A 144,179-nucleotide genomic window follows, 5' to 3' on the forward strand; every position below is an offset into this window, starting at 1 on the left:
AGGAACCAATGGAAATGGGGTGGATAGCAGCTGAATGTTGGGAAGAGGAAATGGAAGAACAAGAGCCCAAAACAGACAATTCAGAAACGTATTATTGGATGCAAACCTTTCCAAACCCACAAGCAAATCCTTGTGAATGGAGTTTGGTCCACTGCACTTATAGACTAAGGAAGTAAACAAACAGCAGCCTGGGCTGATCGTCTATATCCTGAAGATCTGCAAGACGGTAAAAGCATCAAAATTACATGTGTTCATGGAGATGTGGAGCCATACCCAAAAGTACCCCATACATTAGAAGTGAGGTATCAACCCAAATAATAAACTCAGTAGTAGTGCCAGGCTTACCTGAAGAGGTTATAATAGGCACTGGCATTCCCACATTTGGTGAACTATTAACAAATTACAAGAGCCCAAGAGACCCTTACTCTCCCATGCATTTCTGGGAACCTTTGATGAAGCTATCAGAGGAACCTATTTGGAACTGGGATATATACCATCATCCTCAAACAACCAGGAGACTACCTTTGTCATCCAACAGTTAAGCGCAACGTAGGATGGAATCAAAGGAGAATGGGAACCCACCAAATTAAGGGGGAAGGTATGTGATGAATCGAAGGAATATGTCCATTCTACCCAAGGGAGCCCTCCCATAAGGCTAGGGAGGTGAGCCTGCTACACAATACCATCCACGCAATTGGGACCCCAACGGGAGAGACTATATTCTGGGAGTGACCCAGTTTGTAATAATTAACACCAACAGGGTTTAAGTGAATTAAAAGGACAAGATATAAGCAGGAGCTTTGAGAACCAGCTGGAGTTGGTAAAACCATATCAAGATAAAGAACAAAGGGAAATCAAAGATTATGAACTATTCGGGAAAATAGCAGGAATTGTTCACGAAAATAGGAAATAGACCAGAAGGAAAAGATATTTCTGTGATAAGTTTACCAGAGCGGGAGAAAAGGAACAACCCTTATAGCGGAAAACAGTAGAAGACTGCACAGTCAAATACAATAATACATGAACTATATGAACTGATAAAAGTAATCACTGGAGACTTTCGGAAGATCATCTATTGAAAAGTGTCCGAAACGTAAGTCAACCAACCTCAGGAGAAATGCTGATTTTGAGTTGTTAGAAATAGGGGTAGTGTCATATAGGTTAGGGTTGGATGGTGGATGGTTATAGACATTCACTGACAACTGACAAGCAATTTAGCTAGTTAGGTTAGGTAGGGATGTCTTGTTGAATAGGGAAATACAGGCTTTATTATTTTTATTTAAATAAACCTTCCTTTGAAATGTCTGTGCCATTCTTCTGACTTACCACACCACACTGGACTAGCTGGTGCTCTTAACTTGGTCTTGGTTTGCCTCAACAGTATTGCTGATTCCTGATATCTTTGACTTTATGTTCAGTCTCTTCTTCACCACTACTGTGTCTTTTAACCCCCTCTGGCCTTTTATGTCTTGTAGCCTGGCATGGGCTATCTGGCCCTTTGGGCCATCTAGATACTGTATCGTGCTCACTTCCTTGTGAGGTATTCAGTGGCTCAGCCCCTTGTGGGCTGTCCAACCTCTCTGGTCGTCTGGGTCTCAGGTTGCTTTCAGCCTCCTGTGGGTTAATTTGAGGGCCAGGCACCTTTGGGTCTCTCTGACATCTCAGGTCACCTGGTTCTCATGTGCATTTACCCTGTCATAGGATATTCTCTTGGTCATGCCCTTGTGGGCTTGCTGGCTTCTCAGGCTTTCTGACTCTCTGGTTTCAGTCACCCCCTCATGGGGTATTCTCTGGGTCAGCCCATCGTTGCCTCCCTGGTCTCTCACAACATCTGTTTTTCTGGTTGCATGCAGCCCCTTGTGGGGTATTATCTGTGTCAGTCTCTCATGGGCTTCCTCCATGTCTTCTCATTCTCATGCGGCAGAGCTTGTCGGGAAGGCTGCTTCTCCGTTCACTGTGGAACCATGACTGGCCTTTTCATGTTCATGTCTCCTCAGTCAGTAAGTCCTGCTTATGACTGACAGGACTTCGGTATCTGGATGGTTGGATGCCGGTGTGTCACCCAAACTTCTCCCTCAGCTAGGCGGCTAAGCACTCCTTGGGCTCTCAGCCTTCCTGGACTGAGCAATATTCCACAGGGTCTGTGTTTCCTCTGACCACTGCGTTCTCTGCATGGTCCTGCCTCCATGCTCCTTCTGAAAGGCAGATGTCCCCTACTCTGTGCTCAAGCACACGCTTCTGTGTTTAGGCTTCAGCCTGGCTCCCTCCTCTGTTGTCTGTATCCTGGGACCTTCTGAAACAAGATGGGAGAATGAATTAGTTCCGCTCTTCAGGCAAGGATGGCAACAACAACAGGTCAGAAACCAAACCATTCCAATTTAGAGAGCCTGGCACATTATTTTACTGCTCAACACCCATATATCTGGCAACTGTTTGAGGCTCTGAGTTAAAGAAAGGTGTGATAACTGTTTTACTTGGGGATTCCTTGTCCCCTAAGGGAGAGTAATATGCAAGGAGATGTCACTTATCTTGTCCCCTAGAGGGTGTCAAGCGTATCAGCTTTACTTCCACAGTCCCAAAGGAGGTGACGCCCCCTTGGGGAGAAAGACACATTCATCAGATTCATCACACCTTCTAGAATATAAACCATCACAGTGTTAAAAGAAAGGAAAGGGACATATATTGCATGCTACCCCTTGACAAAGGAGATTCATAAGCAAAAGTGAAGACCTACAATAACCAAACCTTTACAGAATACCACAGGAAAAGAAGCAGCAAGCTAAGCAAGTGAAGGTTTGATAGAGAAAACCTGGAACAAGAGCATTAGTATGTTATCCAGAGTACTGAACATCAAAAATAAGGGCACTGGGCTGTACAGCATGGCATAAAAGAACTGTGTCTGGATGAACTAGAATGAAGGAAGCTACAGACTGAAAATTCAGACAAGAAACAAAGATGATACAAACTAAAATTGCATTCTATGATGAAGAAAGCTATGGAATGAACATGCAGACTAGAATCAAACAATCTCCATACTGACACTGCTGATTTAATCATTGAAACTACAGACTAACACTGCAAACCACAATCTGGTAAAACTCTGAATTGAAATCAAGGACTGGAGGCAGATAACAAAGCAATTGCAAACAATAAGCAAAGGGGCCGCAGGACAAATATCTGCAGGGCAGACAACCAGGGTTATAGAACTGGAGCAGTGCATGGAAACTTCAGACCTGAACAGTAACGGTCACCAGGAAATCATTGCTCATGTCAAGCAGGCCAGGAAACAGACTTTATTCAAGAACAAGGAGGTCCTGAAAACAGCTGTTTAATTATTGAAACAGACAAGGCGTAATCAGGCTTACTGACAGCACTTGGAACAGTGCAACTGGTACTAATGTGCCTACTCTCTTTTTGACCTTTGGAATTGAAAGCAAAACAGGCCTTTTGGAATTATGTAGACTGTATTTTTCAAGATGTTATTTCCACCACCAATAGGTGCATTGTGAGACTTGTAGTTTGGGAAATCCAATATGAAATGTCCAGTTATTTCTGAAGAGAATGCAAAAGTAGTAATTTACATGTCGTTAGTTCAAGGTGGATTGGAGGATATAATATGAGCTCCAACTTGTCCAGACAGGGAGTCCTGTACTGTTCAATAGGAATAGTCACGAGAAGTTCAAGGAAGAAGCATAATTCAGGCCGACTCCGAGTCATTCCTCCAGATGTAGATCCTCCACATTGTTTCAGTAGCCAGCAGTCTTGAGCAAAACACTGTATCTTAGCAGGTCTCAACAGCTTTGAGTATATCTTGAGGTACCTTGTACATGATAGAAATGCTACTTCTGTTGAATAAGCTTTAACTGGTCACTGGTGTCTCCTAAAAAAGTGTATCTTTACAGTGCAGGATTAGAGGCTTTGAAAAAAAAACCACTGCTGGTTCTTTTTGGCACTGGTTCATGATTTAGAATAGCAATGATGACCCAAAGTAAGTTCTGCAGTTCCTGTCAAGCACTGCCTGTGGTCCGGAGATTTCAAATCGCTACTGCCTTTTCTTGGATTACATGGGTTCTAGACCTTTTGAATTAACCTGATGAGGGTCACCTAGCAACACTGGCGTGTGTCCAGCATATTCATATCCACTGCTTTCAAGAATAGGTTGGGCAATTGAGTTTGTCTATGTATCAGGTCAGTGGAAAAGGATGTCACCCCTAAGGTCCAGCAGAAACCTGGAAATGTTGTTCATTCTAAAATGCAAATTATGACACCGCACAGGCAAGTGTCACTTGAATTGTTTAAAACCCACCTAATGCCAATAGTAAGGATAGCTAAATTAAACAATGCAAAATACCCCGACTATTGTCGACCAACCGTTTTATTACACTATGAGCTCATTCCCTCTGCCTGCAGGTCTCAATGTTGTTCCCACCCATTAACCAGAATGACTAAGTTAATGAATGATCGGTAATATGCCTCTTCCAATTGTCATACTAAAAGGAGGTGATACCTTCTGTGTCAGTATCCCAGTAGCTGTCTTGGATTCCAATTGAACCAGCATTATTCTGCATTACTTTGCAAAAATTCCCTGGAGGTTCTATGTGATTTTATTGACTTCCTTTTTGCTGCAGTCTTTCCTTTCGCCACTTTTTTGCTGATTCTAGTTTCTTCAATCTTGTATGTTAAACAGTAGAAATGATCACCTCTATTTTCCCATGTCCCCTTTTAGATGTCATACTCTCTTAAACTATATGTACTCACCTTGCCTATGCCCCCTACTCCAACACACTCTTTGCCTGATGTCTATCTCTGCAATGGGTTCACGCCGTATGCTCTATCCCCCGTGGCACATCTCCTCCCATGCCTTACTTGATGGCGCCAGCTCACTCAGCACTAGGACTTACTTTGATCCTGCCTACTATCCCCGATTCCTTCCTACGTATGGTGACCCCTAACAACCCACTGGACACCCAACTCCCTCCTTGATACTTACCTTGTGAACGCCATCCTCTATCAGCAATGCACCTGCTTATTGCCTCTTCTGACACCCTTATAGGCTATAAACACTCAAGCTTATGCAACAGAGATTAGAATTGTGTACCTCTGCAGCCATCCATTTCGTGATTATGCAACAACCATGTGTATAAAAAATTGACAACGGAGAGGGGGCGCTGTTGTGCACTACAGTAATGGACACCTGATCTGTGTGCTCCGATCTGGCAAACATCCTGATTTAAATACACCCTGACCGTGGCTACCCACTGAGCAGAGAACACGTTGCTTTGTTGGAGAAACCATCGGGCACAGTCTGAAGAAAACCTGATCCGAAACGCTCAACACGACCCGAGAAATCCAAGCTGGAAAATTCACCACTGATGGAAACAGCCACACACCACCTGGGCGTACCAGGGGATGCGCCACTTTGAGCCACGGTTGGAGCGAGACTCCAGACCATGCGAGGGAGAAGCTACAGGGTCCTCGAGGATATCTGCACTCGGACGGGGACTAGCAACACGAGAACAGGGTGTAGCGGCGAGGCACGGCCAGCCGACACCAAAAGGAGCTACGTGAGTAGGACCCAAACATACTCCCCCTCGGCTCAACAACCCGGCACTGCCTTCTAGGCCCTAATGTGGAGTGCTTATAGATACAGTTCCAACACTAACTGCTAGGCAGGATGACTCTTTAGAGGTTGTCGTAAACGCAGGGGATCCTCACTGCCCACACAATACAGCCCCCGGCCACGATCGCCACTGTCCCCTACATCACGTGTGACTGTGGCACGGCTCACACGTGGAAATACCCTAGAACTGGACATTCCAATTAGGATCATGCCCCACAGCTCCATAACTCCAACCGGAGTGGTCAATTGAGGGTACATCCCCTCTTTATTTACTGAAATACTCCTGATGAGGTGAGGAAAGCAAGGAACTGTGAGAAGTTGCCACATCTAACCCCACACTCTTACAACAGGCTAAGATTCAGAAAACTACAGTGATTCTTTGTTGAATCCACCTATGAAACAAAACAAGTGAAGTCGGTATATGCACGCTACAATCCTGCATTGTGATGCTCCTGAACCACAGGGGACCAAGCTGGAACAATTAATGAAAGCGGCTGCCGCTCCCTGACGAAGTGGGTCTAATGCCGGAGGGGCGTTGGCAACATCCCATCACGTAAAGAAGCTATATAAACCTCTACCTGCTAGGAGAAGCTAGATTAAGTAATAGCTAGGCTCCCTGAGAATACGTGAACCTGCATGTCGAGATTTGTAGAAGGGGCACGGCTGCACAGAGTGGGGGTGACTCCCTGACCCATGAACTTTGAACAGATACCCCCCTGTGTGAAATCCATGCTGGACGAAGGAGGAGACAGAGGAGGGTGTCAGGATAGAGGCAAAGACTATTGAGTGGCCAGATGGAGAGGGGGCAGTAGAGATTCTGCTGGCTAAGACTAGAGATGAAAATAAGATTGAGAGAGTTCCTGTAAGTGTGGGTGGGCAAGGAATGGATGGAAGAGAAAGAGTGATGATGGAGAAGGGAGGTAACGTCGTTGGATGTGGCTGTGGAGTGAGAGTAAAGGTTAAAATCATCTAAAACAACGAGTTGCTGATCTGAAGAGAGTAAGTCGATTAATGGGAGAGGTGGTCAAATAATTGGCCCACCAGAGGTAATGTACAGAGATAGTAGAGGTAGTGTACGAGGGAGAATTGGTAGGGGATCGGGGTGAAGCAGAGATAGTGACTTTGGAATATGAAAATAGAGCCACCCCAACACCCCTACCCATGAGGTGGGGAGCATTTCAGAAGTTATATAGGGGGTAATTGATGGTAGCAAGTGTAGCAGAATCAGAGGGAGACATACAGGTTTCAGTGAGGGCAATAATTTCAAGAGAGGGGGAACGAGAGTCCTTATCTCCAAGAGAGGTGTCTTTCCCTGTGTGGTCCCACATACCACCACTGCTAGCAGAATATTGTATAGCGGGCTCACAATCCCTAGCCTCACAGGGAAGGTCTCCCCACCTGAGAATGCTGCAGCCCAATAAACACATAACCTTTTATTCAGTACTATTTTCCCATATCAATAGAATTCCATCTATGTTTTTTAAGGGTCATGAGTACTGCGACATACAGGAATGAGAGGTCTGCCAGCAGACACTTCAGCATATTGTTAACATGTGCATGATGTCACTCTTTGACAGTTGATTTAAGTTAAAACTAAAAAACGGATATTGTGTTCCAATAAAAATAACAGTTTGCCAATGTTGTCAGATTTGCAAACCATTGAATAACCTCAGTTTTGCACCTGTTTACATAGCCCCTTTAAACCTATCACAAACTTAGTGTTTACTTAAGTTTGCACAATATTTAAATGAGTGTGCACCTTCTTTACCAATGCGTTACAAAAATGTAAACTGCATGCAATACCTTACATTTACAATGTTTGCTCTTTTGTAAACCTAACCAAAATGATGGTCTGAAAGGTTCACACATTTCCTTGAGCCATTAAAACAAACGGTATGCATCATTGTTGTAAACTATGTAAATCTTTTGTTAATGGTTTACAGAACATGTGTAAACCTTTCAGACCATAGGTTGGGTACGGTTTACAAACAAGCAAACCATTGTAAACACAAGGTTTTGCACATAGTTTACATTTTTGTAAAATGTTTGCAAACATAGTGTACACTCCTTCAAATGTTGTTTAAACTGCAGGTAGACATTATGTTTGCAAAATGTTTACAATAGCTGGTTAAACTGTTGCAAAGTTGAGGTTACGCAATAGTTTACCAATCTGAGAACATTGGTAAACTATCGTTTTCATGCAGTGGAACAGATTATCTAAAGGAGCAGAAAAACAAATGAATGGGGACATTATATTTGACAATCCTGTGTAAACACAGGGACACAACTACGAAATATCCCATATGAGCGAATGAATAGCTAGGAGCCTCACCTGCCATAATACTTCTCGACACTCTACCGTTACACATCATAAAGGCCCAAACTATTACTAAATCCGAGTCAAGGACCTGAAAACAACGTGCAGGGCGGTGAATAGGCGAGTCCCTCCTCTACCCTCGGGACAGGCTACACTACACCTGGGAGAAGAGAGGTGAGAGTCGTGGTGAACAGGAAGACAAACGTGCCCAGACCCTAAAAACTGATACAGGAACTGTACTTGAAACCCAATGAGAAGGAGAGATTAAATACGCAAGACATATGCAATACAAAGCAGCAGTCATTAGACGTGAGAGGACACAGTCCATTCATAGGGCTTGAAGGCAGATTGAGTAACTAGTGAAATACCAAACGAAACCGGGATAGGTTGCAATCCCTGTTTCATCAACACTACCCTTCATATAACATTCAGGCCATAACCCCGAACATAGTGGTACGTGATACGGAAGAACCACAGACACTCATCCTAATGAAGAAAGGAGAAGGCGCCAAAAAAAAAGGCCCTTTGTATTTGTTTACAAATAGCCAGTCACAGGATCCCGCTGTGGAGACACCTAGCACTCCTATTTTTCAAGCTAAAAGGGAGAGCAATGACAGGGAAGACCGGCTCACAACTGTGGTGCAAAATGGCTTCTTAGCAATAAACGTAAAGCTTGATGATATTGTTGCTACCATCGGATCTCTGAAGGCAAGAGTCGATAAAGAAAATTTGCATGTTACAGAGGCGGAGGGCAGAATCAGCACCACCAGAGACATGATTGCCTGCCACAGCCGAAACATCGCTCAGTTGAAAGATAATTTATCCAAGATACAAAATACGTGCGAGGATCTCGAATCAAAATCCAGGAGAAACAATATTCTAATTTTAGGTGTTTCAGAGAAGTTTGGTAAAGGAGCAATAGAACCCCAGGTTGAATCTCTCCTTAGATCTATATCGGTGCGGAATTCTTTTCAGAACGCCTCTGAGTCGAAATAGCACATCACACACTGGCTCCTATACCTAAACCCTGGGCACCGCCTGCACGATAATTGCCTGCCTTTTCAATTACAGAGACACAATACTTAGGATGGCAAGAGAACAATGCACGCTACAATATGAAGAATGCCAAATACATATTTATCCAGTCATCGCTGCGAGAGTCCAGGCAAGCAGAAGATAATATGAACCGGTGAAGAGACTTCTAAGAGATCAACAAATACCATATGCTTTGATATTTACAGCCAAGATGAGAATCCAACATGGGGGCCGGGCACACTTCTTTGAAACTCCGGCTGCAGCCATGTCCTACATTGAGGACTCCATACCCCTTCCCCCCAGAGAACGGAGACTGGATCAAAATGGCAGACCTCGGCCAGACGAAGAAAGACGTGACATGGCCAATTGAACGATATGTGAACATATATCCTTTACACTAATCTTAGTACTATTTCTGTGTTAGTGGGTGGCTCTATACGCTACCCTTGGAACTGGATTGGGAGCCCAGGTCTGGTAACCATGTGACAGCAACATGGCAGCCTCAGGAGAGCTCCAAAAGTTTAAATGGGACCATCGTCAAGTTGGGGTGAATGATGTGGGTGGAGGGAGGGTTGACGGAGGAGGGGAGGGTGACTCCACGATTTCCTAACACAGCCAGGAAGATGTTGACTGTTACAAGTTATGGGTGTTAATGGTTTTCAAATGTATGGTCTTGCGCATGCTGACGCTGCCCCCACCATATTCTTTTATGTACTAATAAAATCTGTAACTGGATACGAATATACACAACCCCCTGGTAGGTGACGGGTTAAAGATTAAACTTCTATCATGGAATGTCCATGGGCTTAGCAACCCTATGAAATCCAGGAAATTTGGGGCCTATGTAAACAGATATACTCCCCACATAGTAATGTTACAGCAAACACACACGCCAGGGGCCAGCAATGCAAATATCTTAGTTACCTGTGGCAAGCAAAGCCATCACACAGACTACTCCACACAGGCCAGAGGTGTACTCACGATAATACACCCTTCACTGGGATTTCTATTCAAAGGCAACAAGGTGGATCCATTGGGGAGATACGTGATAGTATGGGGTGAAATAACGAGCAGACCGGTTTACGTTAGTCAACACTTATGGCCCTAATATAGATGACCTGAGTTTCTACCTCAACATTTTAGAAATACTTGTTTCACTGGATGAATCCAGCATCATATGGGGGGGGGGTATAAACTTTCTTTATTGGGTTTTCAACACAATTAGGCAAAAAGCAACAAGACCATGCACCGGTCTACATAAAACAAGTCTCCTCACAACCCCCCCTCCCTCTTCTTCTTCCCGCCTCCTTGTGTGTTCAGTCAAGCGCTCAATTGTATTGTCCGGGGCTATAACACTGAATGTTGCGCTACATTGGATGTTGTTGTTTCAGTCTCTGATGGTCCATTTTGGTTTTGTGTTGGGGATGGACTCTGCAGTAGCACATCTTCATCTGCTGTCATTAGATATGATATATACAGGCCCCAGATGTCCGGATGACAGGTGTGGAGGGGCAGTGTCCTAATATAACTGGATTTAACATCTTGACAGTATGTGACATCTCAAAGCCATTGCTGTATATTCAGTGGTGGACCTCTCCCCCAGTTGCATGCTATCTGTCTGCATGCTAGGACAAGCAGCAGGTTTGACAATTTCCTGATGTGCTCGGGTAGTTGGTTGGTTAGGATCAGCAAGGTCAGCATCGGGTCGGGGCTGAGCTGTACTCCGATAATTGCTGACATTTTTCCTAGCACGGAGTTCCAGAACACTGCTATTTTGGGCCATGACCATGCGAGGTGGACAAAGTCTGCTTCTGGATAGCTGCATGGGGTGCATGCAGTGATATCGTTGTTCTCTGGGCATGTAATTTTACTGGGGTGTAGTATGTTTGGTGAACCTAATTGAAGTGTATCTGTTTGTATCTTGTGTTTATTGCTACTTTTTTCTTGAGTCTTCCTACGTATGTCCAATCCTCTTCAGGAATTGTTGTGTTTATGGACCTTTCTCATCTTCTCCTGGAGTTTGGGCAGCGTCAGGGTTTTTCGGCCAGTAGGGCCTTAAAAATGTTTGTTACTAGTCGGCCTTCTCCTTGGGTTTGTATTACACCATGTAGCAGTGGCCAGGTTGGGGGTTGGACTGTAGGGTGTGTCGGATTCTGTAATAAATAAAGGTATCTAGGGCGTTATTACAACCTTTCTCATGAGCTTGTTGCATGAATGTTCGATCTGGGAAGAGGTCACCTAGTGTATTCATTTGTAGTTTTTGGGTCCATTGCTGGAATACTTTTTCTGACGTGATTTAAATTGCAAGTATGCTTCTCACTGGGAGGAGTGGGGAATATCTGGTCTGGGGTTCCACTTCGTTTGGCTATTCTTTTCCAGAGAGCATAAGTCGTGTATATGGTGTTCCTTGGTGATGAGGGTGATTGTTGTTGCCCAAAGATCATCGCTCAGAGGAGGTGAGGAGTTGCCAGGGACCTCTCGATCTGTACGTGGGGTTGGATGAATTGCACCGCATACCAGTGGCTGAGGTATTGTGCCTGTGCTGCCCAATAGTAGCTTTCTATGTCCGGGAGGGCGAGTCCGCCCTGTGTTACTAGGAGAATCATTGTGCTGTGGGCTACTCTGGCAACCTCGCCTGCCCACACTAGGTCAAGGATCATGGCCCTAATTCGATGGAGAAACGCTGTGGCAGTAGTAGGGGGATGTTCGTGAAAAGATAGAGCAGTTTGGGGAGGATTACCATTTTGGTCAGGGCTATTCTGCCCCAGAGTGTGAGCGGGACTGTTTTCCATCTGTTCACTTTGCTCTGGATTATGTCTAATGTGTTTTCATAGTTATCCTGCATAATGATGAGACTGGACCTAGACATTAAGATGCCCAGGTATCTGACTTTTTTGTGCTGACACTTGAGGCCAAATTCGTCTGCAAATTCCTCCATTGATTCGGTGAGAGGGAAAATGATTGATTTTGAATTATTGATTTTTAGCCTGGAGAAATTGCCAAATTTGAGCATTGCTCACAATACCGGGTTCAGATTTTCCCGAGGGTTGTGGAGAAGAAGTGCAACATCGTCAGCGTACAATGACACCACTAGTTTGTGTGGTCCTAGGGTAAGGCCTCTGTGCAGATGATATAATCTGAGATCCGATGCTAAGGGTTCCATAAGCAGGGCGAATAGCAATGCCGATAATGGGCAGCGTTGTCTTTTCCCTCTTCGCAAGTGCATTTCAGTAGAGCTTTTGTTGCCAAGAGTTATGTTGGACATCGGTCATTTGTACAGAAAGGCAATCATTTGTATGAACCGTTTGCTGAGGCCCATCCACTCTAGCACGGCAAAGAGGAAGGGCCAATCAGTATCTAGTAGAACTGCCACTGCCTGAGTCTCCGGGTTGAGGGCGCCCATCACTCCAAACATCCTTCTCAGACCGAATGACATATTTCTGCCTGGGATGAACCCTGCTTGGTCTGCCAATACCAGTGCAGGCATTAGTGGCATCAGCCTCCTGGTGAGAATTTTTGCGAAGATTTTATTGTCTAGGTTGATTAGTGATATCGGTCTATAGGAGGCGCAATCTTCTTTTGATTTTCCTGGTTAATGGAGGAGGATGATGTTTGCCATGTAGAGCCTTGGCGGGGGCTGGTGTTTTTCTATGGCTTCCTCATATACTTGGAGCAGGAGTGGGGCTAGGAGGTCTGCGAAGAATTAGTAGAATTTGCCGGTCAGGCCGTCTTGGCAGGGGCCTTGGTGCTTGGCAGTGTTTTAATTGCTTCTAGGATACTACAAAATCTTCTTTAGTGATGGGTGCATTCAGGGGCTCCCGGAGCTCGGTGTTTGTCCAGTAGAGCTCTATTGCATTTATTGTGCTATTTCGTTGGGATCCATGATGTAGTGGTAGTCATATAGGTTTTGATAAAACTTGTGAAATGCATCTACGATGTCTTCCTCGGAGTATACGAGATTGCCTGATTGGTCCAAGACAGATTCGACTGTCGTGGGCCTCCTCTCTGCCGTGACCAGTCTGGCCAGGAGTGTTCCGGGTCTCTGTCCCTCACCGTATTGACAAATCTTATGGTGTCTCGCAAGGAATTTGACTTCTCTCTCTGCTGTTGTTCTAAAGGATTCTAGTTCTGGTTTGAGTGCTACCAGTGTTTTGGAGTCATTTGCAGACAGTAGAGTCTGTTCGAGCATTTTTAGGCAGCTTTCACTTGCTGACAGCTCTCTTCGTATCAGTTTTAAGATTCAATTTTCCTTGGCTAGGCGCAATCCTCTGATGAAGCACTTTAGTGTCTCCCAAAGTGTACAAGCAGATGACACCGTGCCTTGATTTGTTTCGAGGAAGGTTGTCAGTTCAGTACGTAGTTTGTTGGCGAAGACCTGGTCTAGGAGGGCTCCATGTTTGAACCTCCTTTGGGGTCTAGTGGTATTGCCTCGGGATGTAATACACTCAAGGGTGACTGCTGAGTGGTCCGAGAGTGATTTGGGTAGGATCTGGCAATCACCCCAGTGGAGTCTGCTATGTTCTGATACGGGTATGTAATCAAGCCTCAAACTGGATTTGTGGACCCAGGAGTAGATAGTATATTCTTGGGAGTCTCAATGTTTGTTTCTCCAGATGTCTAGGCTTTGCATATTTCTATGATTTATAGACTCACCTTGGAGGGTGAGGATGATGTACTGTATGATTTATCTTTGCATGGGTCGAGTAGTGTATTGAGGTTGCCGCCCCAGATTATTGTGGCTTCTCTGTTGGATTGGAGGTGCGTCTGCACCCAGTCGAAGTTGTTGGGGCCGTAGGAGTTGATCAGGATGAGGTCCTCCCCATCTATGGTTCCGTGGACTAATTTTGTTCTGACCTTGGAGTCTTTTTGGGTCTGTATCAGTTTGAAGTTGGTTGTTTCATTGATCAGTACGGTCACACCTCTGGCGTGAGAGGAAGAGGAGGAGAAATATCTGTGGCATCCCCATTCTCTGACCCAGTGGTTTTCTGAGGTAGGACGTATATGTGTCTCTTGGATGAAGGCCACATCGATTTTGTGCCGACGTAGGTATTGAATTATTTTCCTCATTTTGGTTGGCTGGTTACCTCCTTTAATGTTCTGTCGGGGGGGAAATTCTGCCGGGGTCGGCCGGGCCGTCCGCAGACCTCCAGGCAGGGAGGCCCCAACTCCTCCCGTATATCCCAGATGAGATAGAGTATGAGACACACGCAAGAAGCAAGGTGACGCTGCTGTTTATTAGACAAAAACGGCAGGGATGGGTCAAGGAGCGTACGCGTCCGTCCTGACACACACACAATCGTGGGGCTCGCAGGCCCTTTTTACTGTATTATGACGCGCTACTTGCGTCACTTTAGAAAGTTAACAAAAAACCTATCGCCACTCTTAATTGGTTGCTCGAGTGGTAGGGTTAGTATAGCACACGTATGGAGAACAATGTTAGTGGTCGAGGGTTAGTCAGGTGATATATCTGGGTTGTCCCTACAATTAGATACATGAGAATTGTTACATGAAGACTCCTAATGATTGGTTAATATTACTGGCGTCAGTGATAAGAGCCCCATGTTCTGATTGGTGCGCCCGTGAGCTTCCCAGCCTGGGACCATCGCTGTTCCCAGCTCTCGGTGTACCTGCAATTTGCAACAATGTTTCACTATGGGTACGTGCAGACAATGTGAGAATTTATTCATAGCTGGAGGCTGACCGCTCCCACTGTCGCAAATGTCCATTGAGCCTTTCAAGTGTATCTGCCTGTGTCTCGTAGCGAGGGATCCAGACGCCTCTTCTCTCCTGGGCTTGGCATCTCGTCAGGTTCGGCTTGGTCACGTGGGGAGGGACCGTGTTTGAGGCAGAATTCTGCACAATTAATATTGTTTTTCCACTGTGTGTCTGGTTTAATTTGCAGGTGTGACTTTAACGTTGGTGTGCGGCGTGCGAGGTTGCAACATCGTGCCCTTGATGATTTGCTCTTGAAATGTGGGTTTGCAACATTGCGACCTTGGCTGGTTGCTTCGCCGGGCTCATTCTGCAGGATCAGCAACCTGACTCTTGTTTTTTTAATGTCCACGGGAGCTCTTGCTTGAGGCCTACTTGGGCCTGGTGCATAAGTGGTCCGTTTGGTGCACAGGTGCTTTAGGTTATAGTAGCATATAGTTCCATGACCAGTATCGTGTCTTCATTATATTTCTCATGGTGGTAACTGGTTTTAAGAGAAGCGTGAGCAAGCTTTGTAGATGAGTTCATGACGCGTCTTGTGTTTCTGCATTCTGAAAGCCTATGTAGAAAATAATAAAGATGCACGTCCGTGAGTATGCCTGTCGCCTACGTCATAGCACTGAGTATTCTTCGTGTAGATTGGTGCAGGAATGTCCAGTGTGTATATTTGCACAGGTGTGCTAACCGTTGTCTAGGTCGTCATGGCATCTCTAACGACGTGTAGATTTTAGTCTAGTTGGTCCGTGCCGCAGGTGTCGGCATGGCCAGTGCGGGCTGCTGGGCAGGCAGATGGACACACCCGTATGTTCCTGTACCAGGGTATCTGGTCGTCTGGTAAATGGACAAACTCTTCTCGTGGCGGGTGTCTGGGTCGTGACCCTTTAGGCCAAGCGCGAGAGGTGAAGGACGGGAGCCTGGTCTTCCATTCTCCCACTTCAGTCCCCCCTCTGGTCGACTTGTCGACCACAAACATATCCTTTTCGTTATCTCCTCTTACTCGCCATATCTTAGTTATTCCTCCTAAATGTCCATTGTGGTTTACATGATCTTCAAATGACCAATACATATATTCACAGGTTCCTCCAGGAGTACAGTATACCCATTTCCCTATGTAGCTCCTGGGGTTTCTTGGGTTCTCGATCTTCACTGATGGTGGGTCTAGATGGTTGGTGATGATTTGGGTGCGCAACTTCTCCCTCTCCCCTATTATCACACCTGTATGTTGGCCGTCATCTGCTGGCATCAAGGGGTGCATTCCCACCATTTCGAGCAACTCGTCAGTGGTGCGTGCCTTCCGGGCCTTCCAAAATCTAATTATGATCAGCGTAGCTCCAGCCAAAATAGTACAACCCACTATAATTTTCAGTCCATCTGACAGCCAGGATGGCATCCACGACCATAATAGTGAAAACCAGCTCTTATCCTTGTTTACACCGTTACTTTCATCCATCATTTTGGAGTGCATCTGGGCCAATTGTGAAACTGCTTCTGTCAGTGTACCATTGTCAGCATCGTTGGCAGGTATGAACGTGCAGCATGATTGTCCTATCTTTGCACAAACTCCTCCTTCCATTGCTGTGAGAAGGTCCAATACATATCTGTTCTGGAGTGCAACCATCCTTATAGCTCGCAGCTCCTCTTTTATTGCGTTAAACCCATTTACTGTAGAATTGATGGTCATCATTAGTTCCCATCTAGTTATCTGGAGCCATTTTGCGTTTGCGTAAGCCTGCAGTCCCGGATGTATTATTGAGGAGAAGAACATTGCTGCTCTGCTGAATAGTCTGTGTTCTGGTGGTATTGAAGTGAGTGCCGTTTCCGACCTTCCCCGCAGGTAATTTCCTGTCAATGGTTCTCCTTGTCTTTTCCTTCTATTTAGAACAGTATCATTGCCGTTGGTCCTGTTCCCTTGCTCCTCCTGAAGTGGCGCAGATCTCTTTTTTCTTTTGTCCCCTTCATCTATTTTGGGAAAGTTCGCCACATTGACATGCTTCTTGGGTACCACTAGCGATGGTACATTGACGTGCACCATTGTGCACACACCATTCCACAGGGGAGGCAGTGTATGGTATGCCTTTTCTCCACAGGCCCAATAATGGTCCATTATTACTGCTGTTCCTGCTCCCCCCTCAGGTAACTCCATCACACTTGCACAGTTGGTGTTATATCCTACGTCCACCTCTCCTTTATGCTGGTAGCATACCTTGGGCGCAGTCAGCGGTAGTATTGTTATTGGGTCTTCATCCATTTCTACCCACATGAGCATTGGTACATACTTGATCCATGTCGTCCAACAACGGTGGTTGTGTGCCTCGATAGTTGAGATAGTTTCTTTTGTTACCATGTTACTGCCAATCACTCCTATCTCCCAGCTGTTGTCCAGGTACACCTTCCCGGTTATCGTTACCAGCGCCCTCTCCCAACATCCTTGTTTACCTGGAACTTCAGTGGCGTACCAATCACATGGTAGATACTGTAGTGTTACTTTCTTTGTTTCTCCTTTAGCAGGACCACTTGTTATATATCTGAATGCTTCAGCATGTAAACTGCTCTTGTGGTAACTCAAATAGGTCTTGAGGAAGTTGTTTTCATATGGGTATGAGTCTCGTGTTTTCCACGTCATATGCACCACTGTCCCTTGAAATCTTCCTTTCGTTTGGAACAGTGCCAAGTATATTATGCACCGTGCTGTCTTTTCATCTATTTCTGTGGCAACAAATGTTCGTGATGCACTCATGGCGTATGGTATTAATGAGCAAACGTAGCAGCTGTCCTCAGTTGTCTGCTTACCAATGCGGGTCATGTGTTGGTACCATATGTTGTTTGAGACGTGTGCTGAATCTTGTATATAATTATCAATACTTTTATTGTCTGAGTATGTGCTGCGTTTAACTCTATTTTGCTTGGGTACAATGTTACTACTATCACCTGACGTAACACCTGTTGCAGCAGGGGATGGGGGTGTATTAGGTTTGGGTGCAGCAATAAAATTAATAGCATAGCTGTACTGCCATACAGAGGCAGCCAAGAACCCGGTGATCATCAAAATCCCTATTATTTTTATTACATATGCTAATCTCACCGGCATTTTGCTCTTACCTTGCTGCAGTCCTGGCAGCGTATTCTTGCGACGTTAAAGTTGCCCGCCTAAAAATTCTCAAAATGCTTGTTATTAGATGTTAGTTGTTGGTTTCCTTTAAGCTCTCCCTATCAAATAGTCATTCAGTGCCCAGGCGAAGAGCTGTTCCCACGCTACTCTAAGTGATCCATCTCTTAGGACCGGCAAGTATGGGCGGAGGTGGGGCATTGAATATTCTATGGCTAAGAGGAATGCTGTGTAGTAGACACGTACCCTTCTCCTTTTTAGGTACGTTGGCCGTTTTATTTCGTATACAAATTGGTGTGACAATTCTTCTGGGTAGTTATCGTCTGGGAGTACCATCTAAGCCTGGGCAGTGAACTTGTTAGTTAGCTATTATCTTAACAATACAATAATACGCAGTTCCTGTATGTGCGAGAGAAGAGAAAAAGAGAACATTCACGTGTTTACATGTGTACTTGTGTAAGCAATGTCCTTCAATTCAGTTATTACTATATTTGGGGGTCAATGGGCAGGGGGGGATTGGGCTCGGTTGGCGGGAGTACTTTTACTCCTTGAGCGTGTGACCATGGGGTGGGCAGTATGGGAATCACCCCTTTCTTCATCAGTTATTGTCTCCGGGGAAGCTGGGTAGTGACACGGTATGGGAACAATTGGGTCGTTGTCTGTGGTAGAACTTCCTTTCGCTGTTGGGGATGTTGTTGCTGTCCTTCCAATGGACCTGTCATTGGCGCTGGGGCGGGTCTGCAGTTTGTAGATCTTTACATCATGTAGGTGGTTCCAGGCACGCTTGTCCTTTAGCTTTACTGCTCTTGTTGATACGTCCTCTACCAGATGGGGGCCAGTAAATCTTTTATCGTTCCATTTCCTGTTGAAATTGCGAAGTAGCACGTGGTCACCTTTAGCAAGTTTGCACAAGTTCTCCTTTTCCAATTCTGTATTGGCGCCTTCTTGTTGATTGCTGGTAGACCCGCCCCGTGTGCGCTCGAGCTGTTGAGACACAAACACAACACTAGTATCAAAGAAGACACATATTGGTACATTTCATCACCTAACACACTCGCTGAACTTTCGTGATCAGTGAATGCCCTTGACGTTGGCGTTAGGGGAAGGCGCATTTGACGTCCAGTAACCACCTCGTGAGGGGTGAGGTGGTGGTCGGACCCTGGCCTATTCCTCAATTCAAATAGGGCTAATGGAAGGCAATACAACCAGCTTTTCTTTGTTGTTTGTTGTATTTTTGCAATTGCCTCCTTCAATAGGCCATTCAGGCGTTCACATACACCGTTAGCCTGTGGGTGGTATGCACATGCGAATTTGTGTTTTATGCTCAGCAAGGATGTGATATGCTGGAACATTTCGTTTGCGAAATGCGGGCCATTGTCTGACCTTAACACCTCGCACACTCCCCACCTGGGAAATACCTCCCTTACTAGAAATTTGGCTGCTCTAAATGCATCTGGGTGTGAGCAGGGCCCTGCTTCAATCCACCTAGAAAATGGGCATACTACTACAATCATATACCTATTACCTTGACATATGTTGATCATATCAACATAGTCAATGTGAAGATGCCGAAATGGTCCCTCTGGCCGGGGTATAGTACCTCTTATCACCTTTAGGGTATGACCGGCCGTAAACTGTTGACATGTGAGACAGTTGCTGATAAAATTTGACACATGAGAATTTAACCCCGGGGCAGAACCAATCTTCTCTAATTTGTGCTGCAATTACTTCCTTGCCTGTATGGGCTGGGTGATGTAATTGGCTCAGGGCGGTGTTCAAAAGTGCCAATGGTATCACAACTTTTCCAGTGCCACCCTGGCGCCATAGTGCATCGGTTGGTGACATTGTACATCCTCTTTTTACCCATATTTCTTTTTCGGCCATTGGTGCAGCCGCTTGTAGCTCCATAATCTGCGTGGCTGGGAGATGGGTGTACCCCTCTCTTATCAACATCTCCCTAGCCATTCCCCTCCCTCTCCCTCTCTGTGATTCTGGGGGGTTACATATCTCACCAAAGTACGCAGCATATTTCGCATGTGCGTCCGCTGCTGCATTCCCTTTTGAGACGTGGTCTTCACCTTTGGTGTGTGCGGTGCATTTTACTAGTGCTAATTCTTGGGGGTCATTTATTACTTCAATTAGTTCAGCCAATAAGAGGGCATGTTGCACTGGAGATCCATCAGCTCTCCTAAACCCTCTTCTTTTCCATTTTGATAGCCCTGAGTGGACAGTGGACGTAACATATGCACTGTCAGAGTATATGGTTACTCGTTTGTCAAAACTTTCCTTTAATGCCAAAATTAGTGCAACCAGTTCCGCGGCTTGAGCAGAGTAATGCTGTGGTAATTGTACACATTTCATAGCCACACACACCGGCGCCTCCATCATTTTTACCACTGCTGCCCCAGTCCTCCGTATCCCATCTCCTTGATCAATAGTCGATGACCCATTAATAAACAAAATCTCACCACCCTCTAGTGCGTTTTCTTCAACTCTCCTAGTACATGAGTACATTTCAGTTGTTTGGGTGCAGTCATGGGCATAATCTCCCTCTTCAATTACTTCTGCTAGGAACCTTGCAGGGTTAACCGTGCTACATCTAACAATTGCTAATTCAGCTCTAGACAAAATTATCTCATAACCCGATGCCCTCTGCGTGGTTAGGGTGGACTTAGGTCTATTCAATATTGCAAATAGTGCATGTTCCACGAACAGTGTAGTTGGACACCCCATGGTTATTGCTGATGCTTTTTCCACTGCAAAAGCAGCTGCAGTGAGACCTTGTTCGCAAGGGAAGTGACCTAACATCACAGGGTCTAAGTGACCGCTGTAAAATGCTACTGGTTTATAGCCCATGCTCGTTTTTTGGGCCAATACTGCCTTCATCACTGCTGAGTCACAATGTGAAAATATAAAATATCGTCGCTCATAGTCTGGGGACGCCAGTACTGGAGCAGTTGATATCGCGTCTTTCAACTCATCAAATGCCTCCCTCATTTCCATAGTCCACCCCAACTTTTTCTCCCCTTTATTAGCTTCCCTCAAACCCTCAAGCAGGGGCCCTATGTATGAACTGTAATCAAATACCCATGCTCTACAGTAGTTGCACAGCCCCAGAAATTGCTGCAGTTCCCTCACAGTCTGTGGCATTGGAGTGCTTGAAATGGCCTGTGCTCTTTGTGGTGCAATCTTTCTTCCATGTTGGGATATCAGTTGGCCAATGTAAAGTACCTGTTCCTGACAGTATTGTATCTTTTCCATGTCTACCTTGTACCCTTTTTCAGCCAATATTGTCAGCATCTTTAATGAGTCCTCTCTGCATTTACTTTCATTTGTACTGCAAATTATTATGTCATCCACATACTGTAACACTGTGCTTTCCACTTCAACGTTACCCAAATCCATCTGTATTACTCTATTGAAAATTGAGGGTGATTCGCAATACCCCTGTGGCAATCTGGTATGTTTCCACTTTGTATTTCGGTAAGTGAAGCTTGTCAAATCTTGTGAGTCTGGGTGTAATGGTATTGAGAAAAAAGCATTTTTAAGGTCGATCACTGTAAATCGTGACGGTTCCGCTGGAATGCCACACAATATTGTGGCTGGGTTTGCTGTTACTGGATACTCTGCTTCTACTATGTTGTTCAAGGGCCTGAGGTCCTGTATGAAGCGCCAAGACCCCCCTTTAGCCTTGCGCACTGGGTACACAGCCGTGTTACATGGTGATTCTGAGGGGACCAATATGCCATTGTTTATAAGGGCCGTTATGGTTTCATATATGCCCTCATCTGCCTCTTTTGACAGTGGGTACTGTTTCACTCTGGGTAGTATGGCACCCTTTTTTAATTTAATCCTTACTCCCCCTATGCTTTTTATGCATCCCACATCATAAGGGCTAACAGTCCACAATGATTTGGGCACCTTTGACATATCCTCCTTAAAGGAGGGGACTGGGGTGCATGCGGGTGCCTCAAGTGCCATCGCAATTTTCTGTGCTACTTGTTTGTGAGCCACTCTTAGCCATATTTCTACACTCATCATGAACACCATTTCGCCTTCCTCCTTTTCTTCTGAGAACAGCTCGTCATCTGACACCTGGGTCAGCCTACATCCTTCTGCTAGTGCTATCACTGCCCTCCATGCTCTCCCTTCTTTATCTTGTGCGTGCACAGCAATATAATCAGCTGTTGCAATAATGCTCTCAATGTCCATTACAACCACCTTTCCTTCTGGTTCATTAACAGGTGTTTCTGGTCGGAACAGATAGGCTGCTGGCCTCCTCCACATTTTCCCTTCTATCCCTGGCATCCATGCAAATGCCATGTCTGTTCCATACTGGAATAGCTCGCCATCTACTGGCTCCGCCCTAATCGCTGTCTGTCCATAGTATGCTTGCATAATCTGTCGTGCTGCGAGCATATTAATCCCTGGAGTAGAGCAAATTATGCCGTCCTCTGTAAAGGAGATCGTCATATTCAACCTGTTCATTATGTCCCTCCCCAGTATATTTACTGGTGAGGCACTATAATATAAAAGTGGAACTGATAGATCATAATCTCCAATAGATAAGGGAACGTTATCAGTAAAGGGAACCAACCCTTTAGCCCCAGAGAATCCTTGGGTGTTCATGGCTTCGCCTGACATCTTAAATTTACCTTCCCTTATGCAAGACCGGGTTGCCCCGGTGTCAACAAGGAATGATAATTTTTTGTCACCTATCGTTACCTCTATGCGTGGCTCCTCCGCACTATTAGGTGTTACTGACAGGATGGGACACACCAAGGCCGTCTATGGGCTGTCCTATTGAGGGTACAATGATTGGCCATTCCCTGTGTAAGGGTTGTGTCCCAAGACCGTCACCCTACCCAATTGTGTTTGTTGCGTTTGGGGTTGTTGTGATATCGCTACTTGTTGTTGTGGCAGTGGTTGTTGTTGTGTTATTTGTTGTTGTGGTTCACTTCCTTGTTGCAACGTCTGCTGTTGTTGTATGCACTGCAGTTCTTGTGAGGTCCTAGGTTGTACCTGTTCATTCCATGCTGGTGTTCCTGGCCTGACCCTACACGTGCGTGACATGTGTCCTAATAATCCACAACTCCAACACACGGGTGGTTCCCTGCTTTGCCATGGGAAGCTCCCTGTGTTGTCCTGGTACACTGGTTGCCCTGTGGGGTAGGAATTTCTATGTCCTCCCACCTCCTGTTGGGTGTTATATCCGTATCCTCTCCCCCTCATAAATCCTCCTCTCCCCCTGTTATAAATATAATACCCAGCTCCTTGCATTGGGTACCCTCCTCCCATGTTTGGTGCGTGTAAATGCAGTGGCGGCAGTGGCGGCACTTGTTGTGTTATAGTCTGTGAAGGTGCTATTTGAGCGGGATCTTGTGCAGCCACTACTTGTGTGGGGCTTTGGGCTATTGGTGTGGGCGTAGTTATTAGTGCCCCTTCCATTGTGTATTTAGTAAGTTTTTTCTGCACTAATTTAGCCTCTTCTGTTTTCCTGTCCTCTTCCTTTTGTTTCATTTTTCCTTGCCATGTCCTGCAGTGGTGTACTATGGTCAGTTGTATTTCTGGCCATGGTTTTGCTTCCATTCCCACTACTTTCTTTAGTTGTTTCTGAACTCCTTCTGGGAGCCCTTGTACCAGTATATGATAAAATATTGCTGGTGTTTTATCCCATTGTTCTCTAGTTTCCATGCGCCACTTCTCTTGGATATCCTGGATATAATCAACAGGATCCTCATTCTCACGCATCTTACGGGAGGTAATTGCTCCTATGTCTGATGTGTCTGGGTACTGTACTCTTAATGCCTGCCATAGTGCATGTCTGCAGTTCGCAAATGGTGCCCCATCATGCGATGTGTTTGTTATTGTTACCCCATGGAATCCCGCTCTCTTCCAAATGTCATCCGCTCTATCCCCTAATATTGATATTAACAGGCCCTTTACATCTCCTACTGCTAGTTTCTGTACTGCGGTGTGTTTTTCCATTTCATATATCCACTTACCCGCACCTCCACTTAGTGATGGAAGCCTACATTTTATATTTTCTTTATCCGTATGCTTCCAAGGGACATACTGTGGTCTAACCCCTCCTCTCTCCAACAGTGGCATTAAGTTGTGTCTTGTGTCACCCTTTATGTTCCATAATATCGAGTCCTCACACCCCTCCTCTTCTTCCGTTTCTTTTATCTCTTCAATTTCGTCCTTATTACCCCTGCCCTTAACTCCTTCTCCATCCTTTCCCCTCCTCTCGTTATTTCCTGTATTTAATGTAGGCATGTTCATTAGTCTGTCCTGCCTGCGACTAGGGAGGTCTCTAAGCCGACATGCATAGGGTGTCAGTTCGTCCATGAAGGGCGCGAGTTTTATTCTGCGCAGCGAGCGTGAGGTGGTTGAGCATGTAGGGCGCGATTGGGGAGGGCGTGATGGGGATGGGGATGGTGGGGTTTCATGGGTTTGTCTTACCACTGGTCCTTGCTCTCCCTCCTCACTTCTCTCCATCTCTCCCTTTCTCCTACTGATCCATGGTGAGTCCATGTTGGTTCGAGTGAGGTATAGCTTATCTACGCTTTCCCTTTCACTTTTTCTTCCTTCCCTCTCCACTCCTTCTTCCTCCTCACTACAAAAATCATTCATAAATGGTATCCCCCACTCCGTCTTTTTCCCTTTTATTGTTACTGTTTGTAAGTCTATTAGGTCTATTTCTCCTTTTTCTCCGTTACCAACTTCTCCCCCTAGTGCTGATGTTGTCGCTACTTCTCTGCTTCTGTATACATCCCCCCATCTTTCACTCTCCCTACTCCTCTCTTCCCTACCTCCTTCACTTCTCTCCTCCATCTCCCTACTATTTTCCTCCCTTTTCCTTTTCAATTCCTCCATCACTTCATTGCTCATCTGTTCCAATATCCTTTCATCCTCTTTCTTCCTTTCCCATTTCACCTTTTCTCTTTCTACTATACTCTCTATTACCTTCCCCTCTTCATATTTCTTAGCTGTCTCTGATAGTAACCTCCTCTTCCATATTGCCATTTCCTTTTCTTTTTCTTCTTCTTCCCTCTTCTTCTCTCTCAGCACTACTCTTGATACCCTGTCTGCTGCTGCTTTTACCCTTTCAGCTTCTCTCCTTTGCTCCTCATTTTGTTCCCTTAATTTTTCCAATTCGTTCTTGCCTTCTTTTCTTTTCCTCGCTCTCTCTCTTTCCTCCCTCTCGAGCTGTTTGATCAATTCATTCTGCTCATCCCTTAGCTTTGCTAATCTTTCCTCCAAAATGTCTTCCTTTTGCCGTAATAGCTCCTCCCCCTTCATTTCACTCTCTTTGGCATTATCCTCGTCTGTTCTCTTTACTACCTCCCTCTCTTCCCCAGTTAGTGAACCTCGTAATTTTAATAATATTTGTGCAGCTACCCACTCATCATTTCCTATCTCTACAGTCTGCTCTTCTCCAATCCTCCCCTCCCCCACTGGCATCTTCCTATGAGCCACATATGGTGGAGGGCTGTATGCCGGGTTCGAGTATCCTTCAGCCGCCCTTAGCTGTCCTTCTATTTCTCCTAATTCTCTCAAAGGGTACAACCCCCCTCCCTCTGTTTTTACTCCCGGTGTTATGGGTATCTCGTTGCCTGGTTCTTTTTTTATGTCATCTGATTTATCAACCTTTTCTCCTCCCTTTCCTTCGTTCCCCGTGTTCTTTGTTCTTTCACTCCCCTTTTTCCCATCCTCTCCTTCCTTCTTAATCTCCTTTTCTTCCGGTGTTTCCGCCATAGTGAACATTCCATTTGGTCCTGGTCGGGACCCCTGGAACATCCTCCATAAGTTAAACACCTCCACATGGCTTGCCAACTTCTTCCCCTTGTATGTATTGTGCAGATGGTTTAGCAGTGAATGTTGGGCATATGGATCGAAGCTACCATTAGGCGGCCATGGTGTTAACATTTTGTTATCCGTCCCCTGGGTCCATTCTATGCTGTACTTAATTAGTTTCTCCCTATGGGGTGGCAGTGTGGTGCATATGTGTTGTAGTGGGGTAGTGAGGGTGTTCCCCCACCCTCCCGACCCTGTCCCGTATGACATAGTAGCGCTCCACTTGTTACCCTTCCCCTCACTAGCAGTTTATAATATACAACCTTATATTGTTTACCTGGCCCCGTAAGTGTGGGGTCTTACGACAATCCTTTGACAAAATTATAAAAAAATAAAAAAAAAAAAAATATATGAGGTTTTACACTTGTATATTCCCTTCTATCTTTCTTTCTTTATACAATAACCATACGGCCCCCTGCGGCCGAAGCGCACGCAGCCCCCTGCGGCTGCGTACCCCTTATGACGCTTTTATACAGTCGTCCTATTTCCACGTTCTCCTCCCCCTTTTACACTCGCCGTGGCCGGCGTTCTCCGTGCGCAGCCACGCCCCTCCTCTCTTCTCCTGTCCCCGATCAACTCGTTTTACCGTTTATCTCCGTGTCCGCTCCCTTACCATATTTCTCTTCCCCACCACTTTCAAAACCAATGTGCCTTGTGCTCGTGATATCCTATTAAAGCCCTACTGGTGACGTCACCGATCTCTTCGAGCTACTGGTAAGTTCTTCATATGTTCTTTAAGTTCAAAATACACTTGCAATCTACCCCCGCTAACCCTACAGCTGTCTTCCTGTCACTCCTGGAACAAGGTAATCAAATCAATAATATAATCGGACTGCGCACACTGCGTCGCCTCGCGTGTGATACTCCCCTCAACAGGAGGGCTTAACCAGCCAATTATCTTCCGTATTGGGCAACTAGCTTAGCTACCGCCTACAGGGAAACGTCATCTACCTATCGAGTTTCTTGCTCGAACAATAGGAATCCTCATCTACTCATTGATCAATAAAGGCCAAATCGTAGGAAACCACACACACCCACCCTTACACGTAGTCGCAACCTAGGCCAATCAGTGTCTACGAGCGGCCGCACGTGATGTTTTCGTGCTCCGCCCCCCTCTTTCGCGTGACGTAGCCGACTGCTCTCGCACTCGTTTCACTACCATTCATTCCATTGCCAACACTAAGTTGTTAAACCTTCGCCGCGCACCTGTACAACACCTCCCTCCTCCCTTATTTACTTCCTCCCCCCTCCCTCACAATTTCGCATTGCTTGTTGTGCGTGTCATGCTCACCAAGTTCTCTCGATGCAGGGCCGCTCGACTGCGTGCACCCCTCCAAGCGGCTCGCCACTTCCCCTCGTCTGGACCACGTCTGGACACTCGCCGACCGCGGGCGGGATACTTCTCAATCGGCTCCCGAGGGCCAATATCCGGATTGCGCTGTCCGGTCTTCTCGCAGCTCCGCGATGGTCCTGTAGTCCTCAGAAAGGGGCAACGGCAGAGGGGGCCGCGCCGCCGGGCCTCCTCGCAACGGGAGTGCCTGGAAAAAGTGAAAAATAAAAAGGGGGATCTTAAACAGATCTCAGCAGTGCCTCCAACTTGTCGGGGGGGAAATTCTGCCGGGGTCGGCCGGGCCGTCCGCAGACCTCCAGGCAGGGAGGCCCAACTCCTCCCGTATATCCCAGATGAGATAGAGTATGAGACACACGCAAGAAGCAAGGTGACTCTGCTGTTTATTAGACAAAAACGGCAGGGATGGGTCAAGGAGCGTACGCGTCCGTCCTGACACACACACAATCGTGGGGCTCGCAGGCCCTTTTTACTGTATTATGACGCGCTACTTGCGTCACTTTAGAAAGTTAACAAAAAACCTATCGCCATTCTTAATTGGTTGCTCGAGTGGTAGGGTTAGTATAGCACACGTATAGAGAACAATGTTAGTGGTCGAGGGTTAGTCAGGTGATATATCTGGGTTGTCCCTACAAATAGATACATGAAAATTGTTACATGAAGACTCCTAATGATTGGTTAATATTACTGGCGTCAGTGATAAGAGCCCCATGTTCTGATTGGTGCGCCCGTGAGCTTCCCAGCCTGGGACCACCGCTGTTCCCAGCTCTCGGTGTACCTGCAATTTGCAACAATGTTTCACTATGGGTACGTGCAGACAATGTGAGGATTTATTCATAGCTGGAGGCTGACCTCTCCCACTGTCGCAAATGTCCATTGAGCCTTTCAAGTGTATCTGCCTGTGTCTCGTGGCGAGGGATCCAGACGCCTCTTCTCTCCTGGGCTTGGCATCTCGTCAGGTTCGGCTTGGTCACGTGGGGAGGGACCGTGTTTGAGGCAGAATTCTGCACAATTAATATTTTTTTTCCACTGTGTGTCTGGTTTAATTTGCAGGTGTGACTTTAACATTGGTGTGCGGCGTGTGAGGTTGCAACATCGTGCCCTTGATGATTTGCTCTTGGAATGTGGGTTTGCAACATTGCGACCTTGGCTGGTTGCTTCGCCGGGCTCATTCTGCAGGATCAGCAACCTGACTCTTGTTTTGTTAATGTCCACGGGAGCTCTTGCTTGAGGCCTACTTGGGCCTGGTGCATAAGTGGTCCGTTTGGTGCACAGGTGCTTTAGGTTATAGTAGCATATAGTTCCATGACCAGTATCGTGTCTTCATTATATTTCTCATGGTGGTAACTGGTTTTAAGAGAAGCGTGAGCAAGCTTTGTAGATGAGTTCATGACGCGTCTTGCGTTTCTGCATTCTGAAAGCCTATGTAGAAAATAATAAAGATGCACGTCCGTGAGTATGCCTGTCGCCTACGTCATAGCACTGAGTATTCTTCGTGTAGATTGGTGCAGGAATGTCCAGTGTGTATATTTGCACAGGTGTGCTTACCGTTGTCTAGGTCGTCATGGCATCTCTAACGACGTGTAGATTTTAGTCTAGTTGGTCCGTGCCGCAGGTGTCGGCATGGCCAGTGCGGGCTGCTGGGCAGGCAGATGGACACATCCGTATGTTCCTGTACCAGGGTATCTGGTCGTCTGGTAAATGGACAAACTCTTCTCGTGGCGGGTGTCTGGGTCGTGACCCTTTAGGCCAAGCGCGAGAGGTGAAGGACGGGAGCCTGGTCTTCCATTCTCCCACTTCAGTTCCACGAAACTAGTTTGAAATTGTCTGGTGTCTTTTCGTTGTTTAAGCTGCAAGGGTTTGGGTGGCCTTACTTTGCAGGTTTGGATGGTTGTTTCTCTGGACATATATTGGTTTTGGTTTGGCTGCCTTAGTGTTTGACGCAAAGTTGGCAGTGTCTGTCAGGTGTGGGTGTAGGACGTCCTGGTTCTGGTTGGTGCATGTTCGGGTTACTAACTTGTTTCAACTGGGAACTCTTCCCCCAACTTGAGTCCCGTCTTCCCTCACCCTTGTCGGGCAACCCCCAATCTGCCCGATGTGGACACCTCCCCCTTTACCAACATAAACAGTGCTGTGCTCGGGGCGATAGTACCCTCCAAGAGCTGCTGATCCAGGAGTGTTTTCAGAGATTGTGCGCTCATGCTTCTTCTTAAGGTTTCAACATGGTGTGAAGTGTGCCTGTTCGATTGTTTTCATGTTGGTTCTCTCCTGTTTCTCTCTCTTTGTTGTGGCTTAGGCAAATCCTGTAGTGGGCGGCATATGATATTATCAAGGAAGAAGTTGGCTTCTTCGATGGACATAAAGAACTGTGTTTTTTCTGCATGGAGGATGCACAGTTTAGCTGGAAACAGCATTGAATATTGTATTTGCCCCTCTCATAGGCAGCGTTTTACCCCACCGAAGGCTCTGCGTGACGCATGTACCGCTGATGAGAAGTCTGGGAAAATCTGGATTTTGTCTCCGTCATATTGGATGACGCCTTTGTCTCTGGCCAACATGAGAATTAGGTTGCGGTCTCTGAAATTTAGCAATTTAGCTATGATGGGACGGGGGGCTGCCCCTGGGATTGAGCGGTTGGCTGGTATTCTGTGTGCCCTTTCCATGACAAACAGCGAGGAGAAGAAGGCCACTCCAAAAATGTCTCTGCACATCTGTTCTATGAAGTCTTCCATCTTTGCTGGGGCATGCTGTTCCCTTACACCCACCAGCCTGATATTGTTTTGACAGCTGCGCCCTTCTAAATCTTCATTTTTAGCTGCAATTTCTTTCATTTGGCGCTCTAGTGATGCCATCTTGGTCGACAGGGATGTGGTGTTATCTTCCAGATCTGAGACTCTCTGTTCAACGGTATCTAGCCGTTCACCGTGTTTATCGAGGCAGTGTTGTATTCTGTCGACTTTGGATGAGAGGGAGTCGATTTTAGAATCAAAGTTGCCTATGCATGGCTTGAGGTCAAGAAGGATTTCTCGTATGTCGGGGGTTGGGGAGTCTGTTGTTTCATTATCCTGCTCCATTTCTGGTGTTAGAGTGGGTTCCTGGTTTGGTTGTTTGTGGATCTTTGCTGTGGCCCCAGCTTTGAAAGTTAGTTTACGTTGTGACTTATCTGTCTTGCCCATCCTGGGGGTCTCGTTCTCACGATAGAGTGTTCGGCAGTAAGGAGGCAGAGAGATGGTCGGGGTGGCGGTTCGGGCGTTTATCAAATTTGGTTATCCAGTGATAGCCTGTTGTCAGCACGCACTGATCCCCATTTGTGCTGCTATAGACACTTCCCAGTATAGGCGTCTAAAGTGGCGATGTGTGGTGATTCTGCTTGGGCTGGTTTTGACCCCTGGAGAATGTCCATGAGCTTTTGCTGTGGAATTGGAGTGCTGTCCTAGCTTTTAGGGTGTTATTTGTGTGTGGCGGACTCTGGCCGTTCCGGGGGGTGATTCGTGATTAGTTGCCTTTGGTGGTTGCAGGAGTTCCCCCTTCTTCTGCTGGTCTGCCTGTATGAGCGTGCGTGCTGTGTGTGAGTGAGGGGAGTGCTGACCCCAGGTTTGGTTTTCCGCTCTGGCTCACGGTGTGGGCACAGTGGGGAGCGTGCTGGGGGAGCCTCAAGATTGTTGGCCACTGGAAGTTAAAAGGCTCCCGGCTTGCTGTGGTGAGGGGTGCCGGGCTCAATGGCTGCTAGAGCGCGGCACTCTGTTTCCCAGGCCCCCTCTGCCTGCATGCATTGCTGGTCTTGGGGAACGTCCGAGTGCAGGATGGAGGGGCGAGTGTGGCGCTGCTCCTACCTGATGTCTACTGCAGTGTGTCTCCGGCCCATAGTGAAGTCCACCTCTTCTGTCACTCCTCTAATGCTGTGTAGTGCTGGAGGGTGGACGGGGCACGGCAATGCCTCATTCCGCTCTCCACCTGGGGCCTGGTTAGGCCACCTGTTCAGGCGGGCTCCTCACTGCCTCCACTGCGCCCATCGACATGGGCTTGCAGGCTGTAGCATTCTACTGTCTGGATGGTGGTCCATTGGCATCTCATTCTTCTGCCTCACAAGATGCTTGGGTAGGGGTCGGGCGCTGCTCTTGTGCTGCATGGGTGTCATCGGGCCCGCAGCTACGGCGGCCCGCTGGTGCGGCATGCCAGGTGCCCGGCTCCAGCGTCCCTGCCGTGAGGTGCTGTTACTAGGATGCGGCCCTTCCCCCACCTCCCGCTGCGTCGGGCAAGGCGACGGCCGCGGCTTTGTCCGTAGAGTCCAGCTGTTTGCCCTCAGGGCTGCTCAGGGCGTTTCAGGTGGCACACTTCGTTGCTGGGGGGATTGGAAGCTTAATGAATGGTATTATCAGGATCTTTTCCGGGATCGGCGCAGAGCTCGCTAGTGAGCCGCCATCTTGTACGGCACTCTAGCGCCCTTGAGGGGAGTTTAACGTGGTCCTGGACACAACACTCGACAGGTCTGCAACAATTAATAGACTGCCCACGAAGGCGACGATCTTGCAGGGCCAAATCATATCACAGCTATCGTTGATAGATGCACGGAGGGAGCTACGTCGACCACCAAAGAGTACACATACTACTGCTCAGTGCATGTCATGGGCACTGTGAGGGGGCACACGTTGTGCCACAAGCAGGCTCCCACCAGAACCCTGAGGGCCTTAAAACCACTGCAAAAGGGCTCCTGGAGCCAGTCCTGGCGCCTTTGGCACCAGGCTCATATGTAGGAAGGAAGGGCTGTTCAAACTAGGTCCCATTTATGAACATGAGCCTTTAAATCCAACATGGAAGCACCCACACAGTCTAGTTCTAAGAACCAAGCCATGCGGTTTAGTTTTTTGGGTGTGGCAGGCCTGGAACTGCTTTCCCTGGTCCTATTTTACCTGAGCTTTATAAACCACACCCTGACTGCAGAACACGCTTTGTGTTATTCTGCAACCCGCAGCGTGATGCTCACCGTGTCGAGCTCCTGGTCTTCAGCATCTTCCTGTAATCTTGCAAGAACAAGATTATTCTGTCTTATCTGAGAAAACACCATCCAGCACTCAGCATCTCAAATGGACTGCACTCTGTGGAAACCGAGAGAAGAAGAAACATCACTCACCTGTGAGTACTAACTTAAGGACTTCTGGTGAACCGCTACCACAGCTGCTGTTCGAACATTGAGACCTGCAATAACAAAAAAGGGAAAAACAATATTAGAATGCGCGCTTCCAAAACTTCGAATTCCAACCAGTGTTACCTGAATTCCATCGCGCTATGCCACGTTTCCATCTGGAGCACCACAGCAACATCTGCAAAGGAAAAGAGACATATTCAGGTTTGCTTTCAACATTAAACAACTGCACAGTGCTCGACTTACCTTAACGGATTCCGGGGGCCTGTTTTTCATCGCGCTCTCATCCACTCACAGCACCACAGCAGCCTGTGAGGAGAAGAAGAAGAAAACACAGGTTAACTTTAAAAGACAATGCGCTTCGTGCTTTCTCTTACCTAGAAAACGTGCCTCTCCATCCGGCACGCTGAAAAGAAGAAGATAAAGACCTTAACAAATTCCCACCATAAACAGAATAAAGACTTACAATTAACAAACATAAATTAACAAACCTACCTGCCTACCAGCAGATTCGGTGGTCACAGCAGGCCTGGGCCCAAGGAAGGCGTACTGCATCAGTGAAGCAACTCGGGCAGCTCGCCAACAAACATCAAGCATAAGAAACGCAGGTCGGACAGCTCACCCTACAAATAACTAAGGTGAGAAAAGAACCCAGTGGGAAGGGAATCGGTCAGAAGGAGGTGGGAGATTCACCCATTAGAAACAGTTATCACAAATCCTCCCTTCTGTAATTGCAGATTCATTATCCAGAACTGGGCAACTATGCATCCAGGGTTCCAGATCTCAGAGCCTTTCAGACGCCCCCGGGGATATCAGGTGAGCGTAACAGTGCATTGCAACCTGTATATATATTGCTAATGACCATGTAACTAAGTAACTAAGCTTTGTACTGTAACGTGCCACGATGTCCTTGGGCTGTTGTACGTTATATAAATACGAATAAAACAAATAAAACAAACAGTGCATGACTAGGAGTCACAAATTGACTATTGGCCCCTTTCCTCTTCCTTGTCAGATGCACTAAGGAAGTGAGAGATCCACCCCCGTACATTGTCTGACCATTCCCCATTGTCACTTGAACTTGTATTTCGAGAGACTCCCAAACCCACTAGGCGATGGCGAATGCCCACTAAAATATTAATGGACCCAAATGTAGTTGAATCTCTACAAAACTAGATTGAGGAGTTCTTCACCAATAATGAGGGAACGGTTGACCAGTGCTCCACGCTCTGGGAATCATTCAAAGTGTGGGTTAGGGGGGTTCTGATATCCAAAACCATGGGTCTCTTGAAGTCTGCGTGTCGAGAGCTTGCAGAGTTCGAGACTCAGTTACGCGCCTTAGAGTTAGCCTACAACGTTACTCACAATAAAGATACACTTGCTAATATTAATAAACCCTTGAGGGACTTTGATGGCTTGGCCAATAGAGAGATGCAATATATTGCTGCTCCTACTCAAGCACGTAGATATGGGGAGAGTAACAAGGCAGGAAGGTCCCTGGCCAACTTGATCATAGCTGACTAGCAACAAAACCTAATTACTAGTGTCAGCTCAACAGACGTTATGGTGATCACAGGGGAGGAAGGAATTAAATGGGAATTTGCGGAGTTCTACCGAAACCTATACGCCAATCAGGATAAAAAAACAGCATCAGAAATACAGGAATACCTCAATGAGATTGAACTCCCGAAGCTCCCATTGAAAACAAAATTAACACTTGAGCAACCTGTTACCGGAGAAGAGATCACTCAAGCAATAAAGGTATTATCATCTGGAAAGGCCCCGGGTTCAGGTGGTTTGTGGACTGAACTTTATAAGGAGTTTCAGACTGAACTATTCCCAATACTGTTAAAGGTATGGGAGGAAGCGCTGGAATGGAACATACTACCCGAGTCAATGAGGGAAGCCATAATTACTGTACTGCCGAAGCCCCGACGCCCTCCCCAAGGCATGTCGTCATATAGGCCCCTGTCATTGATTAACACGGACGCCAAGATATTTGCCAAAGTATTGGCGAACAGGCTGCTACCTAACATGCCACCGTTAGTGCACCTGACCAATGTGGATTCATCCCCACAAGATCCACTGCTTTGAATCTGCGCAGACTGTTTGGGATTATGGCGCATATAAACCCTGACGCTTTTGCAGTAGCAATCTCCCCAGATGCCGAGAAGGCTTTTGACTCAGTGTCATGGGTGTATCTACTCTCGGTGCTGAAAACATTCAGAATGGGCCCTTGCTTTATTAAATACGTGAAATTACTGTACACAGTAACGGGAGCTAGTGTCCTTACCAAGTGTACGATCTCTAAAATGTTTTTGCTGGGTAGGGGTACAAGGCAAGGCTGTCCGTTTTCACCTATATTATTTGCACTAACTATAGAACCTATGGCGGCATACGTTAGGCAGAAACACGGGAACAGGGGAATAAGAATGACAGGCCCAACACAATCTATCTCATTATATGCAGACAATACCCTCCAATATGTCCGGGACCCAGAAACCAACCTAGCACCTCTTATGTCGGATATGCATACATTTGCTGAATATTCAGGCTATAAGATTAATAATGCCAAATCTGAGATCTTCCCATTGACTCCAGCCACTACATGCCCGTTAGTAATCTGTGAACTCAAATGGACAACCCCACACATCCAATACCTGGGCATTTTGATCTCTGGCGATAAACAGACACTATACTTAGACAACCACGAACATGTGCTGCAGCTTCTTAGTATTACATTTCAGATGTGGTCTAAAGTTCCCATCTCCATGCATGGTCGGGTTGCTGTTCAGAAAATGGTTGTTCTCCCTAAAATGATATACATCTTCGTGAATATACCCAAATGGCCATGAAGGACCTTTTTCGAGAAGCTCCGATCCATGGTGACGGAGTTTCTCTGGAGCGGGAAAACATTTAGGATGAAGTGGGAAAAATTGTGGAACCATACTGTTCGGGTGATATTGCAGCAGATTCTGAACTGCATTATTTAGTTGCACAGGTGCAATTCACCAAACACTGATATGACTTATCAGACAATTCACCCACATGTGGATAGAGAAATATGCTGCATCCCCTATCGATCTCCAATCTGTCATCTTTAGTCTACACCACAAAGATGCATGTCATATCGACCCTGTGAGCAGTACGGTTCGAGCGTGCGGGGCGATCTATAAGAGAATAATGATAGACACACCATATGACCGGACGTTCCCCTTTGGAACTTCCCTGATACCCCCCAACGCTAGATAAATCACTTCAGAGAACTTGGGATCCAAATAAAGAAATTACGATGCGAGACATGTTCCCCAACGGGAAGTTTGTGACCATGGATGACTTTAGTAATACTATCGGAGGGGGACCACTTAGGGCACTCCAATACTACAGAATGAATCCCTGTTTAACTCACGATGGCCACTCTTCCCAGTTGAGCCCCCTGTACAGCAATGCCTGCAGGTAGCAACAACGCGGAAGGGTCTTGGAATTTCTAAACTGTATGCACTAACACAGGCACACACCCCCACACTAAATGATGTTAAAGACAAATGGGATAAAGACCTGGGTACGCCCATTACTGATGAGAAATGGTCCAAATACTGTGCGCTTACCAAAACTGTTTCACTGAATGCAGGCCTGTGTTTGATCCAGTTCAAGGTCCTAAACCGGCTCCACTATACCCCAGCAAAAATGGCCAAATTCACATCTGCTTGTATAGGGAAATGTCCCAGATGCAAAACATCTCAGGCGGGATCGTTCCACATGTACTGGGAATGCCCGATGTTGGCCAGGTTTTGGAGAAAAGTAGCAGGTTTTATAGAAGGGATAACTCAAATACCAGCCTCCCTAACTCAAATACCAGCCTCCTATTTACGGGTCTGGCGGAAACCCGCCAGTATCACCGGCACGGTTAGCGCCTAATCCGGAATGAGCCCTGAGTCTCAAGGACAGTTCAAGGATCTTTATTGAATTCTTTCATGGGCCTATGACCAAATCTCTTTCTCTCTCTCTTGCCTGCCATGAGCCTCCCCTCTAACCCAGGCATTAGTAACCCAGGCAAGTACTATACATTTTTAACTCCTCGAGGTTCTGGCTTAGACAATTGACGGTTCCCTAAAGGCAGGCTCATGGACTACCTCAAGGACTTCATACGTTTCCCAGCACTCAACACAGGTTAGTGTTCTAATGGAAAGGGGTTCATGCCTTGCATTTTCTCTGTAAGATTTACCTGGTTATTCTGATGACAATCATTACCTTACCCTTCTACTGTAGGTGATTCCTATCCCATGGCTCTTCCAACCACACTTATATCCCTCCATTGTTTCAGTCATCTTCTCCCCTGCCTCCATACTTTGGGCCTCATTACACGGTAGGCGGAGGACCAAGGTGCTATTTGCACCTTGGTCCATGCCGGTAAAATACCGGCACCGCCTTGGTGGAAAGGGGAATTACCACCCTATTCCAAGGTTGGCGGGGCGGTAATTCCTCCTTCTCCCATTGCCGTTCCCCATTCCCATTTTTGCCCCATAGGGCTCTATGGGAATGGGGAAGGTGCTAATTACGGTGCCGCAAATTGCGGTACCGTAATAAGCACCCTGGTCCCTTTGCGGTTTGGTTTTTAACGCCTGCTAAACAGCAGGCGTTAAAGTACCTACCCGCAAAGGGACCTCGTAGTAAGGCGGCAAGGGTTAACGGTCACCGGTACCATTACTGGTGACCGTTAACCCTTACCGCCTTCTGTTTAATGAGGCCCTTTGTATAACTCTTCTCCCACTCTATTACTATCACTCCTCCCCACTAGTGCTCCTCCTCCAACACTACTACTACAATTACTACTACTATCAATCCCCTTACACTAAATATCCAACAATACTTCTCCTCCTCTGACACTACTACTCATCCCACACCACTACTCAACCACACTTCCTCCACTCTGTACAAGTCTTCTCACACTAACGCCACCCCCTCTACTCACTTGCCTACCACACATGCACACACACACACACACACACGCACAGTGAAGAACCACTATCACTCATAAATCACCTGATCAAAAACACTTCTCAACAAACTGCTGCTCCCTCTTTCCTCCTACTGATCTCCTGGTCACAGTCCACCTCCTCCTCTCACCCACTTGATACACCCAGACTGCTGCCCCCTGATTATTGTTCCCTCACTTGGTGGTGGTTGGCCAGTTTTCTCAAATAATCTTCTTTTCTCTATTGTATCCCAGGGTGTGAATGAGCAGGGAAAAGCTGCATGGATTTGTCTCGTGGCAGACTTGGTGATGTTGGGAAAGCTGTATCACAGATACTCATTTTTAGCCCATTGGTGGGAACTCACTTGATAAGTTAGGTGCATATTTCCCTTTTCAATCCATGGTGGTCTAGTGTATTGTTTTGTAGGCGTGGGATCACCGTTGAGCTGTGCTGATCCCGCTCTCTGGGTTACCTCTCTGCATAAGTGTTTGGGTCTTGGTGGTGCTGGTATTTGTGCAGTTGACGACAATTAGGTTCTCTGATTTCTCTTCTCTGATTGATTCAGTGCCAGCATCTGCAATGGCTAAACAACACTGGTAAGTACACATACTTATAGGCAAGTCTGGAGACTTGATTCTGAACACATGCATGCTGGAAAAAGAGGATTAGGGGCCTGGCATTTGTGTCCTGTTTCTTCCCCATTTCTAGGGCTACCTTTGGATCTCTCCCCATGCATCCCATGACAAGAGGTTCTACCCCTTTGCTAACAAGGTCAAGAACTTGGCTGTGTCAAACCTATGTGAATGAGTTTAGCGAAACATGAAGAAAAATATAATGATTTGAATAAAAAGCAGCACACCTGTGTTAACCATCCTTAAAAAAGTGGATGTGAATATAAAGCAGCAAGGACAGAGGCCAAAGAAATGACACAATTAAGAGCAATCTGTGATTTAAGTGCAAGTAGGGAAAAAGAAGAAACTGGAATTTGCACAGGGAGGCTGGGGATGGCTAATAAGAATGCAGAGGAGTAGAAAAGTGAAAGGAGAGTACACTGGAACATTGGAAGAGAGATAAAAAGGTGCCAGCATGAGAAGACATTTAAAAACATTCTTGAAATCACACAGAAAAGCATGACGATACCAGAGATGCTATAGAAGATGTGATTGGAGAATGTGCCTGGAGTTGAAATAAAAGATAAATGGCAGAATTAAAAGTGGAGTATAAGCATGTAGGACAAATAGAAGTGAAGAGCAATAGTCAAGCAATGTGGAGTGAGAATGCAAATCTTTAGAGCTGAGAAATAAAAAAAAAGGACCCATGTTGCGAAAATTGCTATGGAGAGTAACAAGCAAAGAGAAACTATGAATGAAGAGAGGAGGAGAAAAAAGGAGAAGACAGGAATGAATATGACACAGAAATGGCATGCACATAATGAAAAAGAGAGTAGGTGAAGATGTACAGCAATAGGGAGTTGGAAAGAAAAGGATGGGTTAAGATGTAGAGAATGTGCACATATCCAAGACTTATTAGCAGATGGAAAGGTAAAAGTAGAAGAGTGGGGTTGTTGAGAAAAATACAAGAAAACAAAGGTCTGTGTACTGCAAGGATGCAGAAGTAAAAATCATTCACTGAGGCGTAATAGTGTTTGCTATAAACTTTTATTTAAAGGTAAAAAAAAGGAAAAGAAAATCCTATCTCACCCTCGATGTAAGAGGTGTTTCCGTGCCTTAAGTGAAATAACGTGTCAGAATTGTCAAAGCAAAAGTCCCAATGTCCAGTGTCAAAATCCCTTACCCATTAAACTAACAAAATCAAAGGAAAGGAGATGTCTTCTTGGTCCAGAGGAATGACTCCCTTCCCCTGGTCAAAAGGCTGTTCTCATCTTAGTTAGACTTTTGCAAAGTGGTATCTGCCACTACCTGGCTGTTGGGGGAAATGTCTCCCTTCCCCTGGAATTCCTCAGGCTTACAATGCAGTTTCTTGGGGTCCAAGACACTAGTTGGCAGCTTTGACTTCCTTTTGCTGTATACTGCATTTAAGAAGAACAGCCTAGATGTACTCCTCATGCTGTAGTGGGTCAGTGACCCCAGCGGCAGATCTGGTTCCCTCTCACCAAGTACTACAATGAAGAAGAGTAGCCTGGATGCATTTCCCAAGCTGTAGTGGGTCCCTCACCCTAAAGGGCAGGCCTGGTTCCATCACACCAAGTACTGCGATGAAGAATAGCAGCATGGGATTCACTCCCCAAGCTGTAGTGGGTCCCTTACACTGGTGGGCAGACCTGATACCCTGTCATGAAGTACTGCAACTATGACTTCCCAAGCTGTAGTTAGTCTTACCTGCTTGGTTCACTAACCTGCCAAGCACTGTATGAACTGTCCATCAAGTTCCAGTTCTCTTTATTTGGGTTTGAGTCCCAAACTCACAATTTCGATCTTAGTTTTCCTTTCTGTGTGTTTGGTTCACTCTCTTGCCAAGCCCTAGTACCATTGCATGCACTTCTTTTTTTTCCCCACTACATTAGGGTCCCAGACCATCTTTTCCAGCCTTCCAACTCATGCCACCACCTCCTTGAGTTTTCAGCATCTTCCTGGCTACCTGCGTACCTTTTGGCATCGTTTTCGTGGTGGACTCTCTCTTGAGGCAGCTGGGCTTCTTTGCAGGGTTCTGCTACCTTCCTGGAGCTTCCCCTGTTTTGCAGCATCTCTGCAGTCCTCTTTCCTTCCAGGACAGTGTGGTCTCGCTCTCTCACTCTACCCAGGTCTCTGGGACACCCACAGTCGTAGCTCGCCTGCGGCCTGTGATGTCCTCACATCCTAGACAGTCCCAATCAAAGGAGGGATTTCACCTGTAAGAATGATTCCAGGTCTCGGTTTCCTTCTGATGAAAACAAACAAAGTTCCAGCTTTTGGTGTTGTAAGGTTTCAGTTCCAATTGAAAAGAAAAGGTTCCAACTCAAACATCATTCCGTATTGACCAGAGTTTCATGCCACTATTGAGTTCCTGGAGATGTCCTTCTTTCTCCAGGTCGGTGGTTCTCAATGTCTCCACAGTGGCAGGGGATTTACTCCCTTTCCTGGGGTCTTCTTCTGTTTGACTTAGACATTCTTGATCTTCACTATTTTGGGTACTGGAAAATGTCTTCCTTTTCCAGATATTCAATTCTCAATGTTCGCACAATGCCAGGGGAATTACTCCCTTCCTCTGCCTTCCTTCTGATTGGCTTCATGGTCCAGAATATTGAAGAAAATTACCAGGAGGTATTACTTTCTTCTCCTGAGATTTCTTGGATTCACAGCTTACAAGGGCTTGCCCGGAATGACTACCTTACCCCAGGCCCTTCTTTCGTCTTTAGCATACAGTTAACATTGCCAGAGGGAATTCTTCCCTTCCCCTGGCTTCTTTTCCCCTTTTGGCTTTCACAATTCACAGTTCAATTTACCATGTGGAATTCCTCTCATCCCCTGGTTTACATCAACAGTTCACACTTCACATGAGTCTTATGGATGTGGGTCCCAGACCTATCTATTCTTTCTGTCTTGGTAAAGTAATCCTGGCTCACTATCCTGCCAGGTACTGTGACTATGATGATGGCTTGGGTTGACATTCATAAAAGGGTGCGGGTCCCAGACATGGTGGGTCCTCCCATCTTTGTGCTGTCGACCTGGTTCACAATGCTGCCAGGTATTGTGACTATAAATATGACTTAGGTTACTATTCATAAAAGGGTACGGGTCCCTGATTTGTATTTAAATGCTTGTCTGCCCTTCTAGAGACCCAACAATCTTCTCAGCAGCCCACGTACCTGAGGTGTGCTTGCAGGTGCTCTTTGGTTGGTCACAGGCTCTCTTCTCTGAGCTTTCAGGCATTTCGAGACCCCAGCTGCTTTCTGTAATGTTTGGTTCATCATGGGCTGCATGTCCCCTGTAGACCGCACATTCCAGCTGCTCCTTATTTCTGGACACCTGCTTTTTCATGGCACTGGTCGGTGGCTTCACAGAAGACTGGATAGCGACAGCTCTGTCTGCAGGACCATCCCCAGGAACAACGTCTCTTGTTCTCCTCTCCCTTCGGCTTCCTGTGTCATGGTTCCTCCAGGGTTCTCTCCTTCCTGGTTTCCCAATCAGGATTTGAGAGAAACTATACTGCTCATTCATGCTCTTGTAAGTGCTCTCTATGCTTCCACACATCTTCTTCATCCTAGTATTGATCATGAGGTATTACAGGGAGTCATTTGGTCTCTCCGGCATTTCAGTACTTAAAGGATACATGTCCCTTGAGGAGTCCATACTGTTCATCGTCTCAGTACTTCCTATATTGGTGGCATGACAAAGACATAAAGGAACACTAGGGAAATTGTTGGTGTAAGGGGGTAGGAAGGTGTGTCAGGGTTCAGTGGGCTATGGGGACACCATGTTCTCCCCAGGTTGTCACTAATCGCATAGGGTGCTTTTCTCCACATGAGATCCATCTTCTGAGTACCACCCACAGAGGGACTATCAGGTAGCAGCCTCACCTTCCTGGCCACATGGGGAGGGGCTTCCCCTCAGGGAGAAGTGCCAACATCTGTGGATTTGTCACAACACATATAGTCCCTATGAGTAGGCAGGAACTGGGATCCTCCAAGATGTCTCCATCCTACTATGGGGTATGAAAGTCTCTGACTTTCACCATATTAAGCCACCCACCCCAGGCTCAGGGGCATCTCGACCCCCTCTTGACAATGTCACTCTACTGACCTTGTCACAATTCTGTTTCAGTGATATTACTCCAAGCTGCTTCTATTCAACTTGCACTTTCATTTGAATATAGCAGCATGCTTGCTATTTGTAATCCTGCCGAGGGGATGGTGCTCGGCATACCTCTTTCTCATCCGGTATTAGCAAGTGGTATTGTGCCATAGACAATCTCAAAGACAATGGCACCCCTCTCTCTTAGTAAAAGTATATTTCACTCCGAATAATAGACGTAGTGCACTCCTTGTCACAGGGGTTAGGTTTGCCTCAACATATGACTATTGACCTACAAACCTTTCACCTAGCAAATATTGAATTCAATGTCAGGGTATTGCATAAGGGTATTGCATCCTGTTTCTGGGTTGCTCCATTCTGTTTTTTGCGGGTTATATGAAGCTGTTACTCCTGCTGTGCACAAGTCTATGTTTGCCCACCACCTCTGTGTAATAAGTTCAAGACTAACCTGTTTTGTGCAGCAATCAACGAGGCACTTGGGGAGTCCCCTGAGGACCCTGATACCTCCCCCTCCCCTTAAAAAGGAAAGAAGAGGTGATGCGAGGGATCCCAGGGAAACCCTCCTGGGGAATAAAACCCTGCAGGAACGGATGTGTAGCAGGATGGATCAATTCTTCCCTTGTATGCCGTTCGTCAATAAGGGAAGGAACTCCCAGGTTCTAGTCACGGGATCCCGAAAATGTCTGGAAAATAAACAAACAGTATATGAGCCGAGGGACAGACAAGTAGGTAGATCTGAAGAAAATAAGAGGTGGAAAAGTACCCTGTGAGTCGGAAGGAAGAGCCTAACAAAGGTTCTTGAAGAGTCTTGGATGACGGGCGTAAATGGCAGGATAAAGGCACAAAGCTGAGGGAAGGAATAGAAGGAAATGGTTAGTAGAAGCAAGGATGTAGGTAACATGCACCCTAGCTGTGAACTCACGTAGCGTCTGGGGAGAGAAGCGACGCGGTGAGCTTTGGATCCGCTGGGCCATATCCGGAATCCCCGGAACAACGTGATGACGTCAGAGGACGTCTAACTTCCAAACGCAGAAACGCTGCACTGCTACCCCGAGTAAGAGGAGCCATGTTGGAAGATGGAAAAATAGATAATGCTCACAACCTCCAGCGTTGCCACAGAGAGCGGCGCCGCCAACGAGCCATGACAGTATGCCCCCCCCTGAGGGTAACACCACCCGGCTTGGTCGGGTGACACCTGTGAAACTGACGAACAAGCAAAGCTGTGTGGACGGCGGAGGCCGGTTCCCACGAACGGACGTCCACCGTGTATCCCTTCCAATGGATCAAGTATTGAAGCCGACCGTGATGAAATCGAGAATCACAAATACCAGAGACTTCAAATTCGGGACCATCATTCGTAGACACTGGTGGAGGGCAGGCTTTAGAACGACCAAACCGATCTGGTACATGCAGTTTGAGTTGGGATACATGGAATACAGGGTGGATTCTGGACCATGACGGTGGAAGCTGTAATTCAAAGGCCAAAGGACCCTTCGTTCCCAATACCTTGAAACGCCCAAAAAACTTCGGAGACAGTTTAGATGGAACCAAGTGTCTGGGAAGAAATTTTGCAGAGAGCCAGACCAAATCCCCTGGAGCAATCTCGGGAGTAGGTGAGCGATGCTGATCTGAAAAGCGTTTGGAACGTTCTTGAGCTTCCAGTAATGCAGTCCTGGCCAAAAGATGTCCCTGTTGAATGTTGCCCATAAGGATGTCGGCATCTGGAAATGCTAAAGACTTGAGAAGTGAAGAAGGACAACAGGAGGGATCATACCCATAAGTACAATGAAATGGACTAGTCTTGATAGATGCATGGGGAGCATTGTTATAGGCAAACTCTGCCAAGGGTAACAGCTCCTTCCAGTTATCCTGTGCAGCAGACACAAAGCAACGCAGATATGTTTCCAAAGTTTGATTTAAGCGTTCGGTCTGCCCGTTCGTCTGAGGATGATATCCTGAATTTAAGGCCCTTTTAATGCCTAAAGCAGAGCAGACCTGCTTCCAATATCGGGAGATGTATTGAGAACCTCGATCTGACACTATGCTGACCGGAAGGCCGTGCTGGGAGAAAATGGAATTTATAAAATGTCTTGCCATCTGTGGAGCTGTCAGTATCGAGGGCAGTGCCAGGAAATGGGCCAATTTGGTGAAATAATCGACCGTTACCATGATGGTGGTGTGTTTTTTAGATTCTGGAAGTCGACAATGAAATCTGTGGAAATCAGTTGACAGGACGGGTAGGTATTTGGACTAGAGCCAACTTCCCTAATGGTTTGCTGCGAGGAGTTTTGGTTTGGAGGCATACCACGCATGATGAAACGTATTCAGTCACGTCCTTCCTTAGGGTTTCCCACCAGAAGTGTCTCAATATGAGCTCCTGAGTGCTAGCTATCCCGCGATGTCCGGCCGTGATGGAATCATGACACATATACATAACTTCTGTGCGGAGCCGGAGAGTAGGGATGTATACTCGGTGATCTTGGTAAAAGCATCCATCTTCGAAAGATAGACCCCATTTATCCACTTGAAGTCTGATAGAGTCCTTTAAAACCCTAGTTTGGGCTGCAATTGAGTGAAGGAAGTCCTGAACCACTGCTATACAAGTAGCATGAGGAAATAGTCTTTCGGTCTGAAAACCAGGCTTGCAAGTCGGATCTCTTCGTGATAAAGCGTCAGCTTATAGATTAGTTTTACCTGGAATATTGGTGAAAGTGATGTTGTAGGGAGAGAAAAAATGTGCCCATCTAGCTTGCCGGCTGTTGCGTGTTTCGGCGTATTGCAGACTCTTGAGGTTTTGATGATCTGTGCGGACCTCGATGGGGTGTTGGGAACCCAAAAGGAGATGTCTCCACTCTTGAAACGCTCGTTTTATTGCCAATAGTTCTTTTTCTAGGACTGTCTAGTTGATTTCGGAGGGAGAAAAGGTCTTAGAAAGATAAGCCACCGGGTGCTCTGGTACCTGTGCAAGAGCTTGTTTCAGCAAAGCTCCCAAAGCAAAGTGAGAGGCATCCGTCTCTACTATAAAGGGTAGACTCTGGTCTGGGGTCCGCAAAAGTGGAGCCAAAGTAAAAAGGGCTTTCAAAGTTTCAAAGGCTGATTGGGCTTCTACTGTCCATTCAGAGGTCTTTCCCTTCTTTAGTAATCTTGTTAGTGGCAGAACAATGGAGGAAAACCCTGCTATAAACTTCCTGTAAAAGTTTGAAAACCCCAGAAAATTTTGGAGTTCTTTGATGGTACGAGGAGGAGACCACTCTAGAATCGCAGTGACTTTGCGTGGATCCATGGTAATCCCGGTAGGGGACAGGACGAACCCCAAGTAAGTAACAGTAGTCTGATGGAATTTGCCTTTCTCTGGTTTACAGTACAGGTGGTTGCTCCGTAATCGGTGTAATACCTGGCATACATGTTGGTGATGTTCTTCAGGATCTTTAGAATACACTAGGATATCATCAAGGTATACCACTATTGTATGGAGAAGGAGATCTGAAAAGATATGGTCAATAAATATCTGAAAAACTGCAGGGGCATTCGAGAGGCCGAAGGGCATCACCCGATATTCGAAATGCACAAAGGGGGTACGAAATGCAGTTTTCCACTCCTCCCCCTCCTTAATCCTGATGAGGTGATAGGCTCCTCTGAGATCCAGTTTCGTGTAGATTGTTGCCCCCTTAACTGCCTCCAGGATATCAGGGATTAGTGGCAACGGATAACGATCGGGAATGGTGATTTTATTAAGACCCCGATAATTGATGCAGGGGCTTAATTCATCTGAGTCCTTTTTAGCTATGAAGAATAACGAGGCTCCTGCAGGAGAGGTTGATTGAGTTATCAGCCCGTTTTTAGGATTGGTATCCAGATACTGTCGTAAGGCTGTCTTTTCTTTCTCTGAAAGGATGTACATCTTCCCAAAGGGAATTGGCTGTGAAGACTCGAGACGAATGGAACAATCGTCTCTTCGATGAGGCGGCAATTCAGAGAACTGAGAAGAGGAGAAAATGTCCTGGAATTCTTCATACTCTGGAGGCAGAAGGTTTATTTGGTCCACCATCTTTCGAGAGTTATCAGGATTCAAAGGAGGAGTACAGAACCCTACTGAACTGTCGGCAAGACAGTGTTGCACACAATGCTCCGATCCTAAAAAGATTGAAACGGCTGCCCAGTTTATGAAAGGGTTATGTTGCCTTAACCATGGCAGGCCTAAGATTACGGGATAGTGAGCGGCTTTTATAATATCGAATACGATTTCTTCCCTGTGAGAACCGATTGACATTTTCAAGGCGAACGTCTGTTCTCGAATGGGTCCCGAAACTAGAGGCGTTCCATCCACACCTTCTACAGGTATAGCTATTGCTTTGGAAGATCGAGGTAAATACTGTGATTTCGCCCATAGATCGTCTATGAACAGGCCAGCTGCCCCACAGTCGACGAATGCGGGTACTGTTACAATAGTCTTGTCTGGCAGAGAAAGAGTAACCCGCAGGACTACCATGTCCAGTGATGGAGTTAATAATGTAGGAGAGTGGGAACCAGTACCTGTTACCCCGACCGTAGTTCCCTTTACGGCTGAGGTCTGGCGTTTCCAGAACGAAGCGGTCTTCTGAGAGAAGCTATCGGGCATTTGTGAACGGCATGGGCGGCAGAACCGCAAGACATGCATAGCCCCTGATTCTTCCTGCGGGCTCGTTCCTCGGGAGTGAGAGGACCTTGAGTGATTCCCACCTGCATGGGTTCATCCGGAGTAGAAGTTTTGGGAGAAGATACAAATTCAGGCCCAGAGTGATGACTTCTCCCTTTTTTTCCTTTCAGTTTGTCTCTCTTGTAGCCGATAGTCCAGTTGCATGGTTAGGGAGATCAAATCTGCAAGCGTGGTGGGCCTAGGAACCCGTGCAAGTTCATCTTTCAAATCGTCATGTATCCTTCTTTTAAATAAAGTTATAAGAGCATCATCGGCCCATGACGTACCTAAAGCCATTTGTTTGAATCGAGTGATAAACTCTAAAATACCTAGAGACCCTTGCTTGAAATCTAAGAGTTTCTCTTGGGTGGAAACATTGTACTCCTTTCTTGAAAACATTGTTTTTAGGCTTGCTGTAAAAGCAGGCACAGAATCGAGTACGGCATTATTAGAAGTGACTAAAGGCAGAGCCCAAGCAAGAGCAGGTCCTGTTAGATGGGTAATCATGTAACCCACTCTGTCCCTATCTGATGGAAAAAAGGACATTTTAAATGCAAATTGCACGGTACATGCATCCAGGAACTTCCTTTAGAGATTGAGGATTTCCATCGTATTTCCCATCTGGTAACGGTCCTGGAGGAATCTCAGAGCTTGTTGGGGGCTTAATCAACATCTGCTGTTTTAGATATGCATTTTCATGCTTCAAGGTTTGTACTTCATGGGACAATCCTTGCACTGCGGTCGTTAATTGCTGCACCTGATCTAACGCTGCTTGCAGCGTTGTCATATTGAAATATACGTATGGGCGTCGCTTGCTGTAATAAGTTCAAGACTAACCTGTTTTGTGCAGTAATCAACAAGGCACTTGGGGAGTCCCCTGAGGACCCTGACACCTCCCCTCCCCTTAAAAAGGAAAGAAGGGATGATGCGAGGTGTCCCAGGGAAACCCTCCTGGGGAATAAACCCCTGCAGGAACGGATGTGTGGCAGGATGGATCAATTCTTCCCTTGTATGCCGTTCGTCAATACGGGAAGGAACTCCCAGGTCCTAGTCGCGGGATCCCGAAAACGTCTGGACTCTAAATAAACAAACAGGATATCAGCCGAGGGACAGACAAGTAGGTAGATCTGAAGAAAACAAGAGGTGGAGAAGTACCCTGTGAGTCAGAAGGAAGAGCCTAACAAAGGTTCTTGAAGAGTCTTGGATGACGGGCGTAAATGGCAGGATAAAGGCACAAGGCTGAGGGAAGGAATAGAAGGAAATGGTTAGTAGAAGCAAGGATGTAGGTAACATGCACCCTAGCTGTGAACTCACGTAGCGTCTGGGGAGAGAAGCGATGTGCTGAGCTTTGGATCCGCTGGGCCATATCCGGAATCCCCAGAACAACGTGGTGACGTCAGAGGACGTCTGACTTCCAAACGCGGAAACACTGCACTGCTACCCCGAGTAAGAGGAGCCATGTTGGAAGAAGGAAAAATAGATAATGCTCGCAACCTCCAGCGTTGCCACAGAGAGCGGCGTCACCAACGAGCAATGACACTCTGGCCTTTATGTCACCACCCTGCAGTCTTTCTAATTGCTTTTTCAGCCAGCTTCATAGGGGCCTGTTTCCTGTGCCTATTTACTTGTAATGGCCTTCAGCCTTCATGTTGGCTGACTACTCTCCTAGATTAGTCTGCCACTCTTATCACATATCCTTCAAGTGCCCAGCCCTGAAGTTGGCTCAAGCCTGTTGAATGTTCTTAAGCCTTGGGTCCTTGGGGCTCCTCCTAGTCCACTTCTGCCGCAGTTTGAGCCTTGGCCCTGTTTCCAGGTTACACCCTGCTTCAGCTATTTGGTTAAGGGTTGAGTGATCTCTGCGTAATTCTCAATAAACATCCTGTTATATTCTGTCATCCCTAACAAGCTCTTCAATCCTTTCAAGCTAGTAGGATTCTTCAATTTCTGTATTGCTTCCACCTTTTTCTTTTGTGGATTCAACCCATGCTCAGTCACTTCATGGCCTAAGAAATTAATTTTCTTTTTGCACCATTGTGCTTTCTACAAAGATACTTGGCCAAGCACATGTCAAATTTCATCAAAATGACTCTTTAGGTATTCATTTTTAATTAGAACATCATCCACGTAAACTATTGTCCCCCTTTCTGCTGCATCTGGGAGCACTTTTTTCAAAAATATTCCAAATTCAGTTCCACTATTGACATGCCCAAAGGGTGTTCAGGACCATGCGTATTGGATTTTATCAAACAAAATTGCGAACAAGTTTTGTATGTCTTCAGCCAGTGGCACACACCAGTAACCAGCTGTAAGATCCAATGTGGTAAACTCCTTTGACCCACAAACCTGTGAGATACCCTGATCAATAAATGGAAGTGGCCACCTGGAAACAGGCACCCTTTTCTTTAACTCTCTTAAGTCTGCACAAAAACGCCATTGACCATTTGGTTTCACACACCCAAAATGGGAGTGTCTGAGGTACTGTGAATGGGCCTAATAATTCCTCTGGATTCTAAATGTTTAATTATCTCAGCCAATGATTCCAAATATGCTAGTGGCAACGGATATTGATGCACAAACACTGGTTCCCTACCTCTTGTAATGCGGTAACATGCAAATCAGTTAGGCCACAATCAGATGTATCTTTGGCAAAAACCTCTTTAAAATCCATGAATATTTTTCTCAACTCATGCCTTTCCTCTTCATTCGTGCATGCATCTGCAGCCTGAATATGTTCCTCTACCATTTTTGGAAATTCAGGGAAATCCTCCAATGGAGGAACCTCTGTGCTCTCCTCCAACCGTGTGGCTGCATCCCTTTGTAGAGTTGCCATCTTTAAATATTTTGAAATATCCACTTCCATTTCAATACGCTGTTTCTCTGTTTCACTTTTGTTTAAATCAAATAGTATCCAATTCTTCTGGTGACAGCACACCGTCACACTTGAATCATAAGTGGACACAGACTGAACTTTGAATATCCCTTTAGGTTGGGCATCCAGAGACTGTGGTAACTTACCCTGTGCATTCACACATCTCTCAGGGATGTTCCCAATCAATGTATTGTTTAAATCTGCAGTAAAATCTGCAGTGTAATGGGATTTTTGTATTGCCATACAATAATGCTGAATTCTCTTCTAAGAAAATCTCATGACATCTTTTATTATACACCAGTATCTTAATGGGCCCATCGTCAATCTTCACCATGGTGTATATTCACACTATATTCCTTGCTGCCTCATAAATTCATTTATGCACACAAATGCATCAGAATATTTCATCTGCTGTCCATTTCTGTGTTTCAGTGTTATAGTAAATAGTATGGTGAAGGCAGGAATGGTAACATCCTTCTTCACCTGGAGCTCAATTGAGTATGGGACCAACTGCACACAATGATAAGCCTGTCTCTTGTCTTCAAACTCAGGTGCAGGCCCCCCTAGCTGGGAACACACTTTTTGATTGAGGAAGTCCAACACCATACACATTCTGTGCATAATGTCATTTCCCAAATAAAAAACATTCTGTGTCCCACTCACTATGCACACATTGTGACAGATAGTTTTCGGGCCAATGGTAATTATTAGCATGCATCTTCCAACCACTCTGTTTCCATCTGTCCGGCTCATCTAACCTAAAAACGTGTTGGTTTTTAATTCTGAATTTTGGGATCTCCTCCCTTTCAATTATTCGCTGGATTATTGTTTCATTAATGAACATTCTTTCCTGTTCAAGTGCTAACGTAGCGCTTATCATTTCAGAATAACTATTTACACGAATAGGGACCCATGGCTGCCCATCTCCCATGAGTATTTCGGAAAGGGTTCAAATGTGTTTCTCTGTGTTCATCTCTGAAATGACAGGTGGCTTGCATTCTTCTTCTTTTAAGAAAAAGCGTAATGTGTTCTCATCTATTTCGGTTTGCCATTTTTTCTTGGGGTCCAAACAAATCTCAGAGTCTGTTTCTCTTCATCACCTCACATTTCACCCTGACACATCAGGATGACAATGACACTAGGCACACAGGTATTTTGAAGGTACACCTACACTGCATCATCTGATTTAGCCACCGTATGGCATTCTTTTATACTGTTATTTTGTGACCTCACTTTTTTAGGCCTCAATGGCTTTTTGGCTAGGGACCATAAAACCCCATTTACCCCATCAATGAGAGGTGACAACCTCTTCAGGCAATCTGTTCCCATACAAAATTGAATTTCACTGAGAGATTTGATCAACATTTCCTGTCTCATCCTGTGTTTTCCCATCTTTATGTCAACCTCAGTGACACCTTCGATAGGTATCACATCACCATTGAAACTATGCACATGGGCCTTCATTTTGTTTCACTTTGATATGACTTTGTGGGGATCTCCCTTCATTGATACTTTTCACCAACTCTTTGGATATGACCGTGGCATGTGCACCCATGTCAATCATTGCAAATGCATTGCACTTCTCTTTGACAGTAATAGGAGCATAATACCTGTCCTCAACTTCTTCCAGCACACACAAAATGTGTGAATTTTTGCTGATTTCAGGACCCACCTTTCTCAGGCCCTTTTCAGCCATCACCATTCACACTGCAGTTTCTTGATTGTACATCCTCACAAAAATCATGTGGTAGCTTGTCATTTTCTGGCTTAGAACACCCATTTGCATCTTCTGTGTGTGGAGTATTTTTATCCACGCCACTGCGCCACACTGCACCCCTTTTGTTAACGGGGAAAGGAAATTGCCAAGAATGGAGGCAATAACTCTGGTGCGCACTAAATCTGCAAAATTGTGCAGAGTTCATAACCCACCAAAAGAGCTGCACGCCCTGCCACATACACCGGCCACGTGGTGTAAAAGCAGGAATCACTACTGACATTTGTCATCTGTCATCACTGCAGTCATCTGTCACTGGAAACAAGCCCACAGAATGGCTAAAATCCGGAAATGTCCCTAAATACAGTTTCCTAATCAGTGGCAATCTTCAAAGTGCTGTTTTGGTGCTGAATTCAGTTATTTTCCCCAGTGAATGATTGAAAGGAAAGTGTGCTGGAATCATGGATCCTCCAGGCATTCAGAGGAATCCAGGCATCACAGCCTGACAGCTGCCTAAGGGAATTGGCTGTAAAACTCTCTCTATGTAAAACATCTTAAATGTATTTTCTTTGTCTTGAAACATTGCAAAATCCACTATTTCAAGCATGTTGGTGAAGGGCTCATTCTAAAATGTTTAAGTCCTTCATACACTGTGCTTATATTTTATATTTGAAATGAAAATACTTTAATATCCAAGAGCCCAGTCTGGGGCCAATCCACATGTGAATTATTATCTGACAGTGCCTGACCTGGGAAAACTGACATCTCCGTTTGACACTCCCTTGAGAACAGGAAGGCTAATGGCTGTTAATGGTTCACACATAATCCCAGCAAGCCACTCAATGGGCTGCATTAGACATTCGTCTGTCGGCTGACCAAAGAACAAAGGACATGCTGAGAATTGGCCTCTGAAAGGAGGAGCAGGATGTGGGGGAGGTTTCTCAGTGAACTTCAAAGGACATACCATCTGCTCACTTTGGAAGTAAGAAAAAAAAACCTGGAGTGGATTTTGAATGGATTTTGAATGGAGATTACTTGTTTTAGCATCCAAACTTTATGACATTTAACATGACAGCCAAAATAAGGAGACAAGTGAACAATGCAAACTTATACAACTGAACTCATGCTAGACAGTTGAAGATGTGGTAGCAGTTCTTACTACAGAAGTAACCAAAGATACACTAAAACATTGATTGTGGCAAAATCAGCGCCCAGAGGTATATCGAATTAGAAATGATTAATCCAAAGTGTTATGGGTAAAATTGATAAAAATCCATAGAATGACCAATACAGCTCTCACAAAAATGGAAACTGAAAATAAATGTAGACAAACAAATGTGAAAAATATGTGTCTAATTTTATTAGTGTACATAATGGTAGAAATGTACATTTGTGCAACAGTATGTGTTGGGTAAAAATCCAGGTGGGAGTTCCTAAATCCTTTCATAAGATGACAGCTCTGTTTAGGCTGCCAACCAAGACAAAGCGCACGCCTATAGCCACTCACAGACATGGGGTGTTTTTGAAGTTCTGCCCACGCCATCAAAATTGTAATGGATAAATATAGGAAGGACACTGCTCCCAGAACACACTGCTTCCAGAATCCATCCAGATGTCCGTGCAGCACCTTATTGCAGAACTTTTCAATTCATAGTTGACTCCAGAATTCTTTGAAAGATCCAGATTTCTTTGCAGAATCCAGATTCTAGCATTGCAAAATTATTGCAAGCCTGACCCCACTGCAAAAATCCCAAACTTGAAGGGACTTAATTTTAATTCAACTTGGCTGGTTACCATTAGGCTTTCCCGCTGAAAACTTGCATCTGGCTATCTACCGTGTCCAGTAACCAGAAAAGCCCTTCCAAATCCAGTCTGAGGTGCAGTTCAAACTTGACCAGAACTGCGCCGCTGATCCAAATCCCCCAAACAAAGTATAAAAAGGACTGTGGCCAGTTCCAGAGTGTACCGAATTATTATATGCGTATTCGGCTATCCAAAGAATGTCTTTCCAGTTGCTTTCAGATTGCTGTAACATACACCGTAAGTACTGCTCAAGGGTCTGATTTGTCCTCTCGGTCTGACCATCGGTCTGAGGGTGGTGACTGGTGATAATCTTACGTCGATCTGCGCCATTTGACAACATTTGCACCAGAAGTGGGAAATGAATTGGCTTCCCCGGTCAGAGATTAGTATAGATGGGAATCCATGTAGCCGAACAATATTTTCGAGGAATTCTTTGGCTAGAACAGAAACTGAAGGTAAACCTTTTAAAGGAATAAAGTGGGCCATTTTGGAAAACAAATCCACAATTACCAGAATAGTATTGTACCCTGAACAAGGAGGTAGGTCTGTAATAAAATCCATTGATAGGGTGTGCCAGGGTGCTGGCGGTATGTCTAGAGGTTGAAGGAGACCGGCTGGTCTTTTCTTTTGACTTTTATTTTGGGCGCAAACACCACAGGACATAACAAAAGATTTAACATCTTTTCACCAAGAAGGCCACCAAAATTGTCGTTTCACCTTTTCCTCTGTCTTGGCAATACCGGGGTGTGCCTCTATTAATGTATCATGATAACCGGAAATAACTAGTTCGTGTAATTCCTTATGTGGCAGGAATAAGCGTCCTTGGAAATAAGGTAAACCATTATCTATGGTAAAGTCTGATCCCTTTTGTATCCAATCCTGTAAGGTTGTAGGGTCCAGGAGTTGTTTCACTCTGGCTTGAATGTCTTCAAGCGTCTGTAACGAAGTCATGCCTAGAATCCTCTGTTCGGGAATTATTGGTACTGGTTCTGAGTTTGTATCAGATTCTCCCATTCCAATTCGGGATAAGGCATCTGCTTTGCCATTCTTGCAGCCAGGTCGATAGGTAATCACGAAATCAAATTCAGCGAAAAACAAAGCCCATCGGAGCTGACGTGATGACTGAGCCTTGGCGGTTTTCAAATACTGTAAATTCCGGTGATCAGTGATCATTGTGATGGTATGTCGAGCGCCAAGCAGATAATGCCGCCAGGCTTTAAAAGCGGACTTAATGGCTAACAGTTCTTTGTCCGTGATTGCATAATTAACCTCGGGCGCCGAGAATTTTCTGGACCAAAATGCTACGGGATGCAGTTGGTTGGTTTCGGGATCTCTTTGGGACAGGACAGCTCCCATGGCTAGGCTGGATGCCTCAGTCTCGACGACATAAGGGAGATCTGGACGCGGGTATTTCAATATAGGTGCAGAGGTAAACTTAGCTTTTAAATCCTGAAAGGCCTGCTCGGCTTCTTCAGACCATTCAAAACGTTCATTTTTCCTCAAGAGTGCAGTAATGGCTTGTACCACGCGTGAAAATTTCGGGAAAACCTGTGATAAAAATTGGCAAAGCCGAGCATGCTTTGAACCCCTTTTACAGAGCTAGGTGATGGCCATTTGAGGATGGCATACACTTTTCTTGAGTCCATTCGGACTCCTTTGGGTGTCAGGATGAAACCTAGAAACTCGACTTCTGTGGTATGGAAAACACATTTCTTCAATTTAGCAAATAGTTTGTGTTGGCGCAGTTTTTCAAGTACTGCCCTGATGTGTTTTCTGTGATCAGATTCCGAAGAGGAGTACACCAGAATGTCATCGATATATACGACAACACAAACATCGATGAGTTCCCGAAGGACATCATTCATGAAGTATTGGAAGGCAGCAGGCGCGTTACACAACCCGAAAGGCATCACCTGGTACTTGAATAATCCGTATTTGGTACGGAAGGCAGTTTTCCATTCGTCGCCTTCTTTAACTCGTACCAGATGATAAGCCCCCCGGAGATCTAACTTGGTGTATATGCAAGCGTCCTTCACCTGGTCAAGGAGTTCAGGGATCAGAGGCAGAGGATAACGGTTTTTAACCGTTATCTGGTTCAATGCGCGGTAATCGATACAAGTTCTAAGGTCCCCTTCTTTCTTGGGCACGAAGAACAAAGCCGAGGATGCCGGGGACTTTGACGGGCAAATAAAACCATTAGCTAGGTATTGATCCAAATATTGTCTCAAATGCAGATTCTCAGGTTCGGTAAGGGCATAAATCCTGCTACAAGGGGGTTGTGCACCGGGCACCAGATCGATTTGGCAATGGTACGATCTGTGAGGAGGTAACGTGTTGGCCTGTTCCTTTTGGAAGACGTCCTGAAAGTCTTGGTATTCCGGAGGTAGTTGCATGGAGGCAGAGGTTACAGATGCTAGATTAATCTTCAGGTTTTCTGGGTAGCAGGTCTGTGTATAATCCGGGAAGGTTATTCTCTTAGCTCGCCAATCAATTCGAGGATTATGTGTCTCTAACCAAGGGATTCCAAGAATAACCTGAAACTGTGGAGCCTTGATTACATCCTCCCGATGGCCGTCGGGACCAATAAGAGTCACCTCAGTAGTGGAATGTGTTACCGGTCCAGAGGCAATTTCAGTTCCATCGACTGTGGTGATGACATCTTTGCTGGTTTTAGGACGGAGAGGGAGGTCAATCCTAGAGACCAATTCACGATCCACATAGTTTCCAATAGCCCCACTATCGATGTATGCCTTTATTGCATGCAACCGCTTAGGCTGTTCTGTATCTACGAGAACCATTGGCACAATGAAATGCGAGGTCTGAGAGTTAGTTTTCAAGCTCGGCAAGCGGACCCCTACACTTGTCGGGCGGAGTCGTTTCCCGAAACAGAGTCTTCATGGTTTTTATCAGCGGCTCCTACCGCCTTTCGGGGCGGTTTTGCCGGGCAATCTCGTAGAAAGTGTCCGGAATTCCCACAATAAAGACATAATTTTAACTGCCGCCTCCTTTCACGTTCCATTTGAGCTAAGGGTCCTTTAACCCCTCCAATTTGCATAGGCTCAGAGACATCAACTTCCTTGGGATTAACATGGGTCTTGACCAACACCCGGGTCTCAAACCTGGACCGATCTGCTTTTCTGTTTTGAAGTCTGTGATCCAATTGGACCACTAAGTCTATATACTCTGTGCATTCTTGGGGCGGATTTACAACTTGGGCCAAGACATCTTTAAGTTCTCCACGTAGGCCTCGATAAAACAACGTGACTCTTTTATCCTCTGGCCATCCCGTTTCCACAATTAGTCTATTAAAGGTTGCAATATAGGATAGGAGGTCCTGATTGCCCTGTGGCAGGGATAGAAGTTCGTCATCCAGAGCCTGCCCCTGAGAGTATCGAGCAAATAACCTTTCCATGCTTGCTTGAAACCTTTGAAAATCACGGAGAATCGGGTAATCTTGAGTAACCAGTGGAACTGACCAATCGGCAGTGCAGCCGCTGAGATATGACAATACAAAGACTACCTTGGTCTGATCATTAGGGAAGGCCCCAGGTCTGCATAGAAGTGCAAACGACACTGATTCATGAATATGGCAAATCGTTTGGGGTCCCCAGCAAAGCGTTCGGGTGGGGCCAGCGGCATGTTTCCAGGTAGATTAATCTGCACAGGGTTACTAGAAACCACAGGAGCGGGGTTCCCTCCGGAACCGGGTAGAGGAGTTTGCCCAGCTTGACCTTGCAAAAGCTGTCTAGCCAGGTCATCAGTTCTTTCCTTTGATATTATTAATTCCCTCCTGAGGGCATTAGTCTCTTGACGAGCGGCATGTACTTCGGCCCGTAATTCCCCCAGTAATTGGGCCAACTGATCAGTCTCAGAACTTTCCATAGCGCCTGGGTGGGAATTTGTAGGAAGGCTTCGCGTTCTGTAACGCTCACCTGACTCCCACGGAGGCACTGGCCTGGTTCGCGCTGCTGTGACCTCTTCTAAGGTGATGCGCAGGGTTCGGAAGACAGACTGGACCGGGCCCCCAAATCTGGCTTGTCTGGCTCGCAGAAGTATCCTTCTGTAGGCGAAAATAGGGGATTAACTGTCTGCGGGGTAATGCAATCGGCCTCCCACTTTCCCCTCTCACCCTCCTCGAAACCATTCTGTGATTCCTCGTGGCGTCTCACCTTAGGGTCTGGAAGGATGAGCTCTCCATCCTGCTTCTGATGCATGGGCGCGTTGTTATCCAGTTACTTCACTGGGTTTTCGGATTGGTGAGAACCAAACTTGCTTGGCTTCCAGGTAAGTTTTTTGATAAGAGGTTCCCTTTGTGTCCATGCATTAATGTACTAATGCTAGTGTCTTTTTCCCCATAGGGGCCGGGGTACGGAATGCCGGGGAACAGGCACCGACCCGAGATGAGAGGTGAAATCCTTGTAGAAATCAGGTAAGTCTTTAATGAGCGTTTTTTGGTAATGTCTTTTCATTCGCTCATTAACGCTGATGTCTCTTTTTCCCTTTAGGGGTCGGTGTCCGGAAATGCCAGGATGCGGCGCAGACCCGAAATGGAGAGGGAATGAATCAACAGGTAAGTCTTAACATGGAGATTTAGCTTTCCTTATTCCCTTCTCTCTCTCACCTTTTGTTCTGGTCTTCTTCTCCCTAGGCACTGGGGCGTAACTGCGAATCCGGATGATCGCTGCTGAACATGGAGGCGCCCTGTAAAGGTGAGTGGAATGCGGCGCTGCACCGATCGACGCAATGAGCTTTTAAATAAAAGTCTTCCTTTTCAGGATTGTCGGCGAGATGTCTCCGGGATGCGGTTTTAGCAGCTAAGGAATTTTCCTTCTTCTGTTCTCTTCTTCTCTTCCTTTGCAGGTGATCCAGGATGCTGGCAGGCGTGGCAGAAGTCAGAATGCAGGAGCAGACACGGTGAGCGTCCAGCTGCTAGATGCAGAACAACGCGAAGCACGTGTGGCTGTTCGGGTGGGGTTTACATAGCCTTGGAAGAAGTTCCAGGTATGTATCCTTCCTCCAATCAGGTATGTATCCTTCCCCGACCACGCCCGGATGGTAAATTAGTCCCACAGGTAAAGTAGTTCCTTTCAGGCCTCAAGGAGGCCGGGGTCCTGCAGCATGGTCTGCATCAGGTAAGTGCTCCCAAGCACTCCCATAATGAGCAGGCGCCAGGACTGATGTCTTTTATGAGCCTGGCGCCATAGGCGCCAGGACACTGTCCAAAGGGCCCCTATTTGGGGTTGCTGGGTCCTTCCTTGGGGACTGGATGTCCGCTTTCGGGGACGCAGGGCTTGAACCGGCTCCCCGGGAGCGGGCATCATGACAACTAGAGTATCATGCATGAAGAGTTATGATCGGCCGTGAATAACAGATTCCTGTGTGGCATTCTCTTTTTCGTAGTCCTTAATATAGTATAAGAAAACTTATCTGTCATTTTTAAAACAGAATTTCTGTTTTCCATTTTCGCACCTATTTTGCAAAAATGCCTCTCATGAAAAGGAACAGTGTATTTGACCTGTTTTACGCCAATATCACATAAGTAAAAGTTTGCCGCGAATTTGCAAAGTTTACAAATTTAAATGTGTCTTTGAACCATTTCAAAGTGCCTTTTCCCTCCCATCCTGATCTGAAGTGTGTATTGTTGTTGATATTATCGCTCATGTATGTTAGGACCTGATTAGTGTTGCTTTCTGTAGAACTTGTCTCCATTTAAGGATTTTGCACATTTTGCAGTATTTCACAAAGTCATTTTTTCACCTGTCATTTCAAAGTGTTATTTGCCAAATAAGGTTTTCTCTCTTGTTTGGGAGGGCGAATTGCCTATAACTCTAGACATTATATTTAATTCCTAAAAATCTGCTGGCTACTCACATTGGTGTAGGATAGCTGTAGGATTGCTCATTTGTATTTAAACAAAACTTTGCAGGGGGAACATCAATCTAAACACTATCTGTGTGCAAAACAAACTGTTCTTTTTCCTTGTGTTTTCTATTTTGCCTCTTTATAAGTGAATTCAATTGCTTGGCATATTTCTGAATTGTATTATCACCCTCTGGGTGATTGCTGCCCCATATATAAATATATCTATAGTAAACTTTTGAGTGATTTGAATGCATAAATAATTAACTAAATATTTACCCTTACAAACTATCCTGTTTCCTGGTTCAGTGTGATCGGAGAAGGGTGTGATATGAGTGGTATATCGTTCAGAATATTGAACTTACAGATACAAAGAAGGGTTTCATTTGTGCACAACATGCTTGGCGAGACTTGGGTGTGTGCCAGATTGAAATCACTTACATGTGGTTCCTGTTCTCTCTGTCTCTTGGAATATGTGTGGCTCAAAGAACTCAGGTGACTGGCTTGTACCCTCCTTTCGAGAACTCATTTTTTCTGTCTGCAATTCATCAGTATTCTGACTATCAAGGGTGGATATTTTAACCACTAATCCTACCTCTTCATAAGGTTTTTTATCATAGCATGTGATGTCCTTTTTGAAGCTGTCTCTCTGCTCCTTTGGATTTTCTTGACTATTACCTGCTTTCTGTCTTTCATTTGTGCACACTTCAATAGTCTGGTTCAATTCTAAATTCTCAATTCTAAATTGAACCACACTCACTTTTTATGTGCGTGTGCACAATTTTTTTCACCCCCATTGGTAGGTATTTTCATGTTTGAATAAGCAAGCAATTCAGGACCGTTACACAAAACAGGTTCCTGGGATTCGGTACTTGTATCATTGCAGAGGCTACTACATAGTTACTTATTGTCAGAGCGCACAAGACCACTCCTTTGACATTCTGCACCCTCACTGGGTGGCTGCTTTTGAACTGCACTGAGTTTTCCTATTTGCTCAGACAACATCTTAACTTGGGCCTCAAGGCATTGAAATCTATCCATTTTCCAGAAAACTTCTCTTTGTGGCCTAGGCCGGTACTGGTTAAATTCACCCTGGTTGGATCTGTTCTGGTATCTCTCAGGAGACTGATTTCTATTTGAGTTGTTTCTGAATTCTTGATTCATAGGAGGTGGAGAGCGTGGTGTGACCCTCCTTTGGCTGTGGTCGACCGGTGGTGGTGACAGATTATAAAGGCGTGGGGTATAGCTCATGTTTTGTCTTTCATTTTGTGGAAACTGTCTCTTGATTGCCATATACCATAGTATTGGGGTCAAATCTGCTCTGTGCCCCCAGCGTTTGGTAAGGGCCACTGTGTCTTTGATTTTGATTCTGATTTTGATTGTTATTCATGCCTGACGTATCGGGCCGGTATCCTACCCTAGGTCTGTCTCCCATATATCTAGGACTAATGTAATGTTCTCTATTGCTCGGATCATGTGACTGGAACTTAGGTGTTTGGGGTGGCAACCTCTGTGGCGCACCCCTTTAATCAGATGTCATATTATACCTGGCTGCGGTTTGGGCTGATTCAAGTGGCATTTTTGCATCTTGCATCTCCATTACCTTTGGTGTGGAGTCTTTATATCTTGATTTTGCTTAGTTATTTTTGGACCCCTCCTCACTTTGACATTATAGTACCTCATACAGTTTAGTCCCCTGTTCTACAATCCAGTCCGGCAAATTCTCCCGATCAAATTTGTGAATTAACTGTGATATAATGGGCCTCATTACAAGTCAGCCGGTCTGGAAAGAGCGGTGGTGATAAATCCGCCACCACCATTCTTTCCGGACCGGCTGATTAAGAATCCTGCAGGCGGGAGGTGTCATTCCCGCCAGGTCTGACATGGGGTTTTTATCACCACCCGCCTGCAGGCAGACATGGAAACACCATGATGCCGGTGTTTCCACTTCCCCATTCCCATGGAGTCTTATGGGATTCCATGGGAATGGGGATTAACAGAATTCCTCCTCCGGAATTACTGGGTCACCGGGGTTGTTATGCCCTGGTGATTCCGGCAATCATGGAGGCGGAATGGTAATACGAATCCGGCGGTAACCTGCCAGAATTTCCGGCACGGTTACCGCCGGACTCGTAATGAGGCCCAATGTCTTTTTGTAAGCTATAAAAGTAGGCAGTCTTAAACTCAGAAGAATTAGGGCTAGAAGATACATCAAAGCGGGAGAGTGCTCTTTTTAATTCAAGGAGAAACTGGTGAGGTGACACATTTGGCTTCGCTGTCATGGTATACGGTGCCGTTTTTTCATCCTGTAATGACTCATATGGAGAGAAGTGATGTCTAACCGCTTTTTCAAATTCTGCCCATGATAAATGTTCTTGCTCATTAAGACTTCTGATAATGCTAGCAGTAGCAGAATCAAGAGTTAGGTGAAAATACTGCCTATACTGTTCCCTAGGTATTTGAAGAGATTTAAATATGCCATGCACTGTTTCCAAGTGATCCTCTATGCAACAATTGCCTCCCTTTTTGAATGGTTCAATCAAGGTCTTGATCGATTTCCTTATTTTAATGGAGCTACTTGGTGCAATATTTGGAGTTGTATTGTTCTGTTACTCATTCCTTCTCTCAGGTGGACAGGATTGATGGTATTATTATTATTATTATTATTATTATTATTATTATTATTATTATTATTAACCATTGGCGGATGAGTCAAACCCCCCAAATCGGTTACAACCAGGCCTAGCCACCGGTATAGTACATTGCTCCCTCGTGTAGAGCTGGGGCTAACCTCAATCCCATTGAATATGGTGCCTTGTTGTTTTTCCTGAGATTTAAAACTACATATCTGCTGTTTCAAATCTTTGCACTTTTTATGAAGTCGGTCTGCTTCCTGACAAAGGTAAGACTTTTCATGAACCTACTTATTAATCACATCCTGCATTTAATTTATCTGCATTTGGCACTGATTAAATTCCCTGTCATTCTTGCAATTTTCCTGTAGCATTTTCGCAATTTCTTGTTCAATAGCCTGAAACTCATTCTCCCTCTCAATTTTATCCTTTTGGAGCATTTGCATCTCCAAAATAGTGTCCTCTTAATCTACAAAATAGTGTCCTCTTAATCTATAAATTTACTTTGGGTCTCACCCTAAATTACCAGGGCGATCCAGATATGGACCCCTTGCTCACTGTTCTTAGAGGGGCACAGCTCCACCTCACTGATGATGCCCAACAAGGCTGAAACACATGTATGGGGTTACTGTTGGTACTCTTGTTTAGAGGAGAATTGCCTAGCATTTCAGCGTTGGACTGCCCCTGGGCAGGACAAAGGCCGATATGCAGGATCATTTCTTCTCTGTTAAAGGGACAGTAAGCTAAAGACTTGGTAGAGTCTCTACCAGGGGTTATTCACCCAAGAACAGGTCATTGGGCTGTGCTCGTGCTGGTAGAGAGACTCCCAGACCCCCCCCTTTGTTTTGCATAAATTAACTTTGGGTCTCACCCTAAGTTACCAGGGCGATCTAGACGTGGACCCCTTGCTCAATGTTCTTAGAGAGGCACAGCTCCACCTCACTTATGATGCCCAACAAGGCTGAAACACGTGTATGGGGTTGCTGTTGATACTCTTGTTCAGAGGAGAATTGCCTAGCATTTCAGTGCTGCACTGCCCATGGGCAGGACAAAGGCAGATATGCAGGGACATTTCTTCTCTGTGAAAGGCACAGTGAGCTAAAGACTTGGTAGAGTCTCTACCAGGGGTTATTCATCCAAGAACAGGTCATTGGGCTGTGTTTATGCTGGTAGAAAGACTCCATGACCCCCCCTTTGTTTTGGGTGGTATTTTAGTTTTGTGGTAAATTGGCAATAAAGTGGCGTTAGTTTAGTATTGTAGTATAAAAGTGGTGAGCACATTTATAATACTGCCCTATATGATGAGACCAGCCTTTCCCCCTTTGTATTTATATTAGGTTTTAGGGTGGACTGTAAGTACAAATCACCGGACCTTACACTTATAGGAAAATAATATCACCATCTGGTATACTGATGGCTTATAAACAACATTAGACTACTGTATTTAATGGTTCTGTTCAGCTTCCAGCATGCCCAGCTGAACACACACACACGTGCATCACAGATTTTCTAGCTTGCTATATAGTTCATCAATTTATTTCTTCTCACTCTACCACCTGCGGTAAATATTTTACAACTGTGGTATATGCACTAAGGCACTTCCTTGTTACTTTTGACATTTTTATACGTGTTAAAATAACACTACTTACAATAATATATCTTATTTCAGTTCACAATGAGAGCCTTTGTTTGTTCTTACTAACGCCTCGAAACTGACGCTGTTATCTAAGAGAAGAGATATGAAGCACAGCACAATACATGGAAACTTTTTCTTTCATCAGCTTTTGTAAGTCACCATTAAACATGTGAGAGAAAAACAGCAAACACGTTGTTAAAATTAATCATTTGTCCTGACTATCTGGTGGGAAACGCACATGCAATCGTCCGCGCTCCTCAATTTCCACAGATACTCACATTAAACTGTGAAGTCTCTGCGCTTTATCAGAAAAAGCCCCCTCTCTGCTGTGGGTTATCAGCAAAGAAAGTGTTGCAAACTCCAAACTGCTTTTGCCGCCCCCGAAGATCAGCTCATGGCCCCAGCTGCATCTAAGGCCTGGACAACTCGGCTCTCCCTCTGTCTGCCGCTCTCTCCTTCTTGCCGGACAGCAAGAAACAGACTGCCCCACCCTTTTTTGCCTCCTTCATTTATGGATCAGCCCTGTCAGTCAAAACTACCTCCTGCCCCTTTCCTGAGGTCTTCTATCACCCCAGTAAGCTTCTAGAACCATAGCATTTCTCTGTCCAATCACCCAGTGAGGGTCTACATGTATCAACTTTGCTTCCTGCAAGGACAATAATGCTTTCAAAATTAATGAAACAGCAAATGCATGCTCTTGCAGGTTTTAATTCTGCCGAATAAAAAACTGAATTGTCCAACTGAGTCACTTTGCATTTCAATGTAAAAAGGAGTACTAATTAAATAGGGTTCAATATTATTTAATAGAGACTTGTTAATGGATTAATCTGGGTTAGTTTGTTCAATCCAACTCTGCAAATGGCAAATTCACTTATAACATGAAACATATTTTACACAGTGCATTTAAATCTGCTGTATTTGCATCTATTTTACTGATTCCATTGAAAACCTATTTCACAGCCCCACTTGTGCGAAATTCATTACCTTTTAATTTGCTGTCTCCTCTTGCACTCAATAATATGCTGTCTCTATTTGCACTTATTTCTACTGACTGTCTCCATTGAAATAATGCCACGTACAATAGTATCCTATATAATCCTTCAGCACCCTGCACTTTCTTCTGGCCTGCTTTCATATCATTCTGAATTTTCTAGCCACTGTGTTACTTATATTTTACAGATTGCCTTTGCTGTTGTTGTGGTGTAGGCAAAAGGGATCCTGGGGTCCCAAAGGACCTTTAGTCTAAGTCAAGTAGCTCAGAGATCTGGACTACAGGGTCCTCTCACCCATTTGGGACCAAGTCAAGACCTGCCCTTGTAACATACATGGTCAAAATGTAAGAGTAAGCAGAGGTAACAACATACCCAAAGTGTAAATGGTCATGCATGGCATTTGCAGGTTATTTGCAAAGTGATGCTGAACCAAGTTAGGACACCTACTGTTGTCTACATTAATCACATTTAGCACACAGTGTATACTGTTACAGAGTTTCAAACCCTCAAAACTCTAATATTTGATCAGAGGGTTCTTTTACAACTGTAGAGAAAATGGTATTGGTTCGTAGTTGACCAATTTGTTGGTGGGGCAACGAATCGGCTTCACTTTTTGAAACTCCAGTGGTCTTTCTCCCCCATAGCCTAGGCTTCCATAAACCCCAGGTTAGTATCAAAGTAAAGATTGGTAACCCCTACTATGTACATCAGCCATGCCAAAGTGAGGGCCTGAAAACAGCCTTCTCCAGGGGTGGACTGGGAACTAAAAGAGGCCCTGGAAATAATTACTGGGGACCAAAAGAGGCCCTGGAAATAAAGTTCAAAGAGGCCCCCATATGACACATTTTCAGAAAGCCCAATGCTTTTCCTATGAGAAAATATGGAAATAACACAAAAAAGAGGCCCAGGGTGCAGAGGCCCACCGGGAAATCTCCAGAGTTCCGTATGGGCTAGTCCACCCCTGGCCTTCTCTACCCCTCCCTCCAGGACTTCCTGAGGGATCAGCCCCTAAGTCGGTTCTTTTCCACTTTTCAATAGCAGTGTTAAGGATAACAGTCATTTGTGATACCATCTTTGGCGTCATGGGTGTTAGTCGGAGGTTTATAGCAGAGGCACGAGTTATGGTTGCATAGCTTACCAAGACTGGTGAATTTTTTTGTTTTTTTTTTATTTTGCACTGAAACCGTAACGTCCCTTTAACAACTTGTCTAAACTAATGTATGCATATTTATGTAGACAAAAGAGGGGCGTTAGGGGCACGACTCTCGGCCCATGCTGCAAACGGCTCTCAGTCCAGTGATGTATTCCTCCACATGTGTGCGTCCATGCCTCAGCAATTATCAGGGAGGCAGATTTGTCTCATCATGGGGGTATGTATTAAGGGATTGCATCAATTCTTATACGGCCATCAAACTCTGTAAATGTCCAAATGGATATCAGTTTTTTAGATGAGAAAGCAAACCTTTAACAGCGTGCCCACCCTCTATCACACATGGAAGAGAAAGTGAGGTTTGGGAAAACAATTGTTACAGGTTTAATAATCCACCTCACTGCATCAGCTTGTGCAACGGAAAAGACAAAATACCCCTAGCACATTTCAGAACCTACCACTAATGCAATAGTGTGTGAAACAGCACCATAAAATAGTGAAGCATATTGACATCATATGTAGTTTGTTTTTAACCAATCACGTGTATTATTTATTTCATCGGTTTAAATAACGAAACGAGTTACTTTTCTTTTCTCCAATTAGCGATTTTTAAACATACTGGTTTGTCAAATGCTATGTTCTGTATTTGTGCACATTTTTTCGAGAGTAATTTTGTCGTTTTAAATTGAAAATTGTGGTCATACCGTGCGTACATTTTAAAGTGTCAGTCGTGCTAGCATGACATGTAATGAGGCAATTTGGCAGAACATCAGATACTAATTGAGCTCAGCTCACATCGAAGTAGCTTGTTCAGCTGAGTCTGTCTGCTAAAAAGAATGACAGAATTAAACGAGACAGTGTGGCATGTACAATTTTAATTGGATGTTCTAATTTAAAATATTTAAAAGCATTTTTAAAACAATGTGCCAATCCGTACAGACGCTTGCTTCCCCATCTAGTTAAGCACATTCAGCAGCTCATGCAATGCTTGAAGGCCAGACGTATATAGTATTGACTCGCCTGCAAATGGGGGCCTGAATTTAACATTGACAGAGGGAGGTGGAATGGAGGCAAGGAACCGGTAGCCGCTGAATGATCTGAAGTATTTATGTAATTGTTAATAATAATGTGGCCAATTGGGCTGAAAATATGATCTCAATGACACATTCTACACGCATACCAAGTGCTTCAGCGACCTTGGCCCTGTTCGGGTCACCCGCATCATTCTGCTGTAATTAATTTTACTCTGTTCTACCATTTTGAACACATATGTAATTTCGGATGAGACAGTGCGTGAAAGGAATATGTTTAACTGTAATTCGTTTTACTTGCTTCATTTATCTACTCCAATCTGAATAACAGGAAAGTGGGAGACAGACTCACGAGAACTCCAAAAACCAACCAGCGTACTTACACTGCTGCACACCGCGCAGACTCTGCGCAGTGCTGGTGTATTTAAAGGTCCGCCACCAGGAGAAATAGTGGGAGACAGACTCACGAGAACTCCAAAAACCAACCAGCGTGCTTTGCCGACTGCTGAATGGCGAGAACACACTGCTGCACACCGCGTGCTGGTGTATTGGTCCGCCTCCCAGCGAAATAGCGGGAGACAGACTCACGAGAATTCCAACAAACAACCAGCGTCCTTTGCCGACTGCTGAAGTTGAAATGTGATTTTCAGGCACTTTAGCCATCCATCTCTGTTAAAAAGCACTAATCCTACCTAACACAGACATCTCTACACCCCAGTTTAGTATGTACTGAAAATTCAACCCTATTGTCTAAGTTTTTAGTAATTCTAGAAGTGAAGACTTGAAGGCAGAACAACTTCTCTGTCTACATTTAGGGACTTCCGAGAATGTCCCTGGTATCGTTTGTCTAGTAATAGAAACATGATATTCGATTGTGCTCTAAGGCCTATTTGGCATCCTTTTTATTACATCCATGTATTCCTCTCACGTCCTGATGTTCTCATCCCTCTACTCTCCTCTTCCAACTACACACTTTCACTCTTTCGAATCCAGATTTCTGCCTCCACTGTCCCTCGCATATCTCTCACTCCTTCTAAGTCTCTCATCAACCATTTGATCTTGCTACCTTTTGCCTAGTACTACTAATTCCTCCTCCACTCTCTCCACCCTAATGCTCCCACCTCCACCCTAATACTCACTTCTCCACACTTCTATTCCATACTGCACAATACTACTAGTACTCCACCCCACCTTCTACTCAAGCACCCTCCTTTCACTCAATCACTTCACATTCTTTACCTACAGTTCCTTTCAGATAAATAGTTAACACACTCTCTCACACACTCACAGTACCACTTGCACTCAACAATCAATGCTTCACCTGCTTCAATAATCACCTCCACAATCCACTCCAATATCTTTTCTCCTGCTGGCCTCTTGGTCTGTCACCTTCACTTCCTCTGACCTCACGTGCTCCTCCCACAGCTTTGTGTTTCCTGTTGCTTCCTTTATCCCTTCTCTATCGCCTGGTTGATCATCTGACCCTTTCCACTCTGGCCCTGTCTTCACAGCCAGATATCCCAATATACCAGATCAGCACTACAGAATGTTTTAAAAATCAGATAAAGCCCCACCCTTTTTCACCGCACGTGGCCATCCATGCTGCAGGATTGATGACCTGGGCTGCACATTTTTCATACCCTTGTTAGGGGACCGAGGCACGTTTTGTTCCACTCGAGGCAAGCAATTCCAATAGTTTGTTGGAGTGGCCACTGCCCTGTTTTAAGTCCCTGGTGCTCTAAGGAGACTGCACTGAACTCCTCTATTTACCTGAGGCTGGTGTCATCCTAATATGAGCACCAGGTCCTGTCTCTGTTCCTCCCCTTCCCACAGTACTGATTGCATAGCACTCGCATATGTTGGCTTATGTGTAAACGGGTCTCTGTGTCCAGTGGGCTTCTTTCTCTGCTGAGCCTTAGGAAGTCTCTGTGTGGGGCAATGCTTGTTTTCAGTTTCATATGTATTCAACTCCCAACATTTTATTGTTTCTGAAATGAGAAGAGAACACTGGCAGCATTTTAGGTCTTAGGCATGGTTTGATGAATTGTGGCACTGCCCATATGCAAGTTGGCACAAGGGGAGGTGACAGGACTTGGGGTCCTCCCAACTGCCATTATCCCCCTCTTGTGTATGAATGGCACTGTATTTCTCCCAGCCCAGGCGGCTGGTGTTCCCATTCCCTCTTTACAAAATCTGGCTATGACCTTGTCACATCTGTCTTTGCACAGGCAATGTTTTGTTGGTATTATACATCAGTCAGTTGTGAGGTTCCTTATTGACGGAACTGGGAGAAATGACCAGTTTCTTTGTGACTCAGCTATCACATCAAGATGCAGCTCATACATATTATGAGGCACTTTAGCGGAGTGGTAGATTGGTGTTTCCATCACCTGTCATTAGCAACTGGTTGGCCACTAAACAGCAGTTTATTTGAATGTCTTTGAAAGTTCTGAGGTCCTTTACAGGAACACACAAGTCACACGATTCTTCAATTGGAGACCAGATTGAAAGGTGAAGGTCAGGTATTTATTTTTCAGCATTGGGATCAGGCAATCATTTATGCATTTTACTTATTCAGCTTGATTCTGAGGACACTTTAATATCTTTATTGATGGGGAACTTGATTAGTCCTGCCCATGAACGTCCTGGGTTGCTCTGATCCTAGAAATGTGATATCCCGATTTGTATACTCTTGTTTCAAGGCATGTTAAGGGATCCATGATGCTTACCCTCCGCACGACTACTGCAACTCCCTATGTGCTGGTACCTCCGAACACAATCTCAAGAAACTACAAGTCATTCAAAACAATGCTATCCGAGGCACTCTGGCCCTCTCCAAGCACGACCACATTGCTGACTCGTGACACAAGCTAACTGGATCCCCATTAAAGAGTGTATTTACTTCAAAATTCTGTCCATAACCCACAGATGCTTCTTGAACTCTGCTCCTTCCTACCTCTCAGAAAGGCTAATCAAAACCAATTTGAACAGACCAGTACGTGCATACAGCAGCCATCGCCTGATCACACCTTGCTTCAAGCACACCCAAGCAGGGAGCTCGCACTTTCCAGTCACGGCCACTTGTCTTTGGATCTCTGTGCCACTGAACCCGCCCTCCGAAACTTCAGACTGGCCATTCTGAAGCAAACTCTGAACCTGGCTGTTCAACTAACATTCTCCCTCACCCTTTCCCTTCCCCCCATCCCCTCTTTTATTCTGACTCTGTTCTGTAACCAGTGCCTTGATGCCCTTGAACATAGTGTGCCTTATAAATGCAAAATAAATAAATACCTTTTGAAAAGTTGTGTTGACTTCTCTGTGTGTAGTTGTGCAGCAATATTTCAACCACTGCCTTTGCCTGAAGTTGCGAGGATGGTGTTGTCCAAGATCAGAAATTTTGAAAAGAGCCTTGAGAAGAGTATTGGACCAGTCACTGTATTCCATAATCATTTTATATTCAAACCAGTGAGGTGAGGCAATAAAGCCTACTTACCACTGATCACTGCTCACAAACAACTACACAATGTATTTGGCCACAGTGGGGTTAAAGTGTGCATGCCTCCCCATAACGTGTTTAGGAGACATTTACAATAGATTTTAATGGACTCCGCCTTCTTTAACCAGATGGTAATTTCAGGTGCAGCCAGCATGATAATACAACATTAATAAAGTGGATTGGCAAATGACGGAGGACACAGTACATCCAACTCGCTCCCCAAATCTGCCTTTAAAATTCCCCAAAAATAGAGCATCTGAACAGATGATTGTACATACATTTAGCACAATTATTTTAAACCACCTGAAGGAAAATGAACCACAAGGATTATTTTCTCCAGTGGAAGAAGGTCAACTTCACCAAAAGAAAATCATGGAAAAAATGGGGTTAGACTAAACCACAAGCAAGCTGTGGTGGCCCAGCAAGAGCCTCTGCAGCATGAAAACATGGACACAAGGTCACCCCTAAGATGTATTGCCAAGTGCTCTGGGAGATAGCTGAAGCTCCGGTAAATGAGACCCAAGAATGCTCTCAACGAGATAAAAAGTATTTTCAAGTTCAAAGTGTCTGTCAGGCAAGTATCTCTGTCTCTATATGAAGAGTAGGTACCACTGGATCCAAATATTGCAGAGACACAACTGTACATAAATTAACCTTCTTTATGGAACTTTTCACATGCAAAGATGCCGTAGGTTTATTCTCAAATCCGAATATTCCCTGCGAGAATGATACATTATTTTAGAAGCTGTTAACATTTACTCAGCAGTGCTGTAGATTTATAGCCTAGACACCTAACCTACGCTTGGAAAAGTCCTGGCTATTTAACAAAGTTGTTTTATGTTCGGAATCCATAAAGTGTGTCCAGTGAAAGATGATTTGTGCCAGCTAGAGCCGTAGCCTGCAGCAGGACTTGCTGGGTTATTGCTTTAATCAGGTTATTGCAGTCTTGAAGTGCATGTTAGCAAGCAGAGGGTAAAAATGTCAAAAGCACAACAGAGACTGATCGTTAAGGACTTGCAGACATAGAAATGTGCTTCACGGCACAGCAGTGTTTTTTTTCTTTCTCCCTAACACTGTTCAGACAACCTTTTAGAAAAAGCGAGCAGTAGATGTTTCAAAATAATAATTGCCTTTTCGATTTTCTTAAATATCTAATATTATTTGTAATCGATATCGAATGCCAGTGGTGAGCCATTGATGTCATGGCACAAAAGGTGTTCTATCAATGTTAACTGAATTTCAGCGCTAGCTTGTAGGTGCTAGCTACAGATTGCATGTATCATGCATTTGATAGCACTTGTTATGGTACGGTGTAGGCCTGTTCAAGTATTCGCGCAATGGACACTTTATCGTCCCTAAGACGTTGAAAAATTGGAACTAGTTTCAGAAATTCCAAGAGTATCGTTAGGGAATGTTTGATCTAAAATCAACTGGTGGTATTAGCAAAGCACTGGTAGAGGTACTGCCAAAATATCTGTACAGTTTAGTGAAAAAGTCCTGTAGGTGAATTAGGCTTAGAAGAATTGTTGCCAGTGATATCAGTACTGATACTGATAGCTGTCTGAAAGGCAAACACTTTACCACTGGTGATAATTGTATTACCACTGTGCACCTTTACTAGAAACACAGCATAACAATGTTAGCTCCCTTCACCTGTGGGATACATCTAACGCCCAGCAGAACTCCCATACATCACCAAACCACATCTCAGCAGTCAACGGCAGAATGGCTGCGCAAGCGCTGTTGAGCACTATCGCCTTGCCTTAAAAACTGTGTTTTGCAGTCACCAAGATAATGGCTGCGCTGTCTGACCAGCCACACATGGGGCGAGATGAAACACCAAATACCCCAAAAAATTGCTGCCAGTATTTTCTTCAGTGGCACCAGAGAAAAGTTAATTTGCACCAAAAAGAAAAGAATTAAAAGGCAGCGCTGCTAGGCTTCACTGAAAAATAAATTAATTTGCCTTTTAAAATAACTGCGCTCTGATGCTCTTTTTCATCTGTTCAACAGTACACAGTTCTGATCCAGTGAGACCCAGCTATGTCCATCCATATTCAGGTGGTGCTTCAGAAAAAGGGGGCATTTCTCACTGAATGACATGTTGTGTCATGCCAGATCTGTGAAATAACAAAGAACTCAATTTTAAGCTGTACAAAAAAGCTTTACTTTCCAACAAAATATCATAGCTACATTCTTCATAAAAAGCCCTCTCCCTCTCCCAGCTCATGCCAGTTTAAATGGATCTTTATTTGGACAGATGCCTATGCATTCGATACATGACTGGGGCTTTGAAAGATTCAGAAAATTAATGTGAGAAGGCTGCATTGTCAAGTGATAGCTAAGGAAAATTGACCACGTGCCAAATGTTGCTTTTACAAACAAGACAAATATTTGTTTAAAAGAGAAATGTTGAATTAAGGCCCTGTCTTTGCATAGAATGTGATGGGGGGTTTTGTTTGAAAACACGTATACTAAATTTTATTTCATCAGACTTGCTTCTGTTTACTGTGAAACCAGCAGGACAGGTTTTTCCAGGTGCTGGCTTAAAAGGACATTTGCTTCCAGGGAACAGGACCTGCCTCCCCCCAATAGGACCAGCATCTGGAAACTATGAATGGGCCAAGGGGAAGACCTTGCACCCCCATCAGACTCTGTGGCAGTGCTCCAGCATGGCACAATGGATTTCTGGGACACATAGGTGTGACTGTTTAGGAGCACCTCCCCTCTACTCCAACTGGAGAGCTTCAAAGACAAACTCCATGGCAACACTGGGCTGACCTGACATTTGGCTGTGGCCTGGAAAGGAATGACCATATTTGGAAGACAAAAGCCAGCCCACCTGACTCAACAGACTATTTCATTAAATAAATGTTAAGACTTTTATTTCTGCAACCGGACCACGCAAGAATGTGAACGTTTTACAGTTTAAATGTAATTTTTGTGTCATTAAAACAAGACACAGTAGTTTCCCCTAGTATGTAGAGAACGCAAACAGCAGGAAAATGATAATAGGTACACATATATAAAATTGTAGAATTTTAGGTGAAATATTTCCCACTGAAAATGTCATGTCGCTGAAGTCCAACCAGTTGACAGGAAGACGGTAACAGTAACTCCTGACCAATACAGTTGTTAGAGGCATGTCAAGCCAAAGGTCTGCCCCCATCGTAAATCCTGTGATGTCACCCCCCTTATAAAAGGTAGAGGCTGACAGAGACAGGGGACACTGTCTTCTGAATTGTCCAGCTCCTGCGTATCCAGATATTCCATATTCATCCTGCTAGATTCAAGATTCCACTGCCAGGCCAGAGCATAGCTGACCCTATCCAGGCAGGATCATTGATATGGAAAAACCCCACTAAAAATCCCAATAACTCAAGGAGAAAGTGGAAAGGTGGCTGAAACCTCATTGGGAGTATCCAGTGCTGCCCGCTTGCCCTGCCTCCCGATCCAACCAGCTGAGGTTCAGCTGTGCCGTGATCAGACCTTTGCCCAGCTGTTTTCTGTTAGGAGAATCTGCCGCTGTGACCAGTGACCAGATATTGCCTCGCTGTCCAGAAACTTGGTTCGCTGTTCAAAATACCCCATTCAAGCGCTTGTTGTGAGTATTTCCCTTCCCCAACAACCACAAACTGCATCCTTTGCTCTGTTACGTTGTATGAAGTCCAATACCATAGAAATTTCATACTGCCGTAGCAGCAATCCTTAAAACTGTCAGAATCCTCTGTGCACCCAGTCCATGATCTCTACGTGTTACGCCATTCTTCCACTCATTTCTGTCCTTGTGTAAGTCCTTGGTACTATTTTGATTAAATAAATGAATTCTTCATAAAAAGAGGCACACTGTGTGAAGGGGTTATAACTGCAGTGTATCCTTTCTATTCACGGGTGGCGTCTCTCTTTTCTAGCCACTAAAATCTAGTTTGAGTGAAACTTGCCCTTTTCTTTCCAAACCGATTTTCTCTGTCAACTGCTTCTGTTTCCCATTGAAAATCTCATCCTGTCATTCATTTAGAGTTACTCTTTCACTTGCATATTAACCCTTTGTTGTTCATCTGTCATTCAGCATAAAAACCACATTCCAATTCTGTCTATTTCACCCGATTTTCAAAACATTTTTACATTTAAATGTGTGTAAATTAGCAAATGCTATTTCTATGCGTGTGATTTGGCTCCACTGTGTTGTCACTTCAAAGTTGATTTTTGAATGGTATGCCCGTTGTTGGTACCTTGCCTTGAAGTTGCTAGTGTTCTTACATACCTGATACTGTTATAATTCATATTTACCTCATTCATTCAACCGTGCATTTAAATTAAACATTTAGTAATTCTGAGTCCTATTTTATGCACTTGCAAAGGTTTTAAAATACGATTTTGCCTCACATTTCGAGGGGGAAAGTCAGACTTTAATTATGTTTGCTGCCTAGTATACCTGACTCCTTGCTTCTCCGTTCTATCCACCCAAAATTTGATTAATAGGGGTTTAAGGCAGCATTGCAGGGGTGAAATCTTAACTCAGGTGCTATCTACCCGAACAGTAAAATTGCTCCCATTCATTTGTGCTTTGGATATGTTATAGTAGAAGGCCAAACTAAATGTATTTCATCAATTTACCTTGTAATTATCACCCCATTGGTGATTGCTGCCAATGTTAAATTTGTGTGATTTTCTTTTAATTTAAAATAAATATTGTATTACCACCCACCGGCCTGGTTCATGGTCCATTGTGACCCGGAGTATTTGTAAAAGGGGGTGTGAGACGGGCTGAGTGCCAGCTCAATGCGAATTATAGTAAATTAAGTAAAAGTGTTTTAATTGTGTGCTGCATGCTAGGCTAGTGGCAAGAGTCCTGGTCTTGTGTGTGATGGCTGATTAGAATCCTTAACACACCATAAATATATCAGGAATCTTTTATTACACTGGAATAGAGCCAGAGTGGCTGCATGATCTAGCCAAATCTTGCACCAAAGACCTCGGAGTTCGCCACTTCTTCAATCCACACTTGCGAGATTACAGTTGATTTTATCACCAAGCCTGCGTCTAGAATTTCATGCTTTGTTGCCAAGAGAGAAGTTGGCCCCTTAGACCCGCCAAACTTTTTTAACTTAGGTGAAAGCAACCTTAGTAGATTGTTTGGCACTTCGAGATTCTTTTATGGGCCGTCATCTGCCCAGACCTATTCACTACAGCTCACAGATTTGATGGGAGAACAAACAACTTTGGGCCAGCCGTATCTCCTTGCTAAAATGTGGGAGAAGGACTGTGCAATTTCTATGCCTAAATTTTCTGTGGGCCGAGGGCCAATTTCTGCTGGCAAAAAGTCTCTGTTCCATAGATTTTTTGTCAATGGAGGGCCGACAATCAAAAACTCAGTTGTGTCCCCATTTATGTTGAGCCAGTTCTGGTTCATCCACTGGCTGATTGCTAATAGGCAATCTCTGATACACACAGTAGATGCAGTAGGCTCCTGACCAATGATGAAAATCTACTGCAAATCATCTGCGTATGAATAAAAGAGACAGCCAAAGGACTGAATAAGGGCCGTCAAAGGTTTTATGTATATGTTGAATAGGATGGGTGAGAGGGCTGAGCCTTGGGGGTCTCCACAGCCTAAAGAGACTTCTTCCATCTTAAAGGGAGGCAGGGAGAGTGTCCGAGACCCGCTGGAGAGAAATGATTTTAACCACTTCAGGGCCAAACTAGAAAAAACACTATCCTCAAAGCATTGACACAGGAGATCATATCAATAGGATCAAACACTGCTGACAAGTCAAAAAGTTTCAGAACAGCCGTTTCAGACCTGTCAGCATGTCTAGTAAGATCATCAATAACTACAATAAACACTGACTCTGTGCTCCTGCAGGTCCAGAAGCCAGATAGATGCCGACCTAGTATTGCTTTCCTTTACAAAAAATCTCTAATCTGCGGGGTAACATTTGCTTTGAGCACCTTCATGAGAAACTTAAGCAGAGATATTTGCTGAAAATTATCAGGGATCGACAGCTCAAGGTTGATTTTTTAGGAGCTGTGCAACGAGGGCATCCTTTAAATGTGGTGTAACATGACCAGGACTAAAAGATACATTAACTGCTGTTGAAATCACTGGGGCTGGCTCAGATTGAATACCTTTTAAGACTCTAAGTGAACGGGATTGAGAGGTGAAGTGGATCGGAGCTTGGAAATAATATCCAAAACTTGAGTCACAGTTGTGGCTGAAAGTCTGAAAAAAAGTTTATCGGCCCACTAGACAGACTACAATTCTCTCCTAAGGAAAATCATTCACTAAGTGTAGGAAGAGTCTTTACAATAATATTACAAATATTCACAATTTTCTGAACAAAGAATGTTGATAAAGAGTTGCATAGGTTCTGGGAAGCTGAAATTTGATTGGACAATTGTGTTTGCGAGGATAACCCCTTGGATACTGCAAAAAACCTTTTCAGAATGTTCAAACCAAATCATACTCTATTCGAGAAGTAAAGTGTCTATGCCTTAGCATCAAAGAGGGCTGGAGCGGAAAGGTTCCTCCTCATTTTATTTAGTTTGAAAAGGGCCAGGGCCTCGGTAGCACTTTCAAATGCCTCCTGTAAAACTATTAAAGGGTTGCTTTCTCTAACATTGAGTTTGTGAATTGGTGTTAAATGTAATTCAACAATTCCAAGGGTGCTACATGCTTCCAATTGCATATTTTCTGAGACAATGGGTGCACTGTAGAGACCTTTGAGACACTAGAATAAGTTAAAGATACAATACAATGATCGTCCCAAAGTACAGGATGAAGAGCATAGGTATTTACAATGGGACCAAACATATGTGAAGGCACACGAATCACTCTCATGGGTTGAGCAGTGCAAGAGAAGGCATTTAATTTTCTAGTGTCCTTTTCTCCACCACACCGTCCAGCGTTAGGGAAAGCAAAGATGGGCTATCAGCACATATCTTATAGGAAGCCTGTTTGTGGTGGGACATGAAGGCACAAGCAGAGCACAGTATCCCATCCTCTCAACAGCCCAAATATATCTGCATTCTATACATATTGCACCATTAGTACCACTGATCAGCATGGCTTTGTTTCTGCCAATCCCACCAATGTGCCTATTTGGTATATTATAATAGGGATGACTGGCGCTTTATGTCTTCAACAGTGTCAGTGTTATTAAAATTGTAAAAATGTATGATGTTGCTAGTTTCCCGCATAGTCAACTATTTCAATTTGCACTCGCTTGCTGACCCCATCCAATCTGGATTCCAGACAAAATACTCCTATGAGATGGCTGTCATCTACATCACCAATTCTCTTAACACTGGCCACCACTCTCACCTCACCTTCATTCTCAACCTTCTTTACCTTTCTGCTTAATTTTACAATGTGGATCACCCCTTCCTCCTTTGTACTCTCCCCCTATCTTTGGCTTCAGGGAAACTGTACTTCAGTGTATGTCCCCCTATCTCTCTAACCACTCCATTTCTATCACATGGAACTCCAGTATCTCCTCCCTGATACCCTTTCCATCGAATATTCCTCAAGGATATGATATGATATGATGTGATGTGGCATTTATAACGCCCCTGTACACAAGTGTTTCTAGGTGCGACAAGACAAGGAGGGGGAAACAAGGGAGGACAAAATAATGATCTTGTGTCATTCAGATCATGCAAGTGCAGGGAAGAGGGAAGGGGAGAAGTGCCAGAGGGGAGTGGAAAGGGGAAATGCAGTTAACTCACAAGTGCAGACAGTGGGTGGGCCATACGTGCAGAGGGAAGGGACTGTAGGGTTTCAGGTACATACCCTTAATTGCTTGGCAGCCTAGAGGCAGTGTGAGGGCAACTGGACATGCAGGAGCCTGGGCCAGAGTTCAGAGGGTGACCAGTGCACAGAGCAGTCAGGTGCATCAGCAGGGGAGAGAAAGAGAGTAAGCGGAAGTGAAAAGGAAGGTCTTGAGTTGCTTCCAGAACCAGAAGTGGTTCAACTCAAGTTTGAGAGAGGCAGGAAGGCTGTTCCAGGGGGAGGCTTCAGCCGAGGAGATACATCTGCCTCCAACTCTCTGCTTGGAGAAGCATCTGACTCTCGGAGAGCTGGATGTGTATGAGCAGAGAGCTCGAGAAGGAAGATGTTTTGGAAGGGAAAGTTGAAGGTAGAACAGTCCCAGCACCAGAAAGCCTTGTAGACAATACAGAGGGTCGTTAAGTTGATCATTGCAGCCATTGGGAGCCAGTGAAGAGATTTCAGAGCTGGAGAGATACGATCCGCGGGCTTGAGGCCTAGGACAAGTCTTGCAGTCCTGTTCTGGATAAATTGTAAAGGTTAAAGTGTAGAGGTAGGAAGATTTAGAAAGAGGCTGTTGCAATAGTCCAGCCTAGAGAGGACCAGAGCTCTGGAGACAGTGAGCTTTGGGGGGAAAGTGAGAAATGGATAACTCTGAGGAGGTGCAGCTGGTAGTTTGATTTCTTGGAGACATCAGAGCTGTGAAGAGAGAAGAAGAGGATGGAGTCAAAGATGACACCGATGCACTTAGCCTCAGAGAAAGGAGCAGGAAGAGGGCCCTGAGTGTGCGGCCATCAGATAGAGAGAGAGGGTAAAGGAGGGAGTGGGTGCCCCAATGAGGAGGATCTCAGTCTTACTGGCATTAAGGCAGAGATCATTGGCAGCACACCATTCCTGAATTGCAGCCAGACAGTCTGGTATGAGAGAAGAACAGAGGTGGCTGAGGGGAGCCTGAAAAAGAGCTGAGTGTCATCCGCATAACATTGAGCATGGGAGAAGAAAATAGTGATGCAGAGGACAAGTCGTTCCCAGTAGTCGTCGAAGAGCCAGGGAGAGAGGTTAGACCCATAGGGACCACCACAAGTAGAGAGAGAGAGATAGAAAAGAGGAAAGATCCCAGTTGGACATGAGAGTCGGTCAGTTAGAGAGGAGGTCAATAAGGCCAGGGCCTGATCAGTAATACCAAGGTTTCCCCCAAGACTATTGAGCAGCATGGCATGGTTCACCATTTCAGAAACAGAGGATAAATCAAGGAGAAGGAGGACAGAAGAGCAATCAGAGTCAAGATTGGAGATCAAGTCTTCACGAGTGATCAGGTGAGCAGTTTCTGTGCTTCTGGTAGCTCTGAAACCAGCCTGGTGGTCATGAAGACAACCAACAAATTCAGTATGTGGATTAATCTGGGAGATGGCCATATTTTCCAAGAGTTTGCCAAAGAAAGGAGTAATGGAGATCAGGTGATAGTTAGCTGGAGAGGAAGGGCTTTTTTAGAAGGGGTTACACAAGAGAGTGATTAAGGGTGGAGGGGAAAGTTCCAATGGCAAAGGAGTGATTGCAGAAATTGGCCAAGGCTGGAGCAAGGGTGTCAATGTGGTCATTGATTCTTCTGGATGAGCAGGGGTGAACCTGCTTTGATGAGACTTTCATACATCAGACTTGTCTAGAAACATTGTCAGAGGTGAAAGGGGGAAAGGAGGCGAAACGAGAGACGGCCCAGGAGTGGTAGAGGAAGAGGAAGAGGAGGTAGAGGAAGAGAGGGTGGACAAAATGTCCTGTGTTTTAGAAGTGAAATGAGAGGCCAAGGCCTTGCTGATGGCCTGGGAGGAAACGGGAGAGGTAGAGACTGCAGCAGGATTGGCCAGCTCCATGAGGTTTTTGAAAAGCTTGTCCGAGTTGTTAGATGGCGCAGAGATGCAGACTTAGATCTAGGCTCTCTTTTTAGAGAGAACAGAGAGTCTGTACTGTCTTTGGATCAGGCACCAGGCCAGTTTGTCTGGAAGGCACCTGAGGCCCTCCACTTCCTCTCTGTCGCCCTGTGTTTAAGGTCAGCAAGGTCAGAATCTTACCAACAGTTCCACTTGGATTTGGGCTTAAAGCGGATCTTCTTGACAGGGACAAGGACATCCATAGGGTTAGAGATGGAGATATGAAGTTTGGAGCGCACTGTGTCAGGGTATGTGTCAGCAAAAGGTGCAGGAGGAGGAAAGAAAGTAGTGGCAAAAGTCTCAATTGACACCCGCTTCATGGGTCGGATGACCAAGAAGGTAGGTGGCAGTGATGTAGTCAGCTTGGCTTGCGGTGAATAGAGAGAGCCGTGGGAAGAAAGGAGGAAGTGATCACTCCAAGAGAGAGGAGAGGTGAGAGGGTTAGAGAAGGGGAGGTCAGAGTAAATCAGACAATCCAGAGTGTGCCCTGCAGAGTGAGTGGGGCTAGAGGGACGAATAGAGAGAGAGAGAATCTCAGAGGTTGCAAAAGAGTCCTGAAATAGGGCTTATAGCATCCAGGTGGATGTTCATTTCTCAGAGGAGGAGAAGCTGGGAGGTAGAGGCAAGGAGTGAGGAAGAGAGATCAGCCCACTCTGAGAGGAAAAGGGCGACCTGGCCAAGCGTCCTGTAGATAGTAGTCACAGTGTGAGAGATGCCAGGAGAGATGGAGAGCCTGCAGACCAGGCTTTCAAAGGAGGAGGAGTGCTGCATTGAAATGATAAAAGCAGGGATCTACTCTGGGAAAATCAAGACTACACCCCCACCGGGACGGTTGGTTCTGGGTTCGGAGAGGATCTTGTAGCCATCGGGAAGTAGAGTGTTGAAACTCGTGACAGAGCTGGCCATGAACCTAGTCTTGGTGAGACAGAGTACATCCAAATCAAGCTCTTCCAGGAGATGTCAGAAGAGTGTTTGACAGCTGAAAAAGAGTTGAGCATAGCGATGTGGAGCAGGTTGCCTCATTTGCAGGACTTCCTGGGAGGGGTACAGGCCAGAGGTACACCCTGCAAACATGTTGGAGGTGCCTGAGGATGGGGAGAGGAGGAAGGAAGAGAAGGAAGGGCAGTCAGAGAGGGAGATGAGAGTGCCAGAGGGGTGGCAGAGGATGGAGGCAACAAGGTGGCCAGAGAAGCATCAGATGCTGCCGATGAGGTGGCAGAGGAAGGAGGCAGCAGAGGAGCCAGAGTTGGGTAAGAAGGGATAGCAGGATAGGAAACAAAGTTGATAAGGCACGGGAAGCATCTTTCAAAGAGGAGGAGATTGGCCTGAGGGCCCTGGATCAAGATGGTGCCATTAAAGTAGACATTAATGATGATCTTAGAGGAGTGGAAGGGGGCCCGCAGGGCCTCCCACCAGGTGCCACTATTAATGGGAGAAGAGGAAAAAGGAGAGAGAACAGAGACCTTATGGGTGTCCATAGGCCTGGAGAGAGAATGACATAGAGCATGCCGGTAAGGGTCTGTCTGGAAGAAGCACTGGTATAGATATGAGCGATAAGGAGTCCTGGGTTGGATACCAGAATGTCCCTTTTTGAGCTTCTTCCTGACAGGACAGACTTGGTGAGAGGGATTGGATAGTCAAAAAAAAGCTGTTAGAAAAGATAGGTGAGACAGAGAGCACCATAGGGGTTGTGTGGAGGAAAGCGGAGGAGGGAGAGAAGAGCCCAAGCAGCGGAGGGGGGAGGGTAGGTCACGTAGCGGGAGGCAGACAGGAGGGAGGAACAGAAGGGACATGAAAGGGAGGGGTGCACAACAAAGAACAAGAACAACAGACCTACAAATCAGATGCAGTACATAACCATCAGAAAGATAAGAGCACAACAGGGAACCTTGAAATAGAGAAGGCAGATGTAGTACAGAACCAAGGCAAATCTACTTAAGTAGGGAAAAAGTGCTGCAACCAGGAAGGCACAAGGTGGGTGGAGCTTAGGCCATGTGACCTAGATGCTCTTGCACCTGCTTCCTATCTGCAGGACTAGTTCTAAGACAATTTCCCTTCACCATATACACCTCCTACAACAGCAAACTCATTCTCCCCTTTGTTATTATGCCTTTTTGCTGACAATACTCCAATCTTGTGCTCCATCACCTCTCTCACCCATCAAGTCACTGAATCCACAAACACTGCATAACCACCGTCCACCACTAGGTAGCTTGATGAGGCCTAATGTTCAAATCCTCAATGACTAAAGTCATTTTTCTCCTTGACTCGTAAACCAACTGCACTCGTTCCCTATTTTTTCCCTTGACTATCTCACCCCCTCGCCCATGCCTCACAACAGTGTAGTACTGCTTTCTAGCAACCTTAAATTCTTACAATTTCTTTGTCAATGTTACCACAGCCAGTCTGAACTTGCTAAACATTAGAAAGTGTATTCAACTGTTCACGCACCATTCAGCTAAAACACTTGATGCAACTCTTTTAATAAAAATGCAATACTTTGCATGCCCACTTTTAGACTGATGCGCTCCCCCCAATAAAGTCTAATAGCTTGCAGCCTTTACATATTCACCACTTTCTCTACCGACCATCACAATGCTGGATGGCTCTCCATGAAAAGTCACACTATTAAAATTCCTGCTACTTGCCTATATATCCATCAATGACATTTCCCCCAAACTAACTAACTGCACCCTTCTGTACTGACCCCTTTGAACTCTAATTTTCCACTCTTTACAACTGTTATGTCTCCCAGCTCCTTGCACCTTCCCAATACGTGTCTTCATTTGCCGCATGTCACTGACATTCTCACTCCTCATTCACCAAAGCCATCTCTTTAGTAGAACTCTTCAAATAATGGCACACACTTCACCTGCAAGTGATCAAAGTCCCTTAAACCAACATTTCCAAATTAAATGCCCAACCCATCTCTCCTCCATTCTGCTCTAAGAACAATTCTATATAATGTGTAAATAAAGGGCTCAAGTTTTCAGTGTTAAAAATGTTATGACTTTCACACCCTGTCCCTGCTATATGTTCCCACCTTAAAAACTGGGTATGCATCACTCATTCAACAAATGAATGCACTTCTGTAAAGGCATATCACAATAGAGATGCCTTCATTCTCTATTAGTTCCTACTTTCTTTTCAAAATGACAACTGGTTTTTCAGTAAATACCATAAAATAAAATACATTGCAATGTGTCACAGATGGCAAAGAAATGCACTACCCTTGCCAACAGGGCAAGGGTTATGTTACAATTTACATAAAAAGTATGGATTGTTTGTTGTAGCAGTGATGATACACAGACAATTTTGGTTGATCCGAGGCATTGGCTGGTAAAGGGGTTTGGGAACAATGGGTTCTAGGTCCATCCCTTGCTCTCTCCCATCTCCCTTGGGCTATTCACCCTACCCCAGCTTTTGTAACACCCCTGTTGGCTAATTCTTTCTTCTCTAAATGTGTGTTTCCCTAAATGTAGGTTAACCAACTCCTTCCTCTCTATCCTTCCTAACTATGACTTCTAATGTATCCCTTCTCTAGCAGCGCTTAGTGCTCTACAGAGATAGGGAACTGTGCCTTGCACGTACACAGTTGTGATTGCCTAATGAACAATCACAATAACCCTCACCTCACCCTACCTCCTTCGTCCTAACTGCCTCCAGCAAGCTGCTGTCCCTCTGATGCTTCACTATGCCTTCCTCCTCCCTCGACTCTTTGATGTTACTTCTCCTCTAATTATACCACTTCTCCTCCAATACTATTACCACTCCTTTCTTCCACCAACTACTCATCTCTTCACTACTGCTACTACTCTCCTCCAACACTATCACTCCTCTCCTACACCACCTACTCCTCTCTTCACTATTGCTTTTATTCTTCTCCCACTATGACTACTCTCCTCCCACTGCTACTATTGCTCTCCTTCCTATTTCTTCACTACTCTCCTCCCACAGCTACCACTACTCTTCTTTCACTACTACTCCCCTTCTCCTATACCACTACAGAAACAACCCCATTGTGTCTATCATTATGTTCACAATCATTCCTTACACTAACTTCTACTCACCTGTCACACAAACATGCACGCTCACACTACAGTCCCCTTGTATTCAACAAACAAGTACTTCCGCTTCTCCAATAATCTTGCTAGTCAGCTGTTTCCAAATTCCTTCTGCTGGTCCCTTGGTCTGGCTCCATCCCCTCCTCTGACCTCACCCCGGTAACTATCACTCACCTAGTCCTCACTGGTTGTCTTTCCCTAACCAATCTATATTACTGTCTCCATCCGGGTATATGTATGATTTTGTGTGAGCTTTAAACGCGGGGCTAGACCCAGGCTCCTTGTCCTGGTTGAACGTCTTTGCGCTGGACCACAAATCCTCTTCGGGTGACAGTAGTTATGGAAATGTCTATGGTGGTTAAGTGGTTCCCCTTTTCAATGTGATTTCCAGCTCGCACCATACACCGGAGCCACACTCCCCACATGGCTGGTGTGTCAGCTGGCTGGTTCTTGCTGTACCTCCCTCTCATCTTCCTGCCCATTCAGGGGTTCCGAGTCGTCTTCTGCATGGCGCTGTGGACTCCCTGCTCAAAATCCCTGCTCTGGCCTTCCTCCATCCCCAGCAGCCAGTGCCCTGGGCTCTGTCCTACAGAGCGCTACGCTCTCATCTCGCAGTGCAGTCTCATGAAAAGAAAAGATACGGGTGAGTATCATGAGCTAGAGGTAAGGTGAAAGGGTAAGGGTCTGCATACAAGCACCTGGCCAAACGTGGGCAGGGATTGGGGGCCTAGCTACTGACACCTCCTCTTTCACAACTAGGATCAGCTTGCGTTTACTATATGGCAGCTCCCACCACACCTTTTGACAAATGTATTGTTTGTAATGCCATATAATAATCGGTCAGGGAAGAGAAACCTTGCTTGGGTGGGCAGTGCAATTGGAGACAAATGCTCCAGAGCCTTTTAATATCCTTGTAGCTGATTCACCAATTCACAGGAGGATAGAGACAGTGCAAAGACGATGGGGCAACTGCCCTCTGAGTGATAGTCCAAACATATTAAAGGAGTGTTGTGTGAGAGGGTCAATGTTTGAATTGTTTGCAGGAGCCCTATTCACATATTATAGATTCATTAAAAATATTGCAACCATGATCAATGAAGGACGTTGTACCACCGTGATCAGCGTTATAATCGATTTTTCAAGTGTATCCAAGTTTAAGGAGCTAATTCAGAAACAATTAATCATTTAAAATACTACTGAATCCTATTTGTGGCTTTCTTGTAGCATTGAAGTACACCTCATGATCACGTTATAGTATTCTCTGAATGCATAAATCCAATTGTATGTCTCATATCTGTTTTTACATATGTGTAGTGTTTCATGCACCAAATACATACCCGGACAGCTAAGAATGAGCAGCTTGCAGTTTTCAATTTTCTGTCATGGGTGGAAAAAAGTGTTTATCTGAAATGGTGTCGACTTCTGCCAGTCAGCCTTTGGAAAACCCTATACAAAGGAAGAAGAGTATCTTTCTATTGTCATCTGTAAATCGGACATTATACCCCTCTTCCTTCCCAATTTCACTGATTTCCAACTACATGTGTTGAGGTGTTGAGAGAAAGGTGGTAGGCCGGCCTTTATCATGAGCATCCTTCATTAACGTTCTCAGACTCATCAGTGAATGCGAGTAGTGCTCCAGAGGGAGACCAGAAATTATTCATATCCTGCAGCTCTGTACTGGGTTGCTGTTAAGAATTGCATTCTGGTGCGGGTGAGCAAGCCCTGTTTTTTAAAAAAACGTTATTATTAATTGATGAAATGATGCTGATAATTCCATCTCTGAAAGGGTATTCAGTTAATCAGATTGCCCTTTCACTATTTACATGCTAGAAGTAAAGTGTATGCATGTGTCTTGCTGCATTGGTAGCCTAATCTGCAGCATAGCCTCTTAAATGACGCAAAGCAGGTTCAGAGGACACATGTGTTCATTTGACATCTGCAGTGATAGCCAAGCACCTGCAGCGTAAGGGTGACATTTAAGACATGCACCCTTGCACCAAACGCTTATAAATTATGACTTACTATTCTGGTGGCAGCTAAGTCTTTACACATAAGCCATACAGGCGTGGTGGTATAGTGGATGTTACATCTCATAAGTATTCCAGCTACAGCAGTTTAATCTCACATGTGTATCCTTCATTGAGCCCGGCCCAGCTGTGAAAGGACTATGCATATTCTCTACAGACAGGGCTGACAATGCTACTGCTAGCAAGACTGTACCCTTGGGGGATTGCCTTTATTTGTTCCTTTTGTCAGGACAGGTAACACCCTCCCCAGTAGGAAGCCACTCTGGAGAAAGCTGGCCTGGGAACAGGAATCAGTGGAACTCACCCATTCACAGAGATGTAGCCTCACACCACTGCATATTTAAAGGCTTTTGATTATACTGGGAAGGGGCAGGGCTATTTTAGATAGAGGGAGCTCTGGACAACTGGGCCAGGGTTCCAACATTTGTTTCTCTCTGCCTCTTTCCTTCCTGCCCCCACCACAAACCACTAAGTGTGATGTCATAAAGCAAAGTCCACCGGTTCAAGGACAGGGATTGGACCCTAAAGTTATCTACCTTCAAAAGACGGGGTCTCCCTCCCCTTCCAAGATTGCCTTTGGAAATAACACCTAAGAGGAATGTAATTGGACTTCTATTGGGAGATTTGAGGTGAAGACTGAGCGTCCAACGCCAAAGAAAGCTATGTTCCCTACCAATCACCAGGGTACATTTGGGGTTAACCTGCTTTTGGATCAAGACCTGCATCCCTGCCAAGACCTCTTCCTGGTGAAGGACCACTGAATGTGTGCACCAGCCTCCGTTGCTGGGAGCCTGAGAACAGAGACTGCATTTTACCTTGAAATCCCGTAGTGTGACTTACAGCATCCTAAGAACCAAGACAGCCAAGAGATTTGTTTTTCCTCGCACTGAACCATTGAACTGTCAAACTGGATTCACTGTGTCCTAAAGCACCAGGACCCACTGTTGTGGCCATTGGCACTCACTATGCTCTTCAAACTCGAACTGCGCTTTCAAACCTATTTGCCACTGCACAGCGCTAGTTGAGCAAATGGCTGCCTTGGCTAAGCCTACAAGTTCTCTGCCGCCTTTGAACCACTGCTCACCCCGCCAGTATCTTCACTGCCAATCGCCAGTTGAACTGACCCTGGTGGATCCTCAAGCCCTGATCACCGAGCACCACATCAAATTACTCAAGCAGAGCCTGTGCATCGAGTTGTCAGCATCTTTGATGTGTACTCAACCACTGAAACAACCCTGGTCGCCTTCACAATCTACATCTCATAGTGTGCTTCATCAAACCGATCCCACCAACCAAAGCATCCAGTCACCAACCTCCTTAAGCTGACCTTCAAACCCTCTCTGGTGGCCTTCACAATCCACAAAAATCACCCGCAAACAACAACAAGTTGCTTTTGACCCCTGTTCGACACTGCTCCCTACCTAGGACACCGTGACCTCAGCACTTGAACAGCACTGCATCAAAATAACAGCAGTGAACAGCCTGGTCGATGTAGTCAAACTGTCAAGAAGGTACTGTTGGCCAATGATTGTCCCCACAGTCCGTTTTGGGTGCAAGGAACAGGTTAGATCACTTGTGCACTTTTTTCGTAAGACATATCCTTTTACAAAGAACATTGTGGCAATTGTAATTGCCTTGTTACCACTGTATTCTCACCCACAGTACTGTATTCTCTCTTTTTTGCATATTCTCTGTCTCCACACAGGGGTATTTGGTTTTCTTGCAGATGGTGTGTTTAATTAAAGTGTATATGTTTCTAGGCAATGATTGGACATTCCCATTACTTTGATCAGTGCTACTTTGCTGTTTGGGTCACTTCTAAATTACATTTGCATCCTTCTTAAGAGTATAACTTTCTCTTGACCCACATTACCTCAAAAGGCAAAGGAGGTATTTCTCTTGAATGTGCTTCTTTTACCTTTATGATTGAGATCACTGTTGGTTTGTAGAAGTGTGAAGGGTGAGTAGGTGGTGTGACAAATCTAGCAAAGTCATCACTGATTCCCAGAAGAGAAAACTTCTCTTAAATAGCCAGGGAAAGTCAGAAGCTACCTGACTCTGAGCCTCTGGGTGGCTATCTGTGAGAGTACCATGTAGGAGAGGTCAAACACCAGGGAGACAGAAAAATACTGAATCTGAATAATCTTCAAGCTATAATTCTTATGACACACATGCACCTTTGCAACATTCCTGTATGGCTTATTGTGATGTAGATTCCTGGGTTCTCATGGACAAGAATGTTATTTACCACCCCATTGTATTGAGGATGACCAGAAGCGGTAAGCAAATACTGTGTTTTAGTATTTGGAAAATGCTAACCAATGCCGGGACAACTGATATAGCTGAACAGAATGAGAGAGACAAAGACTGCTGCTGAATCCAAATTATTCTGACACTGATTGGGACATTGAAGGTGAGCAGACTGCATGATGCACCACGTAGGCTGACAAGAACAGCATGCAGAGAAACCGATCTGAGAGAGGTTCACTGTATTATTTCCATGGACAGCGGAAGTCGCCAACTGCAGAGAATGGAAAAGCAGGATCCAAGCAACTAACAGGACACACTCCCAGTCAGCAGGCCTACAGCAAAGAAGATGGTGTGACGTGAGGACCACTGAAGCCCTCAGTGACGATCGGTAAGCCCATTGTTTGTTTGTTTGTTTATTTTATTTGTATAGCGCTCCAGACCCAGGAGTAGAAGGGCACTTAGGACAAGTTACAGGCATAGTATATATAGAATTTGTAGTATTACATTAGTAAAGTTATATACAGTATATACAGACAAATGTAGTTAAAAACGTAGTTACAGCATAGGTGAGGCATGTACAATATATACAGTATGTAGTAGGCTAGGTGTAACTTGAGGTTGGTTTTTAATCAGTAGCCAACCAATGACAAGTTTCCTGAATAGGTGGAAGAATTTAGTCAATTTAATGTTCAAAGGCAGAGTGTTCCAAAGTTGAGAGGCGAGGACCGTGAAGCTAGAACCCCTGGCTCTTTTAGACGTGAATCTGGGCACAGTGAGGCATAGATTGTTGGAGGATCTAGTGATTCTAATGGCCGGTTTCATGGTGAATTTGTTGGTAAATTAGGGAGAGGCTAGGTGGTTGAAGGCTTTGTAGGTGAGGCAGGGAGTTTTTAGGTCAATTTTTTGTTGAATGGAGAGCCATTTGCATGATTTTCTTGTGGCAGATATAGGCTCACACCTAGGAATGTTTAATGCTGCTCGTAGTGCATTATTTTGGAGAACCTGACGTTTATTGATAATAGATTGGTTGGCACCTAGGTAGAGGCTGTTACAATAGTCTAGCTTAGATTGTATAAGCACCCTAGCCAGCATGAGGCAGCTATTGGTGGATAAAAAAAGGTCTGCAGGCTCTAAAAGGCTCTGAAAGGTGCATGCCGTTGACATTAGGGGAGAGTCTAATTAAAGGCACTGGAAAAGGTAATAAGAATACAAACATCGGTAAGAAAGGGTCAGTGACCTGCTACTTGAACATCATTATTTCCTGGATGCAAGACAGAGTGAATGGAGAATAAAAATGCCCATGCAGGAGCGTGAAGCAGGCAATAAGCGAGGCATGGACCCACACCCAAGTACAATACCCCAGTAGGAGTGTAAACCAGGGGTAAGAAGAGAAGTGAGAAAAGTCAGGGGTAGAAACCCCCATCATTAAATTGTGGAATACTGATAGCCAGTAGTAAAAGAGAAGAACCAAACCCCTTTTAAGGATAATTAACAAGGTTGTGAATACCCGACAGGAGAATACACCAGGGGTGGAAAAATGATTAAGAAAGCACAGGGGTCAAAACCCCTCCTTGAAGTTATGGAACAGTGACAATCAATGGAAAAGGGAAGAACCATGCCCCTTTAAGGATAACTGAGATCCATAAAATGAGAGATTGAATCATTCAAAAGAATAATTGAGGCCCAGAGAACGAGAGAAGTAACAACGCTTTGAGTACCCTGGCAGGAGAGTGCAGCAGGACTAGGAAAGGAATTGAGAGAGCTTAGGGGGTTAAAGCCCCTCCTTGAAATTGTGAAACTATCATCATCAATGGAAATAAGGATAATTGAAATCCAGAGAGTGGGAGATTTAAATATTCAAAAGAACTCTGTGCTTAAGGAAGACTCAAGGGAAGAGCTGTTCCCTTTGAAACTGTGAAGTAAAACATTGTATGAAAGGAGAAGCTCAGGGGAAAAGTCACCCTTTCACCCCTCTGTGAAGCAATGAAACATCATTGACCTTGCCAGAAGTAGTGGATAGAAAGTGGAAGACCTGAAAAAACACAGGGGAAGGGAGGATCCTTTTTCCTGGTAGAACTTAATTTCTTTGTTTTTATGCACTTTACATACATCACTGAGTTGTGCATTATGTAGCATGTAAGGATCAGTTTAGGGTTTTTGGCACAGGAAGAAGGATGTCTTTTGGTTTAACATCCTGACACAGACAGTACTTAGTTTTGTTGAGGCAGGTGAACCCCTCTTAGAATTAGGAATAGATAGGATTTCACCAAACCCCTTTTTCTTTTATGAAAAATAAGTCTTTAATCAACAATGAACATGCCACTGTGTCCAAGTCTTACTCTTGATCCCTTACAATGGTTTATTCAATACTCATCCTTATATGCTGCAGAGTAGAAGTACTTTTGTCATACTTGTGTATATTATGGCTTGCCAGGAGATACAGCCTGCAAATGCCCCCATCCTTTTGTCCCAGAGACAGCTGACTTTTCTCCCTTTTACCTATGCTGGCTGAAAACTGTGAGCAAACCAGAGTGTTGCTCACGGTTTTCACGGTTATATGTCACTGAAGGTTCTGCTGCTGAATGAACAATTGAGATCTTCAATTTTCATTGCACACTTTTCCCATCCTTATGCACAAAGTCCTTTGACTGATGCAGAACACCATATAGCCACATACATTAATTTCCCTCTGTTACCTTTTAGGTGCTCTACAGATGTTGACACTCAAAATTATCACTTCTATATCAGCACAGGCAAATGGCAGGTGGGTTGCACCTTTAGTTCCAGCCAGTAAATATAATCTGCTTCTGCTTCTAAAGAACATTACTGTAGAGGAGCAGCCAACTGTCACTACAGGAAGTCCCGCCCCCCTACTACCTGTATGCTGGAAACCTGAAAAGCTGCCATGCTTGACACCAGCAGTTGTGACTATTCCGTGTCGAGTCTTCGAGAAAAGGTATCCAATGAGAAAACCATATCAGATGTATTCACAAAGGAATATAAAAAGAGAGAAAGAGAAGGTGGTGACGTCACAAGAAACAAGCGTGATGCACAGATAAGACTGGCTGAAGACTGGATGAAGAAGAGAAAGTATGGACCTTATAGAACCTGATGACTAAGTAAAGAATCAAATAAACTTTCATGTGCGATATGAAGATTGCACGTGTGAAGAGCACTGTAGAAAATGCAAGCCGTTCGATAACTGTACAGATGCAGTAACACAAGTAGTCTAAGTAATCATAGAAGCTGGCTATATGTACTGAATAGACTGTAGGCAGAGCCACTATTATGTGTGCCCACACTCCCTTATATTCCCAGAGATGAGAATATATTGCAAGGCCAAGTTCAAAGATAATCTTCATGGCAGAATGCATGGGTGATGAGAGATTTTGGAGTAATTGGGTGGGGAGGTAAAGTCATGTCCACCTCCTGACAGCTGTGGTATGAGCTTACGTGCTGCTGCTTGTGAGCTCACTGTTCCAGAAGGGCACAAGCGTGCCAACCAATTGTATTGGGCCATATAACGAAGGGCTCTATAGTTTGAGAGCCAATAATGTGCTGTGTTTCTAATAACTGTTGAAGATGACTTGCACTAAGGGTCATCCACCCGACTGTAGAGGCCCAATCAACACCTGACGCCTTATGGAAAGTATGCTTAGATGTTCCCCTTGAACCAACCACAACCATGTATTTTTTTCTTATTTGCCACGTATTATGACATCACATATAACATGTTTTTACTATACAAGTGTTGTTTTTTATGAAATACCTAAAAGAACGCTGCCCGACGTTTGTTGATGTCCGTTGTAACTTCCTGTTTTAGACAATTGATAATAAAAAAGTAAAAAACACTTTGCCATCTTCCTGAGCTTGTCTGATTATTTGCTGTAAAGAGTTACTCTGCATCCCATCTATTGCATGATGTGCTACCCGCAAGGGCCCTAAGCTCATTTCACTTTTTTTTCACTCATCCATCCATCAAAAAAAGTTGTCACATCCATTTCAAACACTGACTGTACCACCTACAAAGAATGTGGAATCTTGTATTTCATCAGGAATGTTCTCTTATCTCTCTCAAAAAGATTTCACAATCCATTACATCTGTTGAATATATTCTCCTTCTGCCTCCAATTTATACTAATGTCCTGATCATGAATTTTGCAGTAAAGCAAAAGCATGCACTATTTCCACATGCTGCATGTTTTACCAATGGGGTGAGGAACACATTTAAAAAAAGATATGCCTGCTCTTGTGTGGTGGTAATACTACATGTGATAATGTTAGATGCATTGATACCTCATGGCTTCAATGAAGTGCCATGGGACACCAAAATGGGGAATGAATGAAGGATCCACATAAATATAGTAAGGGTGCAGAAGTTCCAGTTTGACACAGTGCTGGCATGCTTCTTGGTAAACACTTTTGTTTATATATATGAAAGTAAAAGGGCGTGGCCATCATGCATGCTGTAAAGACAGGCTCCCACGGAGTTCCGTTCGGAGTTCCTTGCAAATCTAGCTAATATCGCTATAACTGGTCTGCAAACTTGAAAAAACAAATAATATTTAAGGGGAACCGATTACCGACACTCGACCCTGATCCTGGGGCGAACCGGGGCAGGGAAGGCCGAAAACGCGAAGCTGGACGCTGAGCCCCTGGGACCCACAAGATGGCAGCTCCCACTGCGGAATAAGAACGAAGCTACAGAGGCCTAAATTACCTTGCGGAGCGCGCCAACAAAGGACTCTCTCCCACACCTAAGCCGACGGGGCGGGCCACTCGTTCCCCAGCTGCGGAGAAACCACAGGGACTGAAATTCAAGCCCAGCGATACCGGCACCGAAGGCACTCCGGGGAGCCATCACCGCGGGAGGAACGAGGGCCGGAGAGACGCACTCGTGGTACAGTCGAGCGGAGCTGATGGGAAGATCGTAGAAACACCAGGCGCAGTGTGCCAGCATATAACACAGTAAGTGAGGCGGAAAAGAACCGGGGACCCTGCCACCACCCAGATTTGGGGCATGGGTGCGGGTGCGTGACGGACCCCACCCCACACGGCCAACTAATAAGCAGGAGCGGCGAACTAGACCCACGGACCCTCTGCCCAAAGACACAAAAACCATAACGCAAACCAAGTGCCACAGGGAAGCCCTGCATAGCTTGCGGAACCGGACCCGGCATAAGAGACTGTGGAACCAGACACCGGGGATGTCTCCCCCCAAAAATAAACCAAAATTGGTTACGATGGACTTCTTCACGACAGTCAGTCCCCAAAGACAATCACAACAAGACCGGGATACCTCAGAAAAGCCGCCTCAACAAAAAGAGGACCTCAAACACACGCAAGTCCTACAGGAAATACGGCCCTCCGCACATCAGTCGAAGGGAAGATAGAGGAGGTGAAATCGGACATACAGCTCATGCGTCAGGACACCCGAAACCTAACTGAAAGGGTCATGGCGATAGAAAGTACCCTGCAAGACGACGTGGAGAGTACCCAAGATCTAAAGATAAAAGTCCAAGACTTGGAACAAAAAAGTGGCAAGGCTGGAGGCGCGCTCCGAAGATGCTGAGGGTCTAGCCCGCCGAAATAACATTTGTATACTGGGGGTTCCAGAGGACTTGGTAGGCCCAGACCGACAGAATTTATCGAAACATTGCTACAATAGGAAATTGGTCCAGGAAACCTCACCCATGGGGTTCTCCGTTGAAAGAGCCCACAGATCTCTCCAGAAACGCCCCCCACCCGGCTCACACCCGCGCCCAATCATTGCCAAAATTTTAAACTTTCGCAACCGGGAAACTATATTGCGGTACTCCAGAGAAGGTGGAGAGATCAAGAGGAAAGACTTGACAATAGTCATGTATCCGTATTATACCCCCACAGTGCAACGAGCAAGGAACTCCTTCATCCCAATAAAAGCACAATTACGAAAGCTCAACCTAAAATACATGTTGCTCTACCCGTCGCGCCTCAAAATTCTGTACAAAGGAAGAGCGATATTTCTGGAGACCCCAGCCGCAGCAAACATGTGGCTCGAACACAATAACCTGGCTGATAGCAAGGAGGAACCACCACAGTCAGACTTGGGCTGACTACGCACCCGCCATGGCAAGAAGAGCAAAGCGATTCCCCCACACAAATACAGACAGCACACAATTATACTACAATTGAGTCCTACTGTGATGTAAGCCAGATCGGATAGGAGCTCGGAGGTCCACGCAAAATAAAAGAAATGCGACCCACCCCACCGGAATCTGTGCAGGCAATCCGCCTACACACTACCTGATCCGGAAGGCCAGGAGTGACCTGGAAGGCTCGGGACCCCCTGAGCGCTGCAAGTTGAAAGCAACTGCTACGGGCAGTTTGTGTTGTTTTTTGTTTGTTTTCCCCATTCACACAATGGGAGTTACTCAAGTTAAAAAGTCTCCAACAGGTGTAACAGGTGGTGCCGGGGAGGACGGGCACGGAGGGAAGAAGCCAAAAAGGGGTGAGCGAGCGGAAGAGGTTGACGGTTGCTGGACTGAAGCAGCGGAAATCCTATTAACCCACCATGGCAACTAAAATAAAAATAATGACTTGGAACGTGAGGGGCTTGGGAACTTACCTACGCCGGAACAGAATCAAGCCCTACTTGAACAGAAAGGGAGTGCAAATAGCACTGTTGCAGGAGACACACTGCACGGCAGACTCTCTGGCCAAATTAGGCGAGCATTGGGGAGGACAAGGAATTGGAGCCACCTACTCCAAATATGCCAGAGGAGTATACACTTGGATTCACCCCCAACTCCCATTCCATTTTTTTAAGTCCGAGATCCGAGATAGATCCGGAAGGCAGGTTTGCAATACTGTGGGGCCGACTAGAACAGGAAGAGGTATGTATAGTGAGCTCCTATCTTCCCAACACTAATATTCCGGCACATCTGAACTCAATGTATCCCAAAATCGCCCCTTACAGGCACGGCATCTTTTTTTGGGCAGGGGACATCAACTGTGTACGAGATCCCAACCTTGATAGGTCCGAGCCCCAGCGAAAGGTCCCTCAGCAGCCACGGTAGCCCTATCCCTATTAATAGACAGATTAGATCTTGCTGACACATGGAGGGAGCAGCACCCCAACGCCCGAGGATACTCGTAATTCTCCTCCCCACATGACCTTCATACGAGGTTAGATTACGTTTTCATTAGCAAAGAATACCTATCACAAATAGACAGTGCACAATACCTAGGGAGAACCATCTCAGACCACTCGCCACTTCTAGTAGAATGGAACCACGCTGGCCCTAGACCCCCTATCCCTATGTGGAGAATGCCGATTGACGCCCTGGGTGATCTGGCATTCAGGGAGGAGCTGCACGACTTTATAGACAAATTTATAGAGGTAAATACCGGAAGTGTCGACCACCTGAGCACGATGTGGGACGCCCTAAAAGTAGTGATAAGGGGGGAAACTGTAATAAAAGTGGGAGGTATTAGAAAACAGCTGCGAGGCAATCTAGACCAGTGGGAGGAAGAGATTGAGCAATTTGAGGCCACCCCGGTGAACACTCACCAGAGAGAGGACACCCTCAAAGCACTTAGAGTTAAATGCACATCGACATGGGACAGACTAGCTAAATTTGACTATACCACCAAGACTAACAGAGCGCACACGGAAGCCGACAGGCCGAGTAGAATGCTGGCCTGACTGTGCAAGAAAGAACACCCCGGGCACACAATCACCAAGATACAGGACACAGAGGGCAATGAATTCCAAACACAACAAGGCATAAATGACGCCTTCAAGCGTTTTTATGAACACCTATACTCCCATAAGGACCAAGTTCCCCGAGACCAAATCACAGATACATTGGAGGAAACTCCCCAGACTAACCCCTGAACAGACTGAGGCCCTAGATGCAGCCATCACGACCGAAGATATAACAGAGGCGATTGAATCGCTGGCCAACTGCAAGACCCCTGGGACCGATGGGCTACCAGCTGAGTTTTATAAAGCGTACAAGACCTCCCTAACACCTTTATTACATGAGGTTTTTCAAGAAGCATATGAGAGAGGGATATTGCCTGACAGTATGAGAGAGAACCTTTTGATTGCGATCATTAAACCTAACAAACCTGTTGACGAATGCGGTTCTTACCGCCCAATAGCCATGCTCAATTATGATGTGAAAATACTGAAAATACTGACAACGATATTAGCTAAGAGGTTGGCTAGAATCATAGGGGAGATCGTGCACATGGATCAGTGCGGCTTCATTCCGAGCCGGAACACGACCATGAACTTACGCAGATTACAACAGGTTATAAACCAAACTGAGGCTAGCACAGAGGCATGTGCACTGCTATCCCTTGATGCCATTAAGGCGTTTGATTCTATATATTGGGAATGGCTCGTAGTGGTTCTAGAAGGTTTAGGCTTTGGCCCGGGGTTCATTAGGTGGATCAAGATTCTTTACACAAAACCCAGGGCTAGGGTAAAAACCGGTAAGTATGTATCCAAGGTCTGGGACATATGCAAGGGCGCTAGGCAGGGATGTCCACTATCCCCCATGCTTTATGTGCTAGGACTGGAACCTATTGCCATCTATTTTCGGAAACAATTCTTCAATGCTGGGATACGCCTGGGGGAGTGGACCACATCATCTCACTTTATGCAGACAACGTGCTGCTATATGTTACTGACCCACACAATAATGTGCCCACAATGCTAGACGTCTTAGACAACTTTGCGAAGGTCTCAGGCATACAATTTAGCAGGGCGAAGTCCTGCCTCTTCCCTCTAGCTGGCCTCAAGAGCATGAATATTGTAGAACTTTCTCCTGTGTGGATACAGTTGGAGGTCACCTTGTTTAAATACCTGGGAATACACATAATGCACACCCCCGCACTGATGCACAAACACAACACGAAATCAGCAATCCCCGTTTTAAGAAAATCCATGAACTTCTGGGCAAAACTTCCCCTGTCTATGATAGGCAGAGCCTCAATAATTTAAATGATTGTCCTCCCTAGATTCCTGTACAGGTTCCAAAATGTACATTACTACATCAATGCTTCCTTTTTTCGCCTGCTAGAAGTGATACTCTATGATTTCCTATGGGGGAAAGGAAGACGCAAGATAGCACTCACCACCTTGGTCCTACCGCATAGCCAGGGGGGAATTCAACTCCCAAACTTCGAGAAATATTATTTGGCAGCGCAACTCAGTTTTGTGACCAAGTGGCTGGCAGACGACACCACATCTGAGACGTCCCTGCTACAACCCTTGGTCTCCCCGATCCTTCTGAAGGAACTTATTTGGGCCCCCAGCCACCAGATGCAAAATGCCCCCTTCTTGGCTGCCCTAGGGCGAAAAGTATGGCACAGAGCAGAGGCACTCGCCCACGCAAAGCATCACTACTCCCCAGACATACCAATGATCTCGGACCTATGCAGATCCGACATGGACCTGCAACACCTCAGACGCTGGGAAGAAAAGGGGATATATACGTGGGGAGACCTATATGACGATGGCACCTTTAAGGAATTTGAAACACTACAGGAGGAAGCTGGAATCCACACGCGCCAGTTTCTGTGGTATCAAAGGATACGGACTACAGCACGAAACAAGTTGACAACATGGCCGGAGGAACCGGAATCAAACCCTCTGATCACACTATTGTACAGCTTGGGAGAGGGATGGAGACCAGTGTCCCAGATCTATGACCACTTCAGTGACACCCCCAACCCACAAAGTGCCGATCTGAAAAGAAGATCGGAAACGGACATGGGCCGGGAAATGGCTGATGGAGAATGGGAGAGGGCTCTAGCGTACCCTAAAGCAGTCTCCAGAAACCACAGATTTAGACAAATACAACTGAACCTGTTATACCGAACATATTTAACCCCATCCAGGCTGGCAAAATTCAATAAATCACCACACTCTGTCTGCACCTGGTGCGGAGAGAATAATGCGGACTTGATTCACATGTTCTGGTCGTGCACCAAAACACAGTCCCTGTGGGCCACCATACAGCTGACAAGCGAAAAAGCAGGGAACGTACCACAGGCCGGCCAAACTTAAACACCTGGCCAAATTAATGGACATCTTGTGCATACTGTCAAAAAGGACAATTGCAATGTCCTGGAAAAAAACCTGCAGGACCCCAACAAAAGGTATGGCACAGAGAATTGGAACGTTGGGTACAAGCTGAAACAAAAGCATGGGAAGACAGTGTTGCCAGGTCCACGGACGCCTCGAGCATGACCCTAACGGCCTGGAAAGAACTCACAGGATCCTTGTTTCACCCCTCGGATGACAAGCCCCCACGAACAAGAACAAATCTATGGAAAACGGATTCACAACCAACATCACTGGACCCCGAGAGCAACTAGCCACAACTTCCCTGGGTCCTTACAAGCTCAAGTCCCCTCTTCCCCCTTCCCCCGGCTTGCCCAACCCCCTCTGAACCGACAGACTGCCCTGCCACGATGTAAGGAGCACTTGGAGACAGTTAAAGTTGAATTGTTAAATGTTAATGTTTTATTACGAAATGATTATTATCCTCTAACTATGGACATATTTTATGTCATGCAAATGTAAAAATGATAAATACCAATAAACAAATTTAAAAATAAATTAAAGGAAACAAAAGGAAACCTATCTGGCTCTATTTATTTATTATTTAATGTGATATATTTTTAGTATAGAACGTTATACATATACAATAAATAACATAAACATTACAAAATTAATTACATCATCAAATTACACCCATAAAATCACTATATGCAAATAGTTAAAACGTAAGATCATTAAAACTCGAAGTATAGATATAGATGAACTTGAGAAAGAAGAAAGAATCCTAAACAAGTTCACAATTTGATTGTACTAATATGAATGAGTGAGCGCCCCTCATCATTCCGGGGAAATGCCACTAGTTTGTGGGCCTCTTTATCCTGTGTCAGTTTTACAAGCTTGGCCACCACCTTCCAAATGCTGAACAGGGCCATATGGAGTTCACTCTTATAGGTGTTAATACATTGCTTCCAACATAGGGGGTCTTTATTGGTGTCTAGATTGTGGACAAATTTGCCCAGGTGGTTAATGTATACCTTTCTCAGACTGGGACATTCTGTCAAGACGTGCTTAGCCGTCTCGCCATTTGCTTTATTAAGACAGATACAGCAATATCTTTCCTGTTCTGGAAGGGACAATGATGGACCCAGCACACTCAGGACACATAGGCGGTTAATATGTAAGAGAAGAATAAATCTCCTCAGGTGAATTGAGGGACATATATTCAAATAAGGCTGCACCTTCTTGAATGTATACAGCATATCAGACAGAAAAGCATAGGTTTTTAACAAGCTCAAGTGTACAATATTTTCATTCCAATCTCACAAATCAAGACGTTTTTCAAAGTAGCACCTGAGATCAAAGAAATCATCCTCCAGTTACTCCATCCTATGTTTTTGAATAATGTGTTCATATTCCTACTAAAACTAGACTTCAATTCTAAGCTCTGCTCAGTGTTGTCAAGGCTCTAGAGAAGGGGGTTGGAAGGCGCACGTAGAATTTTGATATACATAATGGCTCTTTTTTTAAGACCAAAGATTTGAGTGACATAATGCCCAGCTCAAGTCGTATTATAGCCATGGGCACACAGTTGGGCAAACCCAATAGTCTCCTCCAGAATCTACCTTTGGCCAACTAGAACCATTTTAAATCGAGGTCTAGCAGACTCTCCAGACCATAAATGACTGCCGGGACCAACCACTGCAAGTATAACTGTCTTGCTCTTGCAAGTGTACATCCACCCCTTCTTTTGGCAAATTGGACAATTGTAATGGAGTCCTGGTGCAGACCTCTATGCAGGTTGTAAAGCCTGGTCTTGCATCAAATTCAACCCCAGATATTTATAAAGACTTGTGTATGAAATTTCAATATCCAGTACCATTGGCCTAGGTCTGGCTATGCCCTTTCCAGAGAATAGCATTATCTGTGTCTTATCCCTATTAATGGTCAGGCTATTATTGTCTACATACCAACATAGAGCATCATCCATGCATTTTATGCCATTAAAGGTGTGGTCTAGGAGCACCAGATCATCTGCATAGGCCAGTACCGTACAGTGAGTGTTATCAATTTTAGGGGGGCCGCCTCTGCTCTGCCTCAGAAAAAGGGGAAGGTCAGAGACATAGATGTTGTATAGTAATGGGTCTGTACCACATCCCTGTTTAACTCCATAACTTGTGGAACAGGCATGGTCCTGGATCCCCTTGCATCAAGTCTCAAACACACTGTATCATTCTTGTGAAATAATTTAAGGTAATACAGTATCCCCAACCGGCAGCCCAAGTTCTACAAACGTACTATGTACATAATTATATATCCTCTTTCTCCCTACTGCATATTTCCTGCTTATATTATGTTACATGTATATACCATGGCCTGCATTATGTAATTTCTACTATGTATAATCACTATTTGTAATCATATGTAACCTGTAAAGTTTAAAGTATCCTTGAACAACGCGCCCGGTTACCCTCGGGTCTGGCGCGCGCTATAAATAATAAACTCAAACTCAAACTCAAACTCAAGTGTTCTAGTTTGTGCCAAAGTAATTCCCTGCTGATGGTGTCAAAACACATCTGTAAGGAATGAAGCAACAAGCTTTCCAGTACAATCAAGCATTGATAATAGACAATAGTTACCACTGTCTCTCGCCTTCCCTTTTTTTAGAACGGGCACAAGAATGGCCGTTTGCCAAGTGTCAGGGATCTTTCCCTCCTCAAGCACTGTATCGAATAGCATCTCTAGTAACGTGGACCAGAATTGTGGATTGTGTCTCATAACCAAATTGACCAAGCCATCGGGCCCTGGAGCCCTGGAAGCTTTTAACTTCTTGAGTTTCAATTACATGTCCTCCGATTTTACCTCAAAGGGCTTGTCCAGGGTTCAATGTCTATCTGAAGGGGAGTGAGGACCCTAAGAGTGTAATTGCGCTTAGACAAAAAGTCCACTGATGTATGCTCATTTATAGGGTTAATCATGCCCTGTTCATTACATCCCTTGGTCTCAACAAGGAGGGACCAAATGCTGCGAGAGTCGCCACCACGGAGGGCAGCCACCATACATTGCCATAAGGCATCTTTATTAGGTCTACGCCATCAGCAAAACCAATTGCGATAGGAGTTTCTAATTTGTTTTATCGCCTGCAAATAGGCCCCTTAGATGGAGCAGTACATTTTTTGCCCTGCACAGATCCCCCATGCAACTTGATTTTGTCTTCTCTAATGGTTTTATCGTAGATCCAGGGAGTTTTCTGCTTTCTTAATGTCAGGCATGATTTGGATGTATCATGTAGGCTGGTGTTGTCCATGTCCATTTCATGAAAGACCTGGAGGTCTGAAGGGTTTATGTGAAATGTAGCAAGCTTGGCTCTGGTGGTGTTATTCTCACACCATCTAATGCGGCTACCAGAGTGATTAGTCACTAAATTCCCAGGGGGGTTTGCTGTTGCCCGCAGTAAGAGAACCCTACACTACTTCCCCTTCTCCTGGTATACCCTCCTGGAGTGTCGTTATTGATATAACCATTCTAAATGTCTAGTTCCCAGCTCAGGAAGAACCTCAGCCAACAAAGACCCTCATTGTCCAAATGGTTTTCCTTCATAATACATTTTTGAAAGTAATGTATCTTTCAAATGTATGCCTGCACCCTTGGCACAGTGACAATTAAGATCACCTCCTATGATAATACATGTCTGCACCCCATCCCAATTCATAAAAAGCTCATTCAAATCATCCTGCAGCTGTTCCCTCTGGAGAGCCCCATGAGGATTATATACATACAAGCCATATATTGTTGAATTGTCATCTATAGTGGTTGTCACTTCTACCGCTAATGGATGTTGTGCAGTGTCAATTTTGCATGAGTGGAGACTATGCAACACCCCCATTACAAGCCCCCTGAGGGTTTCCCTTGCGTGCTCTTTTTAGCAAATGATTGATGGATAGTATATCCATCCATAATAATGGGTGACATTAACCATGTTTCCTGTAGTAGGAAGTATGCATGCTGAGTAATGTAAGAGAGCGACCCAGAGGATGATAATAAATGTGAAAAACCCTGAGTGTTCCAGGGCATGAGTGATCAGTCTCATTGGCAAGGAATCTGATAGCCATTTTAGCATCTTTTGATTGTCTGAGAGCTGAACCTTGCCTTTTGCTGGAAGATGGGTCATTACTACTCAGGCATTGTTGCTGGTTCCTATGTCGACCGGTAGTGAAGGATCCATCCCGTCCACCTCAGCATCCAACTCAACCCCCCCATGCCTCCTGCCAAGAGCTGTTCATGGAAGTTTCAAAGACGTTGCACTGTGCTCTTATGTTTGCAATGGATTGCCGAAGCGTTGGAGTTGTTGCCCCTAAGGGGCTCGAAGAACTCACTCTTCTGATACCAACACTCGTAGTTGTGGTACTGAATGGAGGTGTTGGAGCTAGGGTGTGGTCTCCTTTGTGGTATGTTGAGAGGCGAGTTGCTATCAGGTATGTTGGGGCTGGCTGCGAAGCTGTAGAATCCAAGCTTATCTCATGGTGATCCAGTGTGACATTAGGCATGTCAACCAACTTGTCTGCAATAACCCAGCTAGTTAAGTTGCCTAGGCTTTTTCCTTGACGTTTTTTGCTATGCATCACCATTTTACATGCTTTCTTGGATTTATAGCTGGAATTTCAGTAGAAGGTAATGAGGCAGCCACCTAACAAGAAATTTTGTGGGCAGCTGCCCGTCTAGCAAGGCGGCGTTGCTTAAGTGAATAAAAGATGGCTGTTGAGTTGGAAATATCATCGTTCACAGCGGATGGCGGGGATGACATTCTATCATTCTGTGCTGCTGACATAGGAAAATTTACTAGCTGTGCTTCTTCCGGGGCAGGCTGCTGAATGGACGTGTTGGAAAGGGGCTGCAGATTTTCATGGATGCCGCCACAAACCCTCAGGAGGATTTTCATTGCAAAATGAATAGATGTCATAAATGATTGTAGCTCTGCGAAGGCTACCTCATTACTGATAGAGCTTTCCGGCTGTATCGATTCTTCAATTTGTACAGCCCCTGTAGAATCTATAACAAGGTTAGGGGAGGGTGAAAGTTGAGCAGAGGCCATGTTGGGGCAGGGCTCCCCTCAGCTCTGATGACTTGGAAATTCACCACCAGAGAATCCTCTCTTGGCGATGGCTGATTTTCTGTCACTGTTGCCATATTTTGCTGGATAGTCAAACAGAGATCTAAAAAAGAATTGTTATCAATGTCCTCTAAATTGAGTGAGTCATTAGAAATCCGCCCCTTCTGTGTGGGGCATTCCATTATTTCAGGAGTAACTGTGTGATTAGAGACAGGTTGATCACTTTGAAAGAATGAGGGAATGTTCCCCCTCTGGCGTATAGTAGTAGCTTTGCCACCATTTTTCCCCTCCTCAATCCTGTTGGGCACAGCCTGGGCAACTTCATTGCAGTGTCCATCCCCCCCCCCGCCCCTTTCTCAGATTGTAGCAGGCATTTTTTGGTTTATTTGGGTAGGGCATTTTGAGTCAAATGTGGAGTATTCGACACAGATAGTGTCACACTGAAACCAAATGTACAACCATGAATGGTCATAGTGTCACAGTGAGGCATTCAGTCTATGGTGTTTAAGGTTACCCACCACACCCCCGAAATGTCTATTGAGTTCAGATCGTCGAGATAAGTTATGGTGCATAGCTACCACACTCCTGCCACTGCCCTTGTAAGTCTTGAAGAGGTAATGGCTCAGTAAGTTATGATCGCTGTTCAACAATAAGAAATAGGCTTGCAATACTACTCTGCAACCGAAGTGCAATTACGTATGCATAGAGGTGAATTCAAATACAGGCACTGTACCTGGAAAGTGGGTTGGTGAACTGTGGGAGAAAGACGTCTGGGAGGGGCACGTTACCCGTGGACATGAGCTTCAGTGCCTCGCCTTAGACCAGTGTGCCCTCGAGAACACGAACACACACGGTGCACACTGCACGCTCCCCATATGGATGTGTTTTTGAAGCCCAGCCTACAGGAATCAATGGTAAGTGTGTACAGACTTCCACAAGCATCTAACGAAAGCATTCCTCTCTGTTCACTGTTCCTTCATGAAAACACATGGCGCACACTGGCCCTATTTCTAATAGGGTTTGCCCTACCTCAACAAGAAGACTAAGGGCCTCATCAGAGGTTTGGCGTTCTCCCGGCGGTAAATATTTCTGGTAAGAAATGTTTTTCTGTAGCTGTAGGTTCTAGAAGGGTCAAGCAAAACATGCACAAAATATGATTTGATATGAGGAGAATGTAGAAGTGTTATACAACGTCTCTGCGGGGCTGTGCATATGGTAAGCACCCTTGAAAGGAACTGCCTGTGTGCATTGAGCTTACTTGGACTTGGTCATGGTTTTGGACTTTACATTTTCCAGTGTACCAATTTTGGGCACAAACAATAGGAATAATACGAATAACAATACGAATAACAGCCACTAATCAAGAGTATAATGTATATCAAAGACTGTAGAGACACCCTGACCAAGTTGTGTGCATTTGCTATCTTCTGTTGAACAATTCCTCCGACCCGTGGCACAGGCACGTTTCTACTGCTTATCATCCTTTTGATGGATGGTGTTCTCCTGTGTACTGTGTTCCTGCTCCTGAGACATGACATATTTCCCTCAACTCCACTCCACACCTGCAGTGTTCACTGATGTAGAATCTATTTTATGAAATTAGATGGGTGGTCAAGTTTTGTCTACAATCTCATGTTTGCTTTAACACTGTTGATAGAGTGTGTCTTATAAATGGAATAGTACGATTCCTATAGAGGAAAACATGGGAGAGTCTTTTCTTCTTAGAGTCCTATATAATGCTCCCAGGCATAAACTGGAAACTGTGACTCCCTATTACAGAATTACACAGGTGTGTTCTGTTCTTTGAGTTTCTGCTATCCTTATGTTTCCTTTAGAGTTATGCCACAGGGTCTCATCAAATATTTCCGGGCAATTAAAGGGCGAGCATTACAAGTTTGAAAATTACTTATCAAATTGAAGGTAGAGAGAACTTTCATTCTGCGTTAAGTGTACATGAGGAACATGTGTAAAACATCGTATTCGCCTGAAGACTTGGCATTTCTATTCTACCTATAGCAGCACTGTACACATCTCCAGCGTGTGCCACGCTACATCCACATCTAGCGAGGAGAGCAGCCAGAGAGCAGGGCACAGATAACGCTCCTGAAATAAGAAAGTTCACATACTAGAGGATTAGGGTCCTAACTAAGGAAGTCGTTTAGTGTGAGGCAAGGATTGTTGCCTGAAACGCAACCAAACACGTTTTAGACACCGGTGGTCAATGGAGAAAGTTTGGCTTTGACTAAATCATGCCATCATCAGTGCACAATTTAACAAAAAAAAACGGGTATGGCGTGAATCGGCAGTACCACCACAAATAATATGTCTGCCAAATAGGTGATGTAACAATTCCCAGTCCTCTCATACTCTGGGAGGTGAGCAACTTCCTCAATTGCATATTGTCTTTCTGCATCATACCATTTATATTAATGCGGGGAACTGGGCTAAGGTTTTAGGAATTAGTAGATTTGTTTTGAAACACATAACTGTTCTATTTTTTCCATCCACTTCAGGTCATTGCATTTAACATAATTATTTATACAGTATGTTTTCCCCTTATTTGTTAATTGCTCTTTATTTCGTTAATGTTTTTATGATTAATATCCATTACTGTTACTTCACACCTGTGTGTTGTGATGCACTGTACAATGTTCAGAGACAGAGACTCGCTTTCAGGAGCTTTAGGATTTGATATAATTAGACAAAAAACTTAATTCACTTTCAAATGCATATAGATCTTAAAATATTACCGGGTACTCTGGAATGGATAATAATAATAACAATAATAATTTCCATAGCGCTACGAACCCTCAGGTATCTGAACGCTGCTTATTATTACCCACGTTGTGTAGTGCTCATTTATCAACCTCGGAAGAATGAAACACTGAGTTTGGCCCTGTCGGGATTCGAACCTGCATCAGCAGGTTTTGCACGGATGTCAGAGAGATCACTCTACTCGCTGTGCTATCTGACCAGCTTGAAAAAAGAAAATGTCTTCATATCTGGTGTGAAAGGCAGGTAGAATGGCTGATACTGAAAATCTATCACACAGCCTATACATTGCGAGTACTACATGGATGGCTAAAAACATACTCTGAATCCAACCCTACTTGGGTGTCTATTGAAAATAATGCTGTTTCGGATTGCTTGTTGATGATGGATAAGCGTCGGATGAGTGGATAAATACCTCGTGTGGTAAACCATACAGTGGACATCTGGAAATCCATCAACATGGTGAAAGATAAAATGAGTCGAGTCTTTGGTCCAACCCAACTATTACATGGGGAAATATTTCAATACATTGGCACTCCTGGCAGAGGGCTGGTATTTGGAGCTCAAGGATGTTTTGATTGGAAGTGAGCTGGTGGACCCCCTACGCTTCAACTATGAGCTATGTGCATTTGAGGTAAAGAAATATCCGTTTTTATCCAGCATCTTCACATCTATCTTCTCTCAGTTAAATGCAATGCTGAACAATGAGGTGGAGTTGAATTATGCTGTGAGGGTGCATTCTGTGTCTGCTTTGGTGTTACATCATTTACTGCTGCCCAGTCCTTTTACTACAGTCTCGAAGTGTCAGTTCTGGGATTATGAACTTCGATTTCTCCGATATCGTATAAAGACTGGTCACATATATGAGGACACATTTTTGGAATGAATGTGGATTTAGTTCTGTGGTACACTCAGAGAGTTGTTCAATGCTAGTATTGGACGTGATCAAGGTTGATAGAATGCAAACTCCTACCAAAGAGATGTGTTGTGGTCATGTAAAAACGTACATATGTTGGGAATGTAGCAAAATTAGGGGCTACTGTGAAGATGACATATGAAGAATAGAGATTGTCACACATTGTAATATTCCTAGATCACCACTGCTCACTATCCTGAGACAAGATGTTAGTTGTAAAGAGTATTGATAATGTCCCAAAAATTATTTTGAGAAAATGGAAGAGTTCGGATAAACCATTGCATGAGGATTGGATGAATGGAATGTTTTTACTATCAATAAAGGAAAAGGTGTCCTTTACAAAAACAAACTCTTTGGATGAATACATTGTGGTATGGGGTCCTTTCAATGGATTTGTATGTGTAAGGGTGGCTCGTTCTACTTTAAATTGTGTTACGCAATGAGTATTTATTATTCAAGTTTGGCTCAACTACGTACCTATCCCCTGCCCTTTGTTTTTTTTTCCTTCCAGATTGTTTATGATTCATGTTCATATTATAGATGTTGCACGTTCTGAATACTCACAAGGCATAGTAGGTTCGGTCGTCCCTACCCCCTCTGTATTTTTTGTATTTAATTGTACTGCTATGCCATGTCCCATCCCTGCTGCCCTGTGGGCGCTTTGAAACAGAATGTATTTCCTATATGAGTGCCTAACAAGCAAACAATTAATACATAAATATGCATTCCTAATTTATAACGATGTAGTTTTTTTTGTTGTTATCTTCTTGAGCTAATGCATATTTAGATCTTGATGTATATATGTTCATGTATTAAATCTATGAATATGTTTCTCGTTGGTCTGATACAAAATTGACTTTTTAAGGTTTTTGTCAAGTTCTCAAAAGAGCATACGGTCTCATTATGTCTGCCCAAATCAACAACTAAGTGTCAGAATGACAGTTCCATTTGTCAGGGGATAACCTGAGGTGAGAGCCAATGGCGTTCCTAATCAGGAATTCCATAAAGGTCTGTATGTCTTGCTCTAAAGGTGTCCTTCCAGGTGGTGCTACATTTTTCAGAATTCTGCAAATGAAGCGTCTGGGTATCAGTGGAAATTAAACATTCTAAGTACAATAGTATCCAAACATATAAGAATCATTCAAAAAGTGTAGGTTGTCTCTCTCCCTTTTGGAGCTTCCTGTTAAATGATTTGATCAGGCGACACACACCTTGGTCTTGGCCTAGTATGCAGTGCACGACTGAAATGCTTATCTTTTTATATTGATTCAATATTAAGATGGTACACCACTTATATCACACCCCCTTTTCAAATACCCCTGGTCGCAATGGACCATGAACCAGGCTGGTGGGTAAAATACAATATTTATTTATTTATTTTAAAATTCAAAAGAAATCAGACACTTTTTAATAATGTGAGTAATGCACTGGGCTTAACCTGCTAGGGAAACATAGACACAGCACAGTGGAATAGGAGCACGTTTTGATTTAGGAAAGATAGCACCCAAACAGAATCCAAATCTGACCTTCCCTTACAATGTTATGAAATGACACTCGGAAATGGACAAATAAATAATGAATTTGTGTTAAAAACCTTGAAGCAAATATAATTCCCCACTAAAGCAACAATGCAGAGATGCTAACAAGCACAAATAATGTATTAGCAAGAGCATACAATTTGAAAATGAGTGGAAGGTTTAAAACAGAGTTCAGTAAAATGATGTGTGAAAGTTGCATTTTTTCCATTCCCGCCTAAAATTAACCAAAATATTTATTTATAAAAACCGGTGAAATACACTGATTTGGAGTGTGGTTCTTTGGTTGGGGGATAGCTAGATATCTCAGGTACAATATGAAAGTCAAAGTAAGTCTCTAGCTGGTAAATTGTGCGAGATATGGAAGTAAGAGTGATGTTCATTTGTAGGAAAATGAACCAGTGAAAAGAGGAATCGGCTTTAAAATTGAAAGGCAAATCTCACTTAAACTAGATTTAATGGCTAAGAAAAGAGGAACACTACCCATGAATATCAAAAGTTATGCTGCAGTTGTAACCCTTCACGCAGTGTACCTCTTTTCTTAAAGGAAAATTAATGTAATTAGACACAATATCGCTGATGACTTAGGATCTATGCAAGACAGAAATGAAGAGACGTGGTGCTAACACTAAAAATCAATGGCAAGGTTGCCCGGATAATTCTGACAGTTCTACAAGTTAGCCAGGTAAGGATGGGATAACTTAGAGAGTAGGATAAGGACCAAGGCAAGACAAGGTATACTATGGGTTTCTATGTGATGGTGATTTATACTTACAGTCCACTTTTAGTTTGGGATTTTTGTACCATCAAGAGTTCTGGTCACTACATGGCAGGGCGCCTGGCAAACAGCTGGGCAGTTCTGGTCACTGGATGGAACTTCTGGATTGCAATTCTGGTCACTGGATACTAAAGGTCAAGTTGGATGGCAGGTTTGCAGGATGCATGCAGTTAGTGGTATCAGGATGCTTCCCAAAAACACCACCGCTTTCCTCTTTGGTTATTTGGGGATTTTAGTGGGTTTTCAGAATTGAGGCCTTGCTGGAGCAGCATCAGCAATGCTTGGGTTTTGCAGTGGGCCCTGGAGTAGGGTCAGCAATTGTTTGGCCTTGCAGTTGGTATCTGGAATCTGGGTGGACGGGACAGGAACACAGCACAGGAATGTCAGGAACAGTGTGTGTGTGTGTGTGTGTATAGAGTCTTGTCAGGGACTCCTATTTATAATGCCTAGTGACATCATCAAAGTATATGACTGGGGCAGGCTTAACTAAACACGCCTCTAACAACGGGATAGGACAAGGGTGATAGTCCCCGCCTCGCTCTCAGCTGGTTGGATTTCAGGAAAATGATGTCAGATTAATGAGGTGAGTTTTACAATGTCAAAAAACCTCCCCCAGTTACTTTAACTAAAATCTGATTTTGCCGCAAACATACATTTATACAATTGCAATCTCTTAACAAATTCTATACACAGATTACATATGTTGTGCAGCACATTGCAGTCCAATCCTGCCGTCTGTGAGACCTTGTTTTGCCCTTCTACCACTTTCTTGCACTTTTCAATGGGATTCATATTACTCAAAATTCTATAACTTTTGTACATGGGTATGGATTATCATAAGGGATGTATGTACAAAAAATCTCCTTTGCAATATGGATGCTTTTCTTGTAATCTGCCATAATTTGCCATTTCTGTCCCCAAGGTGTCAATTAATTCTACCAAGTCTTAAAAGAAAGCCCATAAAATTATATTTAAAACTGTGAACTTTTTACATTTTTACTAATTCTTGCTGCAGAGATAAAAGGTCTTTAAACTTTATTCATAAAATAGTCTCTGGAAGCAAATGGCAGTCCTTTGTCCTGCACTGGGCCATTTGTTTTTTTCTTTTTCAGCTGTAACCAACTGTCACTTCAGCCCTGTGTGGGGTGGGGGTACCCAGTTTGATTGAATGTTTTATGGCCCCCTCCACTTGACAGGTTAGTGTCCCAGGACTTCCATTGTCCCAGTCTGGAGTACAGATGAATGTCTGACGAGCGTGTGAACTTTCGTTTTCCTGGCCCATTCAAAGTTTTTTCAAGCTGGCAATTATCACGTTCGTGTCCTGGAAGTTTATGGTGTGTCTCCCTTCCTAGGGGGAAGTTTCAGGGCTGGCAACTGGAATAACATTTTTTTGGGGAGTTTGCAAATTCAGCCCATGTGTTTTAAATCATTATTTTGGGTCCGGAATTAAAACAAACTTGTGGAATAAAAATACCCCCTGTATGTATTTTCACCAGCCACAAACCCATTCACAATGCTAGGTAAGGCCAGCTTTCATTCAACAGTTTATTTTACATTTTAAATGGCCATTTTTCTACTTTAGTTTTGCACAAGTCAATTTTTACACATGTGTTGAAAACAGCTAGCATTTCCTTTGAAATTCGATTTTGCCATCTGACTTCCCAATATTGCCTTGCAGCCATAGTAGTTTCTTGTACACAACTGTCTGTACAAGGCTAAGGTCTCCTGGAATGGACATGTGCACAGAGGTATGAATTATTTTGCAGAGTTCATTCCTTTGACACTTTATAGCACAAAATAAAGTGTTTCCCATGCCCAGCAGAACGTTTCTTGTTGATTCATCTCAGAGTTGGTTTGGTAGGGCCTGGCATTCAGAAATCATGCCTGGTCTTGCTGAGGCACAATGCAATATCCTAGGCATGGCAGGGCCTTTTTAATCACAGTAATTCGAGACAGAAAAGATGGAATTGGCGTCAAAGTAGTATTTTAAAGGGTGAAAAAGTTTAATTTTGAAGGGGAATTTGGGGTTTTCATCAAAACAGTGCTGCCTTTTCACTTTATTCCTTTCATATGTTTCAGAACACACTGAAACGCTCCTTCAGTGTATCCCCTGGTTCCATCCCACCTGAAAGGTGCTTGGCAGGACAGTGCCCATCTTTCTGTTGCTGCAAATACACAGTATTGAGGTCCTGGTGTGCACAGGAGCCAGCACAGCCATTTGCTGTTTCTTGCGCACATGCAGCTTGGTGATGTGGTGAAATACTGTTGAGTGGGTCAATATATCCCACATTCCATAAAGAGGTTGGTTTTGTCTTCCTACACTATCCTCTGGCTGTATGATATATCTGCGGCTACTGAGAAAATGCTTACAGGCAAATAGGTGTTTTCTGGATCTTCCCAACCTCTGCTTCCTCTGCTTCCTTGGATTTTTCTGGGTCATTATCACCCGGTGAAGGGACAATTTTCTGGCCAGGTAGGTCAAAAGGTTAACACTGGCAGGCGAGTTAATTGTGTTCTAGTGGGATTTAGTAAAGAGGTATGGCCCTCTCTTGGAGCAATGTGGTTCACTGTTACCTCTCTATCCTCATTATCTAAGTGGATGGTCACTCTCCAGTGCATAAAATGGTCCAGCGATACCCCTCTCATAAGCAACTCAATCTCGACCTCCCTTACCTGCTGTTATGCCTTTTCCTCTTCCAACCAGAATATTCTTTTCCCAGAGGTATCCCCCTTTCTCTTAATATCTTCTACTCAAATCCCAGCTGCCTTTGTGATCTTTGCCACAAACATTGTCCTATCAATACGAATGTTTCCCATTACTCCAATAAGCAGTTCCACTTCTTTCTCCTCCAAGATGGCATTGATATTGCTATTTGGTAATACATTGCTCAGATTTGATTTCTATCCCCTCTTCAAAGTTGTTCCCTACTTTAATGCCTACTTCTTCCTCACTGACAGGATTTCATTCCTTATGCATTACAAGCCCAAGCAACTCCAACCAACACATAAGGATCACAAAGCAATTAAACATGGTGTGGGCAGCACAGGTCTGAACACAGTTGTGGTGATGCCCAACATCACAGATATGTATAAATGACAGCTTGATATCCTGACCACCATGAACCCTCTTCTAGAAATGTCAAACCAAACCATATAAAAAAAACAAAGATTGGAGTAACTAAAAATAGGTTTTAGGAAATGTAATTACTTCTTCTGTGGTGATCAACAAAATAAATCCACAGCCAACACGTGTTTCAACCTATACATAGATCTTTTTTAGGGCTAACATACTTAAGTCAAAATAGACTAAGAAAGACATTCCATGGTGCTGATTGAAAGTTCAATTATGAATGGTGCCACTAGTTATTAGGCTCAGCATTACCACTGTGGCAGAGGATTGGTGTGACACACTGTCACACCAATCTTCCCCCACTGTGGTCCAAAACTGAGCCTAATAGCTCAGGGTATTGATTGTACTTTAGAAGGCTCTCTGAACATTTTAAATTATTGCTGCTAAGAAAACATTATCAAACTTCATTGATGCTAAAATGCCACCTATTGGCACCATTAATAGTTGGCATTTCAATCAGCACCACAGTGTATCTTTCTTAGTCTATTTTAACTCAAGTATGTTAGTCTTGAAAAATACATGTATATAGGTCGAAACACACATTGGCTGTGACTGTATTTGGCTGATCACCAAAGAACAAGCAATTAAAGTATGTAAAAGATATTTTCAGATACTCCAAATGATGTGTATATCATTTGACATTTCTAGAAGAGGGTGTACAGTGGTCAGGGCATCAAACTGTCACTTCCTTCTTAATCTGTCTCTTCTTCTCAGTCTTTCCTTTGGTCTCCAGACTCAAATCTGCCTCCATCCCTACAATCATCTCATGCTTCCTTCTTATTCAAGATGATAACCCTCTCTTTCTCATAACCGCCAAACAAATATCTCCAAGCCAACCACACATTATCACCCCGTCCTCTGTGTGGTGTTTGTATCCCTCCTTTTTATCATTTATGGACTTCCCTAAGCATGATTTTGAATCCAAGGGTTTATTGCAGTATTCTCAGTGCTATCTCTTTTCTTTATCTGATTCTTCTGGGACCAGTACTGGCAAATACAATGTATCAGCAAGCTCGCCAGGGCACTTGGAAATCTGCAACTTTTTGGTCAGTTAAAGAGACAGGCAGTTATTCTCCAATTAATATTTGGGTCTGACAGGTGGAAGTGTCAAGCTGACCGCATGCTATAAGGGTCCATGGGCGCGTCATCCCCGTGGCTCTGAGGCTCTTGGAGGGCCCAGGGGGAAACAGGGAGCCTTTCTCCCACTGTTCGAAATGTGCTTTGTTACACTAGACAGTAAAGCAATCTCATCTTTCCTCAAAAAATTCTTGGCAATGTGGGACGAGGATGAAGGTCATTCCCATCTCTTCTACTGCTCTTCTCTCCTCTTTGGACTCCCTGCCACTTATCTGACCCCCCCCCCAAATCCCTCTACCACTCCTCTACTCGTACTCTATGTCTCCTCGGTACTCATGACTCTATTTCCTCCTCGCTCTCTCACCTTGGATGAATTCCCTTTTTCTCCCAACTTAAATTTCAATTCCTCTGTCTGGTCTTCAAATCTATTCATGACCTTGCTCCCCCTATCTCTCTTCTCTCCTCTCATTTTACACGCCCTCCTGTTCTCTCCATTCTGCTGATCTCTTCTTACTCACTGTACCCCCTTCCCAATGTGCCTCTTCACGCATCCCAAGTAATAATGACCCCATCCCTCATGAATGAGGTCTATAAGGCTGTTAGCATATGGTGGTGTTAGCAATACATGGAGTTTTGGTGGTGAAGTAAAACAATGTTACTTTATAAGTGAGTAAATAGACACACTTAGTTATTCAATTAAATGGGAGTTTATTTTGTAGTATTTACATACCATGGTTGTCTTCATAAGTTAAGCCTTTTAATAGAAACTTGGTTCAAGTGCAACCGGTTTAACATGTGTATACAATAGTTGTTATTTAAACCTACACGGTTTCTCTATAAGCATGCATATTGCAATGTTTTAGCTTTCTCTTTCCTGTGTTAAATAGCAAGTTGCAGCCAGAAAACGGTCCTCACAGAGAGGAAGTGACTTGTTGAAAACATTCTTGCATTGAAACTACATTGTTGTTTCCCTCTCTGCTTCTGAATACAGAATGTTCACAATGCAGGTCATACCAGTAGTAATTGACTGCACTCTAATCATTTGTATTTGCTGAGAAGAGGACAATAATAATGCACGTGTGCTAGTAAGACTTAAATAAAAGAATAACTATTCACATTTCCATTCGCCACTAATGGGTCATTGTTGAATGTCTATGGATCCAGTGGACTTCTTGTTATTTACGGTGTATGGTTTGATTTCTTGATTTCTGTCACACACAGGTTTCTTGTTAATTTGTGAATTTTGAAATTGAAATTAGATAATGGAGTGCTTGCTATATGTAAGTGTCTAGTGTTTGGAGATGTGGGATACTTTGTGCAATAATTGTGCTTGTGCTCAGTCACCTAGTCCTTGACAGGTAGGGTCTTTTCTCCATTGTAGGTGAAATACCAAGGACATATGAAAGAAGTTTGACAGGTATCGAAACATTTCAGCTGAATAAGTGCAGTGCCCGGGAGAGGCTGATGTCTTTTTTTTAGTTTCTTTTTTAGATACTGTAATACTGAAATTAAATTGTTACAAAAAGTACAAATGAGAAAAGTGAGCATTATAAGTATTACCATTTGAAATCATTGTAGATGTTCTCTTTGTGGCAAGGCACCTGACTAATGAAACGGCCTCAACGTTTTGCTATGATTTCTAAGCAAGTGATGACAAGCAAGCAGATGAAAGGAATGCATTTATGGTGCTGGCCTCATAGAATTCCAAGTAGACCTTGGGACATGATTATACCCCTGTGAAGCCTGTAGTGTTTCATGGTCTCGTTATCATGGCGGAAAATAGAAGAGCCACACCCTAATTGCCCCGGCCAAATGTTTGCATTTATGGTTCATTTATGGTGCTGGCCTCATGGAATTCCAAGTAGACCTTGGGACATGATTATACACCTGTGAAGCCTGAAGTGTTTCATGGTCTCATTATCCATGGGGCCAAATAGAAGATCACCACCAGGGGGCGCAGAAGCTCGGTTGCCTGAACAATCGCCTCCTCAACCCAGGCTTTTTCAGTCTTTAAAAAAAGCAGTTTTTATTGCAATTACTTCCCAACTTACCTGCGTTCCTGATCCTTGAGCCTGGGGGCTCCTTTGACGCTATTTTCTTCCTGGTTTGGACTCTCCTTGCCTGGCTGGGCTCCTTGGTGCGGCCTCCACAGCCCCAGTTGTTGGGATTTCCCACCGGCATTCCTCCGCCCGAGCATCCAACGACGTTGGTGTGGCTGTGCATCTTGCCTGGACCCCCGCCGCCTCCTCCATCCTGAGCCTGTTCCTGATCCTTGGGGCTCCCCCGACGCTGTTTTTGCCTTGTTCTGGACTCTTCTTCCCCTGCCTGGGCCAGGTTCCTTGAAGCGGCCTCCAGAGCTCCAATCGCAGAGTCTTCCTGCCGGCCGTCCTCCGCACGTGCCTCCAGTGACGTTGATGGTGGTGTTCTAGCCCGGGCCCCTGTGACTTCGCCGCCGCCCGCCTCCATCCTGTTGTGGGCTCCTATCTGTCAGCTCCAGACCTGGTCCACACCTCCAGTGGCCGCCGAGGAGTGTTCCATCCAGCCCAGCCTCTTGCTGCTTTGCTGCCACCTGCCTCCTTCCTTCAGCTGGCTCCTCCTGTGACTGCTCCGGCCGGTGCCCCGCCTCCATTGGCCTGTGTGGGATGCTCCGTTTCTCTCCTGGATCCTCCTGGATCTCGCCTTCATCCACTGGTGGCCCCCTTTACGTCCTCCGCTCGGATCCTTTTGCCGGCTCCTTTCTGGCAGATCCAGTCCTGGTCCGCTCCTCCAGTGGCCACCGAGGAGTACTCCGTCCAGCCCGGCCTCTTGCTGCTTTGCTGCTGCCTGCCTCCTTCCAACGGTTGGCTCCTCCTTCAGCAGCTTCGGTCCAGCCCGCGCTTCCATTGGCCTGTGTGGGGTGCTCTATTCTGTCCTCCATCCTCTCTGCCACGTCGCTGCCCGTCTTCATCCACTGGCGGCCCCCCTCTTCATATTCCACCTGGGCCTCCAGTGACGTTGGTGGTGGTGCTCTTGCGCGGGTCCTTGCGACTTCACTGCCGCCCGCCTCCGTCCTGATGTGGACTCCCTCTGGCAGATCCTGACCTGGTCCGCACCTCCAGTGGCCGCTGAGGAGTTTTCCATCTAGCCCGGCCCCTTGCTGCTTAACAGCCACTGCCTCCTTCCTACGGCTGGCTCCTCGTTTATCAGCTCTGGCCCTACCCTCGCCTCCATTGACCTGCGTGGGGTGTTCCATCCTGTCCTGGATCCTCACTGCTACACCACCGCCCGCCTTCATCCACTAGTGGCCCCCTCTTCATCAGAGGCCCTTGCCTCCAGTGCCCTTGCCGTGTGGTGATCAAACCGGCCCAGGGCCCTCCTTGAAAAGCAGCCTGCCAGGGCCCTCCTTGCAAACCCAGTCTCCTCCAAGCAAGTCACTACTCTGATCCCGGCCCCTCTTAGGGGATCGCGGCTCCGCTGCCCGCCTCCATTCTATGGCTGGCTCCTTCTTCACCACCACCCGACCTGGCCTCTCAGCTAAGACTCATCCGCCTCCATCCTATTGTGGCCCCTTTTCATCCAAGGCCCGTGCCACTAGTGGCCTCGCTGGGTGGTACTTCATCTGGCCCTGGGTCCTCTACATTGCCGCTCCTCGCCTCCACCCTGCTTCAGGCTCCTCCCTGTAGATCCCTGATCGACCCACGCCTCCAGTGACCTTATGTGAGGTGCTGCTTTCTGTCCTCAGTCCCGCAGCCTGCCTCCCTCCACCTACGGGCTCCTGCTCAGCTGCTCCCGGCTTGGCTACGTTGCCTGACTTTCGTTCTCACTCCTCCTATCTGCAACGGTGACAGGAGTCCTTCACCTTGGTTAAGATCTCCTCCCGTACGGCTGTGGTTACTGCTACCTTCCCAGGCCTGTTTCCCAACCTTTCTAGCAGTCCTGTCTTGATTCCACTACTTATCTCCTGTTGCCACCAACTCTCCTCATATACTCTCCCATACCCTTGGCCTCACTTGCCTAACTCTTCCACCAGCTCTAAGTACTCCTCCTCACCAGCTCCCCCCTCCTGACACCTTACCCCACCCCCCTTCTCTTCCTTCCTTCCTCTTCCACCAGCTCTCCAGCCACCTCCTTATCCCCCCTTCCTCCCCCCCCCTCGGTTATGCGCTTAGCCAAATCTCCCTAATCCATCCTTTTTCCCCCCTCCCCATCCCTCCCCACCCGCCTTTCCTCTCCTATTCTACTCCTCCCTCCTCCTCTTATCCTTTCCCATCCTTAACCCCCCCTTCCTCCCTTCCTCTACTATGCCCCCCTCTCCCATTGCCCTGACCTTCTCTACCCCACCATTATCCAACCCTCCTCCCACATTAACATTGCTCTCTGGAACGCTAGATCCCTCGGCAACAAGACTGCAGCTGTTCTTGACATGTTCCTCTGTTTCAACCTTCATTTCCTCTGTCTTACAGAGACCTGGATCCCTCCTCACAACACCTCTGTCCCTGCCTCCCTAACCACCTCTTCTTCCTCCTTCTCTCACATCCCTTGCGTCTCTGGTTGTGGCGAGGGATTGGCCTCCTCTTCAACCCTAAATACCTTTCCTCTCCCTCCTCTCCTCCCTTCCTTCTTTCCTCTCGTTCGAGTTTCTTTACAATTCTTTCTTCTCTCCTCACCCCATCTCCTTTCTAATTATATATCGCCCTCCTGGTCCTCTCTCTACCTTCTATGACGACCTTGATCACCTCCTTTCTTCATCTCTCCCTCTTCCTCCCCCTTTACTGTTCTCAGCGACTTTAATCTTCACTTCCCTTCTTCTCCTCATCCCTCTCCCCTTTCATCCATCCTTGACTCCTACCTCCTTTCCCCTCTTCCTTCCTCTCCTTCTCACTCCTCTGGCTCCACTCTTGATCTTATCTTTAACTCTTCCTATCCCTCTTCTTCTGTCTCTACACTTCCTCTCCACCTCTCTGATCATGCTTTACTCTCCTTCTTTCTTACCCCCCTCCCCCTTCCTTCTTCTGCCATACATTCCCCTTCTTTTTTCTCACGTCGTGACCTTCGTAACTTTGATCCCTCTCTCTTTTTTGAAACTTGTTCTTATTCTCTCCCCTCTCTCTGCTCTTTCCTCTTCTATCTCCTCCACTCTTGATCTCCTCCACCCCATCTCCTTCTTCCATCCAACCCGGAAACCCTCTCAACCTTGGCTCTCCCCTCAACTCCTCTCCATGCACCGCCTCGAGAGACTCTGGCACAAATCTCCATCACCCCCCAACAAATCCTCCTATTTCTCTTATCACTCCCTCTATGTCTCCTGTCTCACCTCAGCTAAACGATCCTACTACTCAAACCTTCTTCATTCCCAAGCTTCCCAACCCTGTCATATCTTCCAAACTCTCTCTCGTCTTCTCTCTCCCCCTACCCCTGATCCCTCAACCTCCTCCACCCTCTCTCCCTCTGATTTTGCAAATTTCTTCTCCTCAAAGATTCTTGCCTTTCGACAATCAATTCCTCCTCACTCTCCTCCTCTCTCCCTTCTCCCTCTTCTCCCTCTACTTGCATGACTGAATTCTCCCCAGGCACCCCCTCTGATGTCTCTAACCTCCTCTCCAAAGCCCATCCCTCATCTGCCCCATCTGACTCTGCCCCTCCCTTCTTATTCCTAAAATGTTCCCACTACGTATTCCCTACCTTACCTCATTCTTCAATATTTGCCTTTCCTTGGCCTCCTTCCTCTCTGCTTTCCAACATGCCACTATCATTCCGATTCTGAAGAAACCTACCGCTGATCCCCTGCTCACCTCGAACTTCCATCCTATCTCACTTCTCCCTTTCCTCTCTCAACTTCTTGAGCGCCTTGCCTACTCTCAGCTCTCATCCTTTGTCACTAATCTCTCTCTCCTTCCCCCCTCTCAATCTGGATTTTGCCCGAAACACTCTCCTGAAACTGCCCTCACTTACATCCTTAACTCCCTCCTCAATGTTCGACACTCTAAGCAATCCTCTGTCCTTATTCTTCTTGATCTCTCGGCTGCCTTCAACACTGTTGATCACCCCCTTCTCCTCAACACTCTCTCCTCCTTTGGTTTCAAAGGCTCTGTACTCAACTGGCTTTCCTCTAACCTCTCCTCTCGCTCTTTTTCTGTTTCCTGGGGCAGCCGCTCCTCTCCTTCCCACCCTCTTGAATACGGAGTTCCCCAAGGCTCTGTGCTTGGTCCCTTCCTATTCTCACTCTACACCTCCCTCCTTGCCCTTGTGATCTCCTCTTTTGGCATCTCTCACCATTTCTATGCCGATGACACACAGCTCTTTCTTTCCTTGTCTTCCTTCTCTCCTGACCTCCACCTTAAACTTTCCTCCTGTCTCACTGCTATTAAAAACTGGATGGATTCCCGCTTTCTTTCCCTTAACTCTGACAAAACCGAAGTAGTTTTCTTCCCTTCCAATTTCCTTCCCCTCCCTCTCCTCTCCCTTTCATTAATTTTCCTCCCTCTAATCTCACTTTCTCCCTCCACACTCGTAACCTCGGCTTTCACTTTGACTCTTCTCTCACTTTTTCCCACCATATCTCACTCACCTCTCGTGCTTGTCGCTACCACCTCTACAATATCCGCAAAGTTCGGCCCTCTCTTACTTTTCATCCTACTAAACTCCTCATCTCCTCCCTTATCTTTTCTTGCCTCTTCTACTGCTCCTCCTTACTTTTTGGCCTTCCTACTTCACATCTTGCCACCCTCAAATCTATTTATCACTCTGCCATCCGTACTCTCTGTCTCCTCTCCCCCCGTGACTCCATCTCTGCTTCCCTTTCCTCCATTGGCTGGCTCCCCTTTCATTCTTAACTTAAATTTCACTTCCTCTGTCTAGTGTTCAAATCTCTCCACGATCTTGCCCCCCCTATCTCTCTTCCCTTCTCTCATTTTACACACCCTCTTGTCTCCTTTGTTCCGCTGACCACTTGCTCCTCACTGTTCTTCCCTCTCCCTGTGCCTCGTCCCGTTTCTGCTCCTTCCAACTTCTTGCCCCTCTCTATCCGCTATTCTCCTACCCTTTCCTCTTTCCACACCTCCCTCAAATCTCTCCTTCTCCATTCCCTGCCATGACACCCCCGCTACTCTCACTCCCCTCTCCTACCCCCTTTCCCCTCCTCCCCCCTTATCCTCTCCCACCCCTTCCTTCCAACCTCCACCTACCTTCCCTCTCTCTTCTTCCTAGCCCTCCCCCTCCTCTCCCCTACCCCTCCGAATAATTGCTCTACATTCTGTTTTTGGTGACTGATTCATGTTTGTAATTTGCTTCTGTTGTTATCATTTTTTTGTTATGTTAAATGTACCTTGTTGTTGTAACTGTACAGCGCTTTGATATAAAGCACTATATAAGAATAAATACAATACAATACGATACAAAGAGCCACACCCTAATTTCCCCAGCCAAATGTTTCTCCTCCAAGTCAATAGAAGCAATTCCCATCTCTCCTCCTGTGTATTCAAGTGTCTGCCTGTCAGCAAAACAATGCAGCTAACTACAAGGGCCCCACAATACGTCTGCAATTAGACTGGTTCCAGAGGGAGTGAATGTTTAAGTCCTTTTTGTTTTCCATATAAGTTTGAATATAGTGATACTGCCAAAAACATAATATCTCCTATAATGTCTGCATTAAGGGCATTTCTGACAGAAGTTACATTGCTAGCACTGTTGCCAGACGTTCAATGACTCTGTTGCAGCTCAATAGCTGGCATATTTATCATTTTAAGGCTCACCCAAGCATAACAGTATAATGAAGTACAGACTTCAACATTCAACCTGCCAGGTTTTATTCTGATACAAATGGCATTTGACACCTCACTCTGAATGAAAAAGGACATGGATTCCCGCCTCATTGCATAGTTTTGTTTTCCTTTTTGCAAATAGCTAATCATATCATACTTCACAAGCATGTGCTATTTCGGCACACATCTATTATGGAGACATATCCCAGTAGGTTCAAAGCCATTTCAAGTTAATTGCTGTTTTCTTACTAAAGAGATTACCCTTCTAAAGATGTAGAAATAGTCTTTTGTTTCCTCTAATTAGTGTATTAAAATGTGTTCAAACCATTAAAAAAACAAAAAAACAAAAAAACATTGCTACTTGTTTTGGAATTGTTCATTTTTTGTAAATAATAATTATTTTGCAGTGCACATTTTTTTGTGAAAGTGGATGCAAATGGGCCGATAACACAATCAGTGAAGCACATTTTCACCCATATCTAAATGCCAAATAGCACGTGCTTGTTTATATTGGACAACATAATGGACCTGTGACTTTCGATAAACAGAGCACACGAGTCAGAAGTGCAGCTCAACAGCTTTGTTCATAGAAATGGCAGGACATGGTGCATGAACGACTATAAGAGTAAGATGAGCCTCCCATAAAATCTGGATGCCCATCTTTGAGAGCAATCTAATAAACAGTGTTTAGCGTGGGATAAATCACAAAACCATGGGTTCCTAGCTTAACGTGGGGGTTTGTCTTCCTCGGGCTCAGCCGTACATATTGCCCAGTCTCCTGATATAGCATCTTATGCGGGTTTTGGCTGTAGCCTATAAATAGTATTTTCGAAAATGGTGCAAGGGACTGCCTAAGAGATTAATCGTTCCGTCACTATAATCTTACTACCAGTCTGAGGGTTATAGTGCCCAGTTCACTTGCAAGTTTAAGCTTAGTCTGGGGAATACAGCACCCAGTTTACTGCTCGATTGTGCTCACCAGAAAATACCCCCTTGCTTTAGGGCAGGGGTCTGGATCGGATATTCTCACCCTGGCAATGGATTTCCCTTCTGTTCCGGTGGAAGAAACAAAGAAACTGTTATACACTCCTATCAGCAAATATGTATTGCCCCCATGTTTAGTTTATTTATTTAGGCATAGAAAGTATCACCCGCTAGAAGGAGGTCACACTGCTGGGCTATCTATAATACCTTTTAGGCACTCCTACCAATTAGCATTTCTTACCCCTTGCTTGGAGATTTTGTCAGGCTGTAGCCAGCCTTTGGTTGCCCTTATCGGCGTAATCCTAGCAAAGGGACTGGGATATAACCCTCCTCGGGTTTTCTACTTTATTTCAAATCTACCCTGTCAGTTTCTGAGCTATAGCTTTCAAACAGAATGCAACACCTTCTCCTCCTCTGGGTCTGATTTCAGCCTGCTTCTGATATATAGCCATTTGTAGGGTTTAAGGTCTTCACCCATCTCAGGGTCTTATCTTTGTCTGAGCCGTAGCCCTCAGTAGATTCACAGCTTTCTCTCTGCATCTGTATTATGCTAGTGTATGACAAACCACCCTCAGCAGACTTAAACTTTCAAAGTTCGTCTTGGTCTGGACACTGCAATGTGTTGGGAAATTGGAAAGGTTCGAACTGCGCGCGCCACACCGCTGACTGGGGGGTAGACACGTCATCATCGTAATTTCTGTCACTTTTGAAAATTCTACAAATATTGCAATAGTTACGGTAAATGGGATACGTGTTACATTTAGGTTACTTTGTGTTATTTTGTCTAGATGCGAAACATTTGACGATTTCCATGCGTTCAGAAACATATCAATGAAACATTGTCACACGGAGGGCTCCTCAACATTCAGGTGAAGCAGCCGATCAATATGTGCATGTGGAGTTTAGCTGTATGAATGGCGGTCATTAGAGGAGATCATAATAGGTATAAAACGCACACATTATATGAAATATATGAGGTGTGGTTGCTCTGTGTATCATGGGTCTGCATATTGTGGATTAATTAGAAGGATGTTTTCGCAATCATGGCAAAGGCCTGTCAGCAGTCAGGGAACAGGTTTCGTACGTTGGTCAAAGGGTGGTTGCAGAAAGTTTGCAGATGGCTCAAGTGCTGGAGAGTGAAGGGAAGATATGATCTCTGGTAAACAGGAGAGCTCATTGTTGTAAGGGATAGGCATTTGTGAAACTCGTGGGGAAACTCGCGGGGTATTTGGAACAGGTGTCTTCTCCTGGGTCACTTGCCGAGATCAGTAGGAATACATTTCAGGAGAGCGATTGTGTTGTCAGAGAGTGGGCAGAACTCATGTGAATAGGAAAGGTTAGTAGTCATAAAAATCAAACACCGGACAGGTTTGGGCAATACAGCTAGCAACGACAAATAGTCTACGTGTCTTTCTCTCATCTTCATGTGCTTATGTGTTTTTAGGGCAGGTCCGTTTGCGTCATTAAAATTAATTCTGTTATTGTGTAATTAAGAGGTAAGGCTGCCACCAAATATGGAGAGGTATTTGGGAAGAGATGTGTTGAAAATGTAAACCTTGTAGTTATCCGTTTTTAGGGGATTGTATTTTAATGTCTGTGTCCTATGAACTAGGTGGGTTTTAGATTTCTTGTAGAGGGCAAGTAATCATGTTAAGGGGATGTCTTTGTGACAGTATCTGGGGGTGTGTATTCACTTTTGCAAACTATATATAATATGTGTTCTTTGTGTGGTTCAGAGGGACTAGGGTTAGTGTGACTGTTAGATTTCATCTACACCCCCTCCCTGCCATTTGTACAATAAAACTTGCTTTATGGACAAAAGGCACACTTAATAATTCTAGAGGTGGGCCTAATTTGGGTAAAGGGGCAGAGCTTAAAGTCCATGCCTACATATGCTCTGGTCATAAAAGCAGCCCTCAGCAGGTTTGGAACTCCTCATTCTCCAGGTCTCTAGATCTCTGGATCTCCCCTCACTATTTTAATTGGCATCAAGTTAAACCAAGCTTGGTGTGCTGCCTTAGCAAGGCAGCATTAGGGGGTGAATATGGTTGTCCAACAGAAAGCCAGAGACACTAGTACCATATTTCAACAACTTTATTGGTAATTGATAACTCAAGCGTGAGGTTGAAATGATGCCTATTTTTTTAAACAGGATGGCCTAACTCAGGTTTGGCCAACTTTGGGCCTCAGGGACCAGAAACATGTTGGATTTCCAGGGTACCCCTCGTTAATATTTATGAGATTAATTTGCATGCTTTGATTCTAAAAGTATGGACATTTTTCCTTATGAATATTAATGGTGGCCATCCAGAAAACCCATCAGGATTTCAACTCACGAGGGTTGGAGTTAGACAACACTGGAGTAACTGGCTTGCTTCTGTAACCATGACAGTGATTGCACTAAATTAAATGCTGCAGTTCTCCTAGGTTTCCTGGCATTTCTGTTATGATGTTTAGGACTTGCTTATTCCATCCTATGACCTTGGCTCCTTTAGGTTACAGGATGAAAAATAATCCTGACATATCTAGGGAAATTGACTTACAGCTGGAAAGGTGGGGTATGTCTTATTAAACCTGTTCAGATGGAGAACTGAACATGTACACATGGCATATAGAGTTTAGTTTACCTCTGTGATGTAATTGTAGTCTCAAGGAGATAATACCGACATAGTTTGTGCTGCACCCACAATTCTGGGCATATGTCACCCAGCATGCTTCATAGTACCCCTCTTGAGAGGTCCAGAATGTATTACCTCCTGAACCATGGATCACTTTCCTTGTGTTCTTTGTAACACAAATACCTGTCAGCAAAAACTACATACTCCACCATGTCGTAGTGGATACTTGGTCAGTAGCAATATTGCCCCCAGCAGGGTATTACAGGTGCTGTTACTGGCACATATTTCTTCCTTTAGGTCATGACTGTCAGGCTGCCTTTATTATTACCCATTAGACAAGAGTAACACTATTGGTTTTGTGCCATGAGAAGGTTATTATCTTTTTATCGCTTCCCTCTTCTCTAGATCCTGCGAGAATGTAAACGAAAGCTCCCCACAAATGTGTAACACAATCTTCTCCCTCCTGTAGAGCCTGGTGTATAGCGCAGATGGATATGGCTCATTTTCCTTTCTGTGATTTGTGTTTCTCCTGGGTTTCTGTGTAGAATCCCTCAGCTGGCGCTGTTGTCACCTTCTTTCTGGCTGTTAACATGTACCTGATTCTCACTGGAACCTATTTCCCTAAGTGTACTAAATCCCGCTCTCCTCTACCCCTCTTTGTATGGCTCTGCAAAACTTAAACAAGTTAAAAATTATTTTGAGTGGATGGGCAAATGTCCTATCTGTTATGAGCAGTAATATTGGGCATTTCTACATGCCCATTCATAATTTTGCTATATCTGTTGTGGTGTCCTCAGGAGTTGCAACTATCCATCCACCACACTGCAATAAATTGACTAATCAGTCTCTGAAAAGTGGACTGAAGAGTTAAACTCAGTCCATGAATTTGGATTCAGGTGGAAACAATCCCAGGGTTGGAGAGCTTCCCTTCACCCAACTTCATTGTCCCCTGCACTCCATTTTGTCAATAGTTGTGTATAAGATTCATGACCACAACAGCAGGGATAAGATGGTAGTGCACAAACTGTCCTTTTATATTCATTCTAATCTAGGATAGTAGTTGTGAGTGGAATTATTGTGAAGAGTCAAAGATGGAAAGCAAAGTGGGTATGTCAATAGTTGTCTGTTCCTTGCAAGGGCTTGTGACATAGAAGGGCTATTCATTCCTGCACCCTCCACCATGTTTCTGAGATATTACCTGTCACAGGACATTGAGGATGATAGAAGATTTAACTACACCTTCTATGTGTAGCACAATGCTCATGAAGGTCCACATGCCTTAGATTTTTCATACATTGTGAGAAAGCACTTTAAATATGACATCATATTTGGGATGTACATCCCAAATATGATGCCATATTTAAAGTGCTTTCTGTTGTGTAATAGAGCCCTGGTGCACTACTCGTGTTTCTTGCGCAAAGTGCTGCTCATCCATGGATGCACCCTTAGCCACCTTTTGATTAGCAGAACCTGGAAGACAGAGTGACAAATAGTGTGTGGTTAAAATGCAAAATATTGGGTGTGTTCGAGAGCACACACTACTTGTCACTCTGTCTTCCAGGTTCTGCTAATCAAAAGGTGGCTAAGGGTGCATCCATGGATGAGCAGCACTTTGCGCAAGAAACACAAGTAGTACACCAGGGCTCTATTACCGATTGGCAACAGGCATAGTGATGGGTGGTAGTCCGGTTCTGTGGTCAAGACAGGGGGCCCACCAGTGGCGGCTGGTGCGTTTGAAAGCTGGTGGGGCGTAAATTTCCCAGGGCGAATTTAGTAGCGAGCGTGTGCAGTGCGCGAGCCCACCCCCCAAGGGGGTTGCGTGGGGGTTATACCCCGCAAAATTTTGGGAAAAATGGCCTAAAAATGTGCAATTTACTATCCCAAAAACCCACCGAAATATGAAAAAAGCATTCGGTTTTACACATTAATGGTGGTACACTATTCTTACGTGTGCAAGTGTGATGGTGTATTTTACAGCAGCTTGTATTGAGAATAGCTGGTACTATGGTGTATGCATAAAGAAATTCATTATATAGTCAGTAATGATGGAAACATATGTTTGTCATGCAGCCGTTACTGGTTGCCCCTGCTGTTTCGGTTGCGACTCGCGCGAGTCATGGGTTTCTGAGGCTCGGAGCATTGGAAAGCAATTTGTCCAATCTTTCAAGTGTTAAGCTGTTTTTGGCTTGATCCTCTAGGCTGAAGAGCATCCTCAGGCTTCTATGCACTGGTGTATAGGCGCGTTACAAATGCCATATCATATCATTTGCAGCAGCTGCCCTCAGCCGAGGTCTAGTCCAAGGAAAATAATGTAAACACTGCCCCTGCTGCTGGTTGGCAAGCTGATGACAAAGCCAGGGGCACAAGGGGCCGAATCAGTGCAATGCAATCAATTATTACACAGATATCGGTAGGAATGATTAAAATGGCGATAGTTGGATGGCAAACGAAATGAACCCTCAATAATACCCCGGCGACGGCTCTCGCATCTCCAGGCAGCACAAAATGCTGCAGTTACTTATTTTTCATCTTCTAAAATCAGCCTTGATCTCCAAGCTGTGGAAATCATTGCACTGCCTGCCCGTCAGGCAAAGAATCGAATGTATGGCTAATGGCTCTTTGTGGGAGCGGGACCTCCATTCTGCTCACTAATATATATTGGCTGGGCCAACATCACGTTTTTGTGCGCCGAGGAGACAGGAATCTTTCAGTCTTGGCCCCATCAGTCTGCGTTGCCTTGATACATTTCTCTAAATTATTTTCTTAATACCACCATGCATATTTTAATAAAGCTTTAATGCAATCCACGTAAAACCTGCGTCCAGATGCAGTTTGTTCTGCCCGGTCTATGCGCATTACAAATAAATAAATACAATGTCAAACACTGGCACACGGCTGCGAAATAAGGTACAGTAAAGTGTACAAAGAGGGCAGCGTTTCCCTCCTGTTCCTTTGAGAAGTCTCTCGACCACGGATTTAACAATGGGAATAATTCATTTTCACGTAAATGGTAAACTGTGGGGGCAAAGTAAGGTGGCCTTGTCCCAGCCGCGGCCTGCAACCCCTCCGAGTCCCGCATCATGCAGTGCTAGGCCTGGCCACTCACTCCTCTGCTGCCCCTCTCCCCTGCTTGCGCGCTCTATCTCCTCTGCCCCTCTCTCCTCTGCTACCACTCTCCCCTGCTCGCGCTCCATCTCCTCTGCTCACCCTTTCCCCTGCTCGCGCTCCATCTCCTTTGCTGCCCCTCTCCCCTGCTTGCGCTCTCTCTCCTCTGCCCCTCTCTCCTCTGCTGCCCCTCTCCCCTGCTCGCACTCTCACTCCTCTGCTCTACCCTTTCGCTTCTCTATATTGACTGGTGCTCCTCTGCTCTGACGATATCCCCTTTGTGTTCTCTCTTTCTCTATCTCTCTGCTACCTCTCTCGCTCTCCCACTTGTCGCTCCCTTGCTCCCTTCACCCTGCAGGCTGCTCGCTTTTCTGTTGACCCATACTCACGTGTCATCCATTATAAACTATGTCTCTCTTACCACTGTAAGCCATATCCGTATCTTCTTCCCTCTGTATCTCCCACCCACCCCTTACCCACTTCCCCTCGTTATTCTTTCCTGCTCATCAGACCCCTCTCAATGGTTCTGTATTGCTCTCTATGCATGATATATTATTCCCCAATCCCCTGTGACTGCCGAACTCCCTCGCTCAGATTTTGGCCCGGGGACGGGTATCTCTCGACTCACCTCTCACATTTTCTATCTCACGTTTCTACACGGTCCCTTCTCGCTTCATTGCATTCCCTCTTCTTCTTCTCCTGTGTAACTCTCTATTTCTAATGCCACCCCTCTGCTACTCTTAGTCCCAGTACTTCTAGTCAATTCGTTCCAGCCCTCGGCTGTATTGTGTATTTTTTACCTGTGTCTCCTCTCCTACCGCCTACCTTTCTGGCTCCCTTCTCTTTAGACACCTCCTGTTTACACTGTCTCTCTCTTTCTGGTCCTCGCTCTTTCCACTTCCCCTTTGGTCTTCTCCTCTATCTCTCCTGTGCACCCTTTCCCCTTCTCCCTTGTTCCTTACTTGCCACCCCCTCTCTACTTCTGCATCCTGTCTCTCCTTTTTTTGTTTCCGTCTGTCAACGCACTCTCCCCACTACTTTTCCAATCCTCTTTTTCTCTTTTCTTTTGTTCTCCCTCCTTCCTTTTCTCTGCCTGTTTCTTTCACACTCCCCCATTTTATCAAGAACTCCCTTTCCCTCCCGCGCCTTCCCCTCTCTCACCTTACTTCTCTCTTCTCGCTTGTTTTTCTTCGCCTCGCTCTCGCTCTCTCCATTCTGCGGCTCCTTTCCTTCCTTTCCCGCTTTCCCTTTCTTCCCTTCTCTCTTTCCTGCCCAGGTTTTGTGATGGAAAAGGCCGTCTCCTGCGGAGGGCTGCGACCCCCTTTCTCTCTTCCCGCCCGCCCGCACTAGTGTGGTGGGAGGGTCAGCCTTCCTGCTCCCACCCTCGCTGCGCTCCCCGGTGCTGGCAGCCCTGTGGCAGTGCCAGGCTGCGAGAGAGAATCCCGCTCAAATGAGAGTGCATCAAATGAACAGGGGAAGTGGCCATAAAGAGCGAGTTGGCGAATAAGGGATTTGTCTGAAAGTGGCACCCCTCTCCAACCCAATGAGTAGGCCTTGCCGGACATCAATTCATTTTTATTTTTAAATTTCCCAAAGAAACTCCACTGCTTAAAAAGTGAATGAGTCTGAGAGCCATTAATCTGTTCACATCAACCCCCACCCTCATCTGCCAAGTGAACATCTGCACCGCTACCACCCCCGCTTCCAAGAGTATCATTGAACATCTGTGCTAGGCCTGGCCACCAGGCACCGCACCAGCCGTGGTGCTGGTACCACTGTGCCAGGCAGCCAGGCCTCTCCCTCACGCTGCCAGGGCTCTCCCTGGTGACTTACTTTGCCGTTTTATATTTTCGGCATTTTTTATCGAAAAATGCAGAAAATATAAAACGGCACATTTTGGATGGAGTCGAGATTCTACGCGGCAGCGGTCCGCACTGGGCAGCAGCACGCCTGCCTGCGCCTTGCTGTCCGCGTGGGCGGACCGGGGGTAAAGGTCCAGGCCAAGTGGCCCCGGGCCCGCTACCACCAAGGCCCGCGGGAGACTCACTCGAGTGAGACACCATGCCCCAATGAGTTGACGGCATTCAGCAACACTGAAAGACGTAGGCCCTGGCCTACACGTCTTTCAGCGTTGCTGATTGGGCCGGCTGTGGACCATGTCCCCGGGCCCTGGGAAACACAAACAACATGCTGGGACCTACTACTTACCCGCCGGCAACTCGTGTCGTGGAGCAGGGTCCAGGCTGTCTCTGCTGGGCTGGTGGTGGTCTTCAGGGCCAGGAAGCTGAGCTCACGTCGACTTGTGACTCCTGCCGTACCAATGCATAGATACAGTATGTCATTGGCTGTTTGCCAGCCAATGCAAGGGTTGTCATTGGCTGGCAAACAGCCAATGACATTACTGTGTCCATGCAGGGGAGGGGAGGGAATTTCATTGATGACCCGGACCCTAGTGCGCTGTTTACGCACATTTTAGACTGGCGGGGCCACCCCTGAAGCGCCCCGCCAGCCTTCTAATTAAAGGGGCTTACGTAGAGTGCGTGGAGCTACGAGCTCCACGCACTCTACTATTGAAAGAGGAAGACGTAAAATGGGACGCGCCCCGCTATGAAAGCAGCCGGGCCGGCCCTTTGTTCTTGTTGCCTTGCCACAGCGCCCCCGCGCTGTTGGCAAAGGAAATGCAAGCTAAAAGAGATTCAATCAGAGAAATTCTCAGATTGAATCTCTTTTAGCTTCCTTTCTTTTCTCCTTCTTTTCTGGGGGGGCAGCGCCCGGCCGCCCTATGATAGCAGCCGCCACTGGGGCCCACTCAGGCCACCCAGGCCCAGAGAGGGCCAGACAGGGTATGTCAGAGCTCTTTGATGGGGGCCCTTGGAGGGGGACCGGCATTCGCCTACAGGCTCCCCGGCCTTGCAGGGATTAGATGGGCCATAAGACCAATCAGCTGGCTCTTTGAATGCAGGAAGTGTGCATCAGCACACAGCATTTCACCCAGCAGCCATATTGTAGACGGCCCAGGTCGATCGAAATAATGCAGATCTCCAGGCCACAAGAGACTAATCATTGATGTTGCTGGCAGGAAGGTGGCCAGCGAAGAAAGCCCAGATAGGGAAATCAGAGCCCTTTGATGGTGGCCCTTCGAGTGGGTCGGCAGTCGCCGGCTTACAGGCCTTGCAGGAATTAGATGGGCCACAAGACCAATCAGCTGACGCTTTGGATGCAAGTAGTGTGCATCAGCACACAGCATTTTGCATGGTGGCCATATTTTAGGAGGCCTGGGTCAATTGACACTTTAATGTTATAGTTTGTCAATACATGTTTTAGTACTTGTACTCAGGAGACCCCTGGCTGTCCCAAATAGCCAAGGTTTGCTCCGAGAGTACTTTAAGACGAGATAGCTGCACCGTGAGATGGATGGAGGTGCAGATTTATTACTCCAACACCAATCAATAAGGACAACTCAATGGTTTGGCAAAGAGAGTCAGTTCAGTACAAAAAACAGGGAATCATGGCAATCAGCATTGATGCGATAGTCCATCTTGCTTCAACTCCAATGAACTTCATAAAAAACACATCATTTATACTGAAGATTCATCAAAAGTAACGTGTAACGCTCAAAAGTTAAGCATTTCTATTGGTTCGGAAAAGGTAACTTTAATATAGGTGTTATTTCTGCATATGGTAACGAAGTGAGGAGATTGGGTAAATACTGTCAGGTGGGCATCTAAGCCCTTCCTTCAAAATGACTACTGTAGACATCACTAAATGTACAACGTCCCATTGGTTCTACTACTATAGGACCTAGATTATTTGGTCCATTGTGATTGGGTTGACACCAGCCCCATGCATACATTTCCACTTCACTTAGCAGCATGCAGAATGGTAAGCCAGGTGCAGGGTGCCCCCTCTGCTACCCGGCCTTCCTCCAATTAAGGTTACAATCAATCATCGCTTCAACAACAATGTGTCAATTATGTTACTGTGGTTGGCCCCGAAACTGCATCTTCTGTCTGGGAAGGTTCCGATATCTTCTCCTGGACGGATACCATGCGTAAGTGTGAACTCGTGCTTCTCATCGCTCGGATGGTCATGGTCACGTGAGGCAGACACTGTGAATTTGCCTAGTTTCTCTCGATTTGTGCATTTAATTCTTATTCGGCTTGCCAGCTGCCTACGCTTCCTTATCTTGACCTTTCAGAGAAAGGATATTCTGTTCTTAAGTTTCAATTAGATGTAGCTACTGTTCATTCCTTCTATTGGTATGACCTTGGCTCTATTGGCATGAGTTGCATCTGCCGAGTTTCGATTCAGCCGTCTCTTCTCATTTTGCTAGAATATGAATCTTGTCTTGTTTGGCCTCTAGTAACCTGAGTTGATTCTGCTTTTCGTGTAAAGTGGAATCACACTTATAATAATGTCCTTCTTTTTGAGTTAGATTATGTACAATGGTGCTTGCCACGCTATTCTTCTACTTAGCATAGCCAGCCACACTGTTTTCTTAGCTTCTTACGGTTTCAAGCATATGTACAGGCGTTAGCTGGTTGAATATCTGCATCCTGCTTACAGCTTAATTCTCTTATGCTTTGATAGCTTCCTATCACTTTAAGCTCACAATCTCTTTTCTCGTGGCATTTCGTCTTCTTGTGTGGTTCTTGGTTCGTCATTTGTTCTATCTGTAAGTAAGTCCAGGCTCTCGTGACGTCACCATTCATCTTCCATTAAGACCTTTTTGGTTTCTTCCGGGAGGATACTTAGACAATCTTCATTTTCTCTCATTTGATGGTAGGGTGTTCTCAATGGATACCTTACTGTCCATGGTTGTCTGGTTATTGGCACTTCAATAGGTGTTGCTCTTCGTATGGGTACTGGGCAGAGCCCTTCTGCAGATCTCTGCTGGTTTATTTGCTCATCATACGCCACATATTTTGGTGTGAATGTTCCTGGTACTTCAAAAAGGGTGATGAAAGTGCAGGCTTTATTTGGGACCTCCTCCACATACTTTTAATTATTATTTGTGGATTGTGCCAGGAGTACATAAATTTGGCATCCATCTTCTTTATGCTCAGTTCACCATAAGCTTCCCCCATAAACATTGACTAGGATTCTTCATGAATATATCCCAGCTCAGTAGTTGGTGTGTTCCGTGGATATTGTCCATATGGCTGGCTCTCGCCTCTGTACTGGGAAGAATAACCTCGCAATAGCCATCTAACAGTCTCAGTATTTAGAGATCATGCACAAATATTCTGCACGTCATAGGTATGAACATTTGTGCTTTTACATAAATCACTCACTATGTGAGCATCATAGTCCACTATACATGAGTTATCGTAATAAAGTGTGCATTTTATTTATCACCATTTCCTTGGGTTACAATGCCTGCATTTATATCTACTTTTCACAACAACCCATCATAATAAAATATTATTGCATTCATTTAATATTATGATTTTGTCTTTCTCGCCTTGGAATTCCATTGCAGGTCTAGAAATATACCATTCACAGCTACAAATAGTTGAATACACCTTTTTTCATAAATATATGTGGCTATTGTGCTCTGCTCTGTTTACTTTAATTTGTTGCCCTATTTTGCAGAATTTAGGCGACATGTTGGAACTGGCCTGGAGATAGACTTCTGTATATTGTGGTACAGAATGCTGACATTTCTGCATACAGGTTGGGATTCTGTCTCTTCTGGCTCATTTTTGTTTGATTTCAAAAGGTATAATTCTGCAACATCACAAACCAGATTGCTTCTTGTGTTTCCTGATTGTGATGTTGAACAAAGGGTTTCTAATTTAAGAGGTGTTAAACTCAAACATTTTAGCGTGATCAGGGTGTCGTTTATGATCCCCAAGCAAATGTAATAGTTGTAGTTCCAAACGAGGAACCATGACCTTGCAGCAATGTAGCTTCAGGACACACGCTGCCAAACATTTCCACTGTCCAATGGGGGCCATCAGCATAGGATTGGTAGACCATCCAATGACGTAGTTGCTGATTTGATGTATGTCGAGATTATATATACGTATTATAAAGAGAAGGAGAGGGGAGAACCGTGTGGATCTCCACAATGCACAGAGACCAGGCTTAAAAATACATTTATATTTTTTTATGTACAACATGTGGCTATTTTGCTTCCTCTAAATGTTTGAAAGTGGGCATTAATTTTTGAAAAATGTGCAAACTTAGTGAAATAAAAACATACGTTAATCAGTATATTTACATCACACTAATTCCACACTAATTGGCTCTGCAGTTTTCAAAATCCACAAAACTGCTCTGGAAAAGGCCATCTCATGGACTGATACTAGAGATTTTGGGGCTGACTCACAGAAGTTTTTTTTTTTTCAATGGAACAATCCCATAGGAAAACATTCTGTGAATCAGGCTCTTAGTGAGCAAACGACCAAAAACATCTTCACTTATTTTGATAAGAAAATTTGCTACAAAACCTTACTGTTTTTTTTTTTTTTATCCCAAAATATACAGTAACCTCTAGGAAATAAATGTAAAACATATTAATTTACCTTGATTGAAAGTCCCGCCAGTATGCAGGATATCGTTCTATCAAACTAAGTGAAGCTTGTTTTGTTTAGTTGTAACCACTTTATTATACCGATACAAACCTGGAAAGTATTTTTTTTTTGCAGGATTTCGTTAGCTTAGCACACGAAGTGGAACAAATAAGTACATTGCTAGATCTGAACTTACTTGCTGATACAAAATTCAGCAAGATAGTTTTGCTGGGGCTATTTTCGAAAACTCTGCAAGAGTTTCGCAGAATTTGTTATCAGTAAAAGGAGTGGTAATGTCCTCTCTGTACATTTTTTAAAGTAGTTTTGCTTTAGATATTATTAGACACAGAATAAACATGTCCGCAATTTTACAAATGAAACAGTTGGAATGTTGTCAAATTATGCCAATGGAACTTAAATTGTGCACACCCCTAATACATTATCCTTATTTCACATGCTGTTCTTTAGCTGCTAAAAATGAAACAAATGAAGCACTAGAACAGAAACAAGGACCTTGATCTGGAGTGTCAAACGACAACGAGAGGTTCAACATTAAGAAAGCATTATCAAAACCTCATCCCATACAGTCGCCAAGGCAGTCTCAGTCACATAATAAGGGCAGAAACTGGATTGAGAGACATCTTGAATACATTCCTCATCTCCAAATGTATGCAACTGTGCTCCTTTTTCAGCATTTGCAGCATTGTCGAGGGCCAATGTAGCCCTGCTACAGGACCATAGTTGTTCAGTAAGGGACAGGTCGAAAGATGGCTTCTATATTGGGTGGTTTGCAACTGCTTTTTTTAAAACCAGATGCAACATTCCTGTTTCCTTTTGTCCCTCTTTTTCCCACCTCCTCTCTTTCGTCAGCCGTATGTCTTTTCCTCTCTGCCTGGCTGCCTTACTTCAGCAACCTTGACTATTTGGCACTGGAGTACTGGAAGACAGATACATATATTACCCGTGTTAGTAGCTGCATCAATTTATATGCTAAAATGTCTCATAAACACGTTTTGATTTGTGCGTTTACTGCTATATGTTGCCATCTGTTTTGGAGAATTAAGAGTTAAGCCACTCATTCAGATTTGCATTTATTTATATTCACATTAATTAACATACCGGTGAAGGAAAAAATCTCAGGTCTGTTGATATATTCTTCTCAGAGAAGTGTGAAATGGCATGACAAAAATTCAATAAATATGTATAAGCTACACTTTACAGAAGGAGAAAATCATTAACATGAAGCACATTATTTACAAAGAGTTATGCATTTCCTGATATGTTTGCTACTTTAAAGTCTAACATCACGGAAAGCATCACACTGATGCTTCTTCAAACACATTAGAAAAAGTAGAAAAAAAAGTAGAAAAAAAAAACTTTCAATTCATATTCACCAATGCACGAGAAAGCCATGCAAAAAAAACAGTACCACAACCACCGACGTCAGTCAAGTCACTTATGAACACAGCAAAAGGACACCATTTTATCTTGTGTTCTATCCTATGGGATCTATGTGTTCACATATTGAAGCATCGGTTGTAATTCATTTCATACAACTCTGGCAGGACACGTTTGCGTGTGCACCATACATGTTAAACCGCTTTTGCTAGATGGGGACCATACAATAGATATGAAGGACAGACTTTTAGGTCAGGCGTTAGACGTTTTTTTAATATAAATATTTTGTAGTGCATTTAATGCTGCATTTGACAGAACGCTTCTACATGAGTGCATAGACAGGAGAAAAATTCTGCAAATAATTGTAATCGTTTCTGTTACTGGTGGATAGTTCACAACAAGTACTTGAATGCCATGCCAGCCGTTCTCCTCCGGTCAGTTAATTGATCTCCAGCACATTGTACATTAATAACATCTGTTGTCATAATGTTCAGAAGCAAAATTATTATTTTTATTGTAGCATTCACCCTGAAACATGTAGCCCTCACAGTTGTAACCATTTGCTCCTTTTAAAAGCAACACTATCGAAGAAGAGCAACAGAGTGTCTGCATTTGCGCAAAACTCGCGATTTGTGGCACTGCCAACTGTGGTTGCCACACCAATTGCAATTAGTGCATTTAAGTAAAACACAAATACATTCTTTTAATGCTGGGGTCATTTGACAATAGCTGAACTTCTTAAAGGTTGTCTGACGATGATGGAAAAGTGGCAGGAGTCGTTGTGCACGGTAGAGGGAACCCTTGGTCCTTTTAATGAAGGGATACTCTGATGGATTGCCATCTGCCAATCAGACTCCCCTTTCCTAAGATCCATGCCAAAAGCATAGTGTACACCTGTACCCTGCTGCATCAGTAACCTGATCTGGGGCACCTGCTCTCCAGTGGAATAGAGCAGGATCAGAGGTCACATGTGCCAATTTGACAAATGCAGTGACAGCCTGGTCTCTGCAGCACAGGGGCTGCATTAAGATATGCACCGCTCTTGCAAAAACGACATAACTTTGAGTATGCTCTCCTGGTGTGATGTAACACTTTAAATATAAGCCATACCTGAGTTTAAGGTATGGTGGCCTGCGTCTCTCAAAGTTGTCCGCACCACATCAATTTGAAATCAAACATTTTAGCCCTTTGAGGCCAGTTCAGCTGTGGAATGGTGTTGTGTATTCTCCCCTGACAGTTTGTCCTTGCTGCTGCTGATAGACTGTAGCCTTGTGGTTGTCTCTCTTTGTTCTTTGTAAACACCCTCACAGGAAAGAAAGCCACTAAACAGGAGGGAACAGGAATCAAAGACTACACCCATTCACAAGAGGCTTGGCTCACACCAGGGTGCAGGACACCAAAAGGGCCTTTGATCCAATTAAGAAGGGAAAAGGGTGTGGTTAGTGTAGACTGAGGGAACACTTTACAGCTGGAGGAAGGTTCCACCATCTTGTTTCCCTCAACCTATATCTTTCCGAATGGTCTCCTTCACTTAATTTAGCATAAAGCACTGTGGGTGTGATTCCATAAGGCAAAGTCCACTTGCTCTATTAACAGGGATTGGACTACTGAAGGAGACTGGCTTTAATCCAATCAGATATGTGGTTTTGACTTTAAAAGAAAGTGTCTACAATTCTTTCTTAGATTCACTCTTTACAACTTGTCTAAGAATTCATTGAGCCTCTTTTTGGAGAGTTGATCCCTCCAAAGTCCTCCACTAATGTGTTAAAGACTGAGTGACCAAGGCAGAGCCAAGCCCTGTCCCCTAAAAATCCCCTTGGGCAATTGGAGGTGAACTACTTTTAGGAAAATACCTTCTTTGCCAGCTACAACAATACCCAGGACCCCACCGTGCTGAGGGACACCGCCACTTGTGGGCCAACTTCTCCTGTGTGTGAAAGCACAAGGACATGGACTAAAACCTATCCTTGAGTCCGTGCATTGGGACTAACATCAACCTAGAGTCAAGGCATCAAGGAGCCCTGTGTTAACTGAGATTTGAGCATGTTTGACTGCATCGAACCATCAGGACCCTCTGGTGTTGACTTTGGCACTCACCTGCCCTTTGAACTGCATGTTTTAACCTGTTGCCGCCGCACTGTACTCGCTGACTGAGTCCTTGTCCCTGGTCGAATTTGAGGCTCATCATTGGACCTGTTGCCCTTGAATGAACTCTTTGAATTGCCAGCATTTTCTCTGTTGATCTTCAACTGGCCAACAGACCCTGGGGGATCCTTTGCAATGCAACCTTCGAATGCCACACATGACTCTCTTCGCTGTTGAACCAATTGTCGAACCGACCTTGGTGGTCTCATGATCTGCACTTCTTTGAACTTCGCCTTTGAACTGCATGAGTTCCTGTTCAACCTCTCCTCAACATCGACTCCCCGGCCAGAAAAGTTCATCTTCTGTACCCAAACAGCTGAACTGCACATTTGAACCTGTTCACCACTGCCCATTCTAGCTCAGTTTGTCATTACCTCGGCTTGAACTGCAAGTTCCTTATTGTATATGCCGCTAATCAACCACGACTCGATCCGCCATAATCTTCGTTGCTGATCGTCAATGCTGGCGAACCAAACCTGGTGTAAAATGGAGCCCCGACCCTCGACCGCCACATGAAACCTCTTGAAAGGGACAGCACATCCAGTCTCCAGCCTCTTCATAGTTTAATTAAATCAGCCATCGAACCAACCCTGGACACCCTCACAATGTGCAGCTGCTCAAATAATACATCAAACCGATCCTATAAGAACCACACATCCAATCACCAGCATCATTCCAGCCAAACCACCTGTTGAACCGACCCTGGTTGACCTAACAATCTGCACTTCTTCAAACATCCCCTTCAAAATGCAGCAAGCTCCCATTCAACTTGATTCCCCACTTAGAACAACAGGACTGCTGTATTTAAACCTTGTTGAATGACACAAATGTCATCAAGAGTCCTAGTTTGATTCTGCCAAACTGTCAAATACCAGAGAAGCTATTCTTGAATGCTAACTTCCCCTTTGGTCCTCCTTTGGACCCTAGATACTGGTTAGGTCAACATGAATCCTATTTTGAACATATCCTTTTACAAACATTATGGCTTTTACATGTCTTGCACCCCTGATTCATGCCCCGTGCTACATCTTTCTATAAATACATATTCTGTGTTCTTTTCTTGGGAGTGTGTGTTTTTTTGTATATTTTTTCAGATGGTGTTTTTAAAGTATAAAGTATATCTATTTTTCTGGAACCTTATTTGGACATTCCCTTTTTTTGGACTGTTTTACTATTACTGTTTGGGTTGTTACTGAATCACATTCACAACCCTCTTGAGATAACCACAAACGGCAAAGAAATTATATTTCTTAACTGTGTTTGGGATCACTCGTGGTTTTCCCCTGCACGGTAGAAGCCATTTCTTCACACATTCAGGGCAGAATGTGGAAATAGACAGGATTGAAGGGCAAAGGAATAGATATGTATGTGGAGGGGGAATGCAGAATGGGGAAAAAAGAGGGGTCTCTCTGAAAAGGATAACAGGCAAGATCTAGTACTGAGAGATATAGGAATATGTGTGCTTTATGTGGAGGTATACAGTGCCTTATGAAAACGGGAGGGGGTTGTATAGGAGGAGCTAAGTACCCCACCTCAACCACTTTCCCCAGAAAGCCTGTATGTTGGAAACCAGAGTATGTGACCTATGCAGAACAATTGAAACAACAGATGCCAAATGAAGTCCTGGATGCAAGGTTCCTGTTGAGAAAACCTGCATTCAAGACAGTATAATGGCTGTCTAAACAAAATTCCAGAGGTGGCAGGACGCCTGACTGATGAAGCAGATTGGTGACATCATGCGAGAGTCGAACTGAGGTACATAGAAGAGAGGCAGAGATGAGAGGATGCAGATATTCTATAAGGCATCAAGAACATATCAAAGATAAGCAACATCTTGGGCTCAAGATGGAGAAGCTTATGCTGAAGAGATGATGAAATTATTGAAGTCAATTCACACATGTACACATGCAAAGTAACACAAGCAGACACAACTTTCAGGAGGCTAGCTTTATAGTAAAATAGATTGCGGCAGGCGCCAATGTATGGATACATAGGAATGAGTAAAGAATGGATTTTCCCATTATGAACTGTAAGCAGAGCTGAGCTAAATGAGAAAGGCCATCTTTTCCGCGTACTGCGCAGTTAGAAACCAAATTAATTACAGGCGAATTTCAGAAAGGTGAGTTTGACTGAGCCAAAAAGCCAATGTCGTATTCGGCTGAGAAGAACAGAAATGAGTTCCAATCTTGTGAAGGAATGAACCTTCTGTTCAGAAGCTTGGAGAGAACTAAGACGTTGTCAGAGGCTCATTGGAAAATAGTCCTTTTTAATACACTGAAAGCTCAATTTCGTGGTCTCCAGTGACGTGGGGAGAAGGAGTTGCTGAGCATGATGGTGACACCTCTGCATGAGGGCAGAGCGTGCCTCTACTCCCCTTTATCTTCCAGAGCAAAGGAGCACTCCCAAGGACTAGTTCAAAGGCTCTAATTGACAACCAACCACTGAGGTGATGATGGATGATGTTCTAATATGTGGGAAGCGGATGCTTAAGACTAACTCACCATCACCTGGCAGTCTGGACTGCGTGCGGCTAGCATGGGTTGAAGGATGCTGACGGAGTTTAGAAGCTAACCAATGATAGAGGATCGCATGATTGGGGTTCTGTGTTAAGTAGCCAATGGGACGTCGTGTATTTTGTGACTTTCGTGGTGACATGTTTTGAGGGAAGGGCTTAGTTGCCCCACCTGATGTTAAGAAACCTATCACCTTTCTCACGCCCATTAGACGAGTAGAGATTGTATATTTAGATGTTCCCTTAGACCCTATCACTCTCTTCTGTAGGTTTTTGTAGTTTTCCACATAGGATGACGTTAGTAATACGCAGGTTGTACGTCACCTATGATGACATTTTAGTATAAAGGTGTGCTTTTCATGAAGGCCTTACTATGATACGTCTGATGACGTTCGTTGTACTGCCTGTTTTAGATAATTGATATTAAAACAGTTACTTTTTTTGCCAACATTCTGAGTCGTTTTGCTTATTGATGTTTGAGTAACCTCTGCATCTCCATCCCTCTCAAATGTATTGTTGACCCGTATTAAAGGGCTGGAAGTTCTCCAGTTCAGGGTTTCAGGGTGAGGGAAAAGAGGCAGGTGTATGTAGTGGAGAGTACAGGTAAGTCAATAACTCTTGAAAGAGAGTGCAACTAGGTATTCTTAAAAGAGTAGGGTTTAAAGTTATTTAATGAAATGGTTTAAAGTTATTTCATGAAGTGATGTGAACAGTACGAGAGTAGGTTGGCAAGTATTCATAAAGTACAGAACATCTCTCCTCAGAAGAGACATCATGGTACTAAAATTGTAATACCTTATCTAGGGAACAAACAGGTTTTAAAAGAGAGCGTCAACTTGGATCTTATTGCAGAAATGTGTGCCTGAACAGTGCCGTTTTTCTCCAATGCAACATGTTCCATAACCTGTTTGTATTATATTTCCTTGAAAGGACACATCAGAAGCCTTACTGGGGCTAGAAATATTGTGTCCATGAAGACGCCATTGATCTCTTTGATGTACAGATCTCTGAGACACCCTTTGTCCCTGTGCAATTGTTCTTGCACTGCTATCTCTTTGGGCTCCCTGTGTTTTTTGCAGCTTTTGTTTGATTTGAAAGAGGAAAAGCCTGTTGTGCCTTGTGGTTGTCCCTACTTGGAACATCTGGCATATTTCTCTACTGCTGACTTCAGCTATAATGAATTGTGTTAGAAAGAAAATTTTTAGCAAACATTACAATTCATTTTTTTGCCAAATGTGTATAATGAAATTTAACATACATAATTGAATTATATAACAGGAAGTACTAATTATAATTGAATCTTTTTTATAACACACTTAATACCTGAGTTTGGTTTCTAAGCGCAGATACGGGATTCAAAGCTCGGTTGCTCTGTGTGGTCTTGCTTCCAAGACCAGCATGTTGCCCCTGTGCTGTCCTCCATTGCCCAGTGTTCTTTTTTGGAAGTTCCCACTTTGGTTAAAAAGACTTTAGGGCGGTGGCTGCTACAGAAAGGGTTTGCATGGTAGAGTATAACACAGCCAAGCTTTAAAGAGAGAACTGCATAGGTTGGCAAAGGAACAGGCTAGGTGAACGTGTGTTTTGAATCGATGCAGAAGAGGTGCACAGTGGTTTCCCCCATATTTTTATTTTTGAAACATCATTCTGAAACCAGAATTGGGTTTGGAAAAAGTAGGAACCCCTTCACCAGCTTCGTTTTCCTTTGTCTTACTTTCACTGAGAAATCTGACCACTATGTAAACCGAACAAAGAAACTGGACAATGCTCTCACCTTCTATGCAATATACAGTGTATGAGACAATCTTCTGAGGTGCCCCTCTTTGCTTATGGCATGTACATCCTTGTTGTACACTGCTAGGAGGGCCTGTACTATATTCATCACCAGGCACAAAGCTCCTCCATACAGGTCTGTATTTCACACCAACACCAACGAGCACACAGCATGAACTGTGTCATCTCCCCAACCCCAGAAACTACTGTTGCCAGTGGAACCATAACTCGCAGCATCAACACACTATCACATAGAATTCTGCATGGACATATTTAAATCAACATTAAGAAGCCAACGCGTGTGTTATAGAGAAGACTACACTCTTGGATAGTGAATAGTGTGAACTAAAAGAGACGTTTTGATCATGTGTCACTGAAGTTACAATAGTCAAAATAGGAAAGATATTACAACTGTCATAAATAGTTTCCGATCCTGACCAGAGGATTGCTTGACTCCCAATGTATATGCTGGGAGAACATAGGGCCTTAGCTTAAAGCAGGCTATAGGAGCAAATGTCCGAGGGGGAGTCAAAGGGACCTCCCGCATTTTCATGGCCTACCTGAAATGCAACATGGGGAAAGGCATTCCTCCATCCTCAGACCACAGGGAGAAAAGGAGACCTCCCACATGTTCATGACCTTTATGAAATCCAAGATGGCGGCAGGCATGCATGCAACCTCAGACCAGCCCCCATTCAAATCCACATGTTCCTATTGGAGGACAGTTCAGCCCACACAATTTGGGTGCATCCACTGTCTTTAGGGAAACACACAAGGGGAGGAGAAATCAGGCTTTAAAAGCCAGGAAACCCAGTTGAGTTGAGTGGCATGTGAATTGGAAAGGAGGGATGGATTAGAAGTGAAAAGAGGGAGACATCTGAGATCATTGGGGGGTTCTGGGTGTTTGGAAGAGTAAATGAATAGTAGTGCAGAGGAGGATGGATGCCTTCACGTATTGATGACTGAGATTGTTTGGAAAGAGATTTAGAGGGTTCCATGTGTTAATATCCCCACAAAAATATAACCATACAAAAATATCACCATATTTTTGCAGCAATATTAAGGCATGAAACCTGCTCGGGGCACGCCCGAAACCCCCGCTCCCAAAACACCCTAATATTAGCCCCACTAAAAATATCGCCTATGGCCGTTCCTAACGCCCATATATATGGCAATATTTCTGGTGGGGATAATATTACCTGATACCATTTAGAGGGGTACCATCTCGGAGATGAAAATAAAACATGTCAGCTTTAAAGAGGAGGCTGTGGGAGGAAGTGAGAGTTATCAGGAGGAGAATATTTGTTGAACAGTTGAGGAGGTGGACCTTCAGAGAAAGAGAGAATGGTGTGGAGATGGGATGAGGATTACTGCCAATTATAGAGAGCGCAAGCAAGTGTTGGAGGTTTGAAGAGCTATTAAGTCAGTAACAAATGGGGAAGATATTTTATAGAGTGGGTGGAGGCAGATACAATCTGGAAGACAAACAATAACGCTTTTGCCTTGTAAAGAAAGGAGGAAGACATCACTTTAAGGAAGGAAAGGAGGGCTGAATTGGAATTTGGGGAAAATAAGCAATATATATATCTGGGGCAAGAGCATTGCAGACGAAAGGTGGAAGGTGTGGACTTGGAGGTAAGAGGAGCTTAAAGTAAGAAGGAAACACACCATAATAGGAGAGACTAATGGCAGGAGACTGGAAATTAGTACACTCAGGAGATAGAGAAATGTGTTCAATTACTAGGCAGGCAAATAGGATTGGGTCATCATTGGAAGGCTGGAGCAGGTGAGACCATACCCTCAAGCAATGCAAATCTGCAGGTTCTGGGGACTCATATTGCTACAGTGGGGGGCATAGAAGTGGCTGGAGGATATAAACAGTGTTGTTATGCTGAGGAGTAGGAAGGACAGTGTAAGGAAAATGTATTAATCGTTTGTAACATGCTTAACATCAGAGACCAGTCTCTAAACGGGGGACCAGAATTCAAACCTGTGTTGCTCTGTGTTGTCATGCTTCGAAGACAAACTTGTTGCTAGTGAGGCATCCCCCCTTTCCAGGATAGCTGGGAAAGAGTAAGACCAAGGAGAGGCCAACAAATGGAGAAGTAGGTTGGTAAGATTAGAACCATGCATCTCCACCAAACTCCATCAGGATACATCAGAACATCATGCAAACACAGACCTTGTTTCCAGCCTGGTGAAAAGCTCCCTCTGCCTTGCTAAGCGAGAACCCATAGAAGGCCTGGGTGGGAAAA

The sequence above is a fragment of the Ambystoma mexicanum genome, chromosome 6q (genome assembly GCF_040938575.1).
Source record: "Ambystoma mexicanum isolate Mex_15411 chromosome 6q, UKY_AmexF1_1, whole genome shotgun sequence".
Taxonomy (NCBI): domain Eukaryota; kingdom Metazoa; phylum Chordata; class Amphibia; order Caudata; family Ambystomatidae; genus Ambystoma; species Ambystoma mexicanum.